This window comes from Lissotriton helveticus, chromosome 10 (genome assembly GCF_964261635.1).
Source record: "Lissotriton helveticus chromosome 10, aLisHel1.1, whole genome shotgun sequence".
Taxonomy (NCBI): Eukaryota; Metazoa; Chordata; class Amphibia; order Caudata; family Salamandridae; genus Lissotriton; species Lissotriton helveticus.
In genome coordinates, this window is record NC_136071.1 from 289,475,509 (window position 1) to 289,619,687 (window position 144,179).

Here is a 144,179-nt window from a genome sequence, read left to right on the forward strand (position 1 = left end):
TAATACGATTCAATTGGACTGTACATATTGCTAATCTATTTGTAGACTTCCAGTAAGAGGATATATTCCAGAACTGGCTGCAAACATCATTACAGTATCTCTCAAAAATATTAATTCTTTGACACAGTGGAGCAGCAAATGAATATATAAATTAAAGTCTGTACTGACTCATGAACAGTCTTTAGATATTCTGAATAACCAATTGAACACGTTTACATTTCTTTCAGATAGCAGGAACCATGGAGAGGGGGTTTTATTTCTTTTTTGGGTGTCTCTACCTTCTTTGCCATCAAATTACCAAAGGCTCTCGACTTCCCTTTCAGCCTGAGGCTACTCAAGTTGAGTAGTAAATATTCATGGATGGTTGTTTATTTTCACAAAATGTGCAGGAATCGTTTTGGTAAAATATAACAAGCATTGGCATAGCCAATAGGTCTCGCCTTTGGGACCTTATAAGTGTTTAGTCAGAGATATTGGTGATGTTTTTAAGGTATGCTATAGAGCAATGTAGCTGCTCTGTTCAGTACTGTAAAGTGCGTGTGCAAGTTGTGCTTACTGTAGTGACGTAAGGTCAGTGACATGCTGTGGAAGTAGTGGTGAGTTGTGATATGATGTGGTGGGATGTATGTGTAGTGTGTTTCGCTGGTGTGTATGTTGGTGGTATATGTCCTGGTGGGCTGGGGCAGCTGTCTCCTACTGACATCACGTTCTACTTACGAGCCAACAGTGGACCTATAAGATGCACCGGACTGTCACCCGCTCATTTTGAGGAGATTCTTTTTATTGTAAACATTTTGCTGGTGTCCTGTAATCTCTTGTCAACTGCTCAATAAAGTCGTTAAAAAGAGCGGGGCGCTTTTCGATCACTGACATTTCATCGCCTCGTCAGATGCAGTAAAGAAGCGAATTAAGTTATTTGCCCAGGATCACAGGATGTTGAGCTGAAGCTGAGTACTTGTTCCTCAGTTTTGAAGTCCACAGCTCAGGCCGTTACACCGCAACCTCTATTCAATGGCATTGGGTACAACCCTGCGCGTGCCCCTGAGGGCACAGTAAACATGCATTACAAGATGTCCACAAGCTCTACACAATATTCCGTGCTTTTACTTTTGCTCGTTTCACTCAGATCTTCACTACGGAACTACTGGGCTCAAATTGCTGAAACATTTTTTACAAACACAAGGGGTGGTTTCAGTCTGAGACCCTGAACAGAGCTGTGATGTATCAAATCATAACTGTGATAAGAGGCTTATCTGACATCGAGCAGTCACGCTTTCAGATGTTTAGGATCTAAAAACACCCCCCCTATATGCGTTGTGGCCATAAGTCTTTGTGGATACTCTTAGAAAAGTGACATTTTCTCCCCTCAACCTCCCTGGCATAAAGACTTGCTGCTTCCTAAAGCAATCCAGGTCCCCAGGACCAGCTGACCTGGGGAGAGAGCCATTTCTGTGCAAAGCATCGGCAGCAATGTAACATCAGACGTGTGCCTTGCAAATACCGACAGAACAATATAATACTAAAACATACAAAAGCAGCATAAAATAAGGTACAATAAACTATAAACTACTAGCACAGCGTGAGCACCTGCGGATGGGAGCAAGGTGAATGCCCCAGCCTCCCTTTAACTAAAGCTACAGATCCAAACTAGCAATCACAGGGAACAGTTGATAGGAATGATGCCACGGGGTGGCCTTCCTGAACTCGAATTTAGATCTGTTGGTGAAATAAACAAGAGTGCTATCAGCTTAGCAGAAGAAGCAAGCATTGCCATATTTGCTAACACTCATTAAGGGTGCAGTAGGCCACAAAAAAGCGCTGGGGTTCCTGTGTGGGAGGTAGGAACGCACTGCTAACAGAGCAAGGCCGCAATGCCCCTTCAATTCAGAAAACACCCTGACCGCGAGCAGCCATAACATACACTCTCTTTAATGGCGCTGATGTCAAAGGCCAGTAGCCAACCTGCAGCATAATCAAAGAATGAGAACATCTTTCAGTCAACAAATCTCTAGTGGCTAAAATCCATATCCTATGATCTGAGGTTTATACAAATTCCAAAGGCTTCTCTGTAAATAGTTCTGTAAATTAACAGAAATTGAACTTCTACAACATATTTTGGGGATCTGGCCCAGCAGATATGGAAACGCTTAGAATGGAAATGCGATCATTACAACTTTATTGCACTTCAAAAAAGGATTTTGAGGCGTCCACCGGTGTAGAATGAACACAAGTGAAATGGGCAGGCTGAGCTAAAACAACTTCTCATGCAAACACTGCTCCCACCAGAAGCCCCCGTCGCGAGCCATTCGCAGGCAGAGGCACGCTGTAGCACCTGACTCCCATTCCCGCGAACAATGTGAAATATTCCACCAGCCGTGATAACTGAGCCAGCACCAGCTTTGCAAAAAAAAAACCAAGATAAAACAACAAGCAGGCGAGTGGTGCACGCTTGCGCTACAGCAAGACATCTGTTTTCTATTATCGCGCACGCGTCTGTTCATGATAATTGCAAACAGATGTAGCCCGTTCGGTACCGCAAGTAATATGCTGTGGGCGGAGCTGTGTGACCTGCATTACAGCGTAACTCATGGCGCATTACCTTCTTCGGTTCCCAAACTAACAGCAATTACTCATTCACCAAGGAGGAACCAACAATTTTGTATATAGTGTTTTCATTTTTTGTCTTTCTGCGCCTATCGCTGTTTTCACCCATATGACAGTTGCGCCGTCACCGATTGTCTCACTATTACGTAGTGCTCAAAGACCCCTTGGGTTGCCACCGCATTATATGCCTCAAGTGCTGTTCTCTAAACTGTTGTTTTGAATGTTTTGCAAATATTGTACTTTAATATATGATGCTATATGAACTTTCAAAAATTGAAAATTCTGATTCTCTCTTCATGTCCAGATCCTTTGTAATGTCTTGTACATGCAAATATATCTGTTGCTCAAGTGATTCCAATTGAGATATTGTTGTTTTATACATACGGTGGAGCAAAGGCGGGACATGCACCCCCCTTCGCCCAATTCAAAGTCAAAGTCCACATTTGTAAAGCGCACAATCACCCGTAAGGGTCTCTAGGCGCTGGGCGGGCCGTCGGGAAGATTAAGCAAGCTATTGCCCAGAGTCACATGGTGCTGGGCTAACCTGCCGCCGGAGCCGGGGATCGAACCGTGGTCCCCAGATTCCAGCGTCAGTCGCCCTGGCCGCGGCGCCACACCTCTTCCTACAATTGTGTGCTGTCTTTCGTAGAAAGATGCACGCAAAGCCCAGTAGCCTGTAACGAAAGCTGACCACACACAAGAGCGTGTGGTGAGAAACCTGACCACACACACAAGTGTGTGGCGAGCTTTCTGAAGCCCCTTACATAAAGTCTCGCCAGACGCTGCTACAGGCTCGACCTAAAATGCGTAGTCATTTCCTTCCCAGTAGATCCCACCCACTTTGACCCTTGACTTAGAACGAATATTACTGGGAAACAATGATACATGTGCATGTTTATTTCACTTGGGGCCCGATGTAGGTAACCAAATACCGGTCGGTAACGGACGAAATTCGGTAATTCAGGCCATTACCGACCGGTATATGAGCATCGAGATGTATGTGACTAAAAACTGACCGAATCGGTAAATACCAGTCGGTAAAACACCGATTCGGTATTAAACGAATCGGAAATTACCGAATTCATATTTACCGATTCGGAAATTAAAAAATGGTAAATTTCCGAATCAGAAAATACCAAATTCATATTTACCGAGTCGGTAAATAAGAAATGGTCAAAATGGCCTGTTGAGATGTAGCAAATCCAAAAAATACCGAATTCCATGAAATTCGGTATTTAAGAATCGGTATTTACCATGGATTGGAAGCAGGTGGAAACCAGGATCAGGATATATAAGAAGGCCCCAAAATGCAACAGTGTAACCACAATGGCGGCTTTTTACGTTATTGCAAGGCGGCTACGGATACAGGCAGCAGGAGAGAGGGTCTGGCTAAGGGAGGAGCAGGTGTATAGGCAGAGGATCACCCTCTTCCAACTGACTGAAGCTGAGATCCTGCAATGGTACCGACTCCAGCCCAGAACCATCCTGGACTTGATTGGGGACCTCCACCCATATCTGGAACACTCAACCCCAAGAGCACACACCATCCTACCCCATGTGCAGGTGCTGTGCTGCCTACACCTTCTTGCTTCTGGTAGCTACCAGCAGGTGATAGGCACAGTAGGTGGGTTGTCCCAGAGCTGCCTGTCACGGTTTTTCAGAAAATTTCTAGACGCCATGATGCAGAGGATGGAACACTACATCGAGTTCCCTGACACACCTGCAAAACTTGCAAGGACGAAAACCGATTTCTATCAACTTGCCCAGTTTCCGCACATCATAGGCTGTATCGATGGGACGCACATCCCACTATGCCCACCTGCAGCAACTGAACACATATATAGAAACCGGAAGTCCACACATTCTATCAATGTGCAGGTGATCTGCAACGCTGGCAACATAATTACGGACATTGTAGCCAAATATCCGGGGAGTACCCACGACTCCTACATATTCCAGAACAGTGGGATATACAGACGCCTTGTGGCTGGTGATTTTGGTGATGGATACCTGCTGGGTAAGTATGTGTGAGACACCCTGATAGTCCATACAGAAGTAAAAATCAAGAGTATGTGACTAATCAAAATTTCATTTTCCACCTAGGTGACAGTGCATATGCCCTGCGGTCATTTGTGCTCACCCCCTACCTGAACCCATCCACCTGGAGCGAAAGGCGTTATAACTTGGCACACAGAACAACACGTTGCGTGGTGGAACGCACTTTTGGACTGCTGAAAAGTAGATTTAGGTGCCTCCATAAGAGTGGAGGTGCACGGCAATACACACCAATTATCTGTTGCAAGATTATAGCGACCTGCGCCATGCTGCACAATCTTGCCACCAAAAAGGGCACAGAGATTGAACTAACATATCATGAGGACATAGATGATGGGACAGTACAAGCCGATCACACTGCAGCAGGAGCAGCACCTGCAACAGATGGTAGACTGCGACGCGCAGAAATCACCAACAGATACTTTTAATAGAGTGATGACACACAGGCATGTTCATGTCTTGAAACACTCACTTTAATATGCACTACTGCACTATTCAAGACCACATTTATCAAATTAAATTCACTTTGCACACTGGGTGGCCAAAGTTCAATTCACTGTGACTTGTCCTGTGTTCATTATGATCTCTTAATGTTTGCGCTTACGCATGATGTTGTGGGAGCCACGGGGCTGGGGGTCACCCTGCGCAGTGGGACCGGTGTCATCTGCATGGAGTCTGCTGCTCCGACGAATGTCCTGTACAGGCGTGCTGGCTCCACTCCTGCTTGTGGACTCCTCTGTGTCCCCAACACACGTGTTATCAGCAGTGGCTGTCTGCTGTGTCAGCATTACCTCCATAGCAGAGGTCACCCTCCCCATCCCCCTGGACAAGTCACTGCAGCAGTGCACAATTTCAGTCTGCATGTTCACTGACCGGCGGCATAGCAGTGTGGTAGAAGTAGCCAGACGGTTAATTGACAGATTCAGCTGCTTTACCTCGCGCCTACACCTGCGCCTTTCTAGGTGGTCACTCTCCAGCCTGTCACGGAGGGAACCCATGCGCACACCCATGTCCCTCACCCCCTCTGCCATGGACTCCATTCCTTTGCCCATTGCCTCCATTCCTTTGCCCATGGACTCCATTCCCTTTGCCATGGCACTTATCCCCCGATCGATGTCTGACATCCTGCTGTTCAGGATGTGCACCTGTCTGTGCATTGCCATGATCCCTTTGGCCTGCATGCACTGGACCTTAACCATTGTGGCTTCCAGCCCAGCAAAGACCCCCTGAACAATCTGCCCCTCATCCTGCTCACGTGCCCTACGGCCACGGTCACTTGCACGGCCAGATCCCATTGACCCCTGTTGGCCTGCGTCGCCAGCCAGTGGTGGTGTGCTCGGTCTGGGATCCTCCACCACTTCCTCATCCGAGCTTTCCATGATTCTTAATGGTGGTACGTCCTGCCTCCTTGGCCTCACATGCACAGGGGACCCTGAGCTTGGTGTAGTGGCATCTGCAGGTGCTGCCGGAGTCTGTGTCTCGAACTGCAGGGGCGACAGTGGCTGTGCAGTGGTGTCTTGCTTCGTTGCTGTGGGTGCGTGCGTTGTGGTTGTGTCCTCAGGGACAGTGCTAGGTCCTGCTGTGTCTGTGGGCTTCTCCCTCGCTGCCGTTGTTGGTGCACTTGACTCCCCTCCCTGCGCTGCTCTGCGCGATGACTCTCCTGTGGAGAGACATGGACAATGATCAGCTGTGTGTTTTCATCACACAAAATCCTAAAACACATTTTCATATGCCTCAACTGGTTGTGTATGGGGAGTGTGGCATGGCATGCAGTGTTCAGTGTTGGCAGCTTTGATGAATGCACCTATGACTACGACTACCATGATGCATTGCTGGTGACTACTGTCATGTGTGCTGGATTGTGAGTGAGTCACCCACATTGGGGAACGGGCCAGGGAATGGGTGGGGTACATGTCCCTGCATCTTACCTTTCTTTCTTGCAGCTCTGGCTGAGCTATCAGCATCCCCAATCCCGTGTATGCTCACAGGCTCCATGGTGGATTCCACAAGCTGCTCCAGTTCAGTGAGGCTTTGTGCACGGTTCTTCCCCCCACCTGTGGCTGCTGATTCCTTCCTCTGGGTGGCAAGCTTCTTTTTGGTGGAGATCCTCAGATCATACCACCTTTTCTTCATGTCATCGATTTCGCGTTGAGTCACTCCTAGGGCATTGACTTTGCTCTGTATTGCCAGCCAGGTGTTCCTCTTTACAGACTCTGCTACTTGCAGAGACTGTCTCCCAAACAGCTGACTGTAATGCTGCACAACCTCCTCCACCAGCACCTGGAGCTCAGTTGGGCTGAATTTCACCTTCCTCTTTCTGTCACCTCCATCCTTTTGTGCCTCCTGGGACTCCATGGTATAGCTATGCTGGGCTCAGTGCCGCCTGCTCCTCTGTCTCACCTCCAGCTCTCTCTGCAGTTCTGTTGCTCTGCACCTGCATGGGTGTAGCCACCTCCAGGTACTGGGGTGTGGTACTTGCATCTGATTGGTTGATTTTCTAATGCTTTGTTGTGGGGTGTGGTGGGCGTCCCTGATTGGTTCACTGGCTCACATGTCATGTATTCGAATTTTCGAGAACGGATTTTACCGAATCGGTAAATACCGATTCGGTAAATACCGATTCTGTAATCTCCGATTCGGTGTCTCCCATTCATTCCTATGGGACTGGAGGCCCATTGGGTTGAATGGGTGTTACCGAATCGGAGATTACCGAATCGGTGATTACCGATTCGGTATTTACCGAGTGTGGATACCGAATGTTACCGAATCAGTATTTATTACTGATTATTTACCTACATGTGGTTTTCTGGTTCATAAATACCGATTCGGTATGATTCGGTATTTACGAACGGTTAAAAAAAATTACCTACATCGGGCCCTTGGTATTTTAAAGGGGTCTTCTACTCCTTACTTTCAATGAGAGTAGCTAAATCAAAGGTAATGCTTCTCGAAACAACTATTGACCCAATTCACAGCAGTTTTTTTGCTTGTCTAAATTGAAGTAAAGTGAGCAAAACAGCCCTTGCTAGGCAGAAACCAGTGGCATTTTGTGTTCGAAAGGTGCAGTTATGAATGCAGTAACATTTTCAAAATGTCATAATTGCTACATTCAGAACTTTAAGGTCGGGCCAGAATTGTGCGTATTTCATCTAGGAGTTTCTTGAAAAAGTAGTTATGGTATTTACTAACCTCTTAAAGGTAGTTTTCCCACTATGAAGACCTACACAAATCCTAATTTGTAAACTCTTCACATGGGGGTGGTCTGGGAAGTCTATCCCTTCCAGTGATTTCGTTGTATTCTCTGGGTTCCTCTATATAGTATTAAAAAGTCTGGAATCTGCTACAAAGGAAGTAGTTGTCATTGATAGCAGATTCCAAATGTCAGCCAGGGCTTTTTGAATGATGTACTTCTTGACCTGAACACACAATGACGTAGAAAGTGAGCCATGGAATCTAATACAAGCAAACAAAATGGGCGGCTATACACTGTTGTTAACATAAACGGTTATCACAGTCCCTTCTTCCTCTGGTCCCTGGTGCCCCTACACCTGCTTCCTTATTTATGGCTGTTCCCCTTTGTATACCTCATGTGATTACATTTCACTTGAGTTGTGTACGTTGCTAACGCAATAGTGTCACTGCAAAAAGCACACATGTCTCTGAGAACACCTAATCCATGATGATTGGGATAACAATTAAATGAATTTCTAAGGTGTTTTGAAACATTATTAAAGGTTCTTACTCACATTTCCCACCATAGAACCTGAGTCCAGTAATGATGTGTTCTCTGCAATGATATGAAAAATATTGCAGCCATATTTACGAAAAATGTTTTGCACATCCTTGACGTTATTTTCTATTGACATGTCCTGTTCCTTTTTGGGATAATTATGGACACTGTGTGGTTTCCTGATATGTTCCTGAAATACACAGCTGATGGGCAAATGACACACTTCAAGACGTAGCTCTGAGTAGATTAACAGGCTGGCACCCGTGAAGAAGATGCTCACACATTTGAAGTATGAAGCAAGTTTTATTCAGACAGAGCGCCCTACATTGCTGCCTCAGCAGCCTACTCTCACACTCCAACATTCTAAGACCAGCTTAATATCAACGTTCCAAATAAGAGCACGGGGTACAACAATGGGAGGAAAGTGTAGGGGTGAAAAGGTAAGACAAGGGATGTACCATTAGATAAGTTACAACACACTACATGATGGCATTCAACAACAAAATTTCCAAGGTATCTGGAAGTCTCACGATGTTTGGTGATTGTATCTTGAATGTTTTGGTATCTTTGTCTTCCTTTTCTATGGTATCTTTGCTAGGCAATCGTGCAACAATATTTTTGCAGCCGGGACTCTTGCTACAGTTATGTGATTTTTTTTTGGTAGAACAGTCATTTATTTGACAGCTTGCTGATGGACAGTTTGAATACAGAGAAGGAATCTTGAAATCAAGATGTATTGAAAAGTGAACTTTGAACTCATCTATGACCTTGGAAGTAAAGGCTTTAGGAGTTCTTATATTTTTTAACTTTGAGCTTTCCATACAGGAACAGAAGCATTCTTCAACCAAGATTATGATGAAATATTATATGAATATATGAATGTACATTTGTGGTACAACTGGTATAAAGAAAGTGATACTTGTGCTAAGAACAGGAACCACATAATAACAATAAATGTTAATTATTTACCAGTTGCACAAGAGACAAGTTAGAACCTAAATCAATCAGTATCACAAAGACCATATGTTTCAAGCTTGTGGTAGTTATCTCGCCAACAGTGTGTTTTCTTTTTTTCTAAGAACAGCACAAATGGAGCTGGTGCCTGATCAGTAGCCCTCAATTACTTCAGAGTTCAGTGACCACGTGCCTAGAGCAAATGAAAGCTGTTTTCAGCTAGACCACTGCCAAGAATATCTAGTGAAGAAGATGATGTCTTCCTGTCTGGGGCATGCATACATGCAAAAAAGATTTCAGATTGACCGTGCTATGTATTGTTTTAGAATTACATTGGGAATGTACCTCTAAACTTATCAAATAATTTAGGCGTGGCAATACCACAGTGTACAAGATAACACATTTGTTTGAATGTCTTCAAGATACATTGAGGCATTTAGAGTTTGGTGTTGCAGATCATCTTCCAAAAGCAGCGTAATCCCAGACCACCAAACTCGCTGTTCACTCAAATCATTTGGGGGTGGGGGGAGGGGGGTAGAGGGTACAGTGCAAGTAATGATGGAGCCCTAGCTACTTCTGCTGGAGAAAAACCTTTATCCTCATGTACGGAGTACAAGTAACCTGTCCGGTCGCAATGACAGTTTCCTCCATCTGTTTTGGCAGAATGGTTCAGCACTCATTTTTCCTACCCTAGTTTGCTACAAGAGGCATGTTATATCCAAACAGGAAAAAACTAGCAACGGCCCCACATGGAAAAAGTTTTCTAAGTGTCATTTATTTTATCCTTTTATTGAAAACAAACTTCCCCTTTGGAGTTTGTTTATTGAAAAATAAATACAAATATCTAATGGGTTGAAAAAAACATGGGTGCTGCTTGGTATGAGCAGCAACAAAAGCTTATCTCTTGTAATGGCGGGTACACTTCGGTCAAAAAAATTCCCAACAGGCAGGTGGAGATCTTGCAGAACAGGAGGGGGACCTCTGTCAAAAAAGAAGAGGCAGGCCTGGATGGCGGGCACGTCAACCCGCTAGAGTCAAACAGGCCATTACCATTCCATACTTGGTAAATAAGAGCCCTAAACGTCTATGAAGATTGTACTCCAAAGAATATTGACTGCAGGAGTATTGATGAAGATATTTAATTTGTTTGTGGTTGTTAACTATATTTTATCATTCAGTGGAATGAGGAAGATTGTTACAAACCTGTGTTTATATATCCATGTTTTATTCAGTAAAAAAGACAACTGTCAAGAACTGATGAAGTTGCAAAGTATATGGAAATATTTGAAATCTGCACTTCTGACTGTAAGATAGTCTATACATAGTTACCCATGGATCAAAGAACATTAGCAATATTATTATTTTATTTATTTTTTAAAGTTCTTTAAAACTTTTGTTTCTAGAGTCTCGTTTTTTGATCACTCAAACCAATCTCATATAGTAGGGATAGGTTCGAGATTATGAAGCTAACTATTGCAAAACAATATAATTACTAACTTTCTAGACGCAGTAAAATAATAATCCTCAGGAACCCTAATGGTATAATGGCTTAGACAAATTCTAAGGGAGTGAATTGCATTTTTAAATAAGGTTATCACCACTCAGTACAATTAATGTCTTTGTTTTATGGTCATAATGTGGTTGATGGCCAGGCTTAGCAGACTTAGCAAACGTACAAGTAAAATTGGCTTCATATGATTGGAACTGTTGGCTGGGAGAGTATTAAAGCAGCTGTAATTATAATTATAAATGTAATGGTAAAATGTTATTTTCACATTTATCATAGTCGTTTTGATATGCAGTACTAATAAAAGGGTGATCAATTATTAATGCTTCCCAGGGTATCAATGGATAATGCTTCTTGTCAAAACATTGTAGGATTCATCATAATATCTGCATGTGTGCAATGAAACAACATATTTATTTCAGGCCAGATTTTCAATGATTTTGTTAGACCTGCCAGCTTTAGGGTAATCCCCCCCAAACATTTTACCTTACTCCTCCATTTTGTTAGATCTAATTTTTGTTGGCATTAGGACACTGTGCACTTTACCACTACTTACAAGTGCTAACATGCATGTGTTTTCTCCCAAGAACATGATAATATTGGCTAAAACCCAACTGGCACATTTAATTTTCTTGTAAGTCCCTAGTAAAGTAGTACTACATGAACCCAAGGTCTGTAAAATAAATGCTACTAGTGGACCTGTAGCACCATTGTGCACCCACTTTACTAGCCTTTAAGCATGTCTCAGGCCTGCCATTGCAACCTATATGTGCAGTTTGACAAAGCCATTTCGACCGAGCAAAATAAACCTTTCGCTAGGCCTAAACCTTCTTTTTTAATACATATAAGTCACCCCTAGGGTACGCCCTAAACAGACACAGGGCGGTTTGCAGTGTATTTAATATGTTAGACTTGTACTTTTAACTTTTACATGTCCTGGTAGTGAAACCTCTCTCATGGGGTAACATTGGGATAACTTATTACATTTACTAACTGGTAACTTTCAATTGGGAGCATGTGGGAATATCGAGTTTGGTGTCTACTGTATTGTAATTTAAAACCTGATTTCATGCTAAAGTCAGATTTTAAATCACTAAATGCCACTTTTAGAAAGTTAAAACAACAAAAAGAACAGATGAAGAGCAGAATGCTAAACATGGAAACACTCACCCCATTCACAGATCTGGGTTTAATCCCTCATTTGTTTGCTCACCACACCATGTCAGATTGGACCCAGCCATATGCAGATCCGTCTTGATCCCGCTGCTCCCCATGGGAACAGTCCAGCTTGAACTGCGAGGCTCGGTCCTCCCTGGACTGGAAACAAGCATCCTGGAACCAGTTTTGAGGTATCACCCCTCATCAGCCAGGCTAGATTGAAAACAGTAATTTTATAAAGAACAAAGGTCCTAAGCTTTTCAATAAAATTATGGGTAGCAAACACAGACTTAAATAGAACTATGGCTCCTTTTCTCCAATGTCCAGCCGGACAAGGGAATATTTATTTCCAAGATTAAACACAAATTCACGAATACGTGAGGCACGACAAGAATCAAAAAAACTGGGCACAAGCCTGTACCAAGTAAAGGGAAGGAAAAACAATATAGGGAACAAATAATAAAGGGAAAGATAAGGAAGAGTTTAACAGGCAAACAGAGTGGAGCAACAGGAGGCTTACAATACAATGCAATCTTGCGTAAGCTCAAACCAACAGTTACTTCAACAAATATGTACAATTGAGAAATGCAGTACTGTTAAAACAGTCGACGTGACGTTTCGATCCCTAGCTCCAATATTATAACCGGGATCATCTTCAGGACTAGTTATTATACTATTGCCTGAGTAGTTGAAAAGGCCTGTGGGAATAGACAGGAGGAAGAAAAAGGGGAAGAGAAACGATTATATCTCTTAAACAATTGTATTTGCATTTAAAACCAACATGTCATCCGCACTTGCGTGATTTGTGAAGATCTGCGACAAGGTGCCCAAGTACCATCCGGGCCAGTGAATACTATCAAGGCCGATGTTGATGCGACGACGAGAAAAACGTGCAAGAGTGGTAGCTCGTGTGAGACAGCGTGTGAGACATGCAGCCAGAACGAGTCACGAGCAGGCTGATGAACGTTATTGTGCTCTATTGTACAGAGCTACTATGGCAATATGTTCAATACAGGAGTTGTCATCCGGTGTATTCAATTAGACCACCGTGAGGGCAGACTATAGCGAAGGGTGCCCAGGAACCGGCAGGACGTTGAAGTGCACATTAAGTAGCAAGAGTGCCATGAAATTATCACTATCGTAGTGAATATCAGAGGGGAACAGTGAAATTATGAGCGACGTACAGTGAGTTGTGGTACCGACCTGATCGCGGATGGGTGAGGGGCCAAGGCATCAGGGAATGAAGACTCGGAGGTGGTATAGATTACCTAAGGGCGAAGGGAACTTGGTTAGGCGGTTTGTTGAAGAAACCAGGAAGGTAACGCTAACCCGATGTAGATTGAAAACAGTGGCACAGTGAGCATGGGACCCATGTCTGGACATACCCTTCCTACCTAGGGTGACAAAAGCAAAAAGAACAGATGATGGACAGAATGCTCAACAATGCAAACATTCACCCCCATACACAGATCTGGATTTAATCCATAATTTTCTTGCTCACCAGGCCAACCCAGTTTAGACCTACTCATATGCAAACCAGTCCCTTCTGTAGAGAAGTGCCTCTTTTGGCATGGTTAGCCCTAACTTTTTGAGTGATGCCTAATGTGATTTCGAACTGTAAGTGCACTGAGTCCCTGCTAACCAGGTTGCTATTGCCAGATCTCACCCTAAAACTGTACAACAATTGGCACAACTTCTGTTTCTCCTATGAGTCCCAGTAAATTGTACCTCAGTACCTAGGGCTTTGGGACAGAAGTAGGTCCCCTAGGGACCCCTCAGCCGGATCCAGCGGTGCTGCTTTAACAGGCTGCATGTCCAGGTTCCAGGACAAAGAGTAGAATTATCGGTAAGCCGCCCCTACTCCAGGCCTATAGCCTTAAGGCAGGGTGCACCATATCCTATATGAGGGCCTATCAGCATGAGTCGATGGGCCCATAGTATATCCAGTCCATTATGGGTGTTGTAAGTAAGGGTGGGTGGAGTTTGTATTGCACCGCTACACATAGTTCCGTGAGTGGGCAAAGTTCCTTGTCCCACCCGTTCACGTGACATTTCCGCCGTATGGCAATGCGGATTGCTTGCGTGGGTGGAAATATCATGCACACTGTCCCAAGTGGTTGCAAATGGGTGTGGTTATCTTGTTTCCTACTCTGTTTATGGTGCTGGGTCCAACTTTTTGATCCTTCTTTAGTCTTTTCAATCCTTGCTTTCTAAAACTGTTTTATTTCTTACCTTACTCCTTGTCTTTCCAAGTGTGTATTTTGTGTTTTTTTCTACTTTTGTGTGTGTTTTTGGTGAGTTTTGTACGTTATTTGTTTCTCTTTACTTCCTTCCTAATTTTTTTATATCTTCCCTCTTCTTCCTGTTTTTCATACTTTCTACAATTCTCTATTCTTCCCCACTCAGCATCATGGCAGGTAAGCGTGCCCCAAAAAAGGCAGCAACAAGGAGCGGCCTTCCTTGCAGAAGGTGGCACCAGTAAGGGTTATAGCCACAGGCACTGTTTTCTGAGCTGGAGGTGGTAACACTGTTTTTTTGTTCAGCACCACCTCCCCTCCATCCTGGCAGCAGGCGGCAGGCCTGGGTCTGGGTACACACTCCAGGAATGCCAGCAGTGCTGAGCAAGGGTGTGATGGGCAGTGTATCGTTGTTCTAGGGTCTAACACACCCATTATGGGCTGACACACCGGTGGTCCAACATCCTGGACTGAGAGATGGACCTGCTAGGAGTTGAAGTTGCGAAGCTCAGTGAGTAGCTAAATATTAATATTATTAGTACTTGTGTGTTCTATCTTATTGCTAATATTTTTTCACAAAACGGGAGAATGCTGCTCACATGTAGGTAAGTTAAGTTTGCAAATATGACATTATGTGATGTGGGGGTGCTGCTCCCAGCTTGCTCCAGAGGCTGGTGTGGCAGGCACAGTTTTTTAACCCAAAAAAGGTCTGGGGCTACATACAAGTGGTGGTAAGCTCCTTCTTCTCCTCACAGGCCACTTTCTTGGTAACACCTTTCTTTGGGGCTATCTTGAAGCTGTCAGTTAGCAGTGCCACTTAGCTTCACAAGCTGAAAAGATGTCTGTGATATGTGGGTCATGCATCACGTTATGCACAGGCCTTCTTTCTGGCAGTACTGGGGGTGATGTTGTGTTTTGTGCGTTGTACACCTTAAAGAAAAGAAGCAAATGGACATCAGTGAAATGTGGCATTGTTGCAATTCAATTAGTAGTACAAACAAATACATTATCATTTAGTGTGGCCACTGGTTACTCCTATTATAAATAATTAACAATATAGTGTATTGATTCATAAAACGGAAAACCACACCAACATAAACTTTCATAGTGACTGACGGTCTACTCATGAAAGATAAGAGAGAGCAAAAACACCAACCACAACATACAGATGTAACATGGCCACAAACAAAGAACAAATGCAAGGCTATGGCAAGCGCACACGGGACTGCTCTAATTCTTGCAGACCGAGGAGACCGACGAGCAGAGTGACGAGCAGCAGAGTGGCAGAGCAGCTCAGTATTGTGCGGCATGCAGCAGGGGACAGCGGGAATCCTGCGCCATGTCCCTCCAAACGCCAACAGCTCAGGGAAAAAGTCCTGCAGCGGGAGTCACTGGAGTCACGGAGATTGTGGAATCCTTGGAGCCTTCAGAGCAAGGGAGCCTCCGTGCTTGTGCTGAGCTGGCAGTGAGTGGTGGGCCAGCATGAGCCGGAGCAGGCGTTCAGTGGGGGCGAGTACTCGGAAGGTACTTAGTGGACGGTTTGGTCATGAGGGCAGCCCAAAGAGCAGGGTGGAGCTTGTGATCTTTAAACTATTAGGGGGTGGGAGCGCACCAGACACGCCCCAGCGTAATTACCTCTTACATGATGGTTCACGTAGTTCACGATTTCTCGCTCAATACTCAGTTCAAAGTGTTCATAGCCAGTGCTGTATTATTTATTTCCAATTCGTATCCCTAGACACGTGTTTCATGATTCCTCAATCGTCAGTAGGGAAAAATAAAAGCAAAGTTCATAGGTTGCAGGACGTGCTCCTCATCTCTCAGGACGTTGGGGCGTGTCTGGTGCGCTCCCACCCCCCTAAAAATGGAGCTTTTGATCTGCCTGTGAGCGACTCCGCCGGTGTGCCTCACTTGCGAGCCTAGCTTGCTGGCCTTTGCTGGCCCTTGCTTGCCTTCCCATCTCCCCATCACCTCTCTTCATTACCACCACCACGTCTCCACGCACCTGCCTGTAGGGTTTTTTTGGTTATTACCACCATGCACCAACAGCCCCAGCTGGAATCAACAGGGCAGAGGCAGAGGCAGCGGCTGTGGCTAAAAGCCAATGGTTGATGAGCAGAGGAGCAGCATTGAGATGGCGATAGCGGCAGCCTGAACCAGGTCAGAGTGTACAGAGGAGACAGGGGAGGCAGCCTAAGTTGGGACGGCAGCAGGCACTCAAAGTCAGGAGGAGGATTCAAATCACACACTATCAAGCCTTAAGCCTTGACTCAGAATTTGAATTTGAAAAATGTAATTGCAACTATCGTGATAACAGAATACAAGACTACTAACTGCAATGGATGAGATCGGGGAAAGTTTAGCGGACTCCAAAGCAGTCCCGAAAAATTCAAAAAGTACGGAAAATGCCTGGTACTAACCAGGGGGACAAAAACTAAAAAATAACCCAAACAAAAATGCGATTAGCCACAACTCCACTAAGCCCACTAATCTCCCCGATTGCAACCCAATTCAGGAATTAGGAAATTAATTAGAGGAACAACACAAACAAACAAAGCCTTTTTCTTTCTTAAAGATCCAGGAGATGTGATTTTCTCAACACCTCAAGCCCTACCAGGTCTACCAGGCCCTTTAACTCCTCATAGGGTGTCATATCGCAAGGGGACAGGTGACAGACGACAGTCCAACTGCTCATGCATCTTTGGGACTAATAACCTTTATTCCGGACCAAATCAACCTAAGCAGTCAAGACCCAAATCAAGATTTAAGCACAAACAAATGGCAGCCATACAAGTAGCAGTAATAGCCATACAGAATTCCAGTCAAACAAGGCAGAGTAGCTCCCTGTCAGATTTAGAACAGCACACAGGCATTAAACAAACATTGCAGCAAGAGAAAGCACCTAGTGTCCCAATAACTCACCCGGAGCTTCTCGCGGCCGTTATAGAAACACTCCAAACATCTGCAAAGGCACTTAATTGGCAATCGGACAAACTTGACTTCAAAATAGACCTACTGAATATTATCGCGCTTCATATAGCAGGGATAGACATTAAATTGGACAACCTTAACAAGCGAATAACAGCCGCACAATCAGAATATGCGTTTGAACAAAGACCCTGTGCTTGCGGCCCAATCATCAACAAGTTGAGCCTACTTCCTACCCTGTTAGAACAAATACTAGCACTTAAGCGGGAAACATCCTTTACAACGCAACTTTTACTCCGCACTACCATTACGACACAGCTATTACAACCAAGTCGTTACAACGACTTGCGCTGGAGGGCGCTGTAGGATAGGGAATAGTTTAATTTTCTATCCCACACCTTCCCTACTATCCACGGGGACTGGAGTTGGAATAGAAAATTAAACTATTCCACTATCCAGTGCCCCCCAACGCAAGTCATTGTAACGACTTGCGTTTTAAAAACTGCGTTGTAATGGCATGCGGAGTAAAAGCATGCGTTGTGATTACATACATCCCACTTAAGCAGTCAAGTTTGCCATGTACCAGGCCCAAAGAGGCGGAAAGTAAAATTCAACCAGCCGCCCTTAAACAGATGGATAAGAAAGTAGTGGACAATGAAAAACAAACAACTACGTTAAATTCGCCTACTTCTTCTAAACCAACTAAACTAAAAAATAAATTAACAAAAAGACAAAAAAAAATAAGAAAGGAAGGTGCAAAACAAACTATTAGATGGTACCACGGAACAAGGAATCAAAGTGTTTCCAATATTTAGTACAACTAGAGAAATAGACTTCACACTAAACACCACAGGTTCCTCAAAGGGAACAATGGATATGTCAACCGAGGCCCATAATAGTGGCCTCAAGCAACATCATTAAGGAAGCATCATGTCCCTAAGAAACAAAGAAACTCTAATGTCAGTAGTATAGTAGAGTTGCGGCAAAGTGTATAGGAAAGAGCAGTAGGGACCAGCATGGGCACAGAACTTGCAGGATGGAAAAAGTAAAGATTAAGACTGCAAAGGAGCCTCCAAATAGAAAGCAACGACGATCCATGTCCAACAAAAAGGTAATACGGGAAATCACCAAAGAAGTGAACATCACGGTGGTCCGCAATCAACTGGGAAAAAGTAACAAGAGAAAAAAGAAGGGCCAGGAAAAACTCCTACATCACAGGCACATCAACACTACATCAAACAGGCGAAGTTGAACGATTTCCTTTAAACAACAATTTGACACATTTTGCTATCCAGGCCCATTAAGGGAGAAATCTCCTGAGAAGGGAATCGTTGGGCACAGCCTGGCGTCAACGGGACAGGCTTATTCAGTCCTCCTCTGGAATGCAAGGGAGCTTAGGCTTAGTCCACCAATAGCAAGCTGCAGCATGGACAAGGCCGGGAAAGTAGTAACTACAGAACCCGGCATGGACCACTGGAGCTGGCATGCAGGTACGCTGAACAGAGTGAAAACCACCTGACCCTGACATTAAAAGATAAAGATCAACAGTCAAGACAACATCCATCTTATCTCATGGAACATAGCCGGTGCTAAGAAATGGCTAGAAGATTGCCGCCCCCTTCAAAACAGGACGTCTTGTGACTAACTCGCCCTACAGGAGACTTGGGCGCTAGAGGAGCTGCCGCTTGTCGGATAAACCCAATTCAGCTTACCAGCAGAAAAAATACAGGAAGCATGGGCATCCAAAAGGTGGGCTAGAAGTCTATGTCTCGACTGAACTTTATATTAAATCCGAGCAAATATCCCCTTGCGGACCAAATATGCAACTAATAAAACTATCTTTATCAGACAGAGCGGCACCTGCACTATTAGTCAACATCTACATTCATCCATCTGCAAAAGAGAAGAACGCCCAGATTCAGCTGCTAATAACCACAATCAATGAGAAACATAACAGCAATCAAATCTGGGAAATTATAATAAAAGGTGATTTTAATTCAAATGTAATCTATACACTGGAAGATGACGAGAAATGTGCGCAGATAACGAGTTCCGGTAGGTTCAGCCCCAATACCAGCTTAAATCGGATCGTCCCTACCCAGGAGGACAACAGCTGGTGAGAACTTTGGAATACCTGGGCTTGAGAAGAATAAATTGGAGTACTCCAGAGGATAACCCTCCAATGAATACCTATCTCAGGGGAAAATTCAATTATGGCTTGACTATACAGCACTATCTCAACCATTATTCCCCTTTCTTACACGGTTCTTAATTAAATTCACTGCTAAAAGTGATCATTCATTCCAACATATTTTCTTCAATTTAAAGCCTCTCAAGCATCAAAAGAGCGCAATAATTGTTGAAAGCAGGCTCTCAACTGACTTGAAACGACTGTTATGGTTAACAGAGAAATGGAAAGCGAAGTGAGCAAACGCAATAAAATACAAAAGTGGGTAAGTTCCACGAACAAACTACTAACAATTATGTCTGTCAAATCTAAACATGCCTCGTAATCGAAATACACCAGGTTAACATCAATTGAACTTGTCAAACTTAAGCGAGAAATAAGGAAAAATGTAAGGATACTAAAAAGAACCAACACGTCTTCCCTAGAATGGGAATTAATACTGAAACTTAAGAAAAAGTACAAAAAGATGTTGAGGGAAGAAAAAAGAAGATGTGAGGATAACTTTTGGGCTGAATTATTAAATATTGTGAAGAAAATCAACTGAAGCGCATTTTGGGGAATAATAAATGGTCTAAAGCGGCCTGCTAACTCAATTACCTCAAGCGTACAAGAAAATGAGTGGTTTACATTAATAATAAAGAGATTCACAGATATTGAACCATCGAACCAGCTCATATGAAGAGAGAGGTTGCAAGCAATTACTGTGGATCAAGAGGTACAATTGAGCCACCATGACAGGAGCATCTTACAAAACAAAAACAGCACCCCATCTTGCCAACATTACGAATTGCAAACCACAGACGAAGCACAACGGAAAGAAGGATGACTTAAGATCCACCTTTGAAAACTTGAGCTTCTTTAACGAAGACATTAAAAGAATAATCCTAATGGGTCGTGGAAATTGGGCCCCAGGCCCAAATGGCATCCCTGCAATAATTTTTAAATCAGCTCCAGACTTCTGGAGTGGAAGACTAAAAAGTCTGTATGAGGAAGTAGAGATAGAAAGGCAAATTCCAACAAGCTGGCAAGGATGAGTAATCACTCCGATTTTTAAAGGAGGCGACACAACCTCCCCATGTCCAATTACAGGTTGATAGCCCTTCTGGGCGTAAAAGTATAATACTATGCCTCACTATTATTGGAAGATCTGATCATCTGGTCTGATAAAACAAAACGAATACCACTTAACCAAACAGGGTTCCGAAAAGGGTGTGGGACTATAACAAACATCCTGTCGCTCGCGCTGCTTGCTGACACATATATTAGAAGGACACAGCAGCAATACCTCAGTTTTAATGACAGCGTGGACCGCCATCTGTTATGGGGAAAACTGCATGCATGCAACATCCCTGAAAAACTACTCTGAAGAATTTTGCTGCTATATTCTAATACATGGATGAGAGTAAAACTGGGAGATGGTTAGAGGCTGTCAAGAAAGGTTGTAACAACCAAAGGACTGAAACAAGGCTGTGTCCTGGCCCGCATCATTTTAACCTCTTCTTGGCAGACCTGTCCCCAAAACTCAATAAGATCATATGTAATCCACCCAAACTAGGTACTTTATCGCTATCCCACTTATCCCATGCAGTTGACATTGTTTTGATGAGCCTAAGTAAGATCGGCCTACAAAGAGCACTTAAAGGAACGCTGGAATATATAGCCGACAATAGGTTAGAGATAAACATCGAAAAAAGCAAAACAATGCTGATCGGTAGAAATCAGAAGGCAAAACAGCAATTCCAATTAGAGTGCACAAAATTAAAAGCAGTATCCAAATATAAGTATTTGGGTTTCTTTATTGACAATAGGCACACTCATCGGGACCAAAAAGCATATATGACTCAGAGGACAAATGCCTTATCATTTGCATTTAGGTCTTTTGCAAAACAACTGAAGGGGCCATCATTTAAACCCCTATTAGCAGTAATACAAGCCAAGATGTTACCCACATTGACATATGGCAGTACGGCATTGCACGGTAAAGACGCTGACTTACTAAACAAGTCTCAAGATTCAATTTATAAAAAAGTCTTTCAAATTCATCAGTCCGCCTACCCAGCACAGGAAAGACTAGAATTTGGGGTAACCAACGAAACACTGGGGAGAATGTACGCAACCCTTAAGCAAAAAGCGGCGGAATTGGAACTGAACAAGGCTTTGTGGGACGAACTAGAGAATGATGAAAAATCTTCATATAATCAATATTTTAAAAAAAGCACTAATAGAAACCTGCACAGGTGGGCTCTGGGAAACCAAGTTGTCCTACTCATTCTTTAAGCAAGCCATAAATAAATCAGCTAAATTTCACTCTTTGCCGGTTGACAAAAACATCCTCAGTAAGAGAAAACACGTTTGGATGGTAATTACTAATTATAAGACACTTACCCCAGCACCATACCTAAACATCACGTTCTCGGTCTACAAAAGTTGCAGCTAATGGCTTTGCGTCTAGGCAATCTGCCGTCTACTGCAGATCAGCCAACATGGGTCCACAAAGTGCCGAAAGAATGCAGACTATGTGGAAGTAGTAAAGAGGACTTTGTTCGCTTAGTATGCATATGCCCCAAATTATCTCAAGCGTGAATCTCTTTCTTAAAAAAAGCCATGAACACCAGAGGTATAAGGACTTGTAGATCTGCAATTATAGTGGCATTGGATCCAACAGACGTTACACTAAACTGTAAACTAATGAAGTTCCTCTCCGTACATACGCAAGCATTAAAAAAAAAATGAATCTGGAGTATTGTTCCCTAACATCAAACAAGACTGTCCGGCCCTGAGTTTCATCTGTTTCTGGGACAATGGTGAATAAGACAAGAATGTTTGGGAAAATATTCACTGTTGTAAAGGACACTACGAGTTAATCAAGGTTTTGGACTTATCAATAATGCACCTGGAAAACAACTGTATTTTACTAAGAAACTAATTAACTGAATTATGAGATTTCCATACAATTTTAAGTGTTCATAATTAATAATGCCACCTTTGAACCCTGCCCCCAGCCCTCTGCTGTTAGAAGCAGATGGCTGCCGCCCAGTCCTGCTCCACTTAAGGTGGGAGGATTGGTAGGAACATTACGTAAAGCAGGAGGTGGGTCTTCCTTTATCCTGACCCACCCATCAGGTGTAGCAGACAAGATAGGCCCCACCTTTCACAATTTGTCACCTTGAGGATATGCCCCCTCCCCACTTGGGGTGAGCATAAAGAGGGTGTAGGCACCCTACAGGTAGGCAGCCCATTGGCTACTACCTACCCTACCCTAAAAATTTCCAACATTTCAGGATTTAGTTAGAACCTAACTTCAGATATGATGGACACAAGAACACAACAGAAGAAGACTGCTGGGGTTAAAGAACTGAGATTCAAAGCAGAAGCAACTGGCACAAATCAATGTCGCTGTCAATGACTGTACCTTTGCAACTTGCTGTCTCGCCTCTCTAGCCTTCTTCAACTTGCCAAGAACCTCCCTTTGGGCTAGAGGCTCTAGGCCCCTGCATCCGCCGGTAAAAGAAATTGCTATGGTTGAGGACTGGCACACTCTGTGTCGACGCAACTCACCACAGAAATCTACACTTTGCCGCAACCAAGTTGGTTCTCCAGTCCAACAGAACTGACCCCTGCACACCTCCATCAGCTTGACAGATCCTCTCAGCACAACAACTTATACTAGAAACAGCCCGCTCCTGAGAGCCCATATCCTTTTGCAGTAACGTTGATGGTTTAAAGAAGCAACATTGGCCCAACCGCCTCCTCTGTGACAGTCTGCCCTGCATCTCCACTGTGGCCAAACCACTGCCAGTGAACTTCAAAACCAGCATGCACAACCTCCAGTACTCCTGCTCCAGGCACCACCCAACTGCCTGCTGTCCCAAAGTCCATGGCCCCAAAGACCTTCATCCCTCTGGTGAAAAGGACCTCTGATCTTCTACCGGACCATAGTCAACCGAAACTTCAAGGCAGTGATCTCCTTCCAGCGACCTTGACGATAACTGTGTTGGCAGTCCCCCATCATCCAAATCCACCTGATCCTCCAGCGATTGTGACCTCTGGTGGTGTTCTGAATCCATACACTTCCATTGCTTTCCCCACTGACCGCTATGGAAACTAGTTGACGTTATAAACCGGCGAGTGCCTAGATACTGTAAGTAGTGCATACGTTCAACTGCACTGGATTTATTTTGATAACCCCAAGTATACAAAGTATTTATTCAAGTATTGAAACTGTATAAAGTATATTTCCGATTTGAAGTCTTGCTTCTCAAAAATATATAAAGAATCTTGGGATTTTTATACAACATTGGTCGCCGATTTATTCCTGAGCGTGTATATCATAAATTGCCTCTGAGAGTACAACAAATGCTTAACACTGTCCTTTGATAAGCCTAACTGCTTATCCACATTTCCACAAAAAGATAGTTAGTATTATCTACATGTTGCCTCCATGCAGTTTTCTTGCACTCTCTACATAGTGTAGCTCATTTTAGTACACTATATGGAGAGACGGTATCTTACATTGGTGGATCAGCAGTGGTGTACATGATTTAGCATTTGCTGGATCACTTTTCAATAAGTAAACACACGCATAAATACAAACATTATCTTGAAATAGTCTAATTTTTGATTGGCCTATTCTTTCAAAAAGTTTAAAATAAACTGTTAGGGTCTTGGTTAAGTCCCTGAAACAAACAGTTAGAAATTTTAAAGTCAGTACTTTAGTTAGGGCAAAGTATTTTAGTTCTTTTTTTTAACTTAATAAAAAGATCCCAAGTTTATTAAAATAATGCCAGAAACCAGTAGCCAGGATCAGGAGCTCAACCTGACCCCTTACATGGACCTGAACCAAGCACTTTGCAGAACCATCTGTAAGGGCTACGGTATCGGAATGGGCAAAATTCCCAAAACCAAATATTTCAGACAACTGATCTCAGTTCTTCAAAAAATCCCTAAGATGAAGAAGCTCAGTCTGGAGATGATGAGATCATCAATGATGATGTTGAGGGTCACACGAATCCGTCCTGTCAATAACAGCTGGGAATCCTGTGGACGAGGGCCTCCAGCTTGAAAGATTGGCCAAGAGACTGATTTTAGAAACCCAGCTCCTGGACCTAGAAAGACAAAGAAAAGAGATGTGCTTAGGACCCATCTCTGGTGGCAGCATACAAGTAAATAGGGAGAGAGACAAACATGTTAACCTAAAGATCCCCAAAGAAGTTGTCCCTCCACATGCAGAGGGTGATGATATCACCAAATGGTTCACCGCTTTCCAGAGAGTCTGTGTAGCTAGGAAAATAGAAAAGAAACATTGATGCGCTCTCTTATGGGAACTGTTATCAGGAAAATGTCGGGATTGACTCCTGACTGATTGAATGAGGCAGATGCTAAGACTTATGACATCATAAAGGGTACCCTGATTGAGGGCTTTGATTTTACCACTGAAGAGTATAGAATAAGGTTCAGGAAAACCCACAAAAATCAGAGTAAGCCCTGGGACGTATTTGTCGAATTTTCAGGGAAACCACTAGGTGGTTGGTTAACAGGGAACAATGTGAAAGACTATGAAGTGCTTTAATATTTAATTAAGAAGGAGCATCTTTTAGGTAGTTGTTACAGTGAGAATTTATATCAGCATCTGGTAGACCTGGGTCTACTTTCTCCTCTAGAGTTGGGGAGGAAGCCAGACCACTTTGCCAAAATGAGGGTGACCAAAACTACTTTTGTCAGGGAGACCAAATGAAAGAAGCCAAAAAGCCCCCCAATCCCCAAGGGAAAAAGGGTAATCCTAAAAACAAATCCCTCCGTCAGACTGCAAAAAAACTTTTCAGGAGGGTAGGCCCAAGACTCTTTACTGCCAAAAGGTGGCTACCAGAGCAAGAGCTGGTATCCTAAGAATGCTTGGTGCCAGGACTGTAGGTTCTTGGGTCACACAACTGGAGAACCTGGCTGTAAAAACAAGGTAAAGGCCTCTAGTCCTCTTGCAGTAAATTTAGTAGCCTATCTCCAGATGGGATCTCAGGAGGGCCATGACCAAGTGACCATGTCAGAGAGCTCACTGAGGTGACTGTCATGGGGGATGTGGACTTAGCCACCTTAACCTGACCAACTAATATGTGGAACCCCAGACATCTTCCTGGTGTTAGTGGAGTTAGGGTTGAAGGATTGAGAGACACTGGTGCTCGCATCAACATGGTAACCCAGAATCTAGTGACCCTCCCCTGATCAACACATGCCTGGAAGGTCTTATCCACTCACCAGTGCTGAAAATGTAATGGCAAACCATCCCATGGCCATGGTGTCCTTTGACTGGGGGGGTTGTTGGTAAGTAAGAGGAGCAGTCTCTCCGACACTCCCAGTTGAATGTTTGCTTGCTGTTTACTAAGGATCCATGCCAAAATCCTTGCAATCACAAAATGGGTGTGTGCAAAAACCCAATGCACAGAGCAGAGCTAAAAGTGAAAAAGAGGCCTTTGATTTGGTGCGCAGAATCAAACTTTGGGGGGTCCTAAGAGATCTGGGGGCTCAACCTTCTTATTAAGCTGCAAAATGCCACCTATGCCCAAGTGAGATGTGGACGGGGGAGAACTAACCAACAGGCTCCCAGTTGACAGAGGTGTGAGACAGGGCTGTGTGTTCGCACCGACCCTGTTCTGCCTCTTTGTCAACGCACTCATTCCACTACTTACAGAGGTTGAGGATAATGATGCCCCTAAGGTAGCAAACTCAAAGGTTCCAGCATTGATGTTTGCTGACGATACTCTTTTGTTGTCCAAGTCGCCGATGGGTATCCAGAGGATATTGGATAGGTTTGCTTTATTTTGTAATAACAGGAGTCTGGTGATTAATACCACCAAAACTAAGTTCATGATAGTCAATCCGCCTAAAAAAACACGCCCTAATCTTCAATTAAATGGTATAGCATTGGAAAGGTTTTCTGTGTTTGACTATCTGGGCGCCACCCTTATGGAAGACATGGAGTGGGCGTCCTAGATAGCCAAAGCCAAGCTTACGTTAGCCCAGATTGCTGGGGGCATAGCTAAAATGGCAAGGGAATCGACAACTAAACCCATTGGCCCCGCCATTGAGATGTATAGGGCGCAAGCGAGGGGAGCCACGTTGTATGGGTCGGAACTTTGGGGGCACTGTTCCCCCGCTCCTTTAACAGCAGTGGAGAATAACTTCTTTAGACAAATTTTGGGCCTTCCAGCTAGCACCCCGCTAATCCCCTTGCGGTTAGATCTTGGCATTGCCCCGATTGAAGATGAGGTCGCTTAAAGACCCTTAACCTTTTGGCGCAGGCTGTCGGTGACCCCTGAATTAGCAACATTCCAAGCAGAAACCAAAGAGCTATTATCCTACCCATGGCTATTGAAAAAAGTTATTTGGTTTGCGAATGTAAAGCACAAATGTGTAAGGATAGGCAAACCAACGCTGTGGAGTAATCTAGCGGAGATCAGCCTTCTGGTTCCCCGAGCTGGTTTACCGAGGACCTATCGAACCCAAAAGCTTGAGAACATCCAGTCAAATTTGAAACTAGGTGCCTTAACGACACAGTTCCTCACTGTGAAGGACAACAATAAACTTAAACCCTTCCTGGACGATATTCTACCACAAGTAGCAAGGAAGTTATATGTGCAGTTCAGACATAGTACCTTACCCCTACGGGCTTTCACCGCGAAATGGGCTGGGCAGTTCAAACGTGGGTACCCAGCGTGTAATAACCAAGAAGAGTCTGAACTTCATGTCTTATTTTTCTGCCCCGGGTACCAGGCAGCAAGGCGGTGTTGGCTTATACAACTCTGCCGGAACTTGGAGTTTGAGCATTGTAGGGTGGCTTTTCGAGTTCTAAAGTATGACACCTCCAAGCCCATTGTTTTTGCTGTTTCTCGATTTCTAAACACAATGTGGCGAAGGAGAGGGGTTTTCCTCGAAAAGGAAAAACAACAAAAAATTGCCAATCAGTTTGCACTAGTATTATAAGTGTCTAGCATCTGACTATCACATCACCTGTTACGGGATACAGCTTTTTTAAAGTTTTTATATTGAATGTGTTTTTTAACATAATTTTGCAGTTTTAACTATTTATTGAAACATTGCCTCTATTTCGTGTCCATTGAGCATATTTACACTAAATGAATTGATTTGTTCCTGGTATCTATGTCCATGCAATGTGTTTTTCTCACTTCCCTCTGCTACGTCTATATTGTATTGTCCCGGTGAAATTGCTATGCTCCCATGTGTTGGCAACCAATTTCTTTTAGATCTTGATGTCTTTGTATTTTTTGGTCCGCTTAATTTTTATATTGACTGTTCTTTTGTTCCTGTATACTTTTATGGTCCTAGTGACCAAAATAAAGGTCTTTGAACGAACGAAAAAGAGGTGCTGGAGTTGGAAAAAATGTCCCTGCCCTCCAAGAGAAAAGGCAGGAAGACTAGGGGACCAGCTTCTGAACAGATACCCAACCTCTCTCCTCAGGGAGAAGAAGAGTCAGCCCCAGAGGGAACTGAGCCACAGGAGTTGGAACCTTACCAGGCTGAGCTCTTGGGCCCATGGGGACCCTCTAGGGTTAAGCTGTGCCAGGGGAAGATAACTTGTCCCACTCTTTGAAAGACTGCTGCATCTCCTCCCAGCCACTTCAGAATCACTGCAGCACAAAGCATCCCTGATGCAGGACCTTGCATCACAGCCCCCAGAACCACTGTTGTTCGATACATCCCAGGTGCAGGCCTAGGCATCCCTAGTCCCTCAACCACAGCATCCTTGACAAAAGTGCAGAACTTCACATCACAGCCCCGCAGCTTCTTCAGAACGACCTCTGCACAATACATCATGAATGCCGGATTTACTTCGCAAGCCCCTCATTAGCAGCATCCTCGACAGTAACACAGACTCCCCATTGCGGGGAACATCCTTTACCACAAAACTATTACAACGTGGTACCATTACCACGCAACTTTTGCAACGCAATTCGTTACAACGAATTGCGCTGGGGGGCGCTCTAGGATAGGGAATAGTTTTATTTACTATCCAACACCTTCCCTACTATCCACGGGGACTGGAGTTGGAATAGTAAATTAAACTATTCACTATCCAGCGCCCCCCCAACGCAAGTCGTTGTAACGACTTGTGTTGTAAAACTTGCGTCGTAAAGGCATGCGTTGTAATAGCATGCGTAGAAATGTCATACATCCCCCATTGCAGCTCCATGGTAATTCTGTGCATGACATATCCTTGATGCAAGATCTCACGTCACTCTCCAAGCCTGGATTTAAGGTACTTTGTTCAGCAGGCCTAACTTAGGGGCTTATTACAATGTCGGTGGTGGTCCTGCTGACAGACAGCCCTTTAGTTGGACCGCCGGATTACCATGCCAGCGGTCAGATCCCAAGCTGTCGGAGGGAAGACCGCCGCCTCTGCCAGAATCTCAGATCCCAACAGCAGCAGTCAGAATCATAGTCCCGACAAGAGGCTGTGCCCATGCAGGCACCGCCGCTAGGATTAAGATATCCCTTTCCGACAGCCTTTTCATGGAGGTTCGGTCAAAATGAAAAGGCTGTCTGAAACTGACTTTGGGTGTCCCACACAGGTCCTTTGTCCCTCGTGGGCCACTGCAAAGTGGCTGTGAGGGCTTATGTAGTGCCCCCACACACAACCATGCACCATGTGCCTTGCACCACATGGTGCATGCCATGCATGCATGGATGTTCACAAAGTGCTATGGTTACACTGCGGTTAGTACTGCGCTCGTTTTCCTGGGCCGCACATAACCCACAGTGTAAACATAACCCATTCCAACTGTGGTTCTATCTAATTTCGGCAGTCAGACTGCCGACTGCTTGTTGAGAGGTCTCCTGACCACTGCGAGAGCGGTCCCATCCCCAACATCGAAATAAGCCCCATAGTCCCTTAAACTGGTCCACACTCCATTGCTGTCAGTCTGAACTTGGGCATTTGTCTGGGTCTGGTGGGATCAGAGAACCACAGTTAATGATTTGTTCTTCTAGGCACTATATGTATGGAAAATTTTGAAATTGCATTTCCCCGGTACTACTGATTGGATTTTTCTCGTTTTGGTCTCAAATAATTAATTAAAATGTTGATTTATTTCTCTAAATTGATGTAGGATTTTCTTGTGTTGTGTTTGTACTTTATAACTGTTTGAAGTGCTGCATACATACTTTACATATTGCCTCTGCGTTAAGCCTGACTGCTTTTGTGTCAAGCAACCAGAAGGTGAAGCACAGGTTAATTTGTGGTTTGCTTGTGCTTCACCTTGATGCAAAATACTTTGTATTATTTACAAACAAAACAAAGGGTTATTTGGTTTGCTTTAAAAAGTAACTCAAAGCACTGCTTTGCAATGCCCTGCCTTTTATTGCATCAGGTAGGCGTCCCCATGCATTCACCCACTGAGATTGATGCACACCTTTATCTATAAAGAGGTATACATATGGATTTATGCCAAAACTGTGGGCCTGCCAGAGGCTGGCATAAAAAGAAGATTTAATTCAGCACACATGCAAAGAGGAAATAGCCTCAAATGAATGTTTTTTTGCAGGAAGGTTACTCAACAGTACACACAAACAATCCTGACCCTAACACAACACTATTGCACAATGGCCCAAAGGCCCCTGTAGTGGTGCTAGGCATCCTAAAGAGTGCCAGTGAAAGGAGAGAGCAGACTGCTTCACAGTTTTAAAGAAATTGCATGGTTCTGCTCTTTCCCATTGAAACAACATAGCACCTCTTCACTTGCAGCACTGCGTTGTGTTAACTATTTGAAATTATGCCCTTACCTTCCCAGTTTTTATATGGCAGTGTTAAGAGGTCGAGATTCATTCTCTCTAAACCGATCACTTCTGGATCGGTACCAGGACTTTGCCTGCTCCCTTCATCCAGCCCCTCGCTGGATGGGTCCCTGAATTCTTGGATCAGGCCCACACAGATGCGTATTTACACCGCCTTGTCCGGACGTCCCTCTAATTCTGCTTGGCCATCAGACTCCGTCCTTCGCGGATCTCCTCGCTACCGATGATAGCTGGCTTGTCTTACTGGACCCTTGCCATCCACCTGCTTGCCTTCAATACCAGCACTGCCACCAACCCAGTCCTGGTGAAGATCCCGATTTAGGTGGATCGAAACGCCGTCGACCGTTCAGCGCGATCTTGGCGTGCCTCACACAGTGGTTCACGAACTTTCCAGCCGAATAGAAACGAACCCTTCAAACTACCTGGAACCATACTGTGTTATTCATTCACTGTACATATTTATATACCAGTCACTATGCGCCTTCCTTGCTGACCACATTGTCACCTGCGTCGCTACCGTGTTTTTCACTCACACACCTTGAGCACCAGTCACAATTTGGGTTGTTACCAATCGCTTTTAATTTGTATACCGCAGTGCTGTCACAACTGCCAATTGTCCTGTTTTTTTCCTTTATTTCCTCAATTTTCTATAGAAATGATGCCATGAGCACATACAATAATCAAACAGAGTCTCCTTACTTCCTTTTGATAATGTTGTATACATATCCTTCCTAATTGTCTTTGAATTACACCAGTTGGGATATCATATGTTTTGTATCATTTACAGGTCACTAATATGAAGCCAATTGTTGGTTCTCTTACATTTGGCCGCTGCACAATGTTTGAAAATAATCTGGCCCCCTCACTCCCTACCGTCTTCGATGTAGTAAAAAACAGGTTTTAGTTTTCTTTGACCTATAGGAGGTTTACATTGTTGCATTTAAAACAGTGCAGCCTTTAAAATTCCTGTTCACTGTCCCAAGTCCACATCACAAGAACAGGTAAGGCATTATCTCTTTTTAATATGGCAGTCCTTGGCACTAAATGCTGTTTTACCTGGAGGAGGCATCAAGGGTTCCTGAAAAGGTCTTCTTTTGAAGGAACTGATTACAGCATTAATGTATTTCACTCCCTATTGGCACCCTCATATAATACAATCTTTAAAAAAGCTGGCCCTAGAGACAAAATGTGAGAAGGATTTGGCATATGTTGCTTTAAAACATCTATTAAGGAATGATTTAATAACTTTTTCATTAACGTCAGATCTGAAAACATTTTCTCATACGAAACAGGTACATATTTTACTTGACTCATATGCAGAGAGAAAACTACATGTTTCCGCAACCATCTTCCATTGTCTTGTGAACTGAACTATTTGAGATTAAGGTTTTGCCTTATTTGCCAAGGAAGCTATAGAAATCTTGGGATGTTTCAGGTCCAGTGGTGTGTTGTAGGTTCTGCAACTGTAAGGAAGAGACCTCTTCTTAAGTTGTCTGCTGCTCCCAAGCCTTTTAATGTAGGATGTGCTTAAAACCTTAATTCATTATTTTTGGTATACACAACTGCCTTTCAGAACATCAGTCAGTTTTAACTGCAGCTACACTTAGCTACTAGGTGGATTTATAAAATATATAACAACCATCATTCAAAATGAATTAATAACTGCTGATCTTCAGCGGTCCTTGCAGGTGAGCATGGTGGGGCTGGGCGATGTCGACAGATGACAAAATAGGTATTATTTATTTATTTAATTTTCCCTAATCTGTCATCTGTTGACTTTCTACCCTTCCACCAGCCCCGCTCATCCATTGATCACCTGCACGAACCAACACTGCTGCTGATTGATCAACAGATAAATAGTTAACTGCCTGTAAAAATTTCAATTTTTGGTAGCCTTTTCTGGTCATCTAAACCATGAATAATTGGTTTATTAGCTTTACACTATTCATCTCATTTATCAGCCCGCCACCCACTGATTAATTGTATTAATTTCTGCAACAAGGCTGGGAGCTGCATGTGATAAGAATAATGCTGTCTAGGTTTATTTGTTATCTCTGCTGCTGCTAAGAAATGGTATGGTTTTCTTTCCAGGAAGTTAATAGATTAAGTTTGAATCTTTATATAGTGTGATGTTGTTAATAGTCATTCAATACAATATTACATAAAGAAAGTTCACTCTAATTGAATAGGTCTGTGTGTCTTTGTGACTCTCTAAGTGTGTCTGTGAGTGGGTGTATTAAGGCTTGAAAAGATCTGTGAGTGGGTACATAAGTGACTAAGTGTGTCCGTCAGTGCGTGCATGAGTCTCTGTGTGAGTCTATGAGTGGGTGTGTCAGTGGGTCTGTGAGTGGATATATGTGTGTGTGTATGAGTAGGTCTGTCAGTGAGTGCATAGTTAAAAATAGTAGGGGAGCACATGGGAGAAGGTCCTCATCCTAACCCCCCCTATGACAGTCATCCTGTCCAGCTTTCCTGGAGTCCCCTACCCTCTGCTGCCTTCAGTTTTGTGCTTCTTCTTATAATTTTCTGCTCGTTTCTGACCTCTATTTTGCCTCTTTCTGCTCATTTCTGACCTTTATTCTGCCTCTTGCTGCTAGTTTCTGACATCTATTTTGCCTCTTTCTGATAGTTTCGGACCTTTATTGTTCCTCTTTTTGCTCATTTCACACCTTTATTTTGCCTCTTGCTGCTCTTTTCTGACCTTTGTTCTCCTCGTTCTGCTCATTTCTGACCTTTAATCTCCTCTTTCTGTGCGTTTCTGTTTTTCATTCTGCCTCTTTCTGCTCTCTTCTGACTTTTTTCTGCCCATTTCTGCTCGTTTATCAACCTTTATTTCGGGTCTTTCAGCTCTTTTCTCACCTATATATTGTCTCTCTCTCCTCGCTGCAGACTTCTATCTTTTTTTTACATTTTTTTTTTTTTTTATCCTCATTAGCCTTCTCGCCACCCATAACTATACCGAAACCGCCCATGGGCTTTTTATCTCATATACCAGCTTTAGAGGAAAAGGCCTGTGCAATGCTACTTCAAGTGAAGAGACCCTTTTTATGACATATTCCTTCCCTGTACCAGACAGACACTAAAGAGTCTTCCTCTAGAGCGCAGCCACCTTATCTGGTTACCTCCTGGATAGGAGAAAACCACCAGTGAGATAGGCGAATGAATTCATCATTGGACTTTATCTTTTTTCTTTTTGTTTATTTTTTAAACTAACCAAACCCAACCTGAATCTTCTCCCTCACCCAAAACGTGACAAAAAGGTAACCACAATCTACGTATTCTCTTTGTCTGATCCAAGTTGTCCAATTTAGCAATGTGTCTCATGGCTCGCAAACAGTCCAAAACTGTGGGAGAAACTGGCGAAACCCATAACTTACAGATCTCCCTCCGGGCCAACAAAATAGCATAGAAAATAAATTTAGCTTTATCGTCATTGCCTTTACATTGCAAATCGTTTCTTCCAGTTATAATTAGTTCAAGGCTTACCTCAATCTTCTGGTCTAAGACTTGTGACACACAGTTACTTACGGCCACCCAAAATTCTCTGATATTTGGACAAAGCACGAGCATATGTATATCATCCTCGTTGGGGCTTTTGCATTTGGGGCAATCCACAACACCGCCGGCCTTAAATTTCGAAAGTCTGCGAGGTGACCAATACGCCCTGTGAATTATAAACAGATGATTCCGCCTTAAATTTGCAGATTTAACAATTTTATATAACATAGCCATAGTTACTTGCCATTGATACTCCGTAGCAATGTCCGGCAAGCATTCACCCCACAGGACCTCCGGAAGTAGAGATGGGCCGTCTTCCATCTCAAGTATCAGCCAGTGCCAAAGGGCTACTTCCTTTTTAAAAGAACCATCCGAAAAAAGTTTTCCTTCAAACTCATTCTCGATTCCGATCGCATTGTCCATTTTACTTGCCCAACTCTGAATCTGTAAATATTTAAATTTTGAAAAGTTCGGACCCCAAGTCAACTTAGCTTGCCCCCAGGTGATCAACTTACCACCTGGAAATAGTTCACCCCAATGCTTAAGACCCGCTTCTCTTAATGGAGTAGCCAGTGCATCTTTTGACCAGAGAGGTCACCCCATCCCAAATCGAGGCCATGTAACTCTAATATGGGATTTCTAATAGCCTCCTAACTTTGAACCAAAGCTCCGCCGAATCTTGCAAAGTCTTGAGCTTGACCTTCTTAAAAAACCTTGGATCAGCAAATTTATACAAGAAGCCGTGTTCATTATAATTACTGCTCTTAAGCATTGCACTGAACAGTTTCCCAATAGATGAATGCGCCGGGGTACCCAACCATATTCTGCAGTTTTTTAACTGGAAGGCCCACGAATAGATCTGAAACTCAGGGGCCGCCAGTCCCCCCTTACCAAGTTTTCTTCTTTATTTCTTCCGGACAAACGAGACCCTTTCGAAGCCCATAGAAAAGAACTAATCTCGCTCTGTAGCCTGGAAAACATGGCTAGCAGCGGGTCGCGGGTGCGGAGAGCGGTGTTGGTGCGATTCCTCTGTTTGGCTGAGACAGATTGCGTTTTTTTTTGTGACTTGCCTGCAGTCTTGTTCGTCCTCACGTTTACCGCAGTGTAGGTGTGGAGCTTGCGGCGTCAGGAGCGGCTTCTTGATGTGGTTCAGCGTCTCGGCGTATGGCGCTATCGAGGCTGAAGGTTCCCGGAGCCGGAGAGAGGTGGAGGTGGAGTCAGCTGCAGGACCGGAGCTGGGCTGCTGGGGTAAAGCGGCGTTCGAACTCGGAAGAGGTCGGCGCGCTACCTCCAGAATTGGATACCGTGGAGTTGGTGGGCGCGGAAGGGGAGCGGACACAGCCTGTGAAGGTAGAGATTCAGAGAGTGTTAAAAAGCACGAAGGTGCTGTTGTCTCTTCTACAGTTGTTCAAGTTGAATTAAATAATCAAGTTGTGACAGTTTCTGCGGGAACTTCAAGGTACACGCTGAGAAGTGCTGGGAAGGGGGGAGGCGAAAAGGCAGCAGCGAATTACAGTGGCCCACCTAGAGGTAAAGTTAAAAGCTCACTGGACCTTAATTCAATAAAACTAGTTAAAAAAAAATAATAACTCTAAGCAGAGTGGTAAACCGGGGAAACAAAATATTCTGGAACGAAAGCTTTAGACTACCCCATCCCTTAATTCTTTCTTTAAAGTAGTTCCAAAGACTTTAATATTAAAACCTAATTCCACACAAACTAGCCAGAGCTTAAAAATTGTGGACGAGGGGGAGGAGGGTACCCTTGCTGAGGCCATACAAGATTGGTCCATTCATTTGAGTCCAAATCGTTACCAGGCCCTTGACTTGGATATGGATGGGGGAGGACATGAGGTGCAAGACAAAGTAGAAATAGCTGACTCTGCAAACACCTAGCATAGTCCAGTCTGATCATCCGGGGAACCCGTAGAAGCCGTGGCGAGCACTAGTATCCCTGATACAGTACATAAGCTTCTAGATGAAAATGATATTGAGTTGGACAATCCGGATTTGCCAGTTATTGCCCTTCTGAAAAAACTTGATCTCGACATGCATAAAGGGTTTGAGATCTCTAAAACAAACCAGGAAAGTATTCGTGCCTCATGTAGTTTATTAGAGGCAAAATTTAATGCGTTAAGCTCTCGTACCGAGCTGTTAGAGGCTGAGGTTAAGGAGGTTCGTGAGAGTGTGGCAGAAAATCGTAAAGAGATTGAGGCAATTAAGTTTAGAGAGAGGGAACAGGAGGAGAGAGTTGAAAGGCTTGAAAATATGCAAAGGCGTAACAACCTAAAAATGTTGAAATTACCAGAAGGAAAAGAGGGGTCGGACATTAAAAAATATGTGGTACACCTTTTAAAATCCGAATTAGAACTTGAGGAGGAGGAAAATGTCATTATGGCGGACATACAGAGGGTCCATCGTGACCCCTTCAGGTTGAATCCGAACCGCTCTAAACCGAGAAAAATCTTAATTATTTTTTTGACGTACAGCTTGACAGAAAAAATCCTCTCAGTTGCTCTCAAAAAGAATAATATAATGGTTGATTGGGTAAAAGTTGAAGTAAGATCAGATTTGTCAACAGCGACTGCTAATAGGCAGTGGGAGCTAGGTAAACGGATGGAGCCTCTTAGAAACTTGGGCGCCACGGTTCAACTTAAGTTTCCGGCTTTTTTGAAAGTTATGTGGCAGAATAAGATGTATTGTTTTCAAGTGGTTGAGGAAGTGGACAGTTTTATTGAGCAATGTCAAGAGGCGAGTCTGTAACCGAGCTGAATGGAAAACTCGTTAGTCAGTCCTTAAGGAACAGTTCTCAGCCAGGCATGTATACATAATTCTTAATGTTGTTAGGTTTATAATAGCACCACCACTGTAGGCACCCTACGGGCCGTGGCCACTGGTAAGATGGTTGGGTTTTCCAGGGTGGGGAGGGAAGTAGTAGGGCGAAGAAGGGAGGGGGTATGGGGCTGGGGTTGGGGTTGGGGGAGGGTAAGGGTTCGGGGAGGAAAAATAAAAAAAATCCTCAGAAGCTTCTGTGTTCTCAGGTCGCTTGGAGCAGTTGGCTTTGGGACGGATGAGTGGGGATATCTCAACGGAATTGAGATTCCTTTCATGGAATGTGAATGGCCGACGTGTAAAATCCAGGAGACAGTTAATATTGAAATATTTAGAAGATTCATCCGCCCATACTATAATTTTATAAGAGACACACTTAACTGTCACTGAGAATAAGGACATTTTTGCATCTCAACGCTGGATTGCTCACACATTTTACACGCCTCAGACTATAGTTACGAAAGGCGTGGCAGTTTTGATCAGGCAAGGAGTTAACATTATAGTACAGTCTAAAGTGGCAGACGTTAAAGGGAGATGGTTAATTTTGAAATTTAAGGTTGCAGGGGAAATGTTGATAATTATTGGTTAATATGGACCTAATCAGGATGACGAGGGGCCTCTAGATGCTCTAGCGAGCGAAGTATTAGGACTTTCGGGAAAAATTATTAGGGCAGGAGACTTTAATACGGTATTGGATTATAAATTAGACCGTTCAGAGAAGTGTAGAGCGTTGGTAAACTCTAAAATGTCCAGCAGAGTCAGGTCACTGATCACTCAATATGGGTTGTGTGATATTTGGAGGGTGAAGTTGGGTCAACAGCTAGGTTACACATATTATAATAAAAAATACAATCACAGATCCTGGATAGATTACTTTTTACTTGATTCTAGACTAAAAGATTATGTGTAGAAGGTGGAGCATGTGGGCGTTCATACCTCTGATCATTCAGCTATCTCATTGACTCTGAAAATAAGGAGTGGTGGTTCCGATTCAAAGTGGAGGTTAGATCGAACGGTCCTTCTGGGTCAGGAAAGCCTAAAAATTGTAAAAGAAGATATGGAGGTCTTTTTTGAGAAAAATATGGGTACGGCTAAGATAGAGATAGTCTGGGACACTTGTAAGGCTTTCTTGAGAGGGAGATTTGGGGCCCTTGGAGCGAAAAAGCGGAGAATGTACTACAGCAAGGTGTCAGAGCTGGAAGGAAAAATGTGTGTGTGTGAGGCTAAGATTGTAAGTAATGGTGGACCCACAATAGAGGAGCAGGTATTGGAAGATTTGGCGGCGTTGAAATTAGATCTTATGGCAGTATTGTCCCATAGAATTAAAGCAAATGGGATGCCAGCCAATTGGCGTATTTTAGCTATGGGGAGGGATGTAGTAAACTTCTAGCGTGGAAAGCAAAAAAAGATCAAGTCCGTAACTATATTAAGGAAGTAAAAATTGTGGAGTCAGGTATAACCATTACAGATAGCAAAGGAATAGCAGATGCCTTTTTTGATTATTTTTCAAAAGTATATAGGGAAGACCTTGATCCAGAACCGTTAGCAATAAGGGGCTGGTTACACCTTATGGAGCCACTCCCAGTGGATTTGAAGCAGGTCTTAAACAATGAAATATCTCAACTGGAAGTCGAAAGGGTTATTAAGGGGGAAAAGAGAGGTAAGGCTCCAGGGCCAGACGGTCTGCTGGCAGAAGTGTATAAATCTTTGATAGGTATTATTGCCCCCATTATGTCTCAACTTTTCAATAGAATATTTCAGGGAGAGGCTACATTGCCCGGTTCATGGAATGAGGCAACTATTATTTTAGTACCAAAACCAGGGAAATCACTTAAATATATGGACTCTTACAGGCCAATATCGCTATTAAATTGCGATTATAAAATTTTTGCAAAAATTATGGCAGACAGGCTTAGTATGGTCATCCCAAGATTGGTACATGAAGATCAAAAAGGCTTTATAAAGGGCAGAGTTTTGAAGGAGCTTACTTTTTCGCTTATTGGCGCAATAGATCTGGCTTTGGTTTACAAATCTCCCTTGGCGGTAATAGCGCTTGACACCGCCAAGGCGTTTGACTGAGTAAATTGGTCTTTCTTAAAGGCCCTCTTAGAACACCTCAATTTAGGGAAAAGCTTTACTAATTCTTTGTTATCCCTGTATCAGTTACCCACTTCCCGAGTCTTAGTTAATGGGATTCTAACTCAGTCCGTTACAGTTATGCGTGGGACAAGGCAAGGGTGCCCTCTGTCTCCTTTGTTATTCGATCTGTATATAGAACCCCTTGCCTGCAGGATTAGAAACGCAGAAAAGACCCCCCCCCTTTGTATTGGAGGGGTGGTCTAAGAAAATAGGGCTGTATGCAGACGATATTATCGTCTATTAGAACTGACTAAGGAGTTTGGGGCCGTTTCAGGCTATTAAATAAATGAAGACATGACTTAGATTATGACTTGGAATCTAAACACGGAAGGGGTGGCCTTCAAATCTGAGATGAGATATTTGGGGGTGAGGATTACACAGAATATTGGAGAGCTCACTAAGGTCAATTTTTCAAAGATAAAAAGGGAAATATCTGTTACTCTTCAAGGATGGGCACACCTCCCGCTCTCCCTGTTTGGTTGCACGGATTTGGTAAAGATGGTGATTTTGCCAAAATTGACTTTTTTGTTTGAAACAATTCCCCTGGCGTTTAAAAAGGTTTGGTTTAACAGACTTCTATGTTGCCTCTTTCTGCACATTGCTGTCCTTTATTCTGCCTCTTTCTGCTCGTTTCTGACCTTATTCTGTGTCTTTCTGCTCGTTTCTGACCTTTATTCTGCCTTTTTATGCACATTGCTGACCTTTATTCTGCCTCTTTCTACTTACTTCTAACCTTTAGGCCTCCTCTTTCTGCTCATTGCTGATCTTTAGTCTGCCAGTTTCTGACCTTTATTCTGCCTCTTTCTGCTCATTTTTTACCTTTATTCTGCCTTTTCTGCTAGTTTCTCACCTTTTTTTTTGCTCTTTTCGGCTTGTTGCTGACCTTTATTCTGCCTCTTTCTACTCATTTCTGACCTTTTTTCTGCCTTTTTCTTCTTTTTCTGACCATTATTTTGCTTCATTTTGCTCTTTTTCCATAGTTCTAGCCAGCTCTTCACTTTCTGCAGGAGCCAGCACTGCTCTTGCATGAAGGAAATGCAACTCCAGACCAATAGGTTCCTCTTTTCCCAGCCCATATGTCTGAGGGCAGGGATAAAGAAGAAACTTCTTCTTCCAGTGGGCAGAAGGAGTTTGGCAGCCCCCGCTTTCTGGAAGAAAGCTGTTTGCTATTTCTTGGCAGGAGCTGTCAGCTCCTGCCAAGCAAAACCAAACATCTATGTCCCGGGAGTGGGTGTCCGGGACATAGCAGGAGCCAGCCCTAGTGGATGATGGTCCCTGGGGCCATTATTGGCTCCAGGAAGAGGGCTGCCTGTCCCGAGGAGACGGTATTCCCGGGACGATAACAGCCCACGAGGAGGGCTGCATGCCCCCCACCTTCTAAAAATAAGAAAGCCCCAAGGAGGTGGTCAGCCTTGGGGGCACGGGGGTTTGCACAGTCCCCTGTTTTTCTTTTATCACTATTGCTCAGCGGAAGTGATGGTCCCTGGCAACTGAGGAGGTATGTGAGGCCCCCCATTATAGTTTTTGTAAGCCCCAGGAATGTGGTGGACCCCAGGGCACAGTTATCCCTTGGAGAGAGTCCCATGTACCCCCCTATTAGTTTTTTAAATTGGCAAATGACCCCTGAAATTTTTGTTGTTGTTTAGTTAATTAAAACCATAACAATTTTGGCAAAATAAAACATGTTACAGCAAATTTCATAATAAAAGAAATGCAATTAACATATCAACAGACCTTGATTTCATGTATGAAAAAAGTCCAAGCAGTGTACATTATTCGAGAGTGCAGTACTCCTGAGGCTAGCCATAGCTAAAGGGTGCAAACTTCATTCTTAAGATGGAACATAGTAAAAACTATGCCTGAGGTAATTAGGCATGCAAGAGAAGGCGGTTGATTCAGTGTGTACAATGAGCTTTATAAACACTGGCCTAATGTGGGGACCATAAAGTGTACATGTAACTAGAGCCATCACACAAGTTTCATTTTTACAAAGCAAAATAATGAGTGCCTCGTACAAGAGTTAATTCAATGTATATAAAAAGCAAGGTAAGCACAAACTCCGTTCTTAGTTTTAGACATTCTTAAATTGCATGCTGTTGCTTGCACATAAGGTGCATTGTGCATTGTGTTGACTAAAACTGTCTCAGTGTCCGCATTCTTCGAATAAAACGTTTTTAACACGTAATATAAAAGTTATAATTATATAAAATAATTATAATTAATTTATATTTAATTTAATTAATTTAGACAATTCAATCCATTAAAATAACTAATACAAAGCGAGGATATGCAGACAGGTTACATCTAACTTAAATTCTGTGAAAATGTGTATCTTGTTTTTTAATTCAATCAAGTGCTATGTAAACAACGTGCCAGAGCAGCATGTACAAACTTAGACGTATTGGGTGGGCTTGTACACACGAGCAGTTAAAACAGGCAGACCACGCAGAGCCCTGCTCAAATGCCTGAGATTTCATTGTGAATTTAGACCATTACATATTACTAATGACTTTGTATCATACTGAGTCTGGGGTGAAGAAGACTAGTCTAGTGTTTCATCTACTTATTTGCTCCTAACTGGACCGAACTGCACATATGTAAATTAGTTACGTTTAGATGAAGGAATCTGTGCTACAATAAGTTCAAGTGGAATCGCCATAAACTATTTAAAGAATTGTAGTTTGGCTCTGGCAGGAGGCCCTCGTTGTGTGTTTAAACTCTCATAAGAGTCTGCTGGTTTCCACAAACAAATTGCCAAACTGTGCTAGGTCCTTTGGAGTCACAGATGTGTATATGAGCAATAGTGCTTTCTTACATATTCTTTTCCCATGCTGCATGAAGATTGGTCTTTGTCTCTGTTGTAATAAGCTTACGCAGCAGCATTCAATATGGGCAACTGATTTAGAGTGGTATTGGTACAGCCTGCAATGCTCCTGACCCAGAGCCCAGTTTTTCCAGTGTGCTCTGTAATCCCATATGGGCGTTATTGGGAGCCTCGCTGCTAAAAGTAAGTTGGCAAGGGAAGGCTTCATGGGATGCTGCAAGCTCCTCCGCGCCTCTGATGCTTCTTGCCTGGTTTATGTCCAATTTCCTTGAAGCATTCCTGGCATGTCTGTTTAGTTTATTCTTTAGTTGTGCTTTAGTGATTGGGAGAGATAGCAAGGGAGCTGGGTCCATATTTCACTTTAAAACCAGCTGTGTCCAGGTACTGCGCCCAAGCACTTTTCTTGTCCAAAAACAATGCCTTGATGGCACTCCGCAAAGACTCAGGATCTTCCCAGCTCACCTGTAGATAGAATTTGACTATGTCTTTTTTGCAAGGTATATCCATACTTCCAAGATTGAATTCCAACCTAATTAGGCTGCGCCGGGTGTTGTTTAGCATGCCAAATATTTTCTTATATGCTGCTGTGACGTGGCGCTCTAATGTATCAGTTAATCTTCCTTGGTAAGCAAGGTGTCCATCATTTATTGTAGGTACAAGTTTAGACCTGATGACTCTTAGAATTGCATCAGCAGAGTGACTGTTTAGTTTATGATATAGCTTTGATAGCGCATACGTAGTTTTTGCAGCTTTTCCTGCTATTGTCTTTGCCTGCAGTGTTTGTATTCTTGTGTCCATCAGCCAAGCTCCAAGGTAATTATATGTGGAGGCTGTGTCTATTTTTAGTGGGCCAAGTTGCCTTTTGAGTTGACTTTTTTTGTTACATTGGCCAAAAACGAGGACTTTTGTTTTCCTGGCATTTGCCTGGAGAGCATTATGTGTGTTGTATGTGTGCAATATATCCAGGGCCCTCCTCATTCCAATGTGGGTCTGATCCATCTGCACCAAGTCATCTGCATATTTTATTATTGGGAGTTTCATCCGTCCTAGCATGTGTTGAAAAGTTCTGCCTTTCAGTAGTTCTTCCCCAAGGTCCGCTGTGTGCCTATTGAATAAAGTCAGGGTAAGTACGCATTCCTGCTTTAGACGTCTGTTGGTGAGGATCCACGCAGTGACATGTGATTGTGTTAACGATCTTCACCCAAGTATCCGTGTATAGTGCTACCATTGCTACCCATCAAAGGCCAATTTTCGCCAAGATCTTGCCACCCGCAGCACCCGCCAATGTGAAGCTCCGGTGAATCCAACTCTTTGTGCCACAGCAACCACCAGTGACATCCGGCAACGCAAGATCTGCACTTTGCGCTACAGCATCATCAGCTTGCTGTAACTACCAACACAAAGCTCCAGCAACGACCATCCAGAACGTTCAACTGGATCTTCACGCTGCATGACGACCATCTGTTATGCTATCCCTGCTCCTTGCGGCCCCTTAAACTGCAAATGGAACACTTCATACTAGTCTTTCAGCTGGACTGACGTGCTCCCTGTGTCTGGCCCGTGGTCCATTCGGGTCGGTGATGGTCACCTGATCTCGCGCAACCAGATAACTGCGAGTGGCGCTTTTTGTTTTTTGGTGCTAAACTTACCTAAAACCTTGAAATTGCATATCTCTGGTTTTACTGACTGGATTTATGTCATTCTTTTCTCAAATAATTTATTAAATCTAACTCTATTTTTCAAAATGTTAGTGTGTGTTATGTCGTCACTTTATTACTGTTTGAAGTGCTGCATAAATACTTTAGCGGTACAAAAGGGGGTGGTGATGTACGGAGCATCTGAACCAATCAAACACTCACACCCAGTCAACAGATCTGGGTTTAATCCATCACCATCCCCTTTTGTACCGCATAAATGCTTTACACATTGCCTCTAAGTTAAACCTTACTGCTTTTTTCCAAGCTACCAGAGAGTTAAGCACAGGTTAATTTGGGATTTGCTTGTGTTTTACCATTACAGAGACCGTGGTTGCTGCTTGAGTAGGGTTTCACCCCCCTCAACCAGTAATCCAATTTCCACCACTAGTGTAAAGTCAGAACCATAACATGCTTGAGCTTGAAAGTCTGCTATGCAAATTGAGCCACACCACACACTCCCTATCCTATGTAAAGGCATTCAGAGATTAATGCTACAATTACCTAAACCATAATAAACCTTGTCTTAAAGGGGTCAACGTACTCTTGACTCTAACACCAATTTGTTCATCTCCAACACCTTCATCACTACAGTTAATAAATGCACTGATACATAAATTGGTTGGGGCATATCAACTAGAAAGTACAGTTTCTGCACTGCATGAAAGGAAAGGAAAAGAGAAAGACAGTGGCATATCTACTAAAATACGGTGTAGTTGCTGTTTTCTGCTCTGCTGGTGTACTTTAGACTGCTTAGTGCCAAACACACATACCATTGCACCACATATTGCAAGGGTGTGCGAGTAATGTCTAGCATAGACATTTTACTGGAAGTGTATATTTCACTACACAATACTGTACTTAGATATAGTTTGAATATTTTCCAACTTTGTATACGTGCATACACATTACATCGCACATGCAAAGTTAGAAACATTTTGAAAAAAAGTAAACTTTTCTCAAACATTTTTGGCACCCAGCCCTGTCTTCCTTTGGACATTGCATCAAAGTCCATAGAGGGTTGTGTGGGATCTCCCATATACCTTGAAAGGGACATCACTTGATGCAAAGTAGCACATTGGCATTCAATCAGCAGTTCCCCCACTTTACATTGAGTGGCAAAACCACAAGGTTAGTGTAATAGGAGGACTAATTGAGGTGGTCAGGCAAAATATTGAGTTGTAAATATTGGGAGACAGAAATTTCAGCAGTAAAATATCATGATACAAAAATATTGTGAAGCAAAAATATTGTTTTCAATGATCATTTTTATTGTTTTAGTGTGTTTTAGTTCATATGTTAATTTTAGGTGTTACCATCGTTTGTATAATTGGTGTTATTTTTTCAATATAGATTGTCATTTTAAGTGATTTGGAATGTTTTTATTTAATTGTTATTAGTAATTTATAGAATTGTAGCACATTGTTAGGTTTGTAGGGGGATAGGGTGGTGAGTAAATTGAGTAATAATGTATTATTGATTAATTATTCATTTTCAATTAGTTATGGAGTTGATAATAATTATGTAATATTAATTTAAGCTATATTTAAACTGCAAGTTGCTAGCTTTGTATGGGTATGGGATAGGAAGTTGATTATGTATTACATATTTAACAATTAATACATAATTTAAAATTAATCATTGAATTGACTATTAATTATGTAAATTGTGCAAAACTTATATATTGTAGTTACATTTTAGGTGCAGGCTGCTGGGTTTGTAGGGCTGTAGGGTGAGAAGTTAACTAAGTAATACATAATTAACAATTACATATTAATTGTTCATTAATCATTTAACTGATTATCAATTATGTAAATCATGCCAGACATGTTTATTTTAGCTTCCTTTTAGGTGTGAGCAGCTAAGTTTGTAAGGGTATAAGGTGGGAAGTTAATTAAGTTATAATTAAATAATTATTTTAACAATGTTTTAAGATAGAAAATAATTATTTAAATATACTATTAAAATATCTTTAAAAAAATATTTAATAATCTTTAAATTGTTTATTATTTGAGTACATTTTGTGATAGGGTTTAATGTGTTATATTTTTTATGTTAATACATAATGATTATATTATGAGTATAAGATTTTTCTAAATAATAAGGTTATTCAAGTATATCATGTGTTTGAAGTGAAGTAATTGTATCTACTGTTATTTAGACTGGAGTGGTAATAGTAAATGTCACCCCTCTGTAGTCCAACACTTTACCTGCTGTTGCCCAGACTGGAGTAGGAATGCTAAAAACATAGATATTTTAGGCAACAGTTTGAAACATTTGGTTCAAATACATTTATTTTTTAACATTCAGTTTGATAACATTTTGTTCAAAATATTTACAACAAAGATTTAACAACATGTATTAGTCTACTCTGTGAACCTGGTCATTATTACGAGCATGACCATTATCTTATCTTGCCATGGCATCTACTGGGCAGATTTAAGGTTCAAACTACAGTCCTAGATTGTTAGTGCTTATAAAGGCAATTCATTACACTGATAGGTTAGGGTAAAAATATTGTAAGTCTTAATTGGAGTGCAGTGTAACAGTAGGCAGCACACTCACTATCAAGGAGTCATGGACATATAATTTAGAAAGCATTGGTCCTTATTTAGAGTTCAGCGGATGGCATGCTGAGTCTGAGCTGGTGTATTACATGTGCCCATAGTAAATAATGCAATTGCAATATCGCAGACTGGAGATTGCCACATTTGTGATGGACTATACCGTCTGCCAAACTCTAAATAGGAGTCATAGTAATCCTATAACCACCACTGTAGAAAACAGGAAAAAAAAAGGTTGGCAGAAATTCAGAGTCAAAAAGCACAGAAAGGTGGAAATCCTATCTGCCCCCATATGGCTTCACAGCCATAATCATCTTCATGGATCACTGAGGAGATCTGGAGGGTAATGAGCAGGTTCACTGAAAGTCAAATCTGGTAGCTGCATCTGGCAGCGCTATGCCCAAAATGGTTAAAGTACCATGCCACTCTTTTCGACTGCAGGTATGATATGATATGACACACCCCTATCCACTCAACTCAATGACAACCACCTCCTTGACACCAGTCAACCTAGACTCATGCCCACCACAGTACAGAAAGCACCCACATCGTCACCACAGATGACATTGGATGATCATGGACAGATATGACACCACAACCCCTCATCCTACAGGACATTTCTTCTGCTTTTGAATCTGTCTTCTACCATCCTAATCCAACAACTGCACAAAGGGGGCATCCAAGGGCTCACACTGCTCGATGTACTGCTTCTTGACAGGCCACACCTATGACATCAGCCTGGTATGCTTCACCTCAGGCACCATAATTTTTATCTGTGGAGTTCCATAAACACCTCACTCATCCCCACCCTGTTCAATGCCTGCATTACCCCACTTGCCAGCATCATCTGTCCTAAAAGAATTAACATCATATCCAATGCTGATAATACCCAACTTATACTCTCCCTTTCTGACAAAACGCCAAACTTCTAGCCAAATGTGTCCACCTGCATGACATAAGTTGCTAAACAGTTGAAAACCAACTACCTCAACACCTGATCTGTGGTCACTAAAAACTGGTTCTGGGGGCTGCTCCTCTCCCATTAGGATTGGCATCTGCATGGATAACAGGACAAAGGAGGGGGCAGGCCAAGGTGTTACCTAAATCTGCCTGTGACAGCGTAGACCTATTTGAAAATAATTAGGTTCCTGGGCACTGGCCAGATGGTCATCATGTCAGAGGATGGTCATCATGTCTGAGAAAAGGCCCACAACCATGGGCCTTATCTCAGCTTTAAGAGCAAGTTCACAGTTCATCAAAGATCTATTCAACTCCTGGTTTGGCGTGTAGTTCTTACTAATTTGTAGGATCTGTGCATTGTTTGGACAACAGAAACTAAGGGCTTGGTGCCCAGATTGATTCCAGACACCCCCACAGGATATGATGGCCAATAGACCAGCTAGCTCACAGTGCCACTGTAAGCCCCCTTAGCCTACCATGGAGCAAACAGTTTCTGTCAACCACTGAACATGACACCCCTGATTCCTCAGGAATCATGGGGACAGTACAGTACCTTTTGCTCAGTTACTTGTGCTCACTTGTTATCAGAGAAATATACAGAGAATACACAAAGGGACAATTTCAATATTATTTATTGAACCAATGTTATTCTTGCATAAAATATGTGTGTTACAATGATTAGGAGACAGAAGCTAATAAATGAGATTACAAGCACCAATAGAGTAAACAGTTGGTACATGTCTACCATGGTACTCAAGCAATGAATATATGCAGGCATATGAGAAAAGGGGTATTCTGACATACTCCAACTATGCAAACCCTACTCTGTGTACCTGGAATGTGCGTAGGTGTTGAGCCAAGAATTCCCCCAAGGGACAACCCAACCCAACTACCTAATCAAATAAAGTGAAAGACCCCATGATCTTGAGTTGGACACCCCTCGCGGAATGTCAGTCTGGTGCGTGATGATTTCTCATCATGTATGGACCTTCGGTGCCAGCAGAAGTGCCTTCTCTACCAATCTATAGGGATGACTATTATTTATAATAAAAAGCAGCCTTTGCCATGTGCACGAAAAATTAGCAATGTTATGGATATATGGATAGCGCTGTCGCACTGTAGCTGAAGATAGGGAGACTTTTGTACCTGGTGCATAGAGAGGCCTAGTACATGATGTTCAGGGCATCATGATAATCTTGTGCATAGCTGGATGAGTAAACAAAGTAGTTTAGGAGAAACTAATCCAACATTGTCATGCATGCAAATGTGTGCAAAAGGTCACCACTGAAATGTTATTTTCCAGGACAATGTAAGGAATAAGCTGCCTCGCTACATGGGCCTAACTCAGGAATATAACAGTGACAGTTAGAATGTCATGCAAACAGGCTTCTAGAGGCTTTAGGCATGCAAAAGGGGACTTTGTAAAAGTTCCTTTGATAAACAATTATAGTTAGTACAAAGCTGACTTTACCAATGACTTGGACAGGTAATACATAGCATCAAAAGTCCAAGAATGAGCTATTTAGCTGGTTCCTAGTCAGAGATGATATAATTTTACTTTTATATTAATTTACAATGCTTTCGTATGAATCAGCTAATCCTGCTACAGTGAAAATAGCTTTTGGGGCCTTGTCACTCTATTAAGACAAGTTTTACATTAGGAATTTACATGTCATACTTTGAAAGATCATATAGCCTGCCTTATTGGGCATTAAAGCTTACTTGGGGTGACTTATTAATACTGAAAAGGAGGGTTTAGATTTGTAAAAAGGGGTTATTATGTTATGTAAAATTTTCAGTTTAAATCTACACAGTCATGTTTTGCATTGCCGCTTTAGTGGTGATGCAATATGTGCTAGTGTTCACTAGTGACACATAAGGTAAACATACCAATCTAAAGTATAGATATTGTAATAATGTTTTAGGAGTGAGAGAACATTCACTGGGACTTTGTTAGCATAGTACCACTGCGTAGAGTAAGCAAGCCGGCAGGCTCAGTCCACAAAATGGAGGTGATCCTGCAAAAAGAGGCATTTTCTTACATTATGATAATTCTAGATCAATCTACTTATAATAGCACATGAGTCTGTAAACAATATGTGATACTTTGTGAATTTACATAGCCCTACAAAGTATTTCAGAGGTTATATAAGTTCACAATTCAACTCAGTTCAGTTCAACTGACTTTAATATCAAAAACGCACTGACGAATAAAGTAGCTTTTATTCCTAGCAAGTGACTGGCTAGACTTCAAATGCATGCTATTAACACACAGAAAGTACAAAGCACAGTTGAACTAACCATCTGGGCAGATGCAGGCTTATTGCTCACATTAACTTCATTTTATCCACAAGGTTCTGTTTCCTCTTTTCATAATAGACTGCTAGACCCTAAATACAAGATGTGTATCGTCAATGAATCACTGATATTACTAAAAGACGTTCTATATTCACTTTGTAATCCAAAATGACATTCCTCAAATAACAAAACAATGGCATCATTGTTGGATGGCTCCGGAGTTCCACGCCTCCGGTTAGCCCTGTGACCTGAGACCCCGCCCCCTCCTCGACAGTCGTAGAGGAAGCAGGAATGGCAAGAGTTGCGGCGTGCTGGCGTTTCTGAATCGCGAAAAACGGCAGGAAAAGCGGCGCTGAGTTTGACACTTCTTCCCCTCGACATCTGGGAAGCGCGAGTTAGCGCCCTGGAGGAATTGCGAGAATCTGGCAGCCCGCACGCTTTGATGTCCGGCTGACTGAGTGCTCCAGCGGCTCCTGCCTTGCCTTGCAGTGGTGAGATAGAGGGACGGCGAGAGACTGGATCTGGAGCAATAAGGAGCAGTGATTAATTCTCAACTGGAAAAACTCCTAAAGGATCCTGGCAAGTGAGAAAACACGGGCTGGACTTTTGCTAAAGAAGCATGGTGAGGCAAGGAGGGGCGATATAAAGGGGGCATTGGGTGTTTTTTTTTTCTCATCTCCTTTTGTCTTTTTTTTGCCCCTTTCATCACCCTTATCGCTAAATCTTGCCTTTATAGACTGCCAAAGCAATTTTTTTTTTGCCAGTTTTGAGCCAGTTTTGAGCCTGCTGTCAGGATAAAGGGAAAGCAATTAAAGGACAGTGAGGAGCCTAATAAAACTACCAAGGCTGAAACAGCGACATGTCTTAACACTAAAACTCGTTTAGCCTTGGCTAGAAAAGCAGCACGGCTGGCAGCTAAAGAGAGAGATAAGGCTTCACCAGCTCTGGGGCAGGATACAACGATAGAAACGCAAGAAAGTTCAGAAGACGAACTTCACGAAAGGGCCAGAGAAACTGCAAAGATTGGTGTATGTGTAGAGGAAATTGAGAATATTACAATTTCTTCAAAAAATGTGGAGGAAGACGTGGTAACAATAGAGGCAGATACAGATTCTCCGTTAGCAGCTCTGCCCAAACCAGCTCAAAACGGGCAGAATCTCTTGTTTCCTTTGTTAGTTAAAAAGGTTCCTCATGCTCCTCAACTATCCATGGTCCAGCTGGAAAAAGACTCTGGAGCATCAGCCCTTTCTCTAGTTTCGCCCCCCCCCCACCTGGGGTAGTGCACGATAAGATCAATTCTCCGCCAAAATCACCTGAAAGGGTAACACAGTCAAAACAGCTAAAGTCAAAAACTCTTCAATTATGCCCACCAGATAACTCTGAGATGGCATTAATGGCAGCTCCAAGCTCCCTGGGCTCAGATGAGGAGGGAAGCCGCTGTTAGCTACAGAATCTCCTTTAGTCATATCAGAGCAAGAGAGGGCATCTACGTCTGTTACATCTGTAACTCCAGAAGTCCAGGCTAAGGGGAAAGGTGATAGCTTGGATAAGGAAATGAACTACCAGCTCGATATTCGCGAGATGTTAAACTTAATTCTCGATGAGATCCGCGAGATAAAAGTAAATCAGCAAGTTGAAATAGCCGCGCTACATTCCCGACTAGAAAAATTTGAAGAGTCGATGTCAGGATTTCCTAATAGACTACATGAGGCGGACGAAAGGATCTCGGCTCTGGAGGACCACATAAATCAAGCCAGAGCAGAAGCTAAAGAGACAGCCAGTAAAAAGAGTATGTTGGAAAGCAAACTTGAGAATAAACTCGAGGAGTTAGAAAACTACTCTTGTAGATCCAACCTAAGGATAGTGTGGGTCCCTGAGGGCCTTGAAGGGTCAGATATGCTCTCATGGGTCAACTCCTTTATCCACCAAAAAGTATTACCGGAGTTCGAGGGGGACTTAACAATCATGCGAGCCCATCGGGTTCCGGCACAGAGATTCGCAAACTCGACTTTTCCTAGAACTATTTTGATGAATTTAGCGGACTTCAGGATAAAGGAAAAAATCCTATCAAAGGCGCTCCAACAGCGACAATTTTCAGCAACTGAGACAATTATATGCAGAATTTTCTCTGACATGACTGCCACGGCAGCATGACGGAGGAAAGAATTTGTCAAAATACTTCATCTTTTTAAATCTCAGGGGGCGCAGGCTTCAATTGCTCATCAATCAAAACTAAAGGTCCTGGTGAAGGGAAAGTTTTATATGTTTTCTGACATAGAGGAGGCTCAATCTCTCCTCAAGGAGATCTCTTCAGGGTCGAATGCTTGAGCAAGTATATAGCTCTGTTTAGGAGGGTGTTATGAAGTTTGATTATATACGTATTATGTATTAGGTATTTGATTCACCCTTCTATTGGAATAATAGAAAATAGGATGTAGTTCACTTTTGCTGGAGGGGGTCGGGGGGTTTTTCAGGATCACGCAGGGTGTAACAAGAAGACACCCAGGTTAGGAGGAAGGGGTGGAATATGGCTAGCGTGGGGGGGGTGGAAGGCTCCACATTTCGGGGGGGTGGGGATCCATCTGGGGTTGGGGGGCATGGGGGTTGGGGGGAAAGCAGGTAAAAAGAGCAGAAGGTGCAGGCAGGGTTTATACTTATTCGTATACGAGAATGTAAAATTGGGGATTTTTTTTAATGGAAATGAATAAATGTGGTATTCTATCAGTGAACGCCAATGGTGTCTTAAACAAACAGAAATATGGCGCTCTTATAAAATGGGCAGTTTCCCAAAACCCCCATGTGTTATTTCTCCAAGAGACCCACTTAAAATCAAATGCTCCTAATCTATTTATTCCAAGATACTTTTCCCACACTATTTTTGCATCAGCAGCAGGGGTCGCCCAGAGAGGTGTTGCCATTTACTTTTCCAGAAGACTTCCTTGGGAAGTTATACAAATTCAAAGGGATCCTAAAGGGAGATGGTTATGGGTTGTTTTCCAGATTACATGGAAAGGTGATGAATTTTATCAATTTTTATGGGCAGGTATCCGATGAAGTCTTTAGTATCTTAGAAATCTTTGATTTTCTGAGAGGGGCTCCTCGGAAGATTATTATGGGAGGAGATTTTAACTTTATACAAGATCTAAAAAAGGATACCTCCAATAAAAACAAGAAACAATTAAAACCTAACACCCAAAAAGTTTTAGGTGCCTTAATGTCAGAATACCAACTTATTGACGCATGGCGCCTGTTGAATCCAGATGGGGAGTCCTTTACTTGCTACTCTCATCGCTTCAGAATGGCGTCCAGGATTGACTTTTTTTTATATCTAGATCCATCCAGACCCTAGATTCATCTATTGGGTGCAATCCCTTTTCCGATCATGGGAAGGTAGAATAGGAAGTTAGTATTAGCGCAGGAAGCAGAGACCAATCCAGGTGGCAGCTGGATCGTACTCTGCTTCAGAACCAGGAGTGGGTAACTGGGTTTGGGGCATGGATTGCGGAATATTTTAAAATCAATAACGATACAGCTGAACCATTTGCAGTTTGGGAAGGGTTTAAGGCCGTGGCTCGCGGTCATATAATATCTTTTACATCGGCCTTGGCTAAAGAGAGGAAATTAAAAATATCTATGCTCCAAAAAACTGTAGATAAAGAATACGCCCTTCAGCTCCGTCTACATCCAAATCAATTGGTACAAGCAAAGGCAGAGCTAAGAGACTTTTTTATCCTGGAAGAAATTAATAGTTCTAGAACCTTCCAGCAGAGGGTGTATGAGGATAGCCAGTTGGTGGGCAAGCTCCTGGCTAATTCCACGAGGAAGAGACAGGAGTCCGCCTCGATAGCTAAAATTAAGCATCCCACAAGTGGCCAAGAATTAGTGAATAATGATCTGATTCAAAAGGCTTTTTTGGAGCATTTTGGTCGTATTTATACCACCGAATATCCAGTGGGGGAGGATCAAATAGTGGAGTATTTCTCTGACATAGAAATCCCGAAGATCTCGGCCAATCAGGCTTTTGAACTTGGGATTGAAATTAGTATAGGGGAAATAGTAGACTCTATAAAAGTTACAGCAGGGGCGAAAGCCTGCGGGCAGGATGGATTTCCAATCGAGTTTTTTAAAACCTTTATAAAGGAATTATCGACACCTATTAAGAATTTATTTAATCATCTTAAACAAGGTGGATTGGTACCCGCATCCTTTAAGATAGCAACTATAGTATCATTTGTTAAAAAAGATAAGAATCCAGAAGATATTAACTCCTATCGGCCTATTAGCCTTTTAAATTCAGATTATAAGATCTTAATGAAAATCTGGGCTCGTCGCTTTGTATATGCTGCACAAGAAGTTATACACCTCGACCAATCTGGATTTATAGCTGGCCGCTTAATGGCCTCAAATACTGAATTTTTAATTCAGGCTCTGGATTTTTTCAACATTAATTCAACCCCTGCCTGCATCTTAATGGTCGATGCGGAAAAAGCATTCAACCTAGTAAACTGGTCAACCTTGTTTTATTCTCTGGGCCAGTTTGGGTTTCCAGATAAAGGGGATTAAGATGCTTCAAAATATCTATCAGGATGCTTCAGCGAAGGTTATAATAAACTCAAACAACGCCGGTTCCATCAAAGTCAATCGTTGGACCAGGCAGGGCTGCCCGTTATCTCCCCTGCTTTTTACTTTTTTTATTGAACCCTTGGTGATCAAAATTAGAAACAATCCTTCTATTTCCCCACCTATCCATGGGATGGTGAAGCTCAAGCTTTTCGCAGACGATATTATCCTCTATTTAAGGCCGAACAAAGAGAATTTAGATTGTATTTTGAGGGAATTTAAGGCCTATGAACAAATAGTAGGTTACAAAATAAATCCAAAGAAAACTGAAGTTCTCGCGCTAAATACTAAACTCAGCCTCTTTCCATCTTGCCTACGCGCTCAGGCTGCCAGCCGAGACCCGATAAGATACCTAGGCATTTATGTGACCTGCGAATATAATCAGTTGTATTCTCTCAACTATGGGAGAATGATTAATAAAATTAAGAATCTGTTTGCTCAATGGCTTTTACTTCCCCTCACTCTGATTGGCAGGGTATCCTTGATAAAGATGTCGATCCTTCCCCTACTAATATTCTTGTTTTGTAATGTTCCTATTAAATTGAATTGTATTTTTTTCAGAGACATGGAAACTATGTTTAGAAGATTTGTTTGGGGTGGGAAAGCACCAAGGGTGAAGCTGTCCGTAATTCAACTTCCAACTGAACAGGGCGGACTGGCTCTGCCACATGTTAAAACGTATTATGATGCAGTCTTTATTGATATAATAGCATGCCTGATAGGTGCAACAAAACATTCGTGATTGCTTCTTCTTAGAAAAAATGCTACAGGAGGCTGAATCTCAAGTCCAGGAATTTTAAAACTGCAAAGCTCCCAAAAAGGACACGATATAGGACTCTGAAAGACTACTTATTCAGAGTGCAGTCCTTTTTTAAGAAAAACCTTGGCTCCTCTGCCTCTAAGTTTTTGAGCTTACGAGAGTGTACTTGTTTAGGCCTGCAAATCAGAAATAGCCATATAATAAATTGGGAGAATTTGGGATTTAGGGAGTTAAGGCATTTTATCATCCATAATAGCATTATCACATGGCAAGAAGTATTGGCTAGAGTATGTAATTCTGACAGACCCATGTTTCTTGAATATTTACAAATTGTTCACTTTCTAAGGAAAGATATAGGCGGCTTACTAGATTCAACGAACGAGATGGCAATACTTTTGTACGAGTCTAAATTCAGCGGGATAGGAAACTGGTACAAGAAGCTTCACTACGAGTGGCAAGTTGCTATGATAGATTGTCATCTAGTCAAAATAGACACCCTAACACAATGTAATTTTACACATAAAGACTTGGAAACTTTAAGTGTGTTGGGCTATAAATCGTTGCGTGCTGCCAATTTTAAGAGAATGTCTTTCTTGTCCCGCTGGTTGGCGTATTGGACTCCGGAGGCACTTGAGAAAAGGTTCCCTGAGGTAGTGAATAAGTGCTTCAGATGCCAAGCTGAGAGCCAGGGTGGTTGGCTTCATATTGTTTTCACTTGTCCCCAGCTTACATCTTTTTGGGAAGCCATTTTCGCAGATTTAGAGGTGGCTGTGGGTGGTAAAAAACTTCTTCCCACACCAGAGTTGGCCCTATTTGGGATAAGTAAGGACAGAGGGTTTCTTAAAAATGCTGAGGAAACATTTGTATTTATTTCTTGTGTCATTGCTCGCTCCCTAATTCTCCAAAATTGGAAAACCAAGGAAGTTCCATCACATCTGAAATGGCTTAATAAAATGAGAAGGTCAAGGAGTTTTGAAAAAGCTTTTGCTATGAGGGTGGGTGCAGTCAGGAGATTTGAAAATAACTGGAAATACCTGGAGACTCTTGAGGTTACGAGGGGGTTAAACTAAATAAGCTGAATATCTCAGATTAATGTTGATATTAAGTTAAAATATACGCTAGCAGTCTTAGGTTTTTGACAGGTTCAATTGATAAGCTATTGAATGCACTTTCTTTGGCGTGTTTTGCACTATTTGAAAATTCGAATGCACTGGCACTTTTTGTCTTCGTTTGAATTACTTGTATTGCTTGTAAATTGATAATGTATTTATACTCTATAACTTGACTGCTAACGGACTAAATTCAGCTGAAGAGCTTCCCCTCGTCTCTGTTTTTAATATGAAGAAGCTTTTTTCGTATTTTGTATTTCATTTTCTTTGTTTAAAATTCCATTGTCTGTATTGTACCTTACCTGTGCTCTGCTCAATAAAAAACTATTTAAATAAATAAATACCAAAACCATGTTCTTTTTTTTTTTTTTTTTATTTGACAAGCAAGTCAAGGAGAGTAACATTTTTCGTATACATAAACAAAGACATTTTTTTTTCAGTTATTGCAGGTACAGATCAACATACAGTAGTAGAAAACAGACGGACCAATAAAATATAACTTCTTGGCAAAATCAATAGTATCAGCTAAATTACAAAGATTCCATTGACCAGATCCGTATACAATTTACAAAAAGTTGTCCCAAATCTTTCCAAACTTAGCAATTGCTTTTGAACCTCTGCTCCTGGCCAGTGCCCTTTCCATAGTGTAAATTTCATGTAAAAGATTCCACCACTCGATCGTGTGAGGGGTGGTTCTGCGAGATCCAAGCCCTAGCTATCACCAATCTGGTGCAGGACAGAGCTATACTTAACCAACTCCTATTGATGGTGCCCGTAGAATATATAGATAGTAATACCAATGGTGCAGTAATTGAAGTATTAATCAACTGTTTTTGAAGTAAAATATTTTCAATTTCTGACCAATATTTGGTTAACAATGGGCATGAATAGATCATATGTATGAGGTCTGCTGCCACCAGACCACATTTAGGGCATTTAATGCGGTCGCTACCTGAAATGTTTTGTGACCATTTAGATATTTTTAATGGAGTATAGTAAAGTTGGCTAACCGTCCTATAAAGTTGTAGTTTCAGACTAGAAGAGTGAACTACTTTGTTAATATTAACTAAAGCGGCTGAAACATTCTGGGATGTCACATTAAATCCCAAATCAGCAGTCCATTTGACGCCAATCTACGGCAATCATCCAATTTGTTTAGGCCGAGACACTTGTATCCTAGACTAATTAGTGACTTCCTTTTCGTATAATAGAAGCAAGTCCAGATACCTGAGCTATTCATTTGTTTCAGATTTATCTTACGTATCAAATAATCCTTGATTTGAAAGTATTTGTATATCATTACTTCGGGCAAGTTATACAGAATTTGCAATGTTGCAAATTGTACAAAACCATCTGTGCCATATAAGTCTCCTAACGTCTTAATTCCATACTTAGCCCAGTCCCGCCCAGTTTTATCACTGAAAATATCAGGAAGCCCTGGATTGTCCCAGAGTGGTAGCTCAGTATGAAAAAAGGAAGTGTCACAGTTGCTCAAGATCAAGTTCCAAATACGTACTGCATCTCTCGCGGTCTTAAATTTTACACGTTTAAAATAGTTTGGGTCTTGCACTTTTGCCAAGAACTGTTTTGAGTTGGTACCAAGCATGAACTGACAGAAAAAGTATTGATCATTAACTATAAACAAACTACGGAGCCGGCCTAAAAAAGATGCAAAAAAATAAGCTCTAAAGTCCGGGAAATTCAAACCCCCTCTTTCAAGTGGTAATTTTATAGCCCCAGATAAAGCTGCTGAGGATTCCATCTAATTTTTTAAAGAATAAATTATTAACCCGAAAAGGAATGGAGCGGAAAAAATATAAACATTTCGGCAAGATGTTCATCTTGATCAAGTTGATTCGACCAAGTAGATTGAGCGGGATCTTGTGCCATTTTTTGAGCAGCATGGTCACCTCTTTTAGTAAGGGATCATAGTTTTTATTTCAGTAATCTTAGAAGAAATTTTTACCCCTAAGTAGACTGCGGATTTACAGAGTCCTTGCACTAAAGAGTTAGCTTGATAATTCATGATAACCTGTGTTTTATTGATCTTTAATTTATAGCCGGAGATAACTCCAAAGTTTTTGGCTTCCTCTGTTATTCCTAGTAGTGCATCCGCCACATTAGTGGTATAGATAGCTAAATCATCCGCATATGCGGTTATTTTAAGAATTTTGTCTTCATGCTGCATCGGTACGATCTTAGCTTGAACTTGCAGGGCGTTGATAAAAGGCTCCAAAGAGAGAGCAAAAAGCAGGGGTGATAACGGGCACCCCTGCCGAGTCCCCCTTAAGATCACAAAAGTTGACGAAAGTGACACAGCGTAGCTGATTTTAGCGTTAGGGTCCCTGTATAGTGCCTGTATGATTCTGAGGAACTGCCCTTTATACCAAATTGCTTCAAGACCCCCACAAATAATCCCACCCCACTCGGTCGAAAGCCTTCTCTGCGCCTAAAAGTATCATACCGAGTGGGGTGAGATTAGTTGCAGCCACGTCAAAAGCAGTGATGGCCATGTTGACATGGGTGGTGGTATCCGTCCCTACAACAAAGCCGTGCTGTTGATCATTTACCAAATATGGCATGAGAGGTGCCATTCGCATTGCTAACAGTTTGGAGTAAGCTTAAACGTCGGCGTTTATCAAAGAAATAGGTCTGTAATTTTTTTTTAAAAAGAACATAATTTAAGCTGTTTTCCAAGAGTCCGGGGCCTTCCCTGTAGCACCAATTAAATTAGTTACTAAACAAAAAAGAGGCAGAATTTCATCTGCGCAAATTTTGTATAATTCTATCGGAAGTGTATCTTCGCCTGCCGCCTTGATAGATGGAAGAGAGGAAACCGCCAGACGCAATTCTGCTAATGTATACTTCTCCTCCAGATGGTCAATACTTTCCTGATCTAAATATTCTCTTAATGGTAGTTTCTCGTTTATATAAGATTGAATCTGATCTTCCGTGCTCCTACTCTCGGGGGTGTATAAGTTTTCATAATATGAGGCAAACTGTCCCATAATTTGTGCAGGTTGGGAGTATAGAATGTCGTTGGGGCCCTTTATGGATTTAATTAAGGTCATTGCCCGATCATCAGCAACTTTGTAAGCCAGGAGCTTCCCTACTCTATCCCCACATTCATATTGGGACAGTTTATATTTAAGTATTTTACGACAATTTTTCTCCCTGAGGGAGCTTTTAATAATTGAGCGTAAAGTAACAAGTTTGGTTTCCAATTGAGCAATGTCTTGACTGCTTAGCCCACCAGCCCTAAGCTTATCAGCTAATTGGTTTTCAACAAGTAAAATATTAGCAGTTGCCACGTTGGTTTCTTTCCTACGCAGTGCGTTTTGTTTAAATACATATTGTTGTGCCCGCCCCCTAATTGAGGCTCTACAGGCGTCCCACACTGATAGAAGAGTAGCAGTATTAATATTATTTTCAATAAATTCTTTTATATGTTCCTTAAGGCCTGCTACAAATAGTACATCTGTTAATAAATATCTTGGGAATGTAAAGGGTCGCAGTTCTAATGGCCTTTGAGCTATACAAAATGTAAAAAGTATAGGGTTATGATCGGATGATATTCTTGGGATGATCTCCATATGTCCTGAATCAATTAGTTCATTCGATGCCCACGCCAGATCTATTCGTGAGCATAGTTTAGGGGGGGATGAATAGTAGGTGTACCCTGGTATACCAGGATGGAGATTACGCCATATATCTTTTACATTATGTATCCTTGCTAATTCCAAAATAGCATCCCTGGTTTTACGCATGCGTGGAAATATCCCTCTCTTCGTCACGTCCTGTTCATAATTTAGCACACAATTAAAGTCCCCATCAAAAAGAGTTCTCCCTCCCAAGATAGTAGTTCTACATTCAGCCATTCAAAAATGCGTGGTTCATCCCTATTCGACCCATAGATGGCACAAAAGATATAGTTACAATTTTCTACCCGCATTTGCACTATTGCCCATCGATCCCCATTGTCTGCAGCAGTTTTAATCAATTCCCCACGCACTTGTCGCTTCTTCAAAATTGCCACTCCACGAATAGGAGCATTTAAGGTAGTGCATACCACCATCTGGTATCCCAATTGGGCCAGAAGTTTCTTATCCTTAAAGCTTATATGCGTTTCTGTTAGCATAACCAGATGTGCATCATACATTTTCAATTCCTCATAGACCAAGCTTCTTTTAGTTTTATTGTTCAAGCCTGACACATTCCATGCTAAACAACTAAAATGCAACATTTTTGAGTAAATATTAAATCATAGTGATCTGCCCCTTCCCTTGAATTCGTACTCTTTTCTAATCTGATAACTACCAAGTTACTCTCACTTAGACTTGTCGTGTCTTTTTTTGTTTTTTTCCCCTCCTCACCACTGCCCTCCCTTGACAGCCCCCTACCCTACCCCCCATCCCCGTACCAAGTGGAAGAAAAAACCCTTACACACCTGCCGCCGCTGGATGGGCAGCAACCTGTAGGTGCAGCTATCTATAGAACCCTCACCCTAAAACGTATAAATCTTAAACCCCCCTAGTACAGTATCAATTAATCAACACCTTATCAGCCACCATTATATTTCAGAAAGTTTGTACATCCTAACACCTTTATACATTAGTAATTTTTGCTAACACCACCTCCGCTTTCGTTAACCTGATTAAGGTAATATGTATGACCTGCTTTGATGCCTTTTAAGCAGGCCGGTTCCTGGAGAAAGACCTGTGCCCCTGCCGCTTTAAAAGAATCAATTAGTTGTCGTAAATTCCAGTGCCTCTCCATTGTGCTCTTACATAAATCTGACCTGACAAAAAAGGTTACATCTTCTGTCACTATTGGGGAGTTAGATCTTGCTTTCAAAAAGACCGCCTGCCTAAGTAAGAAGTTCCCGAAAAAGATCAGGAAAGGGCAGGGAAATGTACTTCCCTTGTTTCTATTTACTAGCGGCAGTCTATGAACTCTCTGTAATTGAGAGTCCCAGTCCCAATCCGCCAGATCGGGAAAGGCACGCTGAAAGAGTTTGACGATGTAGGCGGGAGGATCTGAGCCTTCCGAACCCTCTGGAATCCCAAAGAGTCTAAGGTTCAGCCTTCACTGTCTATTCTCCATGTCCTCGATTTTATATTGCAAGGCTCGGATCTCTTCGTCATGGCGGGCAGTCTTTAGCTCTGTACCTGTTGACTGTTCTTCTACCTGCACCACCCTCTTCTGTAATTCTTCTACCTCTTGAGTGATACCACTCATTTTACTGTTAACCTCGAGTAGATAATTTTACATCTTAGTATTGTCTTCTTTCAACTGTAAAAAATATTGTTGAGCTTCGTGCCACTGTTCGGTCAGTGTGTGCAGAATTAGAGCTAGAGAAGGGTTCTCAGACTGTGGTAAGCCAGGCAGGGTATCCATACAAGATAATGTCTCAGAAGATGATTTTGAAGGGAGATGCTTGCCCGTACCAGGGTGCCTATTCTCCTTGGCCATAGAAGCTATTGTAGAAGAGGTTGTGTTAACAATGTGAGTGGGAGCCGTACTATTTGCCCCCTCTCTTCCATCAATTACTGCCTGCGGGCATCTCCCCTCTATTGAGGTAGTGTCCAAAGATCTGTCTACAAGAGATCGATTGAGGCATTTAGGAGAGATAGCGTTACTACTTGAATCTTGTGAGGGGAGAAGCAACTCTGTCGGGCTATTTCCTGATAGCCATAAAGCCATAGTTTTGACCCCCCCCCCTTGGCCTGGATCCACTTTCGCAGTGGACTCTCGTCTAAGATAGGTTTGCGTCTAGTGTTCGAGAATGATATAACCGTAGAGAAAGTGGAGGGGTTAATATTCTTCTTATTCTTAACTTTGCTTTTGGCCTTACCCCTTCCTTTTTTCCGACCGAGCTGCTTCGCTGCGTCCATAGAAGAGTCCACCCCCCATCTTCTTCCTCATCGATCAATTCCTCATATTCATCGGCATCAGCCTTCTCCATGTTCCCCAAAAGGAGATCGCCGGGGGGTCTATTTAATTCACTGCTATCGAGGATCTTTTGCGCCGCAGCGACCTGCGTAGACTTAGCCGGTTCCAAGATACTAGGAGCTGCAGAGTTTATTTCGTTGTTCAGTTCAGAGCCACTTAAGTCTAGCTCTGCATCTGCATCTACCAACTCCGAATCCAGCTCCAGCTCCTTTTCTTTATCTGCTGCTGAAACCACTGATGCCACTGCTACACATTTATCCCCATCTATAGGGCCTTCAATACTGACAGTCAACTCGGTATGATCAGCTGTTTCTTGATTAAGAGCATCTCCCACATCCCGCTGCTCATTCTCTGTAGTATCCATATTTAATTGTTCATTTAACTTAGTACCTGTTTTACTGTTTTTAATGGCATTAGCTGCAGCTGCAGCGGTAGCAGTAGCAGTGACCATTTTAGGCTTAATCAGTGCACTTTTGTCAGCGACAGTGAACAGAGGGGGACGGATGATTTGCTGCTTACTGGATAGAGGTGCAGCCTTGTCCTGTCTCCCTGTAGTCTCCAAATTTTGTAAACTCATTCCTGTGGTTGGGGCTGGTGAACTCGCAGAGACCTTCGCGGGAGTCTTCCCATCCAATATCTTCAGAGTTTCAGCCTGTGCTTTGCTCACAGCGGCCGAAACATTCCCCTGAATGCCGCCCTCCTCCGCCGTTGCTGCCTGGATGCCTTTCACAGCCCGTGATCCCCTTGGAGGGTTCTTCGGAGCCATCGTTCGCGCTATAGGATTAAGCACCGGGCTCAGTCTCCACTGCGTACTCTTCGTGTCAGATACGCCAATCGCCCGCCAGGTGTGAGGGCCAGAGCCACGACCCAGACCCGAAGAGCCGAGCCAGGAAAACAACGTCCAGCGAGCCCAGCGAGCCCAGCCCGCCCCAGGACAGAGATCGTCCTGTCCGGTGTGTCCGCCCAGGAACAGAAGCTGCATCCGCCGCTCTTTCGAAGGTAATTGCCTCCGTGCAGAATTGTAAAAAAAAGATTTTGTACGTTTTTCTCTTTTGCCGTTTATCGTTTGGCGTTAAAGTTAAGGCTAAGTAGCCGAGTTGGAAGGTACTAAGTCTGTATAATCATCAGCTAAGGCATCAAGGTGAGGGAGCTACAGACTCGAGCTGCACCAAGTGGTGTCTTCAGTCCGCCATCTTCGAACAAAACAATGTTCTTCAATTAAACTTTCCTGAAAAGATTGACATATCTAGATGCATCAGCGTAAGTACATTAGTCAGCAGCATTTCAGACTAGCATCAATCCTAATGAGATACCTTAGCAGTAAGAGTCCCTTTGTATTGATCTTTTCATAACCTTTGAGACACTGGAGCTAATGGCAGTAACATAGCTTGCTGGGTTAGTGAAATTTTGCACAAAGAGAGGGAGAGACTGATGGAGAGATAGACAGAAAGCAATTTACACCTGGGTTAATGGATCTACTGTACCAAGAGATTGAGAGATAGAGGCAGAGATAGACAATACCATTTTATATTATCAGGGTCATCACAAATTTGAGATGATGTACATTGAACAGCATTGTGGGGCTAATTTGTGCGCACAGTGTCAGGTTGAAATCACATCACATAATGTAAAAAAAAAATATGAAGGAGTGGGAGTAGCAACAGTTTTAACGGACAGCTTTGTGTGGCCCTGGTTAAAAAACACAAATGAGGTCCACTTTTGCCTTTTATGCCAAGTATTAAAAAATATTATTACAGTCATTTACACTGTATCTATCGCCAACTGGCTTCGTCTAGCTGTCTGATGGTTTATACTAACAAATATGACTGACTCTCTTCATAAATCTAGAAACCGATTTTGAAGCAGGAGCACAGGCCACTGCAATAGTGCAGGGCCTGGGACATAATTCATTCATTTACCCCCCAGCTGTAACAGCCCTCTGTAATAAAATGCTAATGAGAGGTTAATTGCAACATTTTGTACAGAGAGTTTTACGTTAAACCTTTTATTTATTTTACTCATATTTTCAACTAAAATCAAATACAGCATTTATCACATAATTGTAAGGCCTGCTTAACCCACAATTCTGACCCAGTTCTGTAGATTTAAATGTTAAAATGAGTAATTTCTAATACGCTGACAATAGAGCCTGTTGTTCAAAATGTTAGGCTGAGTGCCAGAGCCTCAGTTCCATTATCATATTGCATATCCTCTCCTCCACTCTCGAACAATAGCACATGGTGCCTTTCAACATTGGCTGAATGGATTTCTAGAAGATTTTTTTCAAATCTATACAGAGTTCCAAATATAGAAGTAATCGTCAAAAATAGCTTGCTAAAGGGCAGTTGGTAAGCAAGAACAAATACATCATGTTCTAAACACATTCATTAATTCCATTGACAAAATAATAAAAATATGAGTTTGCCTTGTATTTTTATTTCTCAAAGCTGAGACTCTAAGGGGCTTAGGGGCACATGCATCAAGCTAGGCAGTTTCGATTCTGTAATAGTGATTATTAAGGAATTGCTATTAAAGATTAGCAACTGCCTATGCATGTAGGTTTAGCAAAAAAATAGCGATTCCTACACATTTTCTAATAGCGAATCGCAAATTGCGATTCGTCATTAGGAAATGCATTCCCATTCATTCCTATGGGCCTAGTGGCCCATAGGAATGAATGGGAAACCATTTGCAATTTGTGATTACCAAACAGGTAATCGCAAATTGCGAATGCAATTTCAAGGGTGATCGGGGGCCAAAATGCCACCCTGATTCACCGCCCAAACTGGCATGTGTGCACATGTGGCAGTTTCACATGCCCTAAGGGCATGTGTGTGCGCCACATGGGACTTAGAAAAATTTAATTTCTAATATTTTTCTAAGGCATTGCTGATTACCACCAATTTGAAGTTGGTGGTAATTTGTGATTCCTTAATGCTAAGTGACATTCTCGGATTGCTTCTTGCTTTGCATTTAAGGATTCACAAATTTTGATTCCCTAAATGCATTCGCAAAATAGGTAATCGCAAATTTTGCAATTACCTATTTTGCGATTGGGTTTGGGCTTGAAGCATACCGAATGTGTAATTACCAGTTGCAAAGGGGCCGATTCGCAGAGTCAGCCCCTTTGCGATTGGTAATTAGCTTGATGCATGTGCCCCATATTTACTAGAAAATGATGCAGCGTGGTGCTGCAAGCCATCCTGCTGTGCCGAGCTACGTCATTAGGAAAGTGCAATCATATGCTGTATTTACAGCAGTACAACGCATCCTTGTGCTTTCCTCTGCATTGGCGTACAATTAACTGCTGTGCGCCAATGCAGGCACTCTTGCAAGGGTGCCTGAGTTGCAGGAATTATTGTTTTTGTGCAGGAAGGAACACCTTCTTGCACAAAAACAATAATTTCTGGCCTTTTCCTACTTCTATGCGTGTTGCAGAATGCAGAACACATAGAAACAGCAAACAACGTGGAGAAATAAAGGTATTTCTCCTTTTTGGGCTACTTTAATGCCTTCCCTTGGGAGGCGTAAGAATCTGACCATGACCAGGCTTACGAAACCTTGTAAATCTGGGAATGCAGCAGAATCCATGGGTGTTGCATGGGAACACCCACAGCAACACCTATTGAGCAATGCGTAAAATGGGGCCATATTTAAAAGGCCATGAAAAACACAAGGGTGGCTTTGTGTGGCCTTGTAAAAATGGCTCAGCATTGTGCGTCACTGGAGCATCAAAGAAAGTGATACCCCTGTGGCGCAGGGGCCTTGGAAATGGATCTATGACATAATATCGACAGACAGAATATCTACATACAAAAATATCGACACAAAAATATCAACATCAAAAATATCGGAGTTATATCTTCATAAAGGTAAATACAAAAATATCGAAAAAATAATATCGTAGTACAAAAATATCGAAATTAAAAATATCGTTTTTTTAAATGTATTAATAATAATGTAAAAATAATGTAAAAATACATATAATTTTACAAATATTAAATAAAAACATTAAAACATATTTAAAAAATTATAACTAATACATATACATTTAAAATAAATTAAAAACTCTACATATAAATTAATATATATACTTACTCCACATATTGCAACAGTAGGAAAAGCATTGGATAGCGTAGGGGTAAAAATTACTATTCCCACTCCAGAGGGTGCAACAGGAGGGAAAGGGTTGGATAGCGTAGGGGTTTAAATTACTATTCCCACTCCAGAGGGTGCAACAGTAGGGAAAGTGTTGGATAGCGTAGGGGTAAAAATTACAATTCCCACTCCAGAGGGTGCAACAGTAGGAAAAGCGTTGGATAGCGTAGGGGTAAAAATTACTATTGCCACTCCAGAGGATGCAACAGTAGGGAAAGCGTTGGATAGCGTAGGGGTAAAAATTACTATTCCCACTCCAGAGGGTGCAACAGTAGGGAAAGCGTTGGATAGTGTAGGGGTAAAAATTACTATTCCCACTCCAGAGAGTGCAACAGTAGGGAAAGCGTTGGATTGCGTAGGGGTAAAAATTACTATTCCCACTCCAGAGGGTGCAACAGTAGGGAAAGCGTTGGATAGCGTAGGGGTAAAAATTACTATTCCCACTCCAGAGAGTGCAACAGTAGGGAAAGCGTTGGATAGTGTAGTGGTAAAAATTACTATTCCCACTCCAAAGGGTGCAACAGTAGGGAAAGCGTTGGATAGCGTAGGGGTAAAAATTACTATTCCCACTCCAGAGGGTGCAACAGTAGGGAAAGTGTTGGATAGCGTAGGGGTAAAAATTACTATTCCCACTCCAGAGGGTGCAACAGTAGGGAAAGTGTTGGATAGCGTAGGGGTAAAAATTACTACTCCAAAGGGTGCAACAGTAGGGAAAGCGTTGGATAGCGTAGGGGTAAAAATTACTATTCCCACTCCAAAGGGTGCAACAGTAGGGAAAGCGTTGGATAGCGTAGGGGTAAAAATTACTATTCCCACTCCAGAGAGTGCAACAGTAGGGAAAGCGTTGGATAGCGTAGGGGTTTAAATTACTATTCCCACTCCAGAGGGTGCAACAGTAGGGAAAGCGTTGGATAGCGTAGGGGTTTAAATTACTATTCCCACTACAGAGGGTGCAACAGTAGGGAAAGCATTGGATAGCATGGGGGTAAAAATTACTTCCCACACTACTCCCCCTTTAACACACAACACACTACACATACAAAAAACCACAATTAATATAAATTTCAAGTAATCAATTAATAACCATTAATATTATTAAATTGATGTAAATATAAATGAACTAATTAACACATATTAATTACCAATTAATTAACAATAAATACCAATAAATAAATACAATCTCTTTAATTAATTACATTTAATTATATCACACCCTATTCCCCTCTAAACACACAACCCACTACACATAAATAAATCAGATCATTTATTCACTTAATAATTATTAATTACCAATTAATTATTAATTAACAATAACAAAAAATTAAATATATTAGCACATTAACTCTAATTATTTAATTAAATAATTAATATTATTTAATTACCAATTAATTATTAATTATCAATAACAAAAAATAAATATATTAGCACATTAACTCTAATTAATGTAATTAACTAATTAATATTATTTAATTACCAATTAATTATTAATTAACAATAACACAAAATTAAATATTAGGCACATTAACTCTAATTAATGTAATTAACTAATTAATATTAATTAATTACCAATTAATTATTAATTAAAAATATTTACAAAAATATATTAATTAATTAATTATTATTAAATTACTTCCCACCCTCTTCCCCTATAAACCCACAACCCGCTCTGATACTAAAACGCAAAATGTAAACAAAATTACAAATTTTCAAACATACATTACAAAACATATTTAACAAACATATAAACAACATAATGAAATACATAACACTAAACAAAATTTCGATATCAGTAAATTTCGATATTAGTAACATACATACATACCTTAAAAAACGATATTCTGTCTGTCGATATTTTGCACATCGATATTCTATACCATCGAAATTAAAACATCGATATTATTGTATATCGATATTTTAATTTCGAACTTTTGTCTCACTACCCTTGGAAATATGCCCTTAAGTGTTTCCTTGGGCTGAAATGGATAAGTAGCTTCCCAAGCTTGTGCCTTGGAGCTTGGTCAAGAAGTTGTGGTCTAGCTCATCAGAGATGGTTTGAGTGTTGATACAATGTGCAGCATAATTAAGTTAATGTAGTTGCAATAAAGACGGAGATATCAATTCACAAAGTGTGTAAATGTTATACCAGACCTGAGAGAGGATGTTTTTAAGTCCCAGATTGCCGGAAGAGATTGAATGTAGCTGTAGAGTTGAAGTCCCTGGTGCAGTGTCTGTGTAACCACCGGCTTCTCCTTTTATCATTCTGGCTGAGCAATTACAATTTTCTGCAGGAGGCCCACTTCCTAAGTTCTGCCAAGTGCTATACATGCCTCATCCCTACTCTGTTCAATGCCTACATGACCCCCTGACCAACATCGCCAGAAACCACAGACTAAACACATATCTCCTCTGCAGACGACACCCAACTCATCCTCTTGCTATCATAAGACCCTTCTACCACGAGTGCCATCTTCCACCTGTGCATGACCAGCATCACAAACTGGATGCTAAACAACTGCATCAAGCTCAACATAGACAAAACCGAAGTACGCCAGGAATCTTAGCATCATCTTGGACAACAATCTCACTTAGAAGAACTAGATCAATGTAGTCTTCCCCGCCTTCTACCTCACACTGTACATGCTCTGAAATATCTTCAAATGGCTCCAAGTCCCCACCAGACACCCCATTACTCAAGCCCTTGTCAGCAGCCACTTAGACTTCGGCAACAGACTCTATGCAGAAATTACCATACAACTCCTGAAGAGACTGCATCCCATTCAGAACTCAGCGGCCAGACTCATCCTCACCTTCCCAAACAGACACACATCACGCCCACTTGAAGAAACTCCACTTGCTCCTCATCCATAAGAAATGCCAATTTCAAGATTCTGACTCATGCCTATAAAGCCCTGCCCAACCAAGGATCAGTATATATCAACCAACCCCTGAGCTTCCACCAGCCCCCCCAGACTCCTGCGATCCACCCCACTCCCTGTGCATCAACTAAAGCAACAGTGAAGGACTCTATTTCTCCTACCTCAGTGTGAAGTCCTGGAACAGCCTCCCCCTCCATCTCCAGACTTCACCCTCTCTTCAGCAGTTCAGAAGAGGACTCAAGAGCTGTCAATTCAACTGAGGCCACCCAAGCAGCTTGGATCTTGGAGCATTGATACCTTTGTGGGTGATTAGCTGCAATTTTCAAATCCTACTTGATTGATTGATTGATACATTGATTTGACAAGTTGGTCACTGAAAGAGCACTAAGCTATACTGGGTGATAGGCCTGTATCCAACGCAGTCTGCTCCTAGCATTGGTGACTACTCTTCCATGATCATACCTTGGCAGATACCAACAGTTGGTGCAGCTGATAATATTGGACCACTGTACTTGTAGGGCTGTGGCAGACTGCCAATCATACCTACCTGGTAAATCCATAAATTATTTCAAGACTATGCCCCCAAACTCCTTGATTGAATGTGGTAAGCATGAGAGTGCTTTGATACATAGGGTACACTTTTTAAGGTAGTATATAGCCCAAAAGTTGAATAGTGCTTCAAAAGGATTTATGATAAGGAGAGCTTTTATTTTGCCATCCAAATGTGCTACTCTCCTGGTGCTACTCTCCTCTTCTTTTGTTTTTTGTAAAGTCAAGTGCAGCTACCTTGTTTTGAATTTACATCCTGTGAATAGAAGCAGAACTATTAAGGCCTAACAATAACAACAGTGCCAAGTGGGTATAAGACAATTTGGCCATGTGCTAGGGGAGTGAGCACAAGCACATTAGCACTAGTTAGCAGTGCTAAAGTTGGGAAGGGAAAACACTTACAACTTAATAAACACACCACGGTTTGGTATCAATATGTGTCTCAATGCAACAAAGCTCAACTGCTGGTTACCTATGGCACCTAGAGTAGCCAATTTTCCTGAGGAAAGAAAATTAAGATGAAGCAGTAACAATAATTGTGAAGTCAAGAAAATAACATATTAAAATACCCAAGTGTGAGAAATCGGGTTGTTGGTTGACTGGGGTGTGAGCCCTGGTGAAGCAACATCCATTATCCCTTGCAGGGTGAACCACAAAATGTCACTAAATTAACCTGTGCTTAACCGTGGGTAGCTTGGCACAAGAATGAGTCAGGCTGAAGTGAGGATGGTCTCTGCAGGAGGAGGTGTGGGGAGGTGGGAACCTTCTTCCATATACTGTGGGAGTGCCCGGTGCTGCTGACCTACTGGAAACGGGTGCTTGAATGTATGCAAGAGGTATGGGGTTAGAGTTGCGACTGGGGGCGAAGAGATGCCTTTTGAACATCTGGGAGCCCACAGACTTGCCATCGAGTGGGACGTTCTGGGTGACGCTAGGACTGGCAATCGCGAAGCATAATATAGCTAGCCTGTGGGGGGCAGTAACGCCTCCAACACTAAATTCCTGGAAAAAGGATATGGATTGGTGTATGCTCCAAGAAAAGACACAGTTGAAAAATATAGGTGACCACGATGGAGCATAGTACTGATACACTAAGTGGATTGAGCACTGTCAGTACATACCTTTGGACTAAGAAGACATTTTGAGAATAAAGTGTTCTGTGAAGGTAGAGTTCATCAGGGAAATGCTGCAGGAGGTGTCCAAGGAGAGAACGTTATCATCAGATAGTCTTGGGTCAGAGCTGCTGTGAAGATTTCTGCCTTTGGACTTAGTCTCAATCAAGAATCTACAGCAGGACGAGGCATAGGACTGTTGCAGAAGACAGTTCTACGAGACTGAATACCCCTTTGGCAATGGACTGATGAAATGGAGAAGAACCTAGCAGGATGCTGGAGTGGGAATCAATTTAAATAAAATGGTTTCTCGTCTCTATCTAACTTGGTGGGGTGTATACGCTTCTCTCTCTTTGTGACAGACCTTTGTCATCGTTGACGAGAAGATCAGCAGCTATACATCTTGCAAATTATATTCACAATAGCTTTTCTAAGTTCAGTCAATAATAAGATTCAGGTATAGGTTTTAAGAGTTTTATTTTCAATAACATTTTAAGGAATTCTCTGTATTCAGTTAGTTCAATTATAAGTCAGATAACAACATTAGTAGTTAAAAATATGGATAAAACAAATCTTAATCAACAACACGTTAAGCTCATTCCATAAAGGAAAGAATGCCAATTCTAAGAATGGGATGAAAACGGTGTTAGGGGTATCCAGAGGGAGTTGACATTTCAGAGAAAAGAAGGAAATAGAGTGTGAAGCTCAAATTCAATCAATCAATGTGTACAGTAAAATCTCAAGCAATAAAGCAAAAAATAATTACACAGTAGCAGTAGCAAACTGCAATCAGCAACAGGTTCAGAAAAGGATGGCAAATCAGTGTACAGCCTTCAGCATTAAGTTGTTAGATTTCGGCATAAGGGAAAATGACAAGCATATTGAGTGAAGCTCTAGAAAAAGGCATCAACAGTGTTAACCTACTTTAGGCACATGCACTACCATAAACATCAAAAGAAATGTTGTAGTGCTCATTGAATCTTCTCCTCTTGTTCAATCAGCTTTCTGTATTCTTCTGAAATAGACTCTTCTCTTCCATTTTCACGATCTTGTACAATAAGCTACAGAATATTATCATGCAGTGTGAAACAATATAAAAAATGTGTTTAGACGTGAGGCCTTTTCATTCTAGACCTCCTTTCCCATGAGCATAACTACGTTTCTGACCTTCTAATAAAGCAAATTGCATATTATATATGAAATAGAAACGTCAGATGCAAATAAATATTATTCAGCACCACATCTTCTCATTTTAAAAGGAAAATATGTTAATAAAAGTAGGTCTGGGCAGTGAACTCCACTCCGTTGACGGAGTTTGCTGACTTTTTTGCACTCTCAGAGCTCGCAGAGTTAAAAAAAACTCTGCTGTATGTAGCACAGCAGAGTTTTTTCCCTGCTTGCGTTCGCCGATGGTAAGTTGGTGAGCGCGAGCTGCAGCTCAGGTAGAATCTCTACCCAAGCGGCAGGAAGATCAGTGTGAACGGCAGTTTGCCCTGCACTCCGCCCCTTGCGCAATTCCACTGAGTTTTCATGTTATTTTGTAGAGTTCCATGTAGGGGAACTCCGCCCAGGCCTATATAAAAGTCAACATTTCCATTTATGCCTGGTATTTTGTGTGAACTATTTCATTCAATGATAAGTTTTTCTAGTAACAATTTGCAAAAAGGGTATTATTCTTAATTGGAAACATTTAGCATTGTTATGTGCGTTTGCGAGTGGAGCCTTGCTGCTACTGTTGCCACGAGAAGAGTCTCAGGACTTGAACGCCACTTCTCGCCGCACCTGCTCCGCGGGTGCCGCTTCGCGACTTGGAGTTTGCAGAGGGAGCTTTGGTCACCGGGCTGTTTGTGTGTACAGGCTGTGGGGCAAGGGGGCGAGAGGAAAGATCACGACGAACGCCAGCAGGGATTCCAAGTTCCCGGAGTCCCTGCCGACCTGAACCAGCTGGTCCCGCATTCGGCTCAGAGCCCCGCCCACGGCCATATCGTGCTTAAAGCCCAGCTGCCCTTTCTCTCATTGGGAACTGTTTGTGCGTTTGCGAGTGGAGCCTTTCTGCTACTGTTGCCACGAGAACAGTCTCAGGACTTGAACGCCACTTCTCGCCGCACCCGTTCCGCGGGTGCCGCTTCGCTACTTGAAGTTTGCAGAGGGAGCTTTGGTCACCGGGCTGTTTGTGTGTGCAGGCTGTGGGGCAAGGGGGCGATAGGAAAGATCATGCTGAACGCCAGCAGGGACTCCGAGTTCCAGGAGTCCCTGCCCGACCTGAACCAGCTGGTCCCGCGTTCGGCTCAGAGCCCCGCCCACGCCTGCCACACGTGTTATTTAACAGTCCCAGACGCTGGAGCACGCGGGAGCGTCCCGGGCAAAGCCCGGGACAAGGGCGGGGCCGTCTGTGGCCGTCCGGGGCCTGAGGAGGCCGGGCTAGGCCACCCCCCCAAAATCCTGCATAACGTACTGTCTCTACCCACAGGGATTTGTCCATAAAACATGGCCGCACAGCTGGATAAAGGGGGAAAGCCAGGTTTTAAATCCATCAGTGGAAGTCTTTTGGGAACACTAGACAACTATATTACTCGGGTGTCAGCCGCCCTGGATCAAGAGATAGTTGATGTTGAAAAAAGACTTTTAACTGAAATATTCTCTAAACGGTCCTCTCTGGGATTAATCCAGCTCTGTACAACCCCTGAGAACCGTTTAAGTCAACGTCTAAGTGACTTGGGATTGCCAGAGATTAGCATAGGGCCAGATTCACTTAGTAACATCTCCCTGGGGAATAGCACACAGAACTCACAGATAGGTAGTGCTATCCAGGAGGAAACTGCCCCTTGCAAGATACCCCCCCCCGATTAAACCCGCTTGTCCTATAGCTGATTTGACATCCTCAAGTAATATACCGACAGGGAAAAGAAAGCGAGGGGGAGAAGGACAGAAAGGCAAACGAGCTAAGATCCCTAAACTAGCGAATAAAGGGGCCAAATCTCTGGGTGTTCAGAACCACATACAGACTGATACTCTCCTACAGAATAACAAGTGTATACCGGTCGTGCCACAAAAATGCCAACTACACCCTATGTTAAGACCTACAAATGCTGCACAAGGAGATGGGGCATTGATAGGACAGGTAGAACAGATAATCAGATCCCTAATACTTCCTCTTATAGAGAGATTGAAAATAATTAACGTCAACTTAGGTAAGCTTGAACAAGTCACCACTATCAATTCTAAAATGTTACATTCTCTAACTGATAATAAGAAGATGGGAGTTGACACTACACAAGCAAGTGAACGGTTAGTTAATAACGATCCAACTGTATTAGTTTCATGCGAACCTGCATTTCCAACAGTCAAAGGCCCCGTGATTAACAGTGACAATAGACCAACAGACTCAAGGGGCAGGGCCTTGGGCATTGAGGGAAGTCAGTGCCTCTTGGGGATCAGCAGATGCACCAGGAGGTTGGTGTACAACCAGCTTTACTGGCGACTGGCTCTATTCATTCCAACAAGCCGGTCCAGGTTATAGGTAACCGATCCATCCTAGATTTATCCCCACAAAGTACTCCTCTAGTGATAATCCTGGCCAATGTCCCCCCTCTCCGTCAAGGAGAAAGAGAGGACTTTTTCCAACTGAAAAATAAGGTCACATACTGGCTTTCACAAAACACTGAAGGCGACCATATGGTAGGTCATAACATAATTATGGCACGCCGAGTAGCATGGTTGGGACACTCTAGGAAGACTAGAGAAGGAGACTGTATAGTCATAAACTTTAACAGCCCGACACCAGTAGCTAGGATTCTTAGGGAGGCAGAGCGAAGCACAACGATGGGGGGACAGGGTATTGAAATATTGTCCCTCGGGTTCTTTTATAGACCAGGAAACCAGGGCACTTCTAGCAACAGGAATCATACGAACAGGATGCCTGTTAATAATTCTTGGTTTCCCAGGGGCACAGGAGGGTGGAACACAATACCTGTGACATCCAATATACCCTGGATGAGAGGTGGCCCAGGAGATATCTCAGATGTTGAGGTCACAAACAGATTTAACGCTCTTTCGGGCCTCAACGACTGCGATTGACTGGGTGGTAACTCACCTAGCTGTCACCTGCAGGTTGGCACTAATACCTTGCCTGTTTACCCTTTACCTCGGGCTGACACGACGAATGGTAACACTGATTCTGTTCTAGCTATCTCTAACACCATTGTTCTTACTACTCCTCCTGTAGTCACTCCCCCAAGATCATTTTTAACATTAGGGATGGTGTTGGCAAGCTAGTCTCATGGAATATTGCGGGGTTGCAATTCAAGCAGGAATCCCAGGACTGGCTAAATATTGTTAATAGCTTTGATGTGTGTATTTTCCAGGAGACGTGGCTGTGTGAACCTTCTTTTGCTCAGGGATTTGAATTATCATGTTCCAGCAATAAAAGGTCCCAAGGGGCGACCTATGGGTGGCTTGACCATATGGGTCCGGCAGAGCTTGTCCCTAATTGTTAAGGTGGTAGACATTGGAAGTAATGATATCCAACTTATTAGAGTGGACTTGGGCCCTCTAGGATGTCTTGACATCTACAATGTCTACCCCAGGGGTAACAAGGGTGGGAGGTCAGAAGTTTTAGCGGCCCTGGGTTCCCTTCTTGAAACCCATTCTTTGGATAACAATATTACTATAGCTGGCGACTTGAATCGCACCTTCGAACCTCTGGCCATTTGTGATGATTTTGCTGGGGAGGAAGAGGACAGGCAATGGGGAGTCCCCAAACTAGACTTGAACCCTGTTTCTCGCTGGTCCGAGGATATTATCTGTTTAAACGCTATTTGCCTTGAAAGGGGTTTAAGGGCACTAAATGGGAGGACCATGAGCGACAAGACTGGGGCATGTACTTTCGACAACGGACGCCATAGGAGCAGAATTGACTATGTTCTGTGCAGTATGAAACTTTGGAAACTAGTCTGTGACATGGAAGTTAAATGGAGGATTGAAAGTGACCACAATCCGTTGTGCGTAGTGCACAAATGCTGGACATCCGATAAAGTGACCCCGATTCTTGAGGTGGACAGCGCTCCTTTGATTGTTCCTTCAAACGATATGCGTAGGCTAAAATGGCCACATGTTGTGACCAACCAACAGTCTATGGATAAAATCAACGCTGAGGTGGATAGAGCCATAATGACCATGAAGCAAGCTAACATAACCGTACCAGGTATGAACAATGTAACTAAAATCCATGATAACCTTTACTCTGTTATCAGAAATCAATTTTTGAAACCGGTAATGAGGAGTAGAAGGGAAATCCTCAAGCTGGCAAACTGGTATAATACTCAGTGCAGGAAAGCCCGTGTAGCTTTAGGTACTGCAATCAAGGGGAGAGAAATGATGGCTATTCGTATCGCTAGAAAAGAATATAAGGATAGTATATCTAAAGCTAAGAAATTGTGGGATGAGTCCCACTGGCAAGAGTTAAAGGATGCTAGTGGAAAAAATGACACCAGGCACTTTTGGAATATTGTAAAGTGGGGTAGGGGGGAAGTACCCGACCCTCCCAATAACAACGTACCTGAGGAGGACTGGGTTAACTATTTCAAGCCCCAGTAAGCTGAAACACAGCCTGGCAACCTGATGGCTGGTTTTAGGTCTGTTTATTATAAAGAAAACCTTTTCATTAGCAACGAAGTAATGATAGCCCTTAGTACAGTGACTGGTGGTAGAGCCCCAGGCTTAGACGGGGTGCCGGCGGATCTCTTTATTGATGATAAAGTGTGCTGGAGTAAGTATATACTTCTGCTTGTCAATGCAGTGGCACAGGGCGCACCTGTACTGACATCTTGGCAATGTGCAGTTATAATACCTGTATTCAAGAAAAGAGATCAATCCCAACCAGGGAACTATAGGCCCATAAGCCTAATTGACACCATTCAAAAGGTGGTTGGGAGGATGGTTGTCAATAGGCTCCTGGATTGGGCTGAGGAGAACAACGCCCTGCCTTCATTCCAAGTGGGGTTTCAAAAATCCACCAGTAGGGTGGACCAGGTCTTCCGATTTACTTTATTGCAGTGGAGAACTGTGTTGCTGGGCAAGGGCAGCCTGTACGCAGCTTTTTGTAGTTTTGCGGGCTGCCTTCGACCTGATTCCGAGGTCTAAGCTGTGGTCGGTACTGAAGAACCTGGGCTTACCGGAAGAACTATTGTCAATGGTAATGCGGCTGCACGAAGCAAATTTTGCTAAGATCCAGTGGGGGGGCAGGGAATGGTCAACGCAGACTTCCCGGTGGAGCGGGGAGTTCGGCAAGGGTGTTCGATGGCTCCCACGCTCTTCACCCTGTATACTAATGGAGTCCTGGTTCGCATGCTGTCTGCAGATGTGGATGCTCCTTCATTAGCTGGTATTAATTTTAATGTTTGCAGACGACACTTTGATTTTATCAAAGACTCCGAGTGGTCTACAGCCTGCACTACTTATTTTTTACCAATTCTGTGGGGAGCATGGCATAGAAGTTAATGTGGTCAAAACTAAGCTCATGGTTTTTAACCCCAATCGAAGTTTTAGATCCAAGCTATTCATGAATGATCGCCCGCTAGAGATAGTTAATGCCTTCACGTATCTGGGTATCCATGTAACACATGATCTTATGGTCCCAGCATATAGACATCGCTGTGCTAAGACATAGACAATTGGCTGGTGTTCTTGGTTTAGAGCATAGAAAATCCAGGACTAAACCAATTAAACCGGCACTGCAGGTGTATGAGGCCAAGGTCCTCGGCTCTGCACTATACGGTGCTGAGCTGTGAAGCTTTGAGAAGCTCCAGTCATTACAAACATCGGAAAATAATTTTTTCCGGACTATTACTGGTCTCCCTAAAAGTACTCCATTGCTCCCACTTAGGTATGATCTGGGTAGGAAGGCTGTTATAGATCTGGCCAGGCTCCGTCCAATTTTATATTGGCGGAGGCTCTGGACTACACCTGAGCTTTTACATTAGGGGGGGTTTCTAGACATAATTAAAGCGGATGTGTTCCACAAAATTGGCTGGTTGAATGTTCTTAGAACAATGTTGGGTGATCTCCGTCTTCAAATGCTTTGGAATAACCCGAAGGGAGCCTCATTCCCAACCAAAAAAGTCCTAAAATAAATCTATTGGGTGAAGGTGGCCACTCGGAATTGGAGAGGTACTAGTGCAGCGTCTATGGCGTCTATGGCTGGAGGATTCCTAGAAGCAAAGATGAATCCCAGCCTAGAACTCTACTGGGTGTGAGTTACAAAGGGTTGCCCTGAAAACTCCAAGACCTGGGACCTTAAGTAAGAACAAGAAGAAGTGGTTCGAGTTATCAATCAATTATATAAAAAGGTTATTTAGTATTACTTCATACCAATAGACACCACATATTATTAAGTACAGTGAAATGTAGTTACAGATGCAATATTCTTAGTCAGATTGCATTTATTTACAGCAAAAGTTCACTCATTTAGATTTCAAACAAGGAATTTGTCATGTTATGATCGACATTCATTCAATGTAATTGTGAATTCATTACATTAAAATGTGCTCTCGGTGTGAGAGGGAAGGGAAGTGAAGAGGTTGTGAGGGACTGGGTAAAGGTGGTGTGACATTGATAACATCACAATAAAATCAAATACGCCTTCACAATCAAGGTAGTATTAATGTTCCCAAAACACATCACACATAGGTGAGATACATTCATTGCATTGAATCCTATGGTGTGTTAAGTTGGCGTAGTCTACGTTTCGACCCCTTGTGTGCTGAATTAATATTGCCTCATGTTGGGGTCTTCGTCAGGACAAAGGTAAAGAGCCTATGAATCAATGTAAAAGCTAGTATTAATAATCTACGTGGTGAATTGGCTGTATTTATAATAGGAAATGTAAGAGTTACCTACATGAAACTGACGGTCAACGGATGTGCCGTCATTGTGTGGGCTTTTGGGCGCTCCTACCGATTCTGAAATAAACAAAATGAAAAAAATCCTCAAAGGAAAGTTCTGCCTGACAAGCCATTAAACCATGGTTTGAAGGGAGAGACACTTACTTGAGCATTAGTCCTCATGCGGCGGCATAGAACGCTTGGTAATAATATAATTTCTTTATGGTCGCCGTACTGTTCTGGCACCGTTCTAAAAATCAATAAAGTGCACCATATGAGGCTGACAGGAGAGGAGGTAGTACATAGTACATCTGAATACGATTGAGGGGCATACAAAAATCTACCCTCGTGCTGTTCATAAAGGACCTGGTAGAAAAACTCGCATATGCGATGTGCATCTAATTCATACAAAGTCGTGGGCATAAGCTGGCAAAGTGTTGATCTGTAACAGTCTAGATAGCGAGTTTATAGTTAAAACTGATCCTGTTGGTCGGGAGGTGCATTAAATGGTTGCTATTGGGTTAGTGCTGGGGGACTGATCTGGTAGGGCTCAGGGCTCAAAGAGCTAGGCGTGTCTCTTATTACCTTGTCGGCGTCCGAATGTCGCCGCCTGTGCAGTTCGAGACCTCGATGTATCTGAGGATGCTCGCGGTGCCGCAGCTCGATGCTATGTATCTGGGGGCTCGGCACTGTCAGGCCAATTGCCTGATCGCTACATAGAACGCTGCGTCAACGTGAGGCGGGTCTGGGAGGGAGCGTGTAAAAAGATGCCTGTTGTTTCTAAGGGATAGTCCACCTTCGGGTCGTATGTGTATTGTAGAAAGGGGAAGCGATTTGGCAACATTGTCACAGTTAATACGTAGACTGGTGATGTTATATATGACAGGTTCGGTCTGGCTCGGATGTGTATTGCCGAAATTCAATGACAATTCGTATGACAATTTTAAACATTCGTGAGATAACATATAAGTAGAAACATATCAATAATTATGGAAAAAGCAGTGGGTCATGATTATGTGATTCTGCCAATATAGTTATACATAGTGTATGATAAACATGAAATATGTATAATGATGTATAACAGAGATCTGTAGACAATGTTGTACCTTTGTATTGCAATTGGTACAAGGTATATGAAATCTAGAGCTCATTATTTTTGAACGGAACAGCAAACACATTTGATATTAGATTCGGGCAACCTCCTAACTGTGCTAGCAAGTACTCTGTCCATTGGTAAAATTTATGAAAAAGACAGTGACTGACCTACTATGTATGTCCATATATTTGGTTTGTTGCCACAGGGCTTCATTGTAAAACAATTATTCGGGTTCAAGACCCGACATTTGAGCAAAATTAGCATCTAGTTCGTTAAGTCCCATGTTAATAGTCTTAAATTTGTGCATCCATTTGCACTCCCTGATGTTGAGAATGGAGTTCAAATTCCCACCTCTTGGTCCTAGGGTAATCTTTTCGAGTACGACCCATCTCATAGATTCAGGGGGGTGTTTTTTGTCCATGAAATGTTCAACCAGTGGTGCTCCTGCTGTTTGACAACGGACTCTACTGCAGTGTTGGAAGATACGGTTCTTGACCTTTTGTTTGGTTTGCCCAATGTACATCAGTTCACATGGGCAAAGAATGGCATAAATTACTCCGCTGGTGTTACAATTTGTGAAGGACTTCAGGTCAATGGTTAGGATGTTGTGAGTTACTTGTTTGGTCTCCCAGCAGGTTGGGCATGCTTTGCACGTCGTACATCTGAAGTGGCCTTCTACCTCTGGTAGGTTCCAGAGTCCTTAAATGGTCGGTGCCTGTGGTGTGTCTAGTAAAGATCGAACAACGTGGTCCCTTATGCTTTTGGCCTTTTTAAAGGCATGCATCGGAGGCTCAGGGGTGTCTATGATGTCTGCGACTAGGCCCCAATGTTTGTTAATGATTCTCTTTATGTCATTGCTCTTGTTGCAAAATGTCGTGACACAAATCATGCGATCCTGAGATGACTTGCGTTCTTTTGGCATTAGAAGTGTGGATCTAGGCAAGATGGCGGCCGCTTGAGACCGCAGTGCAGGTCGCCCAGTGCTCTCACTCTGAGGATGTTTTTTTTCCCTAAGATGTGGTAACATCTATTATCCGGACTGCAATTGAAAGGACAATATCGTGGTAAAGACAAGATTAACCACATAATGCTCACGGAGAACCTTAAAAAGGAGCAGACTGCACGAGTGGAGAAGAGTCAAATACCCACGCTGGCTTCTGCAATTGGGTTTGCACTTATTCAATACTACTGCCGCCTAACTAAGAGACACAAAGACTGTTGCCTGTCTCACCTTTGCAGCCCTGCTGCGGTGGGTCGGAGCCGAAACCGGAGCCGAGTGTGACCACATTAGATATGCCGCCGAAAAATGCTGCCGCTGCTGCTGCAAAGACGAGAGCGGCGAGGCTCGCTATGCGGGAGAACACGGAGGTGTCCACAAAAGGCGTAACAAAGAGCCCAGCGCTGCAGGAACCCCAGAGAAGACGCCGAATAAACTGAATGCCGGTGCCGCTCGGAAAGATGCTCAGAGTGCCCCCTCGGTCGTAGAGCTTCTCCGCAGGATCCCAGGGAAGCTTCTTCCGGGTCAGGGCATGCAGAGCCAGCCGGGAGCCGAACTTGCGTCTCAAACGCCGCCCACTGAATCGGAGTCGGCTGTCATCGCTGTAGCAGCTACGACCAGAGATGGGCTGGTGGAAGGAGAGGGGGCCAGCGATAAGACGGTGAGCAGGCACAATGTGGAGAGTGTGGAGAGCGTGCATGGAGTAAAGAGAGATGCACCAGCTAGTGCCAATGGGCAGATTAACGCAAATGGGCAGGCTGTCTCAATTTCACCAATGATGAATGCTAATTTATCCAATATTCCCCCGATGACTGAAATCACAGGAGCTATTGAAGACAACCGTGGGAGTATAAACAATATAATAGCTCAAACAACACTACTGGAAAGGTCTGGGAAGGCTGGCGCAGAGCTAATACAACCTACTACATCCCCCATGCTTAGCTTGAATGCAGTTGCAGATACCAATGCTGGTGGTTCTGGGGGGCTCAGTACTCCACAAAATACAAATATACACACTGTAACCTCTGATGAATTTGAAAATCTCAGCGTGGAACGCACACAGTCAGCTCCACCTCAAACTATTTTTAAGGGTCCAGATATCCAGGCTGAGGCTCAGTTGGGTGTTCAGGGTCCCTCGCTAAAGCAAAAGACGAAACTTCTTGAAGGCCCATGGAATCTGAGTGACGATGACCCTGATAAGGACAAAGACAAGGATAAAGATAAGGATATCAATCAATCAATCAAGGCATTTATATAGCGCACTACTCACCCAGAGGGTCTCAAGGCGCTTGGGGGGTGGGGGGGTCCGCTACTGTTCGAACAGCCAGGTCTTGAGCTGCTTCCTGATGGAGAGGTGGTCCTGGGTGAGGCGAAGGTGGGTGGAGAGGGAGTTCCATGTCTTGGCTGCCAGGTAGGAGAAGGACCTTCCTCCTGTGGTGGCTCTTCAGATGCGGGGGACGGCGGCGAGGGAGTGGTTGGTCTATCGGAGCTGGCGAGTCGGAGTGTAGAAGTTGAGTCGATTGTTGAGGTATCCTGGGCCTTGGTTGTGCAGGGCTTTGTGTGCGTGGGTGAGGAGTCGGAACGTGATTCTCTTGTTGATCGGGAGCCAGTGCAGGTCTCTCAGGTGTCCGGAGAGGTGGCTGTGTCGGGGGATGTCCAAGATGAGTCTTGCTGAGGCGTTCTGGATCTGCTGGAGTCTCTTCTGGAGTTTGGCAGTGGTTCCGGCGTAGAGGCAGTTGCCGTAGTCCAGTCGGCTGGTGACGAGGCCCTAGGTGACCGTCTTCCTAGTCTCGGTGGGGATCCACCGGTAGATCTTGCGTAGCATGCGCAGGGTGTTGAAGCATGACGAGGAGACGGCGTTGACTTGTCTGGTCATGGAGAGGGAGGAGTCCAGGATGAAGCCCAGGTTTCGTGCGTGGTCCGTTGGTTTGGGTGCGCTGCCCAGGGCGGGGGGCCACCAGGAGTCGTCCCAGGCGGAAGGCGAAGATCCCAGGATAAGGACTTCTGTCTTGTCTGAGTTCAGTTTCAGGCGGCTGTTCATCATCCACTCGGCTACGTCTTTCATCCCTTCGTGTAGGTTGGCTCTGGCGGTGTCGGGGTCGTTGGTGAGGGAGAGGATCAGCTGGGTGTCGTCGGCGTAAGAGACGATGTTGAGGTTGTGCTGGCGTGCGATGGCCTCAAGGATCCAAGTGATTTTTATTCTTTCTCAGATGAACTGGGCTGGTCAACAGATATTGGCTCACACCTAAGTGACTCTAGCGATGATGAAACTAGTATTAAGGCGGTGAAAACTGCTCAAAAAACCGTATTGAGACACAGAAAGAGCCATCGTGATCCCGCTGAGCTGGCATGGGACTACGCATCCACTAGTAATATACTTCCTATAGCAACTCCAGCGAGCATACATGGTCCAACCCAGCAGTTGGATTCAGGGTCTTCAGTAGATAACTCTGCCCCTACGATCGAGACTGTGTTACTAGCCGTCGCTGCACACAGAGAAGAAACTTCTCATGATGGGCGGAAGGCCCAAGCAGAGCTACGGAAGGTGCAGGGAGTGGTCCGTAAACTTTCAAGAAAAATCAGCTCCTTTAATGACCGAATGACTGAAATGGAAACGAGAGTTGTGGGCAATGAGTCAGATATTGCCGCAAATCGTGAGCAGATCAATACTCATGAGAAAGAGCTCTCAGATGTAATGTGGAAATTAGAGGACATGGAAAATCGTTTACGTAGAAATAACCTGCGGGTTTTGGGTATTCCTGAAGGAGCAGAGGGAGGCGACGCACGCACCTTTATGGTCAAAATATTTCAAGACTCTTTACCAGAACTGTCAACGTGGAATTGGGACCTAGAGGTTCAGCGTGCACACCGAGTACCTTTTACCATGCGAAATACCCCAAAACCTGGTGCATACCCAAGAGCTCTATTGGTATATTTTGGCAATTTCATACTGAGGCAGGCAGTTTGGGAGAAAGCGAGGCCAGAGGCGAAAAAAACTAGTGGTCACATAACCTATTTTGTGCGTCCTGACTTCTGTCACACAACGGTTGAGCGGAGGTGGCGCTTGCGCCAACTCATAAAACCTTTTCATGATAAGAAGCTGCAGGCGTACTTAAATAATCCAGCTCGCTTGAAAGTAATTAATGGTGACCAGATAAAGTTTTTAGCCTCTGAGGTGAAGGCAAAAGAATATTTAGATAGCCTTTCATGAGACTACCTGTAAAAACTTCTTAATCCTCTCAAGTCCGGGATAGAAATGGCCTCTTATTTCTTTTTGTCCCACTGGTACATGGTTCATGAACCACAACTTAGGGTTCCGGGATTTTGGGTAATCAGTAACAGTTTAGTTTGAGAGCACTGGAGGGATAATGCACGTCCATCACCACAGACTCTAATGGAGTCTAATCGCCTCATTTTGGGGAGGGTGGGGGGGGAGCAGGGGGTTGGGGGCTAAGGGGTGGCGGGGGCACAGATGGGAGAAAATGTATAAAAATGGCAATCATGATTGTAGAAGCGGAGTTAGAAAAATAAATTGGAGTGTTGATAGAGAACATAGAGTCAAGTTTGGTTTCATAGCAGATATGGATTGGAAAATAAATACAGCACAGTATGGCTAGAGTAAAACTTTGTTCTTGGAATGTGGCGGGCCTTAATGATAGGGTGAAAAGAGAACAAATGTATGGGATAATTAGACAAAATGCATTAGATATAATATGTCTCCAAGAGACACATATCCCCTGGGCAGAAAGAGGAATATTGAGGATTCCTGGACTTAATCTTTTGGTATGTACATCTTATACCTCGAGGACCAGAGGGGTTGCTATTTTTGCTAAACCTTTTTTGGGTGAGGCTATACGTGTAGCTGCTGACTCTGCGGGCAGGTGGGTTATTGTGGAACTTAAGTGTGGAATCACAATATGTTCTATATATGCCCCTAATGAAGATGACCCCTCTATATTTACTGAACTCGAGACGGAACTTTCTACCTGGTCTCAGGCACTTATAGTTTGTGGAGACTTTAATATCTCCTTACCAAAAATGGATTTAGCATACAATCAAGATAGAAATAAATATGTTGGTCGTAAGCCTAAAGTTTATAATGCTGTTTCTCAACTTAAGGAAAGTTTAGGCTTAGCTGACATCTGGGATTTGAAGCAGCCACAAGATCCAGGATATACTTATTTCTCGTATCCACATAACAAATATGTTCGCATTGACTATATTTGGATGTCTAGTAATCGGGCTAGTCAGGCAGTAATTTCTAAATTACCAAAGATTATAGCGGATCACAATCCCTTAGTACTTTCTATTAATATAGATAATATGGTTAGACCCCCCTCCAGCTGGACCTTCGATAGAAAACTGCTTGTTAATAGGGAATATACTGATTATATCAAGGTATGGGCGCAAGGATTTCAGGACTGTAATCGGTATAGCGCATCTAGAAATATAGTGTGGGACTCCTTTAAAGCAGCAGTACGGGGCGAGACACTTAGTTATGTAGCTAGGAAGAAGAAAGAGAATGCAAGCTTAAACGAACTTCAACTTCAAGAGTTAGCTAGAATAGAAGAGAAGCACACTGCTATAATAGCCCGAGGCGGAGGAGGGGCTCAACCTTGAGGGAAATGGCGATTTTAAAAGCAGAGATAAATAATAAGCTTACTCAAAGTGCAGCTGAGACCTATCAATCCCATCGCAATAAGATTTATGAAACAGGAGAGAGGGTTGGGAAGCAACTCGCCCTTAGTACTCGTCAAAAGCAATCTCTCAATTCAATTACGTGCATAGCGTTTGAAGGTCAAGAATACACATCACCTGAGACTATTTTAGAAGTGTTTAAAAAGTTTTATGAGAAATTGTATAAAAATGAAGACTTCTCTGACTTTGCTACAATTAAAGAAGTCGTGGCTAGATGGGCAGCAGAGACCGAAAATACCCTAGGAGTAGATATGGATACTAGGCAAGACTTAGAAAGGGATATAACTATGAGTGAAGTAGAAATTGCTTTAGCAGAACTAGCCCCGGGCAAAGCGGCAGGCCCAGATAAAATCCCTCTCGAGCTTTATAAGATTCTGGGCAATATTATAACCCCTCTACTCCTCGATCTATTTATTGGAATTCAAGCTAGCGACACTCCTCCTAGGTCTTGGATGGAAACGAATATTGTGATCTTCTCAAAAAAAGATAAACCTCCTAAATTGCCCTCATCCTACCGTCCTATCTCTCTTATCAACTCAGACTCAAAGCTGTACTCAAAGATCCTGGCTAATCGGCTCAGGGGGACGTCTGGTTTCTCCATGGCAGCAAGGCTTCGTCCCGGGCAAGGGCACTACGGATCACACTAGGCGTGTCATTGCCCTGTTCGATGCTATGGCTGTCGCGGGGAGCCAGATGTCGATGGTCCTCCTAGACGCCGAGAAGGCCTTTGATCGGGTCTCATGGGCATTTCTATGGGCAGTGTTGGAACAAAATAATATGGGACCCTGTTTTATGAAGTCTTTAAAAGCAATGTATGTCTCACCAAAGGCTAGAGTTCAGGCGATGGGCCAAGAGTCGATGTTGTTTGATATATCACGTGGGACAAGACAGGGCTGCCCATGTTCCCCGATCCTTTTTGCCCTATACATTAATCCCCTTATTATAAAATTACTAAATGCTGAAGCAATCAGACCAATCACTTGGGGCCACTTTGATACTAAAATATTAGCCTACGCCGATGACGTGGTGGTAGTAACATCACACCCCACGGAGGCAATAACTGAAATTGAACAGATCACTCAAACATTTGGACAAATTTCGGGTTATTCCTTAAATAGGGATAAAACGATGGTTATATGTACCCAAAATACTCATTTTATAGATCCCAGGAAAGTAGAAAGTGCTGTCTATCTGGGAGTTCGTATATCCCCCCAAATTGGTGAGATCATCAAAATAAACTATGATCCTCTTATACAAAAAATTAAAACAGATTTAAAACGGATAGATAGCATACATCTGTCGATTATTGGAAGAGGTAACTTCCTCAAAATGAATATACTACCCCGGGTTCTATATTTGTTTCGAGCAATCCCGTTATTGGTAGATGACAAAACCATTAAGGCTCTCGAATCCCAGATGAGTAAGTTTATATGGGGATATGGGAAGATAAGGAGATCAATTCGCTTTCTATCTCTTCCAGCTATAAGAGGGGGGCTTGCAATTCCTAATTTGGGATTCTATATGTTGGCCGCTTTGTTACAGCAGATGACGACATTATTTTGTGTAAAATCTTTGGAAAGAGATACAGGAGAGAATCATATACCTTCAATATTTGAACTGGTCATCGGAGATAAGGCTAATGGCCTTCTAGTAAAACAACTTGAACCATTATATTTCAAAAAAGTAAAATTTAAGATAATACTGAGTGTTTGGGGTATATGGAAGAAAATTCGTAGACAATTGAACTTCCTAAGTATAATAAGTACACCTCGTTATGGCACTCTACTGTACTACCATCACCTATATATGATGTGATTGCTAGGAAATGGGAAACTTTAGGAGTTTTAACCCTTGGCGATTTCTTATTGCCCTCAGTTGATCAAACATTTCAACAGCTGCAACTTAAATTTTCTATTCCCAATAACAGTGCATTTAAATGTATTCAGATTAGTACAATTCTAGACTTTAAAAAGGCGGATATCAAATTAGAGAATATCCCTCTAGTTGATTGTTTAGTTAGACCTCTTACCAAGATCGGCACGATCTATGACATATTAATTGACAGTCAGCAGGATGACGTTGTTTCTATCGAGCAGGGATTGTCAAGGAAACTAAACAACCCCAATGTAGATATTGATATGTCACTTATTTTGTCAACAAAACTGTTTATGTCTTCCAACCTGAAAGCACAATTGTATAAAACTCTTTATGATTTATATTTTACCCCCCCTCAACTCTTCTCATGGGGAAAAAGAGCTACCTCGGAATGCCCTAGGTGCGGAAAAACTGTGGCCCACCTGCTTCATATGTTGTATGAATGTCAAAAACGAACAGATTTGAAATATATGATAACAGAATTTTGGCAGGAAGTGTTTGGTCATCCAGTAGCCGAATCCCCTACCCTGTACATCTTGGGCTATGATAATACATTATCACATACTATCGAAGAAGAAACCTCTCTTTTTGGGGACAGCTGTGTATCGTATAATATTAACCACACGTTGGAAAGACACAGATCCATCTAACTTTCAGAACTGGCTATCACGACTCTTAGGAATGTTTAATCAAGAGAAGGCGATTTTTGCTTGTAAAGGCGTGAGGGCAAAAACCCGGGGCATTAAGATTTGGAAACCAATTGAAAACTGGAGTAATAATATCAGAGTGGGTAACTAGGCCTTCCCTAATAATGTAAATAATGTCGTGGTCTCTTCATTTTTTCTTATTTTTTTAATTATTATTATTTTTTTTATTATTTCTGATATCTGCTTATTATTTTGATTATTGTATTACTTTTTCTGTTAAATGTGATTAGAGAACAAAATGTTGTCTTTAATGTCTGTTTCTGCAACCATGAGATGCCAAATAAATAAATAAAAAAAATAAAAAAGAAGTGTGGATCTATCCTGAAACCATGCTCGTTTTCTAGAGCTTTTGACGAGTCGCTTCAGGTAACCTCTATCGATCAGGCGGGTGATTAAATCGTCAGATTCTTTAAAGAAGTCTTCCTTCAGGGAGCAATTTCTGCGGATGCGAAGAAATTGGCCGAATGGCAGATTGTCACGTAAGCCTCTTGTGTGATGACTGGTGTATCTTAAAAGCGAATTTCTTTCCGCTGGTTTCCTATAGAGGTTAGTATAAAGTTTGCCATCCATATCCTTAATGCTGATATCCAGAAAGTCAATGTGTTCTTTACCCATGTGCATGGTAAACTTTATGTCCTCCGATTGTGTGTTCAACCACTCCATGAAGTTCTTCAGGTCGTGTTCATCCCCAGTCCATATTGTCAGGAAATCGTCTATGTATCTATGCCAATTGGAAATATTGTTGTGGAATGGATTGTGTTGAGATAAAATGCATCCACATATTTGCAGAGTGGTTCGAGCAAGGAGACACAGACTGATATAATGGGCCGTCCCGGTGGTTTAGCTGGATTTTTATGTACCTTGGGTAGTACATATATTGTGGGAACCCTCCCCGACCAGCTCTGGAATGTATGAGGAGAGTCCAAAACAAGTTCTACATCCAAAGTAAAGGAGTTGCTATGGGCGCTGCATTCGCCCCAGATCTGGCTATTTTATTCATGTCTGAATATGAACAAGACTGCATTTTATCTCAACACAATCCATTCCACAACAATATTTCCAATTGGCATAGATACATAGACGATGTCCTGACAATATAGACTGGGGATGAACACGACCTGAAGAACTTCATGGAGTGGATGAACACACAATCGGAGGACATAAAGTTTACCATGCACATGGGTAAAGAACACATTGGCTTTCTGGATATCAGCATTAAGGATATGGATGGCAAATTTTATACTACCCTCTATAGGAAACCAGCGGAAAGAAATTCGCTTTTAAGATACACTAGTCATCACACAAGAGGCTTACGTGACAATCTGCCATTCGGCCAATTTCTTCGCATCCGCAGAAATTGCTCCCTGAAGGAAGACTTCTTTAAAGAATCTGACGATTTAATCACCCGCCTGATCGATAGAGGTTACCCGAAGCGACTCGTCAAAAGATCTAGAAAACGAGCATGGTTTCAGGATAGATCCACACTTCTAATGCCAAAAGAACGCCAGTCATCTCAGGATAGCATGATTTGTGTCACGACATTTTGCAACAAGAGCAATGACATAAAGAGAATCATTAACAAACATTGGGGCCTGGTCGCAGACATCATAAACACCCCTGAGCCTCTGATGCATACCTTTAAAAAGGCCAAAAGCATAAGGGACCACGTTGTTCGATCTTTACTAGACACACCACAGGCACCGACCATTCAAGGACTCTGGAACCTACCAGAGGTAGAAGGCCACTTCAGATGTACGACGTGCAAAGCATGCCCAACCTGCTGGGAGACCAAACAAGTAACTCACAACAACCTAACCATTGACCTGAAGTCCGTCACAAATTGTAACACCAGCGGAGTAATTTATGCCATTCTTTGCCCATGTGAACTGATGTACATTGGGCAAACCAAACAAAAGGTCAAGAACCGTATCTTCCAACACTGCAGTAGAGTCCGTTGTCAAACAGCAGGAGCACCACTGGTTGAACATTTCATGGACAAAAAACACCCCCCTGAATCTATGAGATGGGTCGTACTCGAAAAGATTACCCTAGGACTGAGAGGTGGGAATTTGAACTCCATTCTCAACATCAGGGAGTGCAAATGGATGCACAAATTTAAGACTATTAACAGGGGACTTAACGAACTAGATGCTAATTTTGCTCAAATGGCGGGTCTTGAACCCGAATAATTGTTTTACAATGAAGCCCTGTGGCAACAAACCAAATATATGGACATACATAGTAGGTCAGTCACTGTCTTTTTCATAAATTTCACCAATAGACAGAGTACTTGCTAGCACGGTTAGGAGGTTGCCCGAATCTAATATCAAATGTGTTTGCTGTTCCGTTCAAAAATAATGAGCTCTAGATTTCATATAACTTGTACCAATTGCAATACGCAGGTACAACACTGTCTACAGATCTCTGTTATACATCATTATACATATTTCATGTTTATCATACACTATGTATAATTATATTGGCAGAATCACATAATCATGACCCACTGCTTTTTCCATAGTTATTGATATGTTTCTACTTATATGTTATCTCACGAATGTTTAAAATTGTTATACGAATTGTCATGGAATTTCGGCAATACACATCCGAGCCAGACCGAACCTGTCATATATAACATCACCAGTCTACGTATTAACCGTGACAATGTTGCCAAATCGCTTCCCCTTTCTACAATACACATACGACCCGAAGGTGGACTATCCCTTAGAAACAACAGGCATCTTTTTACACGCTCCCTCCCGGACCCGCCTAACGTTGACACGGCGTTCTATGTAGCGATCAGGCGATTGGCCTGACAGTGCCGAGCCCCCAGATACATAGCATCGAGCTGCGGCACCGCGAGCATCCTCAGATACATCGAGGTCTCGAACTGCACGGATGGCGACATTCGGACGCCGACAAGGTAATAAGAGACACGCCTAGCTCTTTGAGCCCTGAGCCCTACCAGATCAGTCCCCCAGCACTAACCCAATAGCAACCATTTAATGCACCTCCCGACCAACAGGATCAGTTTTAACTATAAACTCGCTATCTAGACTGTTACAGATCAACACTTTACCAGCTTATGCCCACGACTTTGTATGAATTAGATGCACATCGCATATACGAGTTTTTATACCAGGTCCTTTATGAACAGCACGAGGGGAGATTTTTGTATGCCCCTCAATCGTATTCACATGTACTATGTACTACCTCCTCTCCTGTCAGCCTCATATGGTGCACTTTATTGATTTTTAGAACGGTGCCAGAACAGTATGGCGACCATAAAGAAATCATATTATTACCAAGCGTTCTATGCCGCCGCATGAGGACTAATGCTCAAGTAAGTGTCTCTCCCTTTCAAACCATGGTTTAATGGCTTGTCAGCCAGAACTTTCCTGTGAGGATTTTTTCCATTTTGTTTATTTCAGATTCGGTAGGAGCGCCCAAAAGCCCACACAACGACGGCACATCCATTGACCGTCAGTTTCATGTAGGTAACTCCTACATTTCCTATTATAAATACAGCCAATTCACCACGTAGATTATTAATACTAGCTTTTACATTGATTCATAGGCTCTCTACCTTTGTCCTGACGAAGACCCCAACATGAGGCAATATTAACCATTCAGCACACAAGGGGTCGAAACGTAGACTACGCCAACTTAACACCCCATAGGATTCAATGCAATGAATGTATCTCACCTATGTGTGATGTGTTTTGGGAACATTAATACTACCTTGATTGTAAAGGCGTATTTGATTTTATTGTGATGTTATCAATGTCACACCACCTTTACCCAGTCCCTCACAACCTCTTCACTTCCCTTCCCTCTCACACGAGAGCACATTTTAATGTAATGAATTCACAATTACATTGAATGAATGTCGATCATAACATGACAAATTCCTTGTTTGAAATCTAAATGAGTGAACTTTTGCTGTAAATAAATGCAATCTGACTAAGAATATTGCATCTGTAACTACATTTCACGGTACTTAATAATATGTGGTGTCTATTGGTATGAAGTAATACTAAATAACCTTTTTATATAATTGATTGATAACTCGGACCACTTCTTCTTGTACTTAGAACTCTACTGGGACGCCATAACTACACCAAGGGACAGGATGCTCCTTTTCCAACTTAGAGCAGGTGCCCTCCCCCTTAAATCTCTGACAGGCAGGTGGGGAGGTTCATCTATTAGTAATTGCCCAGCCTGTGGAGCACACAAGAAACAACTGGCCACTTCCTATTTGCTTGTAAGATCTATGCAGAACCCAGGCGGATTTGGCTATCACCAGTGTGCAAGAACCTAGGTACCACTAGCAGTGTTGTAGCTCTAAGAATCATATGCACTAGCACTTTATTGCCTTTAGTAATAGCTACAGCCAAATTCCTTGGATGGGCATGGACTATCAGACAGAGGTGTTTAGGCAGCTGATTGTCTTTTATTGTATCAAATTTTTATCTGTAATTTTTATCTCTAAATTTTCATTCTGTAAATGATATTTATGTTTTAATCTATCTGATTGTTATTCAAGTCTCATTTTAACTGAAGTGCTTTTTTAAAGAATGTTTTTTTATTTGTGATTGTATGTGCTTTTATGAGAAAAACTCGAATAAAGCAACTTTGACTTGTTATGTGAAACTTTCATTAAAGGCATATCAAGGTGCGGTAAAATTTAAAGCAAACACAAGGAGATTAAATATTTCAGCACTCCATCCATCATCTCCTTGTGTTTGCTTTGTTCGCCCAAAGTTGGCAGGGAATGCTCAGACGTTGGTCCCTTGCTCACTTTGCCACTGGATTCAAGCTAGCCTGGCTGATGAGGGGTCTGACCTCGAAACCAGTCCAAGAATGCTAGTTTCTTTCCAGAGAAGACCTGGCCTGGCAGTTCAGGCTGCACTGGTCCCATGAAAAACAGGGTCAAGACTGATTTGCATATGGGTGGGTCTGAACAGTGGTGGTGAAGTGAGCCTAAGAACGATGATGAATTCAACCCAGATCTGTGACTTGGGGTGAGTGTCTGAAAAAATGCCAGCACTCCGTCCATCATCTCCTTGTGTTTGCTGAGGTAAAATGTAAATATTTTATGCACTTCTTAGCACATTTGGTTAAGCCACCAGTAAAATAAAGCTGCTATAAGCATTATGAGGCGCAGTACTAATAAGTATATGTACATACTGCATTTTGCACATTTTAAATGTCATGTCAGTTCAATATAAATTGCACATTAGCCTATCGCATATGACTTTAACTATTTTTTTTTTGCATTTTAATAAACTCTCTTTCAGCGAGAAGCCTCAAGGTCAATCCAACCAGCATTGAACGACAAGCGGCTTGGTCTCCTCCTGGTTCTCAGAGCAGATTTGAGCTAAACATTTTCCAAGCCCCCACTTTTGTATTTTGACTATCTGGTCTCCTTCAGCACTACTCTATTGGGGCACCACATGGGTGGTCAGGACTCACTCAGACAGTGTTCAGGTATGGGTTCATGGTGAAAGAGCCTTTTGTGTCCCTGAGGCTTGCCCCTTGGAGTCCTTATGGTGGCCCTGGGCTCAAGTTGCAAGTTCAATCTTTCCTCCCTAGGCAAGAAGGCAGCAGGCCAGAAATTCAGCAAGACAGCAGCAGGTCAGCAGTACAGCTGAGTAAAAGTCCTTTCAGCAACACAGCAGTCTCTCTTCCTGGCAGAGTTACCACAGGTCCAGTAGTCACTACCTTAACTCAGGAAGAACCTCAAGACCTGGCTCTTTCGACTGAACTTCAGAACCCCCCTCCCCTCCAGCGCCTGTAGACCCTAATGAGTGATTAGTTGTGCTTTATAAAAACCCTGATTGATTGATTGAAGGTTTGATTAAGAAGTGTACTGAAGAATTAGTGTCTGAGGTTCCCTTTTTATACACTGGTCCCCTCCTTCTGGAAGGTGGCAGAAGCTTCACGACTGTGACTTTGAAGTAGGTGGAATTTCCTGACTCCCCTTTCCTGCTTTCAAGATGACTACAGTGACAACGATAGTTGTTAGTTCCTTTGTGTGGGGGTAGAGAACTGCCTATTCAGTTTCTAGTTGGGCTATGCTCAACTCCGCCCCTCATACTGCCAGCAGATAGCTCATAAAGGCACACCTGATCCCTCTGTTGGGTGACCCAGTTATTTGACCCAAGGCAGGGTACAACCAAAAAAATGCCAACTTCCTAAAAGTGCAATTTTCTAATTTGTAATCAAAACCCTGACTTTACCTTTAAATATGGTTTTTCATCACAATTCCAAAGACATCAAAAATGATATAGCTACCTATTCCCAATTGGAAATTACAGCATATTAAATGTAAAAAGGAATCCCTAATGTTATCCTCTGGAGGGAGTGGGCCTTACTGTAGTGAAAAACTAATTTAGGAGTTGTTCACTCCCAGGATATATAAAACTTAAAAGTGCATGTCTAACCTTTTAATTACACAGCACCCTGATCTATGGGGTACCTAGAGCCTGCCTTAGGGGTGTGATGTGTAATAAAAGGGGCATTTAAGGCTTAGCAATGGGGTTTTAATGCCATGTGGACATAAATGCTCCAGGCCCACTTGTAGTATTTAATTTACATGCTCTGGGCATATGGTATACTACTCTACAAAGAACTTATGAGTAACTTAAATGTGCCAATTGGGTATAAGACTATTTGGCCATGTGCAAGGGTAGTGAGCACAAAAACATTAGCACTAGTTAGCAGTGATAAAGTGCACAGAGTCCTAGGGCAACAAAAAGAATTTAGCGAAGAGTGGAGGTAAAAAAGCTAAATATTTGGGGCTGTTCCCACAGACAGTGTCAGGTCTAACACAAACCAATGTAGAAAAGGGGAAAACAATTTAATCAGCAAAAAGACACACCATTGATCAAAATCAGATAAGGGGAACTGGAGAGATGACATTTGAAACTTATCGGCAAAAAACCCTCTACAATTTATGCACGACACACTGTCCCTTTACAGCATGGGTACTCACAAACATTTTCCCGGAGCCACAAAGTTTGGTATTTGACGTGGCCGAGGGCTGCAGTGATGCTAGCAAGATACACTTTTTAAATTTTGAAGTGACTTTATAATAGTTTTACACTATTGCTCCAAGATATCTTTTCAATTGAAGGTGCCACTAACATTAATCAGGACAGGACAAGCTAGGTACTTCCTTTCTTTAACTTAAATTAACCTTCAATAAAGGCATGCCTGTTTATTTGAAATCTTTTTTTTGTTAGTGTTGAGTCCAGTAAACAGCAGCGTAGTGCTGTTGTTGACCAGGGAGCTGCAAATAGAGGTCAGGAGACCCGCATATGGCCCTAGGGCCATACTTTGAGTATCACTGCTCCACAGGAACATTAAATAGAATGATTGAGTGAAACCTGCTGTGGCAGTACTGTAGTAGGGCAAGAACACACATACTGTGGCACTGAATAGCAGTGCCTCAGTACAGAGAAAGATAAAAACTGAAAAAAGTGTCCAGAAATTGGCAAACAAATCTGAGGTAACCAAGTAGAAAATGTGAATTTGCTACCAATGGAAAAGACTGCACAACCACTGCAGGGATGGGATATGTAAGAGATTGCTTTATTCATGATGGGGTGGAAGAACCACTTGGGCAACAAACACAATCCTTGTCTGGGTGAACCACAAGTCACTAAATTAGCCCGTGCTAAACCTTCTGGCAACTTGGCACAAAAACAGTCAGGCTTAACACAAACAGTAATAAAGTGAAAACACAACACAACAAAGAAAGCCAATTTAGAAAAATGAACTAAATTGTAATAAATAAAATGATTCCAGAACTACAAAAATGTAATCAGTAGAACCAGAGATACCACATTTTTAAGTGAAAATAGGCATGCTGAAGAGTTACCTTCTCAAGTCTGGGATGAAAAGTTCAGTTCGCATTGGAGGGGGCAACTAGGAGAAGGCTTCCAGCATGAAGAGCAGGTCCAGCTCCACAACCTGTCATTGTTGTAGCACAAAGAGCTGATTGTCGCTAAAGCTTTGTGCTTACGGTTTTCCTCGCTGTCGTTGCTGTAGCTCGAAGTGCAGGTCTCATAATGCTGGTCGTCTGAGACTGTTGTTGTCAGTCTGAAGATCAGGACTCACTGGAGCTTTGTGTTGGCTGTCATCGCGGTCATCAGAGTTTCAGTGTGAACAGGCCCATTCCCAATCATAAGGAGCCCATACTTGAGGATTTCTTGGTTTTATTCTGCAGGAGTTCTAGTTAGTGCTAGTCAAGGGTCCATGATCTGAGGGGAACCTCCTAAAGATCAGGACTCACTCCAGTAGACGCCAGTAGACGCCAGTAGCACGGCTCAGGCAGGTCCAGTTGGTGCTGGTCAAATGGGCATTTGCATGGAGGCCTCTGGAAGTTTGTTGTGTCCCTGTTGCTCACACAGAAGGCTAGCTAGCTTGCCCTTGGAGTCACTCTGGTGATCCTGGGTTCAAACTGACTGCAGGGCAGCAAGTCAGTCTTTCTAACAACAGGGCAGTATGATAGTCCTTCTTTTGAATTTACCAAGAAGTGATCTAATTTGTGGTTATTTTTGCCAGGTTGAAATGGCGGCTTAAAACTTTCCTACAGGCAGCAGTGGCAGGCCTGAGACATGTTTATAGTGTTACTTGAGTTGGTGGCACAGTGAGTGCTGTAGGCATTAATTGACGTACCCTGGGTACATGTAACACCATTTACTACAGACCAATATGTAAATTAAGTGTTCCAATTAGGTGCAGGTCAATTTTTTATCATGTTTTAGGGCGAGAGCACAAGCACGTTAGGACTGGTTAGCAGTAGTAGTGTGCAGAGTCCTAAAGCCAACAAAACTAATTCCGCAAACAAACAAAAGGGTTGGAGGCAAACTTTTTTATTGGACTCCGACCCAAAAGTGTCAGGTATAAGATGATTGCAAAACAACAGTTGATGGACAGAATGCAGAACAATGTCATACACTTACCCCAGTACAGAGATCTAGGCCTAAATCCATCTTTTTTTGCACTCCACACCACCCCAGTTCAGACATGGCCATATGCAAATCAGCCTTGACCCTGTGCCTCATGAGAACAGTCCAGCCCGAACTGCCAAGCCATGTCTTTCCTGGACCGGAATCAAGCATCCTAGGACCGGTTTCTGGCTATCAGCCGTCTTCAGCCAGGATAGCTTGACTCCAGTGGTGTGGAGAGCATGGGACTCACGTCTGAGCATACCCATCCCACTCGGGGTGACAAATGTAAAACAACAGTTGATGGACAGAATGCAGAACAATGTCATACACTCACCCCAGTACAGAGATCTGGGCCTAAATCCATTGTTTTTTTGCACTCCACACCACCCCAGTTCACTGGATTCAAGATAGCCTGGCTGATGAGGATTATGAATCCGAAACCGGTCCGAGGATGCTTGTTTCCGGTCCAGGGAAGACATGGCTTGGCAGTTCGGGCTGGACTGTTCCCATGAGGCACAGGGTCAGACTGATTTGCATATGGCCATGTCTGAACTGGGGTGGCTGAGTGAGCTAAAGAATGGTGATGGATTAAACCCAGATCAGTTGACTGGGGGTGAGTGTTTAATTTGCTCAGACGCTCCGTCCATCATCCCCTTTTGTATCGCTTTGTTCGCCCTAAGTGTGGCAGGGTATGCTCAGACGTGAGTCCCTTGCACACTTGGCCACTGGATTCAAGATAGCCTGGCTGATGAGGATTATGAATCCGAAACCGGTCCCAGGATGCTTGTTTCCGGTCCAGGGAAGACATGGCTTGGCAGTTCGGGCTGGACTGTTCCCATGAGGCACAGGATCAGACTGATTTGCATATGGCCATGTCTGAACTGGGGTGGCTGAGTGAGCTAAAGAATGGTGATGGATTAAACCCAGATCAGTTGACTGGGGGTGAGTGTTTGATTTGCTCAGACGCTCCGTCCATCATCTCCTTTTGTATCGCTAGGTATAAGATGATACCACCTAATTCCCCACATCCTGTACCCTGTTTTTGCCAGAGAGAGAACATCCTAACAATTGCATTCCCTTGGTCACTAACAGTCAGGAATCCAATGCACAAGTGCAAGCTGTCTTGTGATTTGTTCCATTGGAGTGTTAGTCCATCTGAATGGATGGTGAACTTTGTCATGTTTCACTCCACAAATGTTTGTGGATAGTTGTTCAGAGCCTAACCATTACTGTGCTTGATACACAATGCACTTGTACTTAATAAGGCTGTAACCAGACACTGGATATTTGGTGGTCTCCCTTTGGGCAGTAAGGATTATAATCTTTGGAAATAACTGCTGATGATGGTACTGGAGTAAAGAGGAGGTAGACCTCCAATTGACTAGAGAACCTATGTCAAGTATTGCTAGCCTTGCACATTCACACTCATGATTTCCTGTTGAGAGTGACTCCAATATCAGAATGTACCCATGGGCCTCAGCCCAATTTCTGCTTTTTGTGGTGGTACTCTTGCATTATTATCTACAAAATGAAATTGTATTATCCCTATCCCTAAGTGAGGCTGATTTCTCTGCACACCAGCACTGCCATGTGCTCTTCTTAAGGGTTGCTGATATTTGTGTGAGACCATTTTGCCTGCACCCCTAGTTTGTCTTCAGTGACACTAATGTCCATGTATAGCCCATGTTTTTGGAGCATTGCTTTGATGAATGTCCTTTCTTCATCAAGACCAATGTCCTTGATAAGCCAATTCTCCAAGCATGCTCTTTCTTCAGGTGATGGACGATGTACATGAATGGCCAGACAGTTCACACAGCGTGCATTGTCATTGTACATAGAGAAGTTCTTTAGACACCGAGAGGCTTCTACCTCCCAAATGCCCCTTTTTTTACCAATACTATCCACATTGAATCCCACAAACAGTGCATGTTGTATATTCCGCTCCATTAATTGGCTAAAAGAAAGTGACCCTCTGCCTGAAGAAATGTGGTAAGCAGTGCAGTTCCAGAGTGTTTCTATGGGAAACAAAGACTGAATCAGGCAGCAAAGTGTGCAATAAGGGAATGTTTTCAAGTGGAGGCTTGATTTAGCAATAGTTACATGAATCTTGTAACCTTAACTTTTGACAATACCATGTGATACCAGAGAGCAAGGGCATCGTCATAGAAATAATTTCCCAAGGTAGTGTTTGTTCGGGGATCCTTGTGATTCCATGCCCGACGCCGCGCACCTCGCAGTCGGTGCCATCCTTTGGATTTATTGCTGTCACTGTGTCGTAATAGCCCGGATGGAGCTATTTGTTTTCTACAAGCCTTATTGTAGAAATAACTGTTTTGAAGTGCTATTTTACTTCAGTGGTTTTTGGTCATTTTGGTCTTATTGAGTTTCTATAAAGATACGTTATGCTTTTTAAACTGGTGTGGTGTCCATTTGTGTTATCGCTGTGTTACTGTGTGCTTGGAGTACAAATACTTTACACATTGCCTTTGGCATAAGCCTGTCTGCTCGTGCCAAGCTCCCAAGGGGGCGAGCAGGGGTTATCTAGTGTGTATCCCCCTTACCCTGACTAGAAGCAAGGGTCCCTACTTGGACAAAGGTGCATATCTCTGCCAACTAGAGACCCCCAGTTCTAACAATTACATTATTGTCCACCAATTTCAAGATTACAAGCAATGATCACCTCAGTGGAAGAGACACTATTCCCAGCAGTAATGTAATAAATGCTTTACAATGTGGATTTCCTCTACATGGGTAATGCAGAACATCCATTTATGCAATGCCCCTGACATCACATTAATGTTAGTAATATGTCCTCTCCAAATAGAAGCTCATGAGTTCTGAAAATACATACATTTTGCACAGGTTTCAATTTTGGTATGCACATATTACAGCCTTATAGCCCGCCGTAGAGGGCTATACCGGCTATTAAAGGCCCTTCCAGCGTTAAAGGCCCCGAGCCGAAGGCGAGGGACGTTAACAAGGGAGACGGACTTTAATAGCCGGTATAGCCCAGCTACGAAGGGCTATAAGGCTATTAGAACATTCTGACATGAGAGGGCAGAATGTTCTAACAAAAAAGAACAAAGCCTTATGGGAGCGTGAGGGGATTGGAATCCCCTCAGGGTTCTTGAAGCCTTTGTTCACAGCCAGAGATGTGAACGAAGAAACATTGGGATGTTGGAGCTCCAGGCTTATGCCAGCCATTAGAAGCTCGGACCACTCCATTGTTTTCAATGGAGCTCCCAACATTCCAATGTTCTAATAATTCAATAAAGCAAAAACGAGTTGAGTATGCTGGCCTGCACACAAGAGATCTCCTTATGGGTGGCTGGATAGCCAAAAAGAGAGGGAATTACCCCAATGCTCAGCAAAGGGACGGGGTGAGTACAGAGAAAAAAAGACACAAAAAGTCCCTACAATTTATTATGGAAAGGGCAACAGCCTCACTTGGGATCAAGTATCTCTGTATATATACAACCAGTCTAGCACAAAATTTAGTTTAATTGTTATTTTACACCGCAGTAACTGCGGGGTTGTTAGAATCTCTAACATAATTAAGTGTAAATATAGCTGTCTAAGCAGCAAACAGGCTCTTTGCGGGCCGACTTTTTTATTGGTCGTTTTAACTTAATCAGATCCATTGGAGTGAGTACAATGAACACATTCCACAGTTCGTACTTTGCATAATTTAAATAAATGCATAGACGCAACATGTTGACGTTGAAGTTATGGTTTGACAATGGCTGAACTTGCCCACTTAGCCATTACACTGTATGTTTTTCTGGTATAAAATGTAATTTATAATTTGATTGGATGGTATTCCTGAAGCGAGATTGTGCGTTTTGCGACTAACCATTTGCTCTGTATACAAATAATACACAACTAATGAAGCCAAGTAATTATTTTAGTCGCACTGCCAAAAATTACGATGATAGTATTTTGAAGTCTGCCATTGAAATTTGTGGCACATCTGCTGGCTAGAATGGGTAAGCAGGTATATCGCTTAACCACTTAGGTAATATCTTAAACACCAGCACGATCTAATAACGAAAGTTGCCCTCATAACGAAAGTTGCCCTCTTTTTTGCTCTTTTTTATACCTGAGGATAGCCCGACAGAGCTTTTAATTCTTGCATATCTTGTACTAAGGTGGCTCGAATGGACAAAGAGAAGGCACTTATTATCATTCTCGAAAGGTATGCCCTAATAACTGTACCGACGAGTGCAATTGATATAGAGTAAAGAAGAATGAAACCTAACTTCTTAACATTAGATATTGAGATAATGACACGCTCTCTCTTTATTTGTAGGCCCTATCATTGTAGTCTTCAGTTGTGGTATGAGGCTTTACCCTCCACAGATTATGTAATTTGAACATAATCCAATTTAGAGTAAGGTATGTTGTTGTAGACGAATCTAGGGCTCTATTTAATATTCCTGATTTATGCCCTTATGTGGTTATATCAAATCATATCCTAATATAGGCATAAGAATCATACCCATATTAAGACATAGCCAATGCAGTCCAAATACGGCAAGGCTACTCCCATAGACTCCTAGAAAGCACAACGCTTTCTTAGATAAACCAAGCCTCCAGCTCCCGGGAATTCCCCCTGCTTCAGTATTGATTTGTCCTAGAACTCCTGGAGTCCTGAAAGAACTGCGAGTTCTTAGTGACGTCTTATGTCCAACCTTACAACAAACTCGGCACCTTCCAGGTATAAATATACCAGCATCTGCCCTAGCAAAAGACACGGTGGTTTGGAGCAGATCGACTATCTACTAGCCCGATGCCCTGCTGTAGCAAGTGCCGAAGGAAGCCGACCCTCCCGCTGACGCACTGAGAGAGAGACGCTGTCTTTTCTCCTGCCAAGAAAACCAGCTCCAGTGTTTCCCTGTCACCCTTGCGGGTTGCTGGGAGATCGAGTCCTGAGAGAGAGATACAAGACCTTCTTCATTCTATAAACCAAGGTACAGAGCTGATTAGACCCTTAGAGAATTCTTGACTTAGATTCTTGGAAGAAACTATCTTAACTCAAACTACATCTCACTTAGTCCTTCCCATGTACCAGGCTTAGGTTAGGTACACCGGGGTAGGCGTATCTTAGAAGCACCAGTTGAGTACGTTTAGTCATTATTTTATCATTGCATGTATTTTATCTATTTTAAACACTGTATGGCTTAGAAACCATACCATGCTTTTACAGTATTATTTTATAATACTCCTTTTAATGTACGCACTTTACTTTATGACAAGTATTGCGATTGTAGCAATTCACTTCTCTTGCATGAGAAAGAAGACTGTTCAATAAATAACCTCTTTTATTGAAAGCGCCCGTCTCTCTGCACTTCTGGTGAAACTAAGCATGCACGATTGACTGAGTAAAATAGCTATCTATTGTTTCCGCGACTCTGGAGATATACTCCTTATTCTTGGGGGAGAAAAGTTGTCATGTTTATGCGGTTGTCAGAAACTAATCCCTTCTTGTGAATTCGAGAACGTTTCTAGTGACCTCTGAGCTAGCTGGCATTCATAATTAAGTCTAACAAATTCAATAAAGACCTAGTCGACCTAAGTCGTATGTCTAAACTCTCGTTTATGTTATTCCAATGCGCAGAGCCTATTGGGAATATAGGAACTACACTACATGGCGCCCAACCTTTTGGTAAGGCGATAATTTAACGATAGATACTAGAGTAACTCAGTCGTGCTTTTCACACAGACCCCTTTTTCCCGTAAAAACTCCAATAGACGTTTGGAGTGGGCGAAAGGTTAATATCCGCCAAAACTTAGTAGGAAGAGAATCCTATGAATTAGTTTTTGGTTTAGTCAACGTTGAAGGATACAGTGTTCCAAAAGATTGTACACCTAATCTTTGTTTCCTTGAAAATTGCTCTGCAAACTTTCTGTCAGCAAAAATGACGGAGAGTGACGACGAAAGGGAGAGAGCTAGAATAGCAACTCAACTATTAGCAGAAGACACAAGTCTTCAGCAAAACTACCCGGATGCAATAATCATCCTGATAAATGTAAGAAAAAGTGTAACTTACAAACTTATAAATAATGGAGTATCATCAAGAGGTGGTACAGTCATATTTGTGGTAGAGGCACATGAAGATCAGATCGGCAGACAGAGTTATTCCATTCATGGATAACTTTTCCAGCAGCAAATGCTGTGACACACGAGTTCCACTACCACAAAGCAGAGGAACCTCCGGTGGAATACGTTCCTTTCGAGGACGAATGAAATTCCACTAACTTACCAGGAGCATCAGCTCTGGTTTAATGGCGCCCTAAAACATCAAAATCACATTACCAGGCTCGGTCCACTAGGTAGACCAGGAGCCACATGGCCGGTTCTAGCCAGCTTTACACCACATCCTGACATTGAAGAAATGTCGGACAGAGAACTTTTAGTTCAGCTAAAACAATTAATTAAAATACGTAGACAATTGGTCCAATATGTCATGCGGACTTTAACAGTCCAACCAGCAATAAAAATTCCACAGCACACCCCTCACCAGGGGAACACAAAACAAAATGACACCACAGACTATACAATCAGTCATTGGCAAATTACCCGCAAAACGGGAATAAATTCCCTTCTGGTTAGCTCAAAAAATTACTCAAATAGAGGCAGTATTTCCTGATAGTACACCTCATGAAAAACACAGAATTCTGACAATCTGTCTACCAATGAGGATCGCACCACATGTGGAAGACTGTGACACTTGGGGAACAGTCTTTGCTTCAATATACACAAAAACACATGGTGTTCCGTCTATGGCAGTTATACCAGACGTACTAAGACAGATTAAAAATGAATACGGTCCAGAGCCTGCTATAAATCTAGGTATGAAATTACTGAAAGACTTTAAGCAAGTCTCAGCTATACTACTAGCCAACATAAAAGGAAAAGCAGCATCTGTGGTGAACCGTCAACAATTAAAAGAAACAGAAATAACAGACCAACCTTTTGAACTTGGCAGAATAATTGAAAAGTGCTATGAAGAATTAGGTAGAGACAGTTGGGTGGGAACCACTAAAACCACAACTAACTGAAAATCCTGAAAAAACCTTTATTAAGAATAATCTCATTACTGCAAAAAAGAAGTGGGAAGGTATTAAACAAACCACTCCCAGAGAAAAACAGTTTCAGTCCATAGGAAGGTCTCCCCAACAGAGAAATAGATCTCCAGGACGGGGGGACCGGTCTCCACAACGGGAGCCCTCTGAAAAAAGATACAACCTTAGAAATAGGGACAATTTAAGAAAACCTGACAGATATCAAGATAATGATACACGTCCCTCTCGATCTTTTCAGACTTCCTCACAGAAACCGGAAAGAAGAGGACGGTCAGAAAATAATGAAGAGTGCGTCATGTCCAAAGACAAGGATACTGCTCATCAAAGTAAAAAATTACAATTTCCCAAAAAGAAGGTAGCTAGTATTAAAATAAAACATGCCGAGGATTCTGAGGACACAACTCAAGAACGGAGAGTGGGCCCAGACAATGCTAGACAGCGCAGCAGAAGTGACCATAGCTCTCAAGATCCTGATGAATCTTTTGGAGACAGTGGACACGAATGAATACATTCAGGTGGAAACTGCAGACACCAGAGTTAGTGAACCCCATAAATTATATGAAATAACATTGCGTATAGAAGGGGACAAAACTAAGAAAATAAGAGGTCTCTTTTTGGAGAATCTATCTAAAGGTTATGATATCCTTCTAGCCACCAGAATTTGTCAGGGAGTGCCCACATGGCGAAGAAATGATTATGCCTGCCTTCTCAAATCACATTCCAATTCATAAAAAATACACATATGCTAGAAAATGGGCAGTGGCCCAAGCCCCTGTATTATATAAAAATCAAGTAGGATGGGATGAGGATTCTCCTCACCATAAAATTCAGTTAAAAAAATCAACCTACTGCACAGAGGCAGTATCCTGTTAAGCAAGAAGCTGAAAGTCAGGGAGATCTTAGGTCAACTTGAATACCAGGGGGTGATTGAAACATGCACCTCACAAATGAACAACCCTTTGTTTCCTGTCTCCAAACCAGACGATTCATATCGTCTAGTTTTGAATTACAGACACCTAAACTCTTGTTGCAAAACATTTGCAGTACAAAATTCACACAGTGCAGCACTAATGAATAACATAGTGCCCAAAAAATATAAAACAGCATTAGACATTTCAAATGGTTTCTTCTGTCAAAACATTGCACCAGAAAGTAGGCATTTGACCGCTTTCTCCAGTATGGGGGCTCAGAGGCAATTTTGTCGTCTCCCGCATGGATTCAAGAACAGCCCAGGATTATTTCCAGCCAGGGTAACAGAGTTACTACAAATTTAAGATGATGAGGCATTATCTTATGTCGATGACATCTATCTTAGAGACGATGACCTGGAGACACACTTGAAAAGAGTGAACACCATTATACTTGGGTTTGCATCTAAAGGGTACAAATTCAACTTTAAAAAATCACGAATTGCCCACCTCACTGTCCTATTTTTAGGATATGAGTTATTAAGTGAAGGCAAAAGCCTAGCAGACAACTTCTTAGAGAAGTGTGCAGTACTCTAAGCTCCAAAAACGCTGAAAAACTTACAATCAATTCTAGGTTTCCTGAATTTCGGAAGAACGTACATTCTAAACTACGCTGAGAGGGTTAAACCTCTCTACGTATTAATAAAACCTGATTTCAAACCAATTGATTGGACACAGAAACACACAAAAATGTTACGATCAATACAAACAGACATGTTAACTAAAATAAAACTGCACACACGCGCAAACGAACGCAACCTTGTAATCCGAGTCATCCCAGGAAGATGAGGATTTACGTACCTAACCTCTAATGAGGGAGAAACGGTACCAATAGCTTATAAATCACACTTGTACACACAAGCTGAAATGAAATTCAGTTCTACTGAAATAATTCTGACTGCTGTCCAAACTGCTGTAGTAAAAGAAAGAGACCTCGCACAAGGTAAACGTATAATAATCGTTACACCGGTACCTGCCCTAGAGGCAGTAACAAGAGCCAGCATTCCGAATGCTAAAGCTTTACATCCGAGAAGGAAACAATGGGTTAATTCTCTTGCTGCATCAGACGTAGTACACAAATTTGATCCTAACTTAAAAACGCAAGAATTTCTCCAATACGAATATGAATGTCCCCTGCCGACTGAGATCCTGCCTCTGGAACATTACGGCTGTATAATATATACAGACAGTTCAGCACAATCCGCAGTTGGGGGTAAACAAGCATATAGTGCTGTGTGCGCGATTGTTAGAAGGTCGTTGGCATGAAGGAAAATTTAGACCCCTGGTCACTAAAACTCAATCACTCGGAGACTGTACAGCTCAGCGAGCTGAACTACAGGCTTTTAAGATGGCGCTTGAAAATACCGATTGCGAATTCCCCACACTAATAGTGTGCGATTCGTATTATTGCGTCCAGTCTTACGATGAATACTTGCAGAACTGGGTTCAAAACGGTTCCAAAGATGCAAAAGGTGGCACAATCAAGCATAAAATACTTTGGGAACAAGTAGTTCTTTTACAGAAAGAACTACAAAAGACTCACGTGATACATACGCAGAGTCTTCGACGTGATGGCGTTCACGTTTCAGGGAATTCATTGGCTAACAAAGCCACAACCGGCTTCCTTAGCTACAAAAAAGCATTCAAAAAAACAAATAGATGGAGAAACTATGCTGGCAGTAAAAGCCCCATTAAAAGGCGACTATGCTGCATTACCTCTAAATTATCCACTCAATAATACATACATAATTGATGCGAACTCTGTTCCTTTAGCTCGAATCCCTGGAGTGGGGGACAGAGTAATTCCAAACACGAACCGGAGGGCTTACTTGATTCAAGAAGTACACATGGGAATGGGTCTGAGGCACCAAGAGATCTTGAAATCTCTAATAGAATTGCAATCAAAATACTGGTGGCCGGGGATAAGCCTGCATGTTTATAACTTTGCATTAGATTGTCAGGACTGCAACAGAGATCGCAGTTGGGAGCCGGACCAGATACCTGACTCAGGCACAGTAAGACCAGCCCAGACACCTCTATTAGACAGCATTAGGCTATCTACATGCAGACGTCCACACGGAAAGAAGCGATCCCATAAATATTAAGATGAGATTCATTTGGATGTGGCCCCAGCGCTCGGCTGACGCCAGAACTGTTATAAAAGATTTGAGAGTCTTTATCGGCACATACGCAATTGGCATGCTACATTCTGACCAGGGCCCTGCGTTTAGCTCTTGAGCTTACAAGGAGGCCATGGCCAGCTTCCGCGTTGCATTGCGGTACTCTAGTCCAATCCATCCTGAGGGAAATGCGGTAGTGGAGAGAAAAAATCGTGACATAAAGCAATCTATAACAGCGAGGGTATTAGGTTTGTGTGATGGGTGGGTCAAACATCTAATAAGTGTCCAACGTAGTCTCAATAATCTGCCAAGAAATTCTCTGGGTGGAATCACTCCGTATGAACTTTTGTTTGGTACAAGAATGATAATCGAAGACATCGATAGTCAGACTTCAGTGGTGGAACAAAAAACCTTTGATATCAAAGATCGTTTGGCTGTTTTACAGGACTTAAATGAGACAAGAAGAAGTCTAAGTAACACAAAGCTAAAGCCAACGGCCACTGAAGAAAAACCATCTGTCCCAGCAAGACCTGTCTGGATTCCAAAGATTGGGGATCTGGTCAGAGAAAAGATCGCGGTGAAGAAGGAATTTGGGCCTTCTTACAGGAAACCAGTACCTGTCTTAGCAATCAACGGAACAAGATCAGTAGTACTACCACCCCTTGCTGGTAAAAAGGAGTACAGAGTTGTATCAATCGACCGGGTAAAACCACAATCATGTGGCCAATAATAAGTAGTAGGCCCAGTGGACTCCCAAGATGTAGCAGAAGACCAAACCTTGCTACAATTCAAGAGGTTCAAACGGAGAGACTAATCACATTTGATAAACCTGCAGTGAATAAAGAAGGACTATGCAACAAAGACATAGAACTTGTGCCTCTTGAAACCCAAATTGCAACAGCTCGTCAGGAAGTACCTGTCTACAATGATGTAGCTTCTGACCATACAAATCCAAGATTAATGAAAATCCGGATGCAATTTCAACAATTGACAGAACTGCATCTAGCTACTTCATCAATTTCTATGACTTTTCTGAAGATCCAAGTGAACATGATGAAAAGCCAGCAAATAAAACTTTCAAAGAAAAGATAACTGAACTCTTTCATCGACTTGGAGAAACATATCTGATTTCACCATGGATTGAATTGTGGATTGTATTAGGGGTACTTTTTCTCCTACTCTGGCTCATTTTGGTTTTAAACTTGGGAAGAATGATTGATGGAAAATACAGTACAATGGATACAGCAAGTTAGAACATCAACTTGGTTCTAAAGCCTCACAGATCTTCTCACATTGAAAAAAGAGAACTATCATCAGTAAACATCACAGCCATTCCTATACCTGGTGGTGTAGCATGGGACGCTACTGATTACGACATCTATGGCCCGGTTGAACTCTTGAAATATCCACACCGTTTCAAGGTTTCTTTAAGTGACTTTGTATCACCTAGTACTTTCTCTGATGATTGGGACTTTGAAAATATTAATAAGATGATGTCAGATTTAAAAATGTCAGCAAAATTTACAGAACATGATTATTTAGAAGGCTCTTCAGATTATGAAGACATGTATAGCTTTAATCATTTTGGGCACCACTATTTGCATAAATCTGCTAATCCTAGAAATGGTTTTGCTTATAATCAATGGGAACATTGTCCAACACCGCCAAAAGGCAGATCGAAAACATTTTATGAGAAATTCCCATACTTCTCAGGGTTTAATTGCACTGATCCAGAAACGTTTTATTTTAAGATTATAAATAAGACAGGAATGAAAAACATGTTGACAAATACTAAACTGATTTATTCTGCAAAATTTTATGAACAATTGTGTACATTTGGTTGGAATTTTGGAAAAAACAACATTGAGACAAAAACTGTCTGGGGTACAAAAGACTGGCAGGTACAAGGTTTAGAATCATTATTCAGAGCCTGCATGAACCCAGAACAAATAATGTTCCTGAATGACACCATTCAACAAACAACCTGTCTTGGCCTAGCCAGGATAAAGGACTTAAACAAACCGTCTATACCAAAGCCCATACCTGATAGTAATAGCACTACAGATGTGGAGATAGACGTATCCCATATTTTACACCAAAATAGAACTAATCCTGATTGGAGAAAATGGTTGTTCTGGCCCACAGACACTAATATCTGTCAAGATAGATTCCTGAACAAAACACAGGGGTTCAAACAGAACAGGCTAGACCCAAGATATTCCCAGAGACAACATCCAGGAATAATAACAACATACAGTGTAGGAAATCTATGCCTCGAATGGCTACAGAAATTCACACTACCTGAAATTAAGCAACACTTGACCTTACTTAAAGAAGGTGCTGACTTGCCAGATGTCTTATTGGGACCTCGCAAACAGCGTCAAAAACGTTTCATATACGCCGGTATATATGCTGCTTACAATGAAGCTTGGAAAGTAACGCAAATTGAAACTGCTGAAAAAATACGAGAAATTGATTGTATTAATTTGGAAAAAACACTGTCTGTAGTGGACAATGGGTTAACGACTCTGTCTTCCAGAATTTATTCACTGGACAGCATTGAATCATCTGCTATTGATATAATAGAACAGGATATGCTAATGTTACAACATGGCCAGTCCCAATTACGTTCCATTGTACAGTTAGGCTGGACGTTACAAAATCTCCGTTCAGGCTACGTGCCATGGTGTCTAATCAACACAACGTAATTGTTTTCTGTCTTTAACCTTACAGATAAACAAATCTCTTTGGCACAAACAGGGGCAGACTATACGGTGCTGAGCATTAAAAAACTAGAAAGATTACCATTGACAGTTTCCGAAAAACCTGTCATTGAATGGATAATACATGGCACCATTACAATTCCGATAACGACTTTTCAGTTTCAATATTGCCAATAGCACATACCAGCGGGCCTGTATGAAAGGTTGGGTAAAGGGTACATCAAGTCAACCTGGAATTTACCATACACATATAGATGTTGGAGTGGGGGGAAAAAAGAGGTATTTCTTAGTGGTAACAGCTGTAAAAATTCACTGAGTGGTACACTTCTGTGTCAAGGAATTAACTTGCATGGAGCCGGCGAAGGTTCATCAAATAACCTTTCATGCCACCTGCACGGCACCCCTGCTACACAAATAGAGCCTTTTTTCAGACAACTTTCCAACGGCAATTACGTTACGTTATGTTAAGTGACCGCAGCTGTTGCGGCATGTTGCCAGGAACGGCCTATCTCGTCAGTGTTACATCCAGGGTCACTTGCTGTATGCAAGTATTGTATCCAAACAGCAAACCAGACAAGGAGGCAACGATATGGCCTTCATTGAATATCTCTTCTATTCGAATTGATACTTTAAGCAGAATGAAGTCCATTCTTTTACAAACAACTGTGCCTTTAACCTCATCTAGAGAAACGTATGATCTGCAAGTCGCAAGGACAGCAGCAGAGATACATGCATTATTATCAACAAATTGCCCCGTGCATTTCGTAGAAATGTTAAGTCAAATCTTAAACATGTCTGATACCAGTGGCATTGCACATGTATTTAATACAATTTTTTTGGGACTGTTAGCACCCTTTGAAGCAGTCCTGAGCATCTTCCCAAATTTCGTACACTCTGTGTTCGGCGGCCTGGCTCCCATCTTGGGACTCGTAGCAGGAATCTTATTTTTATTCCTTCTGCTTTGATATGGCAAGCCAAGTCACAGAAAAAACTCAGGCTACAATAGAAGAAATGCTCCTAGCAATGCGATACCGAGATCGGATTACTAAAGTCCTCAGCTTGGCACGGCTAAGAGATCTGAATACCACCTGGTTTCTTTTGTTCAGACCAATCTGGCAAGATGGCATCCTACCTGTTCTACGATGCCTGCTCTGTGGAGAAGAATGCGTGTTAGACATCTGTCTCACACTCCCATCAGCAGTACCTATGGATATCGATACTTTGCTTGGTTCGGTAACGGCTCATGCAACGTGTTGTCCCCAGCGGCTACCTATTCTGATGACGGCATTCGATGAGACCTCACCATTATGACTAGGTTGCGGTGAGGTACGAGATGAAAGCGGCACACAGGTACAACCTTCTGTGACCATTGCTGATCTAGACACCGATGACGGCAATGCATCTCACATATGCACTATTTCTACTTTTTCGGACATGGTCCAACTTTCATCTACTGTTGTAGACGAATTCTTTGCCAGCCTATCTGAGTTAATGTTCTCTCCTAACAACGAGAATAACTTTTGAAAACACAAGCACACAGCGTTCCCTGAACTCTGAATTCAGCCTTCAGTTTTGATAAACAGAACTTCTAAAAACTCTGGAACTATTTTTTTCCCTGAAAGCAAAATTTCATTTTCTCACGTTCCCACAATATTTACCTTATGGCACATGATAATCTGCTTAAAGTAGAACTATTCTTAGAGAACAAGATTTCAATTTTTTTTTAAACTCTAGCGACAATATTTTGACTTATCCTCTAGCACATGTACAGTCTTGTATAAATATGTGATGAAATGGTCTCGACCTTCTCTTCTGTATTAAGAGCCATTTCATAAATGTAAATTTCGCGCTTCATTCAGTCAATATTCAAATGTCCTATATATGCATTATCTGACTGATACCACTGCTTGAAAACGTTCAGTATAATACTCATTTTTCGTTTTTATACCATTTCAAATGCAATTTATGTATTTTGGGGTGGGATGGAAAACACATGCATACATATGTTTCGAATTGCTTAGTATTTAGTAATGATGGACATTATACGTGGAGTGGGTGTTGTAGACGAATCTAGGACTCTATTTAATATTCCCGATTTATGCCCTTATGTGGTTATATCTAATCATATCCTAATATAGGCATAAGAATCATACCCATATTAAGACATAGCCAATGCAGTCCAAATACGGCAAGGCTACTCCCATAGACTCCTAGAAAGGACAACGCATTCTTAGATAAACCAAGCCTCCAGCAGCCTGGGAATTCCCCCTGTTTCTGTATTGATTTGTCCTAGAACTCCTGGAGTCCTGAAAGAACTGCGAGTTCTTAGTGACGTCTTATGTCCAACCTTATGTCAAACTCGGCACCTTCCAGGTATAAATATACCAGCATCTGCCCTAGTAAAAGACATGGTGGTTTGGAGCAGATCGACTATCTACTTGCCCGACGCCCTGCTGTAGCAAGTGCCGAAGGAAGCCGACCCTCCCGCTGACGCACTGAGAGAGACGCTCTCTTTTCTCCTGCCGAGAAATCCAGCTCCAGTGTTTCCCTGTCACCCTTGCAGGTTGCTAGGAGATCGAGTCCTGAGAGAGAGATGCAAGACCTCCTTCATTCTATAAACCAAGGTACGGAGCTGATTAGACCCTCAGAGAATTCTTGATTTAGATTCTTGGCAGAAACTATCTTAACTCAAACTACATCTCACTTATTCCTTCCCATGTACTAGGCTTAGGTTAGGTACACCGGGGTAGGCGTATCTTAGAAGCACCAGTCGAGTACGTTTAGTCATTATTTTATCATTGTATGTATTTTATCAAAAACACCGTATGGCTTAGAAACCATACCATGCTTTTACAGTATTATTTTATAATATTATTTTTACTGTACGCACTTTACTTTATGACAAGTATTGCGATTGTAGCAATTCACTTCTCTTGCATGAGAAAGAAGACTGTTCAATAAATAACCTCTTTTATGGAAAACGCCCGTCTCTCTGTTTCTCTGCACTTCTGGTGAAACTAAACATGCACGATTGACTGAGTAAAATAGCTATCTATTGTTTCCGCGACTCTGGAGATATACTCCTTATTCTTGGGGGAGCAAAGTTGTCATGTTTATGCGGTTGTCAGAAACTAATCCCTTCTTGTGAATTCGAGAAAGTTTCTAGTGACCTCTGAGCTAGCTGGCATTCATAATTAAGTCTAACATATTCAATAGAGACCCAGTCGACCTAAGTCCTACGTCTAAACTATCGTTTATGTTATTCCAATGCGCAGAGCCTATTGGGAATATAGGAACTACACTACAGTGTCATAACCACACACAATTTAAGTGGAATATAAAGGGTAAATGTATGTAACAGTTTTTCCCACGGTTCAATCTGTCCCTATTTTCTGTCAACTGTGGAGCAGGAAACCTTATACTCTTGATAGTATCATTACAGTATCATCACTGTAGGATTAGGGATTTTGGTTTTGGCATTCTATGGATGGACCATGGTTGTCTTGGCAGGTACCCTTCAATTAACCGCTTAACAACAGCGGCAATTCCGCCGCAGTGCGGTGGTTTAGCGTAGTGGGCGGGGCCACGTCGGCCAATGGACGGGCGCTGCACTACGGAGGTAGTGCTCTCGATTGCCGTTGGCCGACAGAAGCAGCGAAGGGGTTAATCAAATAGGGATTTTCTGTTTGGCATAAACCAAAATTATATTCTAGGATCTAAAAGAAAAGTAGACTATCCTCTTAGAGAATGAATCACGATGTAGAAATATGAAGTTAATGAACTTGTAAGATAGGTTGTTGAAATATCCACACAAAAAAGAAGTCTTAAGGGGGATCAAGTGTATGTGTTGTTATATTCAGAAAGTACAGAATCATTGCATGAATATAGAAATGTGTAATAAATATCATGACTAGCTTTCAAAATATGTATGTATCTAAACAAAATGTTTGCTATTTAGATTTTATGAAAACTTTTAGCCCTGAGGAAGGTGAAAAAATCAAGATCCCACCAAAATGCAGCGTCAAGTGTTTTTAAAGTTTTTTACCTCTTTTGTAAATTATTTCGAGTGTAACCTCCTTTGGGAGGAGTGTTTGTTACATGAATTGCATCAATATGTGATAAAATATACTTTTTTATAAAAAATGAATTCCTTTTTAAGCATACACATTTTGTTTTTAATGTTGATAAAATGAAAGTTTTTCCTGTACATATTTTGTGCCAGACTGGTTGTATATATGCAGAGACACTTGATCCCAAGGGAAGCGGTTGCCCTTTCCATAATACATTGTACATGTAGGGACTCATTTTGTATTTTTCTAGCTGGATAGCCACCAGAATCTCATGAACTATTTGTCCAAGAAGCCTGGTTAATAGGATAATGTTTATGGCATTAACAATGAAAAAGATCTTAAGCATAGTATCTTAATATGTAAAGTCTTATTTGTGTTTTCTAAGGGAATAACACTGCTTGTAGATTATATTTAGTTTGAGTGATAGGAGTTCTCTGAAAAACCTCTGTGAATTCCTGAAGTCATTAAATCTACTCCAATGAGAGATAGTAAGTCTAAGTGGACAGCAGATTTATAAGTCTCTCTCTGAATCATGTCCAGAATGTCCATATTGGGTTGCCAGTTTGGATATAAAGTGCAACACTCATTAAAAACATCTAAATATATGTATAGAGAAAATAGAATACAGTGTAATTTGCAAACTCAAATAAAGCGAAGCAATTTTACTCACAATTTTGATTGCATACTCTTCTACCCAGATGACACGGCACTCATACTCTCCCTCTCCGACAAGACCCTCAACACAAGATACAAGTTCCCTGCCTGAATGAATGAAGTCGCTAATTGGATGAAAGTCAACTGTCTGAGGCACAACACTGACAAGACAGAAGTAGTGATCTTCAGAAAAAAACACCTTGTCATGAGACTCCAACTGGTGGCCAGCCAAACTTGCACACACATCTGGCACCCATGCCAGGAAGCTCAGTATAATCATTGACAGTAAGCTGGACATCACCACCAAATCGATGTCATCACTGCATCCTGCTTCCACACTCTGAAGATGCTGAGGAAGATCTTCAAATGGCTTGCAGGTAACACTAGAAAAACTGTCACTCACGCCATAGTCACCAGCAAGTTGGAGTACAGAAAGGCCCATTATGCTGGGATCCGGAGGCAACTCAGTTGAAGACTACAAACCATCCAGAACTCAGTATCCAGACTCATCCTCAACCTCCCATGCATAACTCACATCAAACCACACCTCAGGGAGCTCCACCGGCTGCTGATACAAAAACACGCTCAATTCGTAGTCCCCAATCATATATTCAAGGCACTACACAACGTAGGCCACACCGACCTGAACATTCGCATCTCCGTCCACCAACCACCCAGACACCTCCACTCGACAGGATTCCTACATGCGCACATCCCCACATATGCAGATCAGGAAAAAGCATTCTCTTACAGTGCACCTAAAGCATGGAACAGCATCCAACTCCACATCTGTGCCTCCTCCTCACTTCTTGAATTCTGCAAGAGGCTTAAGACCTAGGTTTTCAATTAACCAACCTGCCATAGGCAGGGCTAGACACACCCACCTTCTCAGTGCCAGGATACCCTTGTGGGTTATAGTGTGCTTTACAAATACTAATAACATAACATATTATTCCAGTTGTTCACTTTCCACCCAATGAAGACTTCTTACAATGATTAATCAATTTTCAGTTGCTGTGCTGTATGTAATTGTTTTTCAGAACACTGATTGTGATTGTCTTTTTGCTTTCTATTAATCTATTCATAATCTCTAGCTGATCACAATCACTAACAAAAGTACAGTAATCAACAAGTGATAATGATACAAACTTAAAGTGTTCACAGTTCAGGGTTACTTAACTGGGAAGCCTTGCTTTGTCTTCCATTTTAGCGTTATAATTTGGCAGTCCTTTCAAACCTGGAAATTACATGATCGACGATGCTAGCAACACCTTGTAAATTAATTCTTTCTCAAACAGTCCTTAATTGTCTCTTTACCTAAATGATTCTCATTACTCAGCCAGGAAGTCAAACATCTAATCAGAGGGTGAAGGACATTAAGGTCTGACATGAATGATAACCCTAACTCCTCTTGAACCATGTGGGCTTATGTTGAGGCAGGAACCACTAATAGACGCCTACAGAAACCATTTTCAACCACTTGGAGTTCCTTAACATTAGTGTAGCTCCCTATATCACTGCCATAGGTAGCCACTGAGACACAGTTTGCTGCTTATTCTTGCAGAAAATGGAAACAGGGCACCCATTAGTTTTTAACAAGGCTAACTTCTTCGCTTTAACCACAGTACCCCATGTGGTTCAATCATTGAAAACAACACCCATGAAGTTTGAGACAGGACCCTAAACAGCTTATTCCCATAAACGTGGAATCCTCTTCACCTCGTCTTTTCGGGACCCATCACCATCACCTGTGACATACTGTAATTAGTAGAAAGATCTAGATTATTCACAAATTGTAAAAACTCATCAAGAAATGTCTGGAGCCCCAAGGCTGTCCTTACCAACAAGACAGTGTCGTCCACATATAGTAGTGCAGGGATCTGGCTAGAACCTATTTGCGGGCAAAACCCTGTCTTGTCAAGCAGCCAGGCCTGAAGGTCATTCACATACAACATGAACAAAAAAGGGGCCAATATGCAACCTAGCCTTATTCCACTCTTCAGTCTAAAGAGCCAGAACAAGCACGAGCCGAGTTATAACGCACTACTGCCCTCATATCTCTATGCAGGTCACCGAGAGGCCAACAAAGGGTGCTTCCATACAATAATAATAATAATAATAATAATAATAATACTGTAATTTTAGAGCGTGAACAGCTACCTCCTAAGAGGTGTCCCGGTGCTGTAGCAACAGGTGGCTGCAGGGTAGCCTATGTACAACAGAGAGTCTAGCAGATTAGTCCAGATTGAAAAGTTTTAATTGATTTCCTAAAAATGGTTTCAGAGGTAATTTGTTGCATGGCATTGGGCAGAGTGTTCCAAAGCATGGCAGCCCTAACCGTAAAGGATCTGCCCCCCAGTCGAGCTTTCCTAACTCGGGGGTACATAGCAGATTCTGGGAGCTAGATCTGAGTAAGCGAGGCTGTTTGTACACACCAAGTCTCTGGCAGGATCCGTGGAATGCCCGAAAGGCTAGGTGCAATTCTTTGCGATGCGGAGAGATCTGTTGCTTGAATAGGACTTGTTTGAGCAATCTCGCAGACGCATTCTGGACCATCTGCAATTTATTTATCTGGTACACTGGAAGGCCTAGATACAGGCCATTGATGTAATCCAGGCGAGAGGTTACTGTGGTATGAACCACTGAGCGACTGCAGTTTTCTGGAAAAAGGTGTAAAATGTACGCAGGTTTTTCAAACTGCCAAAGCAAGCGCCTATCATCTGCTGTATTTGGGCCGAGAATGATAGGTCCGCCTGCCATTTTACACCCAGGTTTTTTGCTCAGCCTGCGAGAGTGGGGGGGCAGCCCATTTCCTCCGGCCACCAAAGGTCTGCGGCGCGGGGTTGGCTATTACCGAAGAACAGCACCTCCGTCTTGTAGGCATTCAGCTTGAGTTTGTTGTTATTCATCCATTGCGCTATGTCTTTTAAGCAACTCTTAAAATTCAAGAAAGACCCACTCAACAAATCTTTGAAAGGAAATATCAACTGGGTATCATCGGCGTAGGAGATCGCCTTCAACCCCCAGTTGGAAATCAGTGCAAATAAAGACATCAAATTGATGTTAAAAAGCAGTGGACTCAAGGCCGACCCTTGCGGGACCCCACACCATAGGGGCTTGCGTTTGGACTGATGAGGTTGAAGCGCCACCCTCTGCGTGCGCTCAAAAAGGAAATATTTAAGCCACCACAGGGCTGTGTCCTCAATCCCCAAATCCTGGAGGCGCTGGGCCAGGATGGAGTGGTCCACCGTCCACCGTATCAAATGCAGCAGAGAGATCTAGGAGCACGAGCATAGCTGATGCCCCTGAATCCAACTCCATCCTTACTGAGTCTGCTACCTCTATTAACGCGGTGTCCGTACTGAATCCCGCGCGGAAAACCCAGATTGCGTGTCATGCAAGATGCTGTTGCTCTCGATAAAGTTGGCCAGCTGTTTCTGCACTATTTATTCAAGCATCTTCGCTGGTGCAGGCAATAGAGAAATCGGTCTATAGTTATTGAGATCACCTGAATCAACATTAGATTTCTTCTTAAGGGGAGGAGCGTTGCATGCTTTCATAAGTCCGGGAAAATGCCTGTAGTCAGGGAAGTGTTCCAAATTTCAGACAGCTCCTGAAAGGAGGAGTTATCCAGCTCCTTCCACAGTTTTGGAGGGCATGGGTCCTCCGGTGATCCCGACTTGCAGCCCTGAATGGCTGCCAGAGCCTCCTTCTGTGATATCAGCGTGAATTTAGAGAGAAGAGGTTTAGGATTTTTCCATATCAATATGTCAGGTTTAACAGTTTCAACTGTGGCCGAAAAAGAATTGTAAATCTTCCGGATTTTATTATCGAATAAATCTGATCATTCCTCGCATAGCGCCGTTGAGGGTTTAACGTCAATCAGCAGCTCGCGAGGTTTTAAGAAAGGAATTAAGAACCTTGAAGATGGCTTTATCAGGTTTATCGGCCTCCTCAATGCAATTAGTTACATGATCTCTCCTGGCTTTCTTCAATGATTTGTGCATTTCTTTTAATGATTTTTTGTATGCATCTTTAGCTGTGCTTTCATAATTCACTCTCCAGTGTCTCTCCAGCTGCTTGCATCTACTTTTCATGTTTCTCAGCTTCTCCGAGAACCATGGGGAGGAAGGCGATTTCCGGAAAAGATTTCATGACTTTTGCTGGGGCAGTGACCTCCAAAGAAAGAAGAGACCACCCTTAAGGGGCCGTAAAGTGACACCCACTCAGGTCGTACTTCAAACTGAATTCTCAGCTTACCATGGAGGCTTCATAGGGGAGAGTTGCCTCATTAGAGAACACGCTCAGAGTAGGGAGAGGTTCTTTCTCCCACCCCGAGATTCCCATGGCAAATAGATTCTCACTACTGGATGACTCTGTCCCGCCACCAGGTAGCAATGAAGGGAGAGGAGAGAAAGCAACCCCAACTAATATACATGAAGCCCGGGTGCAAATTATAACATAAAGCCACCAGGATGATGAGGTTAGTAAGGTTAGCCATGATGCACCAGGTTTGGCCATGGTTCAAGGGATGCTGAGTTAACTCTCTCCTGAAATTAAAGAACGATTTTCAACTTCGGAGACTGACCAGAGGAGGATTCAATATACATGTAGCAGCCTTTTGGAAAATCTACTTGCGTTAACTCATTTTGCAGACATACTGGAAAGCAAAGTTCAGGAGCCAGGGTCGGACATGAATAATAACACCCGGAAGTGGTTAGGCTAAAACAAAGGGAGAAAGACCTATCAGAAAGGTTAGAAAGACTCGAAAATAATCTAGAAGGAATAACATCAGAATCCTGGATAGTAAGGAAGGGATGGAAGGAGATGACGTTAATTAATTTGTAATAGATCTTTTCACCAAAGCCTTCCCGCATGTTGTACCTGCTACAACTCTGGAATCTGAAATTCAGCGGGTACATCGTGACTCATTTAAATTAAACCCCAAGCGGCAGAAACCCAGGAAAATCCTGGTGAACTTACAGTCTTAAGAAAAAAAAAATTGTGGGCCTCCCTCAAGCAAAATACCACACAGCTTCAGGATCTAACCCTTAAAATGAGGTCTGATGTCTCTTGTTTGACAGAAGATAGATGGTGGGAGCTGGGAAAGCGAATAGAGCCTCTAAGAGAAATTGGTGCCAAAAGTGCAGCTATGGTTCCCAGCAATTCTGAAAGTGATGTGGCCCATCAAAATGCATATTTTCAATTTTCGAAGAAGTGGATATTTTTATGGCCCTCAGTAAGACTCGTTAATAGATAAGGCCCTCACAATAGAAGGCGGCTAGTGGTTGTAGCATTGTGCTACAAAGAACCACAGACACAGGTTCTAATCTTTCAGGAGCTTTATTCTCTGCAACCTGTCTCACCCTGTCCCTACTCTAACTGCCCTCATCCTGTTCTGACTCCTCCTCTTCCCCTCAGCCCACCTAGCTCCGCCCACCCCAGCTACTAGACTGTCAACTATATTACATCTCCCCCTTTCTTAACAAAATGAGCTTAATGTCTTCAGTGTTCGCAATTCTTCAATCCACCACACGGGTCGGTGAACAGCCTGTTTTTCAAGCTTCAGTAGTGTCGAATCAGTGGTGGGCTTGGCTTTGATCAATCTTTCTGTTGTCTTGATCAGGGCATTCTTGATCACGTTGCGTGTAAACTGTTTATTCTCACGGTACGCAGTCCTCATGTTTCCTTCCGGTGGTGTAACTACGGTTGGTTCAGATGCTCGATCTCTTTTACGAGTGGATAATGTTCTGGTCCTCTTCCGAGCACACGCATCTACTTTTACTTCCTTTTGTCTTGTCCGGCCGAGGGCAACACTGCCCTCCAATTCAGAGTCATGTATATCAGACAGTACGGTGTTATCTGATGAGACTGTCTTGGTTTGGTTTGGTAACTCATTTGCCGCACCTACTCTTACTTCCTTTTGTCTAGTCCGGTCGAGAGCAACACTGCCCTCCAATTCAGGGTCATGCATGCCAGACAGTACGGTGCTATCTGATGAGACTGTCTTGGTTTGGTTCGATGATTCATTCCCGGCCTCGGGTTGTTTGGCGAGCTTGAGAGCTATCTGTACATAGGCATGTTTCTCTCTCGTCTGATGATATTTCTCTACTGACACGTCCGGCTTTCCTTGCGGAGTGACTTGCTGGTCCCTTCCCATCCGGTTACTAAGGTCCACTGTCTCTGTTTTCCTTTTGTAGGTTCTTTGAGTCAGCCTTGCGGACCCCTTCAGGGGTGACGGTGTCTGATCTGTGTCTGGATATACTTGTGACTGACATGACAGGTTGTCCTGGGGAGTGACTGAGTATTCAGAGACCTTAGTGTGTGACATGTTGCTCTTGACGGGAAGGATGTCCTTTGGTTCCATGGTGCGTTCGGGTGGTTGACGCCATGTCTGTTGTCGGGACCATTACTCGGTCGACTCATGGGATTCACCAGATGTGCTCTCTGAGTCAGAGAAGTCTTTTGTCGACTTCCAGGATCGGGCAGACGTGCTCTCTGAATCAGAGGAGATCCTGGCCATACCCCTTTTAAAGGATCGGACAGACGCGCTCTCTGAACCAGAGGAGTTCCTGGCCATAGACGTGCTTTCTGGGTCAGAGAAGTCTTTTGTCGACTTCCAGGATCGGATAGATGTGCACTCCGCATCAGAGAGATCCTCCTTCTCAAACGTTTCTTTGAAACGGTCTTGGGTAATGGATTTTTGAATTCCGTAGTCCCTGACAAATTGCTCTTTCCCTTTGAATTGTCTTTGAGATGCTTCTCCGTGTGCCTTTGTTGGAACATCTTCAATGCTGTCTCATTTGGGAGGTTGTTTGATGATCCCGTGCTTGTTCCTTGTGCTTGATTCCAAGCTTTTGCCTCTTTGTCCTTCTCGCCTGAAGTTAACACTTTCCTCTCCGTTTCTTCGTTGTCGCGGGAGCCCTGGATGCATGGATCTTTTCTGGTTCGTTGCTGTGGAGGATCAGTCCGTCTTGTGCGACCTGTTTCTCCTTCACGCTTGTTTGATGCTCTAACACCTCTGATCTGGGGGTGATGCGTTCTCCTGCCAGATGTTTCCTTGTACTCGTCTTCACTGCTTGGCGACTGATGTTCCTGCGATGACCTCCGGTGTTGACCAGTGCGACCCCTTCTTCTATGGTTTGTCTTTCTCTCCCACTTGTTGTGCAGGATGCCCTCCTGTCCAGGAGTGCGATCTGTCCCACTTGACGCTCTTTCCTCATCTGAGTACTGTGTGTCATACTTTGAATGACTCCTTGAGGAACTCCTGGGGGGTGAATCACTCCTTGGAATTGTCTTTTGGATGGTTGACTCTGAGTCATCTGACTCTGAGTAGTCCTTGGTTGACTTTGAGTAGTCGGACGCTGAAGAATCTGACTCTGAGTAATCCTTGTCACTTTCTTGGTCACTGTATCTTTCCCGTTGTCTTTTTGCTGGTCTGCCTTCCCTCTCTCTCCTTTCAGTTTTGTTTGTTTTCCGAGTTCTATCTTCCCAAGTATCTTGATGGTTTGCTCTCAGGTGCACGTCCTTCAATCCGTCTCTTGCTTTGATTTGTATTCCAATTTCGGCCTTCTTGATGATTTCCTTTAACGACCAATGCCCTTGCAGGATCTTGCGCTTTGTGTCGGGGTTTGTGCAACCTTCAACTATCCGAAGTCGAACCGCATCCTCATTTGTAAAAGTGTTGAAGTGGCAGCCTCGTACCAGACTTTGCAACCGAGTGATGAAATTTGGCAACGGTTCACCTGGTTCCTGCCGTGCTGTATTGAAGACCATGCGATTGTGATCCACATCTGTCTGTGCGTTGAGATGGGCACAGAGCTCCCTTTGGAGTCTTTTATAGATTTCTGTATCCTCTTTTGAAAATGTCCTGATTGGGCATCGGCCCTCAGGACCCACCAGATGGAGGAGTAGTATCAGACATTTTCTCTCTCTTTGCTCACCATTGGCTTTTAGGAAGTCTTCCAAGGCTTCGAGCCACCAGTGTCGTTTGAGATCCGAGATCCAATCATCAGTCTGCACCGCTGGGGGCGGTACTTCAGTGTATGGAGTGACCCGCTGTGCTACGTCTCTTCCCGCCATGAGAGAGAGAGAGAGATTATGGTCAAGGTCTTTGGTCTGGTCGTTTGCTTAGAAATTGATAGTCTTTGTAACCATCACAGTATGCGCCGGTGAATGAACTTGAATGGTTCTACTCTCTCCGGGGTCCTCTTTAGGACTGCCCTCCTCTGGGTCTTCTGCAGTTCTGCCCAGCAGCTTTTCTCCCTTCGGCGCTCTTCGGTTTGCGCTCAGCGTCGTCTTTATCTGTCTCTTGCATTTACTTATGCTTATTCCATTTCCTTGTTGTCTTTGCTTGGTCCTGGTGTTCGCTTGTGCTTCTTTAATTTTGCAGACACGTGTTACTTTATTACATTCGCCACTGTGCATTCGCTTGCGTTCCTCAATGTTCGCGTTTCCACCCGTGCTGACATTTGTTTTTGTCAATGCATGTTTGTTAAGTCACTCTTGTGTTTGCTCGGGCTTGTTAGTTGATTCACTCTCGTGTTCGCATGTGCCTATTCTGTTTTGGTTGCCAAGACTTGTTCATTGTTGTTCATGCGCCGTTATCCACTCTTATTTATTTGCCTTACCAATGCCTATTTCTTGGCATTTACCAGTACTTGTTTATCTGCACCTATCACGGCTTGTTGACGTGCATGTACCAATGCTTGTTTATTTGCGTGCACCAATGCTTGTTTATTTGCATGTATCAATGCTTGCTTGCTTGTCTTTGCCGATATTTGTTTGGTCTTCGCCAATGCTTGTTTCATTTGCATATACCAATGTTTGTTTGTTTGCATGTATCAATGCTTGTTTATTTGCATGTACCAATGCTTGCTTGCTTCTCTTTGCCAATGTTTGTTTGGTCTTCGCCAATGCTTGTTTTATTTGCATATACCAATGTTTGTTTATTTGCATGTACCAATGCTTGTTTATTTGCACGTACCAATGCTTACTTGTTTGTCTTTGCCAATGTTTGTTTGGTCTTCGCCAATGCTTGTTTTATTTGCATATACCAATGTTTGTTTATTTTCGGGTACCAATGCTTGTTTCTTTGCCAATGTTTGTTTATTTTCGGGTACCAATGCTTGTTTCTTTGCCAATGCTTGTTTATTTTCGGGTACCAATGCTTGTTTCTTTGCCAATGCTTATTTCTTTCCTCAGTGCCTGACTTCAAAATGGCCGCCGTGTAACAGTCAAGGGGTTTGTCTTGAAAAGTGCCTGACTTCAAGATGGCCGCCGTCACTGCAAGCATACACGAGGCTTTCTCTCTCCCTGCTCATTCGTTTTCACTTGCTCTGGACTCACCGGCAGACAGCTTCAGGCCACAACGCTGGCCAGGATACCTTCTCTTGGTCACTGCTGGCACCAGGTGAGGTTGGGGTGGGCTCCCACCTTACTTTGCAGGGTCTTCGGCGACGGCGTGCCAAGTCTCACGCATCCAGCGTGAGATTCTCCGACGTCGGAGCTCACTCAGGCTCCGATTATTCTCGCGCTCAGCAGCGCTCGGCAGCAGGCCTTCGTGGGGCGATCCACCCCAGGATTCACTCTTCTCTGGCCACTACAGTCGTCAGGTTGGGTTGGGGTAGGCTCCCAACTCACTTTCGGAGTTCCCGCTCTCCGGTGCCGACAGCGCGCCAAAGCTCACGCATCAGGCGGAGCTCGCGTTTTCGGCGCGAAGGCTTCTTCTTTTCTCGAGCGTTTCAGCGCTCGTGGTAGCGGCTCCCTCTGGGCTCCCACAATTACAGGAGGGGCAGGGTCACCTACTATTTATCTCTCCTTCGGCTGGCAGCATCACATACAGCAGCAAACTTTCTCTTTTCGACGCTGCAGGGGACAGGGTGCTCTCACACGATTCTGTGGGCTGCAATCTTGCTCATCCCACCCTCGTCGCCAGTTGTAGCATCGTGCTACAAAGAACCACAGACACAGGTTCTAATCTTTCAGGAGCTTTATTCTCTGCAACCTGTCTCACCCTGTCCCTACTCTAACTGCCCTCATCCTGTTCTGACTCCTCCTCTTCCCCTCAGCCCACCTAGCTCCGCCCACCCCAGCTACTAGACTGTCAACTATATTACAGTGGTGACAGTCAAGTTTAGTTGTAAATACCGGATTTTGTGGATAATAGCTCAAATTGGCTATTTGTCAATAGGTAGCAAGGGGGGGTTATCTGGGGAGGGAGGAGTTTTGGGGTAAGAAGCACATGTGGGGTGTGTGTATAGGTGAAAAGATATTTAAAAAATTGTCCTCACTGATGTTGGGGGTTAAGAGATATTTTGCGGCCATGATAGAAGATGATGGGGGATAAGGGGAGACCGCAGGGGGTGAGTTCTTGGAGGTTATGAGTTGGAATGTGAATGGCTTAAGGGTTAAAAGGAGGAAGCATGTGGTCCTTCAAAACTTAGAAGAAAGCCCAGCTAGGGCCTTTTTTCTCCAAGAAACTCACCTTTTACAGCCTGAATGTTAAGCACTATTTACTAGGCAATGATGGGTTAACAAGGTTATAGCTACAGACCAGCAATACTGCTCTAAGAGCATTGCTATAATAATGAAAGAAAATTCACGGATAGAGCTACGAAGATCCTAAGCTGATGAAGGGGGGCATTTGGCACCAGCAGAAGATAAAACTGCCCGATCTTTATATACCTTGGCTAGCTGCTACGGTCCGAATGAAGATGATGTGTCACCCCTGCATAATCTCTGCTCTAGTTTGCTAGACTTTGAAGCCCCACTCATAATTGGTGGAGACTTCAATGTCCTTTTAAACAATAATTTTGATAGATCTTCTTCCCGCACTCAAATCACTTCTCCACAAGTTAAAGCCTACCTCTTTTCCATGCTAGATCATCTAAATCTAAGCGATGTGTGGCATAGGGTTAGTGGCAGCTCTAGAAACCATTCCTTATACAGCAAAAAGAATAGTCACTGTTCTAGAATTGATATTTTTTTTTATGGAAGTGTCAGAAATCATAAAAGTTTAAAAAATGGATTCTCTGCCTATCCATTTTTTCCGATCACGCTGCAATCTGGTTAAAAATCGAGCTCCCCTTGAATCTGATTTCCAGAAAGTGGAACCTGAATAGAAGGTTACTCTTGCAATCAGATATTATGAGCAAGATAGAAAGGGACACCGCTGATTTTTTTGATGGAACTCAGCTTCAGCCCTCGCATATGTGCTATCGGATGCTTTCAAGGCCTAGGCAAGGGGGCCCTTAAAGGGTGCCTCGGCTGCTTGGGTTAGAGCAGAAAAGCCAATCTGAAGTCAGGGCCTTTCCGGGGGGGGGGTAAAAGGCGAGTTTAGCTCATAAAGTTGAGGACTTGCAACTTAAATTCAGACTTATGATGCAGGTTAACCTTTTGAAGAAATGGGCAGTTAGTAAGGTATGTGAATTTGATCAAGGGGAGAACTGTGGAAAACTGTTAGCAATGAGGAGTAGAATGGATAGGTCACGTAAATATATCAGGAAGATCAAACTGGAGGGTGGAGATCAGGTTGTGGAGGATAGGGTAGGTATTGAGTTGGCCTTTACTAAATTCTTTCAGGATTTATATCTTGAAGATCTGGTGGTAGATGAGGTTGTGCTAGACCATTGGCTTTCTGAAAAACAACTTTCAAAACTGAGCATTTAAAGTCAACCATATCTTAACCATGATATATCAGGGGTTGAAATCCTGACTGCTCTTAAAAACATTAAGAAAGGGAAAGCAGCAGGGCCAGATTCCATCCCAAACACAGTTCATGTATTATTGGCTGAAGAAATAATTCCAATCGGTCTAGAGTTATTTAATGAAGTGTTGAGGGCTACCTCACCACATCCGAACTAATGAAATGAGGAAAGGACCCCACACAATGCCAGTCTTACTGCCCATAATCTCTAGTGAAATGTGATTATAAAATCTTCACAGGGATATTGACAGCCCTGTTAGACCTGGTACCATTAGTGTAAGTCTCCCTTCCATTTTTTACTGATTGCCTCCTCTGTTTTTGATTTGTTTTTGCTGGTTAGACGCTTTGGACACTGTGCCACTGCTATTCAGTGCCACAGTGCAAGTGCTCCCCATGTTAAATTGATGTATTGATTAGTGACTCCATGATTGGGTTAGTCGATTTACTTGTCAGAACCTAGTACAGTGTACCATGTGTGCCCAGGGCTTGTAAATCAAATGCTGCTGGTGGGCCTGCAGCACTGCCTGTGCCACCCACAGAAGCAGCTTGTAAAGTGTGTCTCAGGCATGCCACTGCAGATCCTGTGTGCAATCTAGTACTGCCATGTCGACTTGGTAAGTGCACCCACTTGCCAGTCCTTAAACCTTCATTTTTCTTCATATCAGACACCCCTAAGGTAGGCCCAAGGGAAGGGTGCATTGTAAGGAGAAGGTAGGACATGCCCTGGTGTGGGTGGCATGACCTAATAGTGAGTTTCAGCCATTTTCTTTTTGCATTATTGCAAGTCTATCTGTTCCCCATAAGCCAGAATGGGCAGTTTGATTATAACATCTATCTGCATGCAGACAGGTGGGAGGAGTAGCACCTGGGTCTAAATAGGGCTGTGGCTGCCTTCCACAATGCTGGCTCCACCTCCTGCAGTGCGTCTGATGTCCCCGGCCCACACTGTCAAAGGAAAGAAAGAGTCTTGTCAACAAAGTGCTCCAGGGCTGCACAGAACAGGTTTGGACTGGGTACAGGGCCCTCTGTCTTCAGAGGACAAAGGATTTGCTAGTATGAATATGGGGACCCAGACCCCAAGACTTTAGATCACTTCTGGAACAACAAGACAAACCTCTGCCTAGGAGAAGAACCAAGGAAGCTGTAGGAGTTGTACTGCCCCCCTGCCAGCGTGCTGTGTGGCTGGGTTGGCCTACAGTGGTGTCTTCAGTGCCAACGAGAGGAGAAGGAACTTCTAAAGGATTTTCATCATCTTTCAGAATATTACTCCAAGGGCTTGATTTGAGCTTGCCTCCTGACCGAAGTCTCAGGGATACCAGACTTCATCCCTTCTGTTTGCCTGCATCTGGAACTTGCTGTTCTAGCTGCTACAGAAGGAATTGTGCAACACCGACGCTGGCGAGTTACGCTGTCATCTGCATCGAAGCCGTGAGCGCTGCTCCGACTTACAACGTAGACCCGACTGCGGTCGCCGTGCCACATCTACACCAGCGAATGACATCATAAGCCTGTCATAGTTGTGAGCGCTGCTCCAACTTACGACACCGGCCCGACGCCTGCTGCTGTGCCGCATCGACTCCGAAGCCAACATCGTCGCGGAGCCGATCGTCGGCGGGGGTGGTCAAGATTCCATCGACATCGTGGCATCGTACGCAACCGTGGTTTTGGCACCATCGTGACGTCACCTCCTCTCCGGTTAGGAACTGACACCTCCCCTGCCTACGCAAGCATCCAGGTCCCGACACATCATCTCCCCCGAAGCAAGGAACCGACTCCGCAATGCGCCAACTTCGCCGCATCTCCCCAACGCCGGGAGCTGTCTTTGGTTTTGCTTTTCCAAGGTACTGTTCTTTGTGGGTCTGTTTTGACTCCGAGCCCGACGCAGCGCACATCGCTGTCGGCACCGTTCTTTGTGATTTCTTTGACCTTGATGTCGTGATAACTCCAGTTGGGGTTATTTGTTGCTAAAGACTATTTTTAAGTGAATAAATTATTTTTCAACCATTTCTACCATCTTGAAGAATTATTATTGATTACAGTATTGCGCATTTTTGTAGTTTATGGTCTTGTGATAAGTCTATACAAAGAATACTTATTTTTATAAAACCTGTGTGGTGTCCATCTGTGGTGTTTTCACTGTATTACTATATGTGTTCACAAATGCTTAACACACTGCCTCTGAGATAAGCCTGTGCAAGCTACCAAGAGGGTGAGCGGGGGTTAACCAGTAGTGTAATCCTCTTTCCCTGACTTAGAAGCAAGGGTCCCAATCTGGTCAAAGGTGTATACCATTGCCAACTAGAGACCCCCAGTTCTAACAAGCCCATTTAAGTAAAATTGTTGGGCCCTTAATCAATGAGGATCAGAAGGGCTTCCTTCCAGGGAGGCAGATGAAGGAGCTCAAAAACGCCCTGATAAGTTCAATAGACCTTGCCACGGTACAGGGAACTCTATTATCAATAATTAACAAGATGAAGCAAAGGTCTTCGATCGGGTCAACTGGAAATATTTGAGCGGGACTTTTAAAGCTTTTGGCTTTGGTTAGACATTTAGGGAGATCCTTAAAAGATGTGAAGAGCACCCAGGCTCAAATACTGGTAAATGGCAATCTCACTGTTCCCTTGCAGATAGGGAGAGGCACGAAACAAAGGTGGCCCCTATCTCCTATCCTCTTTGATCTAAACATTGAGCCTTTGGCTTAAAGTCTAAGGCAGAATAAAGAAATAACCCCCTTCACCGTGAGTGGTTTCTATAGGAACCTGGCTCTTTATGCTGATGACCTGATTCTGTTTAGCTCTGATGTCAATTTATTCCCTGAAGTGCAGGCATTCGGGAAGGTGTCTGGATGTAATATTAAGAACAGCAAGACAGAACTTATGGCTTGGAACCTAGATGTCCACGATGTGAGGTTGTCAAAAGAAATAAGATATATAGGTGTAACAATATTAGAAAAGTTAAAAGAGCTCCTTAAAATGAATTTAATGAAAGTCTCTAAAGAAGGGGACAAGTTGCTAAAGTAGTGGCAGGAACCTCCCCCTCACGAAGTGTGGGCAGATCAATCTAGTTAAGATGTGTGTCCTGCCTAAGTTCGCATATCTGTTTGACAACATACCGTTGGAGTTCAATAAGAGACTTCTTGTCAAAATATAGAGAAGTATCATCGCATTCATATGGGCAGGCAAGGGGATTAAACTTTCCTGGAAAAAGATAAGACGGAAGCTCGTACATGGTGGACTAGGCCTTCCAGATTTTCAGCTGTACTGGTGGGCATACCAGCTAAAAAAACTGTAGGATGCTTTACGTAGGCCTGATGATACTTCAATGGGCCGTATGTATTAAGCTATACTGGCGGGCAGTGTTGAAGAGGGTTTCATGTATAAATTTGGAGCTTCCAAATTCATTTAAAAAGTCCACCTGAAAGTTCTGTATGCCCCAGATAAAGTATGGTTTGAATGTCGCTTACGCATGGGTATCCCTTACTACAGTGAATGGGCCCCAGTGTTTGATTGTCTGGGAACTTCAGAGTGCCCCTTAGATGCCCTCGCAAAACCTCTGAATACTGGTGGTGTCTCACATTGGGGGACATAATAGAAGGTGACAGCTGCCGGTCCTGGGATGCCTGGAGAATTTTGACAAATGGCACAATATCCAGGTTCATGTTTTACCAAATCCCAGCGTGGTGTAGGAACCAAGATTTAAGACCAAGAAAAAAGAAGGTGGCACTTTTGTACGGATAGCTGCTTGCTGCAAGAAAGCTTGAGACCCCCTTACCTGGTCTGGTAAGACTGCTTGCAGGATGAGGAGCTGAAAAATTATGGCAAGTATCTTTAGACATGGTTTATTCTTTGATTAAGTCTGCTGCAATAAGGGAAAAAATAACAAGTGGTGGAATTCTGTGAGATTTTTCAGCAATCTCAATCGAAAGGCTAATGAGCTTAGAAAAAAACCGGAGCTCGGGCTATTTTGGAACTTATTGGACAATGAACATTACAAGACGGAGGTCCTCATCCTGGGCTCTTCACCCTCCGCCTGGGACGACTCCTGGTGGCCTCCCGCCCTGGGCACCGCACCCAAACCGACAGACCATGCACGCAACCTGGGCTTCATCCTGGACTCCTCCCTCTCCATGACCAGGCAAGTCAACAACGTCTCCTCGGCGTGCTTCAACATCCTACGCATGCTACGGAAGATCTTCTGGTGGATCCCCACCGAGACCAGGAAGACCGTCACCCAGGCCCTCGTCACTAGCCGACTGGACTACGGCAACGCCCTCTACGCCGGTACCACCGCCAAGCTCCAGAAGAGACTCCAGAGGATCCAGAACGCCTCAGCCAGACTCATCCTCGACATCCCACGACACAGCCACATCTCCGGACATCTGAGAGACCTTCACTGGCTCCCCGTCAACAAAAGAATCACCTTTCGCCTCCTCACCCACGCACACAAAGCCCTACACGACCAAGGCCCGAGCTACCTCAACAGCCGGATCAACTTCTACGCTCCCAAACGCCACCTCCGTTCAGCCAACCACGCCCTCGCCGCCGTCCCCCGCATCCGAAGAGCAACTACAGGAGGAAGGTCCTTCTCCTACCTGGCCGCCAAGACCTGGAACTCCCTCCCGACCGACCTGCGCCTGACCCAAGACCACCTCTCCTTCAGGAAGAAGCTGAAGACCTGGCTGTTCGAGCAGTAGCGGCACCCCCCCCTCCCCTAAGCGCCTTGAGACCCTACGGGTATGTAGCGCGCTCTATAAGTGTCATTGATTGATTGATAGGATTAGGGAGTCCAATAATTGCACCTCTTGGTCAGCTCATGATGTACAGCACGATTTGAAACCTCTAGTGTCATAAGCTGAGATTAGAACCCCACGATATAAGCAATTGGGTTGATAGTGACAAGTAGGATGCTTATTTATCTGAGGTAATTTGAGGGAAAAAAAAGAAGAAATTACCTCATTGCTATCCAGGATGCCCTCACTCTCATTACTAACATTAGGAGACACATTTAACCCCAATTCCGGCATATCATGGACCTAGGACAACAAAACCCCAGAGAGTAAAAACTCAGGTGATAATCTATTGAACACTTACACTTGCTGTTCCCCACTCAAGGTAGTTACATCCGGGGGCTAGCGCATCAGTCTAGTGCATTCGCGCCAAAAACCTCAAACCTGTTTGACGTTGTTAAAGCAAACCCATTGGCCTCAGATTGCCTCATATTAGTATTCTGATGACATTTAGAACTCAGACTGGGCCGAGACAAGAATGGGGCAATGACAGGCTGGTGAAAATAGCCCAGTGGTAGGGCCTGCATAAGAGAAACTCTAGCCATCAAATTGGCAAAATTAAAAACTGCTGGGACAGCATCATGACCGTCAAAATTAATCGCAACGCAATCCCAAGCACAATATTTCAGGGAAAGGTCCCACCCAGTCGACCCACCTAACCATTTTAACTCTATTAGCCAAATAGTGACCTTCTGAGACCAGAAGGGACAGCCAGTGGGTCACTCTGTTCTTTAGAGTGTAGTAATCTTCCCTGGCACAACTTTCAGTGCAGTAGATTTTTAAGAATTGATAAAAGTTTGATCATGCATTTTTGTGTACATTTATCGACTGCCACCTCAATCAGGGTCTGCAGCATAGGAGGAAGCTCGTTAATGTTAATGCTAGAAATACTATCATTAGATGGCTTATGATTACAACCCTTTGTGGAAGCAGGCATTACTGATTTGAGCTATAATATGGTCCCTGAACAACTGGACTCCCTGTCTGCCATCTTTATTTTCTAACATTTGAATACTGGAGGGCGACAAGCCCTGTGCGAATTCCTAGCCTCTACAATTGTGGATGGTTGATGAATGTCTGCAGTAACTGCGGCGACTGAGTCCATTGTACTATGACCTCTTTCTGCTTATAAGGGCCCACCAAGAGAGTGTCAACAATGTTTATCTGCAGGGGTTAACAGACGATTTGTGGGGGAGGTAGACACATGTCAGTTACTGAGTTTCTCCTCACAGGTATTCATTTCATCACCCCGCCACTGAAGTTAACTAGGAAATAATAGATGATCTAGAGAGATCATTACCAACTCTATCCTTTGTAGAATCCCCTTGTTGCCTGCTACCGGCATCTGAAGAGATTATTTTCTGTTTGGCCATTTTACCACAGTAGTTAAGGGAAACTGAACCCCTAGAGAATTTTAGTGAAGGTGTGGCACCTCTCATGGTTATGTGCAATAAACTATAAAGAAGGACAATGGATATCCAACTTGGGCATATACTCTTATCACTCAATGCAATTGTGCCATCAAAATACAGAACATGGGGAGTAATGTAATCAAAGTACGAGACCCAGGGGATGCCTAGCCAGGCCTCTGTCGGTAGCCTCCTCCAGGCCGAAGATTGCCACTCTGTATGCAGATGATAAAGGTTTGACCAGGTAATAATCAGCATGGAAACAGAAAAGACAGGGTCTGAATTTGATATACTCCCTGAGGCCTGAAACAATCTATCCGAGTACAGAGCGAATGGCATGCATGTCCAGTAAGATAGAAAAAGTTAACAAGGCAGTGCCTCCTACAAGTAAACAGGAACTTGCTTGCTTGTTAATAAACAGCCTTGAATACTGCCACAAGGTCCACAGAATCCCCAAGAGATGATGAAGCCAACTTTCCAGGACTTTTATGAATAAAGCAAGGTCAGACAGGGCTAGAGGAATCAGAACACTTCACTTGTGCCCGAGTCAGAGACTGGAAGAGGCTGGGTGGGGGGTGAGATTAGGTGCAGGTTTAATGGCAAAGGGAGATTCTGGAACTGCCAATCCCCAAGGACAGTGGTATTAACTATGGTGGCTCTCCCCTGTGCGTGCCGGTGACTTTGATGATAGCAGGCAATATGGAGCAACAAAATGCAGGCTGACAGATCCTTGCCCTGATAACTACAGTGTCCACAGCAGCCCAGCACATGTATTATTTACTTAAAGCAAAAGAAAGAAATTAAATCAAAATATAATTTCGACTCCTAGGCATAATAGACCTCCCTTTTCTACTATCCATTCTTGAAGGGTGCGCTATGGAAATTGATCAAGAAGTTGGGCAGCCCTGTTCTCTTATTTGAGGCTTATTGTTCTTCACTTCTGCAATGATGAACTATAACCAAAAGAACCATCTATCACCTTTAACTACTGTCATAGTCCTTTGTCTTTTTACCCTCCCTCATAAGATCTTTTTTTGTCCCAGCCCTGGTAAAGTTCTACATGAAAAACTGCAATTTTTTTTGCTCAACACCTCAAAGCAAGCCCAACGCCAAGGAAATCTTGGTTTAAATCTTGAAGCTAAGTTGAAATGTGGAAACTTGCTGTCTAAAACGCATTCATTTTGAAACACGTAGTGAGAAACATTTAATAGAGATTCTACAGCATCTGTGGAACAGCACTTAGCGCCCAATTAACAAAGGTAAAGTTAGACCAAAAGCCTAACTTAGACCAAAAAGTCTAACTTTGCTACTTTTCGGTATTCACAAAGGTAAGATACTATAGAAACTTTCCTACTAGTAATTTTACTAGTAGTCACTTCACTATTAGTAAGTTTACTAGTAGCAAAGTTACTTGTAACTTACCTTTCGTGAAGACCACCGAAAAGTAGTAAAGTGAGGGCCTTATTACGACTTTGGCAGTCCCAAAGCAGCATCTCCGATTTGCCATTCGCTGTGGGACTGCCAAAGCGGCGGTGCACCCCCACCCACCAGATTAGAAGGTCAATCGTGGTCTAGCTGGTGGTGTTGCAATGGTCTGACGGTGACAGTCTGTTAGGCTCATAGAAGAGCCTAACATGCAGACTGCCGCCATCAGAATGCCAACTGCCTGCACCTTCCTGCATGGTTAGGGATGTATGAGGTTACAACGCATACTTTTACCACGCATACCATTACAACGCGTTTTTTACCACGCATACCATTACAACGCATAGCGCTTTGGGGTGCTGGATAGTGAATAGTTTAATTTACTATTCCAACTCCAGTCCCCGTGGACACTAGGGAAGGTTATTGGATAGTAAATTAACCTATTTCCTATCCTAGAGCGCCCCCCAGCGCAATGCGTTGTAATGGTATGCGTGGTAAAAACCGCGTTGTAATGGTAGTGCGTGGTAAAAAATGCGTGGTAAAGGTTGTATACCCATGGTTAGGCATACATACCACACCGTGCATGAACTGGGGGTGCAAATCCAGGGGGCACTACATGTGCACCGCCCCCACATGCAAATTTGCTCAATGCAGTGCTGTGCGAAAATCTGCACCGTTGTGTTGTGGATGGGAGCAAACTAGAGTAGCATCAAAGTTACAAAGCATCACACGCCAACGATACTGGCAATGCAAATGAAAATAAGAAGGTGGTATTAACTAACACAATGCTAAACCCAAATTAGCATTCATTATGCCAGGTGTTACTGGTCCGGAACGAGTACTACTGTGTATGACATTTGTACTTAATGGAACTCCACCAGCCCAATTGCCACTCATACAATAGTCTAACTCATTTAACAGTTTAAATTGGCAGTTAAAAATTTCAATACACTCTTAACAATATTTTAGGCCATTAAGTAATTGCATATGGCTAGTTGCACCAATAAAATCCTCACGAATACGAGTACATCAGAGAATTTGTAACTTGACCCATGTCACTAATATTTTGACCTAAAGGATAGAAAATCTATTTATAGGAAGCTGAGCTAGTTCATGCATTTAGAATAATCTTGTGTTATAAAGTTAAGATAGGTAAATCGAGCAGCTGCTCAGTAATATCAGCTAAATTAAGAGGGTAAAAATGAAAAATCAGAAAGAAAATAATGTACAAAATATATATTTTTCGTAGGACTTACGAATGATTCCTAAGTCCAACTGTTAGCCTCTGTTGAAACATTTTCATTTGTTCGTTCTTTCAATGTAACTACATTGATGTACTTTGTATAGTGAATTTTTATATTCATCCTTTTAAATAGATTTTTTTCGGGGGAGCAGGAGTTCAGTGATTCTATTTTTGATCCGCTCCACACCCTTTTTTATTATTTTTAATACATCCATAACAACTTTTGAATCAAAAACTGGTTACATTTGAAACGGTCCACAGGTTTTGTCAGGGTTTCCCTGTGTATTTTTCTGGCAATTTATTCATATGGTACGATATGCACTAAAAAACTCTCCATGTACGTAGGTGAACCACCCTCTTTTACCATGAAAAAAGATATAACGGTAAAAATCTGTATTTTTTCAGGATCCTATTTTTTTCTCCAGTCCTAAAATTTGCAAATTATTTTTTTTTCTAAAAAAACAAAAAATACTAGCGAGTGGCATTGTGCGCGTCTTTTGAAATGAAAAATGTATGAAACTCATGTGAGAGATAACTTTGCTTCACAGCTCAACGCAGGTAAAGACTTCCAAATAATTCAACAGGGCCATTCACTGGGGTTTTGAGGTCTATTGCGACATCATGCATCAGATAGTCCTTTAAGATTTATTACAGAACTTAATTTATAAGCTGAGTTAGAAAGATGATCAGTTATAAGAAACATGGGGCCATATTTATGTAGGGGTTGCAACGTGCTGCATGCACAACACAACCCCAAAATGCGATTTGTCAAGCCACTCAACACCACTTTGTGTTGCCCTGAGTGGATTGATACATTTAGTGAAATGCAAGGCAGCGCAAATTGCTGCGTTACGTTACTCCGCCCCAGGGAGGTATTGTATGGGCATTGTGTGGTTATTCGCATGCAACACCCATGGATTTTGATGCATTCCCAGATATACCATTACTGGTAGACCTAGGAATGTGCCAAAATGCTATGCCTTCCCAGGTGAGGCATAACGAGGTGAAATATCTTTATTTCTCCTCGTTAATTCCTCTTTCTTTGTGTGCTGCAGCACACATAGAAAGGTTTATGAATGGATAGTTAGACTGTATTGTTAATTATTTAACATAACTTAAGTAACCACACTAAATGAAATTGTTTGTTTGCACTACTAATTGAACTGCAACAATGCCACATTTCACTGAGATGGAGACACCACAGCATACCGTTTGAGACTGTCCCACCAAAACGTACATTGAGTCTACCACTACCATCTACTTCTTGAAAAATGCCTATGTCAGTGCTACAAAAAAAGAAGAAAATCCAGGCTACTATTACTGGCATGTTTAGGCTGCTGGGGCCCTACGAGCGGACTCATACAATGGAAAGCTGGCATCAATTTTAGCGCTGGACCTCCTCCCTTTTTCTTTTGTGGAAGGAGTGTTATTCTTTGAATTTGTGACTGCCATCTGCCCAAAATGGAAGGTACCCTGTAGGACCTATTTTGCCAGAGTTGCTGTTCCAGCTCTGCATCACAATGTGCTGCAGTTGGTTGGACAAGCTCTGCAGAAAAGTGTTGTTCACACCATACAGCTGATGACAGAGATGTGGACCCATTTTCAGGTGACCTATTACACGTGCATTACTGCACACTGTATCTCTTTTGCGGGTATAAAGTAAAAGATGTCTTCAGGTCTTGGACCTGAAGAAAGTGTTGAGAGCATTTGGTTGCATGTAACAGTGGCCATGTTCACCATGGAGAAATCACACACAGCTGTAAACATCTTCAAGGAATTTAACAGCAAGGTGTAGGAATGAATTTAAATACTTGCCATGGATAATGGCAGTAGCATAGTCAAGGCCATGTCAGACTGAGGTTATTTCAGTGTTCTGTGTTTGGCCCATTGCAGCAAATTGGTGGTGCCAGACTTCCTCAAAAAGTTGTTGCAGGGTTTCTGCACTTATACAGAACTATGCGTAGGAAACCAGGACCTCTTTAGATAGTGGTGTACCAACCTATCACCTGAGTACCCTGTTAAATATTGCAGGGATTTGTTAGCATGAGCGGAAAGCCATTTTTTATTTCTGGCAGCCATCTTGTTTGCCATGTGCTGCCACATGCTCGCCATGAGCTCTGTCCTCCCTCAGTGTTGACTGCTCTTGTAATCTGCCTAGAAACGATCTATATTTAGCATCTTCCACCTTCGCATATGCTCAGAAGGGCCTAGCTAGTAGAATGCACTCTCCTCCCACTTTGTTGAGCAAGCAGATCTTAGGCATTTTGCATGCTTACATGAGCCAGGACTGCCCCTTGATCTTATGCTGACTATGTAACCCTAAGCATATATAAGGCCCCTGTTTTCTGTACTCCTCAGACTGCCTCATTCAGTTGCTAAGACTTCTGTGTGACGTAGTCTCCCTCATTTGAGGTTAATAAATGTTCTTTTTATATTTCTTCTTTGTTGGTTTAAAAGGACCAAGTATCAGTGAGACCCATGAGAAGGTTTCTATTTTCTACAACCCAACATCCCAAACACCGACTAGCAATAGTGTCTCCTTCATCTTCCAACTAACAGCAAAGCTATCAATGATTAGAGAACCCAGATCACGGCACTCCGACTCTCTCAGGAATCACGGGAGCAAGACAACTCGTTCGCTCACTCACTCATACTTGTCCACAATATGAATATTCAGAGTCAGGGTATAGTTTAAAATGTTTATTTTAACTAATGTGCTCTATGGTACAGTACACATGCCATTACCAGCAGCTGCAAAATGCATAAACATAATATGGTCACCATTTTCACAATTCCATAGAATACAAATGGGGGTATCATTTTATAAAGACAGTGGAAAAAGCTATAGTGCCTAATGAACCTCCACGTGATAAGAAGTAGTTTATTATTAAAAAAGAAGACCTCTGGGATTTGTCATCAGATCTTATACCTCGAGGCCTAGATGAAAGGTTTACATCCCAGGACAAGCACAGCTCTTCCCTCTGGAAAGGTCTCTCTCCAAGTGCAAGAACAACATGCTTAGCTTGCTATATTAAAGTATACGATTTTCAGTAGTGCAGCTGTGTGTCATGGTATGTCTAGGTGCGAGGGATTGACCATAACAGAATAACAAGGGGCATCGTTTATCGACCTTGTACATCAGGTGCAGATTAAACCTCAGAGTACAGCGGAGAATGCGAAAAGCAGACAGTTCTCATGTGAAAAGGACACGAATAAAGTCTTGCAAAATAAACGCATGTAGTGTTGTGCGCAAAAGCAGCCAATTGGCAGCGAAGCTCATGGTAACTTAGCAGTGTCGACAATGAACCCACCATCCATACTAAAAAGGAAGACATAGTCAGCAACATATTGACAACCTTCAGAAGATACTTCACTCATTTCAGTCATTTTTTTAAGGGCCAGAAGCAGTTGTGGATAATTCAACATAATAATAGAGCACTAGCCTTGATACAGGAGGTGCCAACACATTGAAACTTGACCTTGTACATGTCACAACATCTGTTTGAGCAGTACATATAGATCAATGACTATGTAATTCAAAGAGGAGAGGATGCAGTTGGTAAAGCTTGACCACACATGCGGACAAATGGGGCCTAGTCAAATTGCCTGACACAGATGCTACTCTTTTTTGAGATTTCACACAGGAGGTTAGCAAGGAGGACAGTGTGATGGTCCAAGCTATACCGTTGTTGCATCTCCTACAGGACCAGGTAAAGAAGGTGTCTGAAAGATTCACCCCCACAGGTGTGATTAAAAATACAGAAGCACATACCTTGGTGAGACCTTAATATTTCGCTTGGCTTGTCATACAAGGCTGCAACATGACATCATTGAGTCCAAAGAGTACATCTGAGCCACTCTACTTGATCCATGGTACATGAAAATGCTTCCCACTTTCATTCTATTTTTTCTGAGGTGGATGTTTTAAAATACAAGAGCTGGTTCATTGTGCAAGCAAAATACCTGAATGAAGAATAGCTGGAACTTCGAGTCCCACCCCACAGTTCCGGGGTGCCTTCTTAAACTTCCAGAGAGGGCAGTCTTGTTTCATTGCAGCCAACAATATAATCAACCAGAACACCAGCAACAACAGCAACAGAAGGACCGGATCCAACCTCTACATTGCATTAGTTTCAATTGGCAGGGCTCAAGTCCAGTGCAGAAATGGTGGCAAAATAGGTTCAGCAAGTGGCTGCACCATTGACCATCCACGTGATGACCCAGGAGTATCAGGATGATCCAAAAGAGATCTATGTGGATCAAAATCCATTGATGTATTTGTATGGGACGATGCACCAATAGCCAGAGCTCAGCAGGCTGGCATTAAAGTATGTGGCTTGTCCTGTCACCAGTGTGTCTGCTGAACGTGTGTTCAGTGCAGCTGGTGTGGTTGTTGCAATGAGGAGGACCAGTGTCTCGCCTCAAAACGTTGTGAGATTGACTATAATAAAATTGAACAAACATTTGATGCCACACAATTCTACCTTTTCTGAAACAGCAGCACAGGAGGAGGGTAATTGATCTGAAATTGAACCAAGTGTGTTTACTGACTAACTTCTGGGTGAACCACCTCAGTATGAGGACAAGCTCAACTTCCCAGACTAAGTGTTCCAGTGCCCCTGTAGAGCTTTTGAATTTGTTCTCATTGAACTTAGTTCTTCTACCTTCCCAAAAATAAATAGCTAGAGGAACATTATTATTTTTGTGTCTGATTTATGCTGCCCCACCTTTTTCATTAGTCACATATATGGCCAGATTGCAGTTGGACCAGTGTGCATCGAAGAAGCCTCTACAATTCCTTCATGACATTGGTGACAATGCCTTACCACTCACATGCCTATTGCCTATTCCTTTTTGCAACACTTAGCACTAGAAGATCTACCCCAAATATAATTTATTATCTGCAACACTGCCTGCCAACACTAAATTCCAATGTGTTGCTTGCATCCAAAATTATTGAATACCTAAACCTAATGCCTAAACTACCCATTCTTGGATTGGAAGAGGTAACCTCAACTATTGCAAGAGTGAGTGACTGCTTATGTGAGTGATGATGATGATTGGTTATTCATGTGGTGGCATATAGTGAGGGAGGGTGTTTATCTGTAATGTGGGAACTTACCTGAGATGATTCATTTGCAATGTTTGGGGCCTTAGTGATCGGTGAAAACTTTTTCCCTGCAGATGATTGCCCATCACAAACGTACTTAGCGAAAATGAAGTAACCTGTATGGCCCACTCCCATGACTCTTCTATTTCTTTTATCATCTAAGATGGCTGCCCCGGACAATCATTTGATTGTAAAAAATCCCACATTTCAATATGCTGGTTGCAATAAAGGGGAGATAGTGTATCTACATCAGTGCTTGGAATGGAACAGGTAACCATTGCACTAATAAGTGATCAGATTATCAATTAACTGTAAGTGGTGATTGATGAGGAGGCTGACAGTGAGGGAGGGTGTTTTGAACTGTAATATGGGAAATATCTTGAGATGATTATTGATTTGCAATGATTGGGGCCTCAGTGATGGGCAAACATTTTTTTCGCTGGATGTGATCAGCCCTTTCACACTTAGCCAGATTTAATTGCAGAGTACTCTCTTATTGTCTGGTTCTTTAGAGACAAGGGCAGTCATTTTAGTTAACAAACAAAATCCTATGCAAAATACTTCAATTCTGTTTCTCTACGTGTTCTTGAACATTAATGCACTACACGTATATCTTGCTCGGGTCATGATGATGACTGGTCTGGGATAGTTTTACTTGGAGCCAAGAAGAGAACTCAAAGTAAGAGCTCCTGGAATACCTCATCAACATCTATAAGCAAGAAGTTATCAACTTCAGTTCAAAGGTAAACCAAGAGTCTGAGGCCCACTACTCAGCTATGTGGTGGTGTGTTTGAGAATGGTGTGTTTGAGAAATGCTGTTCTCTGTGTGTTTGTGTGTGTGTTAGACTTCTGGCAAATGTGCAACTCTCAGTTCCCAATTTTTTTTTGTCTTGCCGCTGGGTCTTCTTACCTTCCTTCGATCATTCTCCTTGACTATAAAATACTGTTTCTGTTTTACAATCCGCGAGCCTTCTTCCAGTCTTTATTGACAACAGATTGATGGTGAATGATGTGCTGCTGCTCATTGCCCAGACGATTGTTGTCCTTGTATTGTAGTGTTTGCCTTTGTCAAACCTTTTCCCAAATGCCCTTTCTCATCCATTCGCCAAACCCCCAACCCTCTTTGCCCGGACAGTGTGATTTATTGAGGTGTCACCATCAATGGATCACAAACTTGGTGGAGCAGATCTGGTGAAAGCGCCACCAACTTAATGCTTAATGCAGGCTCTTCTAAACATAGCCCACACTGGCCCATTACCCACCCACACATGAAAAGTGATCTATATTTTAGACATAGAATGAAAGACATACGTTGTCATCATCATCTTTCAGGTGTTGCATTACCGTAAATGCCTAACATAATCTTGTCAAGAATTGAAGCCATTTTTTATATCTCGAGGATTTAAAAAATAATACTACTAGCTCCACATTAGCCAACACTTAATAGTATTGCTATTTCATTATATTTTAACACTATCAGGCATTCTCATTGGGTCATCATGTAGTACTCATGTGGTGTCAATTCTTTGTGAAGCTTTGATAAATATATAACTAGCTAACTCAGTCTTTCTACTTCCATTTAGTTGCCTACAGTGGATAATCAACAATGCTTTCAGATTAATCCTACAGTTGGAGCTCACCTGGTGGAACTAAAAGTGGGACCTTGTTTGTGAAGTTTTGATGCCTTCCCTGTTTTTGCTTCATCTATATTCAGGTTAGATAGCTGGTATGGATGAAATTTAACTCAGTAAGTAAGTAACTAGCTGCTTCTATTGTTTATCTAGGTTGTTGTAGACAAGATAGGTCATCATGGCAGCATTTCCCCTAATGGTCAAGATAGTTACACAGCAAGTACACGGGCGGCTGCACATGGCAGATTCCAACACAGTAGAGCAACAGGGCCAGTGTCCAGGGCAAAGTTTACAGCAAGTACATGAGAGGCTGCACAGGGAAGAGTCCAACACAGCTGAGCAGCAGGGCAAGGTGCCAGTTCAGGGTGCACAGCAAGTACACGAGAGGCAGCACAGGGAAGAGTCCAACACAGCAGAGCAACAGGGCCAGTGTCCAGGGCAAAGTTCTGTGCACCCTGTACTGGCCACTGGCCTTTCAGTTTTTCCCTTGCCTGGGCAGATTATCATGGATTTGCTGTGTATTTTGTGCCCTGCTCTTCTTTGCTGTTGGTGCCTATTTATGCAACATGTGAATAAAGATAGTTACTCCTGTTGTCTGTTTTGTCAGTGTACTTACTGAATGAAGGTACTTTTTTGTGTTTGGCTGTTCCCAATGCTCTATGTGGCACTTCAACATTGCCAAGGTATTTGCTCGCCTACTCTTTTTTCACAGGGGTGACAGGGTCTTCAGTTCTTTCTGACACTGATACTTGTGTAATCTGTGGTGTCAGTTTAACCTGTGTTACAGTTCTCATTTTCCAGGTTTTAAATTGTTGGCTACATTGTTCACATGTCAGATTGGGGGAAACTGCCAGCACAGAGTGTGACTCTGTGCACAGGTTTACATGCAGGCTGGGCAATGTCATCATGTTTTTTTTATTCGTTTCTGTGTGCCCATCTGTGTATGTATATGGACATCTTGTGATGGCCCGTCATCATGGTCCCATGGCCTACATGAGATGTGTGCTCTTGAGTTGTCAAGAGGTGTGCAGTGTTTGGTATGTCCATGCTGTTCTGTCTGACTCCCACTTGTTTTTTTAGTCACTTGTGAGTGTGCAGAGTGTGTGACTGGCACATCAGTGTCGTGTTTCTTTGTCCATCGATGTGTCTTGATTATGTTTGTGTAGACTGTGCAGACCTGCTGCTAAACACTGCCATTGTGGTTGTGTTTCTCAGGCATTGCAGGCACAAAATGCCTTTTCACCTGATGTATGGCATGGTGTGTGCGGTGTAGTGCCATCCCCTATGTGTGCATCTTGTGCCTACTCTTCGTGTACCTGGGCTCCCTCTGATTGTGTTTTTAGCATTACTGCTATGTCCACTGATGACATGCAGTACACTTCTCTTGGATGTCGGCTGACCCCTTGCTTTGTGTGTGTGTATGTGCCTCCTCATCACTTCATTTGTAACATTGTGCTGTGTGGTGCATTGGTTTGGGCTGGGGCTATGTACCACACATGTTCTTTCACTAATTGTTCCTTTGTGGTGTTCTTGTGCTGTTTGGCAGTCATGGATGTTCATCTGCTGTTCAGCTGTGTGTGCTGGCAAGTGCTAGGTTCAATTTGTTTTCACCATTGTGTCCCAGATCTGTGCATCTGTTGTGGTTGTGTGGGGTGTATGTGTGTCGGCTGTGTTGTTTCTTCACTTCCTGGGTGTGCTGTTGTGTCACTCATGTCTGTGTGTGAGTGGTATGCTTGGTGTGCAGACACTAATTGTTGTACGTTCAGTGCTGTGTATGTGTGGCCTTGACATTGCCTGATGTGCATCCCCTGATGTCCTGCAGTGTTTGTTCAGTTTGTTTGGCCTGTGCGTCTGTAGTTGTTTTGATGTGGCTGTGTTGTTCTGGGATGGTGCACTTCTTGTGTGATTTGTGGTATGTTGTCTGTGCTTTGTACTGTAGTGATGAGGCTGTGCACTCCTGTTGTGTCTGTGCTCCCATTGCCTTGCCACAGTTTGGCTGACAGGGTATGTCTGTTTTTGTTGTGGTTCTGTCTGTGTTTCAATTGGGTTATGTGTTTGTGTGATGTTTTTATGCTGACATTTGCTGTGGCATCCCTGTGTGTGATGTTTGTGGCTACACCCAGGGTGTGTGTTTGTATTTGTGTTTGTGGACTGGCAAGTATTGGCAGCCTTCAGTGTGTGTGGCACTGGTGTTGTGTGCCGCTATTGTGAGGGGGTATGTGGGTACATTCCTCCTGATGTTTGTCAGTAATGGAGTATGTATATGGGCCATGTGTGTTGTACTACTGGTGTACTCCTGTGAGGTGGTTGTATGCATGTGTGGCTGTTCCCAGTTTGACTTCCACGCCTGCCTTTGTTCCTTGTACTTTTACCTGGTATGCCTTGCTGTTTCCCTGTGTTGTTGCACTGTGGTGCCTGTGGTTTGACTTCAATGACTGTACCAGCCAAGTGTGGTTTGTTGGTCTGAGGGTGGTGTTCTGTGTTCCTTGTCTTGCATGTGATATGCACATGCTTGTTGTGTGTCTCCATGGCCTTCCATTTGTGTACACCCCACTTTGGCTTGCTGATTTGTTGTGCTCATTTGCTGCTGGTATTATTTGTGTCTGTGTGTCACTGTGTGGTAATTATGTGTGACTGTGCAGGCTGTGAGTCCATGTGCATGTTTGTTCCTTGTAGGTGTTCGTTTGGTGCTTGTACTCATGTTTTTTCCATGTGTGTGGTGGTATTGTGGTGTGTGAGTTCCACTGGTACAGTGCATCATGTTGTGTGTTCCTGTGCAGCCACTCCTGCAGTGTCTGTCTCCCTGGTTGTTTGTTGTGTGGTGCAGGGTGTGGATTCAGCTGGCTTGGTGTTGTGCACAGGCTGGGCACATGGCCTGTGCTTTCATAGGGTGTGCTGATGTGTGTTAGGAGGAGGTGTGCCCCTGAG